The sequence below is a fragment of the Chiloscyllium punctatum genome, chromosome 28 (assembly GCF_047496795.1).
Source record: "Chiloscyllium punctatum isolate Juve2018m chromosome 28, sChiPun1.3, whole genome shotgun sequence".
NCBI classification, from domain to species: Eukaryota; Metazoa; Chordata; class Chondrichthyes; order Orectolobiformes; family Hemiscylliidae; genus Chiloscyllium; species Chiloscyllium punctatum.
Window position 1 is genome coordinate 9,851,928 of NC_092766.1, and position 144,179 is coordinate 9,996,106.

Genomic DNA, 144,179 nt, shown 5'->3' on the forward strand with positions numbered 1-144,179 from the left:
TCTACAGCCCCTATTTTGAAGAACAGCAAGGAGTTTGTGTTCTGGACCAATTCATAGTTATGCCCTAACTAACATCACTAAAAGAGGTTATCTGGTTATCACGACACATTGCTTGTAAGATTATGTTGTGTGCAAACTCACTGCACATTAGTTATATCACAAAACATAAGAACATCAGAAATAAGAGCATTAGAACTAGGAGCAGGAGTCGTCCATCTGGCCCTTCGAGCCAGCTGCACCACTCAATAAGATCATGGCTGATCTTTTCATGGCCCCAGCCCCACTTACCTGCCCACTCACCATAACCCTTAATTCCTTGACTGGTCAAAAATCAATCTGTCTTTGCCTTAAAAACATTTGAAGAGGTAGCCCCAACTGCTTCACTGGGCAGGAAATTCCACAGATTCCTCACTGCTTTAAATCACTTTGGAATATCCTGAGATCACAAAAAGTTAAGTTTTCCTAAACATTTAGGAAATAATTGCATAAATAACACTTCAGTTCACAATATTACCAACATGACAGGAACAATTAAAATAGAAAATACTAATCACAAAATTAAAAACAATATATTACCACACACCAGCCCTAAGAGGAAAAATAAGTCACCAACTCAAATGGGGAGAAGGAAGAATAGAAAAAAGTTGTTGGAAATACAAAGAATTGTTACCCAGCAGTTTACCGAGACTCTCAAAAAGTTAATCAACTGTCAGAGTTTGGAGCTGCGTCTCGTGTGGATCTCCAGTGCCCCATTGTGGTGATTTATTTGCTTGCACCCCCGCAATTGTGAAAGACAAAGTGCCGGGACTTCTTTTTTTAACTGAACCAATTTTTCTAATCAGCCTGTGCAAGGATGTTATTGCACACCTCTGGAGCAGGTGGGACACGAATCCTGGACCTCCTAGTCTAGGACATTACCACTGTGCCACAAGAGGGCTCAATATAAGCTGCTGGAACAGCAGTTCCAGAGATCAGAAACAAACCGGTTTTTAAAAGGAGGCCAGGAACAATTCGGATGAAGATGTTTTTAGAGGGATCAGACTAAGACCAGTGGAAGGTTGTGCATGTACAGCAATGCAAGAGAGGAAATTGAACTGGCAGATGCAGAGGTTTAAAAGGAAAAGTTAGGACATAGGACTGCGACAGGGCATGTTGATTAGAGTGGTGCTGGAAAAGCACAGCAGGTCAGGCAGCATCAGAGGAGCAGGATTTCCCTGCTCCTCGAATGCTGCCTGACCTGCTGTACTTTTCCAACACCACTCTAACCTAGACTCTGGTTTCCAGCATCTGCAGTCCTTGTTTTTACCAGGGCATGGTAGGGCAATTGTATGTCCTTCTTAAACTAGGAGGGACCTTTATTGTCATTCTTGACTGAACTCAACAAATTCTGCAGAGATAGAGCTTAAAATCTGGGGTATTTTTGATCTGTAAAATGTTCATACAAACAATCACTTGTTTACACAGCAGTTAAGGGTGCCAAGATGGCAATTCCTGACCTAACAGCTTTGTGAATGACAGGTGCAAAAGCTGTTCGATATGAAAAGTGGTGAGCCTGTTTAGAAACTAAGTATGGAGTTGTGTGGCACAGTCAGCTAACATCTGTACGTGAATGGGCTCAGAAATCAAAGTTCAAGTAGTTTCTTCAGTTATCATTGACGCTGAAGGGAAGTGATAGCAGAGCAGTAATGTCACTGGACTAGTTATCCAGGGACCCAGGCTAATGTTCTGGGGATATGGGCTTGAATCCCATGTGCCAGATGGTGAAATTTGAATTCAATTAAAAGCTGGTGTAATGGTAAAGGACTCATGTCCTTTAGGGGATGAAATCTATTGTCTTTACCTGGTCTAGCCGACATGTGACTCCAGACCCACGGCAAAGTGGTTGATTCTTAATTTCCCTCTGAAATGGCCCTAGCAAATCATTCACTTCCAGGATGATTAGGGTTTGGCAACATATCCATGTCTTATGAATCTACTGGGCCTCAGAGGAGACCTGCTAACTGTGTGTCAATTTTGCTCAGTTAATAAAAGGCTCAGCTATGATTTAGAACATTATGGTTGAAGGGGCATATTAGAAATTGAGAAAATATATTGAGGATGATACTTCAATGCAGTACTGCCAAAGTGTCATGAATCAAACCAAAGCCACACCTTATATTTTGTGTAGATGTTAAAAATCACTACACCAACAAGGCTATTTTCCCAGTGATCAACACTCCTCTCTCAAAAATAGCATAGTTGGTCAATCATTCAAATGTTGTTTGTGAGACCTTGCTGTGCAGAAATTATCCTTGCCAGAATCTCATTCCAACAAGCTCCTAAATGCTGCTGATTGTAACTCATCCAGCCCCAAGTCCATATACTATTTCCACTCAGTCCACTTCCAAGCTGACAGGAATAAGAGAAAGTTAAATATTAAGAGAGAAGCAGAGCACAGAGTTAGACTGATGTGGAACAGATGGAGATACCATGGCTGAAGAGTGCAGTATAGGCTGGCACTTGATGTGGTGCTCCACCAGGAGTCTGCCACATTTGAAACAAAATATAAATTTGCAGATGTTAAAAGTACTCACAAGAGTCATTCAACGCATCAGACCGATATCATTTGTTTGTTGCAGCCATTTACTCAGCTTCATTTACTCCCCATGGCATTGCATTGCTTTCTGATTTATCTAATGTCCTCATAAAAAATGCAATGCAGTCTTCCTCTGGCAAAAACCAGGAATCGACATTGCAAAGATTGTTTTCCTAACCATCCCTTTTGAGGCACTTTGAAGTTAAGGGCTCTCTGTCACTGACATCTTACCAAGGCTAATAAAATGCTCTATAATTTAAAAACACTCTATCATATTTGCTTAGAAAGTTAAAAATCACACAACACCAGGTTCTAGTCCAACAGGTTTACTTGCAAACACTAGCTTTCGGAGCACTGCTCCTTCATCAGGTAGTTGTAGAGTGAATCTATTATTTAGATGCATTATCTGGGCTGACAATGATACCAAACGTTAAAGTTTGCTTGAGAATGTCACTTTTAAATGTACTGCAATTTACATATGAAAGAACTGAAACCAACATGTTCATTCTAAAAGATGTGGGACTTAACAAACAATCCTAGTCTTTTTCAAAATATAATTTTAGCTACACCACACTGTAAACTTTTGCTATAAATTCTGTGCCTTATGATCTTATACTCCACAACCACCTGATGAAGGAGCGGCGTTCTGAAAGCTAGTGCTTCCAAATAAATCTGTTGGACTATAAACTGGTATTGTGTGATTTTTTAACTTTATACACCCCAGTCCAATACTGGCATCTCCAAATCATATCTGCTTATAGCACTCTCTGTTATAATCCAGATATGAGGTCTCCCAGTTTATAACAACCAATTTCCCAACACTTGGTCATTATGCTGCACATATACTTCCCGTCATACCTAAACGTACATGCCTTCTAACTGTGGCTACACTGATATTTTAGTGGACAGCAAAGAAGACTACCTCAGAGTACAATGGGACCTTATTCAGATGGGCCAATGGGCCGAGGAGAGGTAGATGGAATTTAATCCAGATAAGTCTGAGGTGCTGCATTTTGGAAAGGCAAATCAGGGCTGGACTTATATGTAGAACATACTGTACAGCACAGTATAGGCCCTTCGGTCCACTATGTTGTCCAACAGTCCAATCAAGTTTGAATTTAATATTTTGACAATATTAAAACCAATGAAACAATCCGATACTTTGGGGTATAAGACTGGGCAAAACTGAACAGTTGGAGAACTGCCAAGCCACCAACATATGCAGACTGCTCAGAGAATAGTTCTCTTAAAGGTACCTTTATCTATCAATGACCTGGGAAACAGAAATCTCTAAGAAGAAAAGAAGACAGAGGAAGATACAAAGAGAAGATTCAACAGCTGACTGGTTTTGAAATTTGAATCTTTGGTAAATTTTAATCGAGGGTTTTATTGGACCAGTATTGTAGAAGGGAAAGTAAAAGGTAGGTTAGAGGAAGGAGTTATAAATAGTTGTTAGTTAATATTCTAAGTTAGACTCAAAGAATAAAGTTCTTACTTTTTTTGTACTTTAAATAGCAACTTTTGGGATCATTCTTGGCCTCTCGAATTTTAACAGATTACAGCATGGGTTAAATCATTTTTGTGTTGCAGGTTTAAGTTAGCAGGGGGGATTTACCCCATGTCATAACAGTTCGGAGGCTTGTCCGGGATTTGAACTGGTTTAGACAGATTTGAATAGATTTGGGGGTATGAAAAATCCCAGTAGATTTAAACACTTGCAGGTTAGCATCCTAGATCTTTAAATAAAATACAAGTGAGGCAATTTGTTTAATTTCAGTGATTTATTAAATTAAAAGTGAGTGAAATGGCTGTTAAAATTGTTAAAGAGGTTCTGGGATTTGAAGATGATTCTCAAATTTGCCAAGAAGGTTTAGAAGGAATGAAAAAGGCCATACCTTTAGAGTTAGCAATTAAGTTAGATTTGGGTTTAACAAAGGACAAAGTAAAGCTGAAATTGTAAGGGAGTTACTCAAACACTTAGGTGCGTTAGAGAAACAGACAAGTGCAGTAGAGGTAGAAAAGCTTAAATTACCAATTGAGGAAAATGGAGTTAGAAGATATACAGTCAGAAAGAGAGGAAGAGCAGAGAGAGAGAAGGTTCTTAGCTGAGTAAAGAGAGAGAGAAAAAAGGGAAAGAGAAAGAGAGAGAGAGAGAAGGCTCTTAGCGGAGCAAAAAGAGAGAGAATTTGAACTTGACAAGTTGCAACTTCGTCAGCAAAGTCAAGTTAACAGGGTGGAGATCAAAACAGAAAGTAGTAAAATATACAAGTATGTCAAAACTCTGCCACATTTTGATGAGAAAGATATTGAAGCTTTCTTTATTTCATTTGAAAATTTGTCTAAGCAGATGGAGTGGCCCAAGGATTTATGGGTAATACTAGTTCAGACTAAAGTGGTAGGCAGAGCTTGTGAGGTATTTGCTGTGCTGTCAGATGAGGGGTCAAGATATTATGAATAGTTTAAACAGGCTATTTTGAGTGCTTATGAATTGGTACCAGAAGCACATAGACTGCGGTACAGAAACCAAATCAGGTGAGGTTGAGTTCGAAAGAATTAAACATAGTTACTTTGATAGATGGGTATGTGCTTTAAAAATAGATAAGACCTAGGAGGCTCTATGAGAGATTATTCTGCTGGAGGAGTTTAAAAACTCACTTCCAGAGATGGTAAGAATTCATGTGGAGGGACAGAGAGTTCAGGAAGTGAGAAGGGCAGCAGAATTAGCAGATGAATACATGTTGGTGCATAAGACAAACTTCCTGCCAGAATTTCATCCTGCGAGAGATAGAAGTTGGGAGAAGGGCAGATCCTACACTCCGAAGCGAAGAGTAGAGAACACTAGTAACAGTTTACCACAGGATAAAGAAGCCCAAGAGAGTGGAAGGGAGGTGAAAGGCCTCAGGTCTTTTTACTGTAATGGAGTGGGACACAGAAAATCACAGTGCTGGTGGTATAAGAAGGGCACTGGGAAAAGGTGTTTACACTGCCAGAAAGTGGGACATATAAAGTCACAGTGCTGGTCATAAAAGAAAGGCACTCTGGGAAAAAATGTGGTAAAAGAAGCTAAGCTAGTGGCATTAGTGAAGGTAGTAAAGGAAATCCCAAGAAGAACTGAGGAGCTGCAGGAGAGTGCACAGTCGAGGCAGGGGCTGGGGATAGAGTTAGTACCTGATCTGTACAAAGGATTCACCTCTGTGGGTAAAGTTTACTCAGAAGGAACAGGGGGAGAAGCACAAGAAGTTATAATTTTGAGAGAGACAGGATCTAACCAGTTGCTGATAGTAAGGGATGAGCAAATATGCACATTTTCTGATCTGTTAACTGAGAGTGTGGTAATTTGTGAGATCGATGGACAGAAATTTAGTGTCCCCCCTTGTAAGATCCGGTTGGAGTGCCAACTCAAGACTGGGGATGTAACAGTGGGTGTGATTGACAGGAATTCAGTTTGTTAGTCATAGAGTCATAGAGATGTACAACATGGAAATAGACCCTTTGGTCCAACCCATCCATGCCGACCAGATATCCCAACCCAATCTAGTTCCACCTGCCAGCACCCGGCCCATATCCCTGCAAACCCTTCCTATTCATATACCCATTCAAATGCCTTTTAAGTGTTGTAATTGTACCAGCCTCCACTCTGGCAGCTCATTCCAAACACGTACCACCCTCTGCGTGAAAACTTTGCTCCTTAGGTCTCTTTTATATCTTTCCCCTCTCACCCTAAATCTATGCCCTCTAATTTGGGACTCACCCACCCCAGGGAAATAACCTTGTCTATTTATTCTATCCATGCCCCACATGATTTTATAAACCTCTATAAGGTCACCCCTCAACCTCGGATGCTCCAGGGAAAACAGCCCCAGCCTGTTCAGCCTCTCCCTATAGCTCAAATCCTCCAACCCTGGCAACATCCTTGTAAATCTTTTCTGAACCCTTTCAAGTTTCACAACATCCTTCTGGTAGGAAGGAGACCAAAATTGCATGCAATATTCCAACAGTGGCCTAACCAACGTCCTGTACAGCCGCAACATGACCTTCCAACTCCTGTACTCAATACACTGACCAATAAAAGAAAGCATACCAAACGCCATCTTCACCATCCTATCTACCTGTGACTCCACTTTCAAGGAGCTATGAATCTGCACTCCAAAGTCCCTTTGTTCAGCAATGCTCCCAAGGACCTTACCATTAAATGTATAAGTCCTGCTAAGATTTGCTTTCCCAAAACACAGCACCTTGCATTTATCTGAATTAAATTCCATCTGCCACTTCTCAGACCATTGGCCTATCTGATCAAGGTCCTGTTGTAATCTGAGATAACCTTCTTCGCTGCCCACTACACCTCCAATTTTGGTGTCATCTGCAAACTTACTAACTGTACCTCTTATGCTCACATCCAAATCACTTATGTAAATGACAAAAAGTAGTGGACCCAGCACCGATCCTTGTAGCACTCCACTGGTCACAGGCCTCCAGTCTGAAAAACAACCCTCCACCACCACCCTCTGTCTTCTACCTTTGAGCCAGTTCTGTATCCAAATGGCTAGTCCTCCCTGTATTCCTGAGATCTAACCTTGCTAACTAGTCTCCCATGGGGAACCTTGTCGAACACCTTACTGAAGTCCATATAGATCACATCTACCACTCTGCCCTCATCAATCCTCTTTGTTACTTCTTCAAAAAACTCAATCAAGTTTGTGAGACATGATTTCCCATGCACAAAGCCATGTTGACTATCCCTAACCAGTCCTTGCCTTTCCAAATACATGTACATCCTGTCCCTCAGGATTCCTTCCAACAACATGCCCACCACCGACGTCAGGCTCACCAGTCTATAGTTCCCTGGTTTGTCCTTACCACCCTTCTTAAACAGTGGCACCACGTCAGCCAACCTCCAGTCTTCCGGCACCTCACCTGAGACTATCAATGATACAAATATCTCAGCAAGAGGCCCAGCAATCACTTCTCTAGCTTCCCACAGTGTTCTAGGGTACACCTGATCAGGTCCTGGGGATTTATCCACCTTTATGCATTTCAAGACACCCAGCACTTCCTCCTTTTGCAAAGTGTCACCATCTATTTCTCTACATTCTATATCTTTCATGTCCTTTTCCACAGTAAATATTAATGCAAAATACATGTTTAGTATCTCCCCCATCTCCTGCGGCTCCACACAAAGGCCGCCTTACTGCTCTTTGAGAGGCCCTATTCTCTCCCTAGTTACCCTTTTATCCTTAATGTATTTGTAAAAACCCTTTGAATTCTCCTGAACTCTATTTGCCAAAGCTAGCTCATGTCCCCTTTTTGCCCTCCTGATTTCCCTCTTAAGTATACTCCTACTGCCTTTATACTCTTCTACAGATTCACTTGATCTATCCTGTCTATACCATACATATGCTTCCTTCTTTTTCTTAAACAAACCCTCAATTTCTTTAATCAACCAACATTCCCTACACCTAACAGCCTTTCCTTTCACTCTAACAGGAATATACTTTCTCTGGATTCTCGTTATCTCATTCCTGAAGGCTTCCCATTTTCCAGCTGTCCCTTTACCTGCGAACATCTGCCCCCAATCAGCTTTTGAACGTTCTTGCCTAATATTAGCTTCTCTCCAATTTAGAACTTCAACTTTTAGATCTGGTCTATCCTTTTCCATCACTATTTTAAATCTAATGGAATTATGGTCGCTGGCCCCAAAGTGCTCCCCCACTGACACCTCAGTCACCTGCCCTGCCTAATTTACCAAGAGTAAGTCAGTTTTGCATCTTCTCTAGTAGGTACATCCACATACTGAATCAGAAAATTTTCTTGTACACACTTAACAAATTCCTCTCCATCTTAACCCTTAACACTATGGCAGTCCCAGTCTATGTTTGGAAAGTTAAAATCCCCTACCATAACCACCCTATTATTCTTACAGATAGCTGAGATCACCTTACAAGTTTGTTTCTCAATTTCCCTCTGACTACTAGGGGGTCTATAATATAATCCCATAAGGTGATCATCCCTTTCGTATTTCTCAGTTCTACCCAAATAACTTCCCTGGATGTATTTCTGGGAATATCTTCCCTCAGCACAGTTGCAATGCTATCCCTTATCAAAAACACCACTCCCCCTCCTCTCTTGCCTCCCTTTCTATCCTCCCTTTGTATCCTGGAACATTAGCTGCCAGTCCTGCCCATCCTTGAGCCATGTTTCTGTAATTGCTATGATATCCCAGTCCCATGTTCCTAACCATGCCCTGAGTTCATTTGCCTTCCCTGTTAGGCCTCTTGCATTGAAATAAATGCAGTCTAATTTATTAGTCCTACCTTGTCCCTGCCTGCCCTGACTGTTTGACTCATTTCTGTTCTCAACTGTACCCATCTCAGATTGATCCCTTTCCTCACTATCTCCCTGGGTCCCACACCCCCACTTTACCAGTATAAATCCTCCCGAGCAGCTCTAGCAAATCTCCCTGCCAGTATATTAGTCTCATTCCAACTTAGGTGCAATCCGTCCTTCTTGTACAGGTCTTGGGAATGATTTGGCAGGATCCAAGGTGGGAATGACACCCTTTGTGGAGAAGCCCAAGGAAGACCAAAAAAGTGAGGAGTTAAAACAGAAATATCCTGGTATTTTCCCAGACTGTGTAGTAACAAGATCTCACTATCATAAGTCACAGCATGAAGCGAAAAATAAAGAGAAAGACGAAGGAGTTGAGGTTCAAGTTAGCGGATATTCTGTTTGACGTAACGGTGCAGGAAAAACCTGAACAGGCAGAGGGTCAGGCAGAAGTGTTTAGTCCTGAAAGGCTAAGGGACTTGCAACAGCAAGACAACACAATAAAAGGTATATATGTGGATACGTACCTCCGAAAAGGAGGCAGAGGATAATCATGAGGGTTATTATCTGAAAGACAGAACGCTAAGATGGAAATGGAGACCACGCCAAGTAAGTGCAGAGGAGAAATGGACCGAATTACACCAGATTGCGTTGCCAATAGTATACAGGCAGGAAGTGTTACGGGTAGCACATGAACTACCTGTAGGAGGTCACCTTGGAGTACAAGAGACTCATTTCTATTGGTCTGGAATGCACAAGGATGTGGTTACCTTTTGCTGTATATGTCATATATGCCAAATGGTAAGTAAGCCACAGGTGGTAATAAAAACCAGCACCTTTGTAGCCAACGCCCATATTTGGAGAACCTTTCAAGCAGGTTATAATTGACTGTGTCGGTCCCCTTCCGAGAACTAAAAGTGGGAACCAGTACTTGTTAACTATAATGGATGTGTCTATCAGATTTCCTGAGTCAATTCCATTACGGAGTATCAAGGCAAAAAGTTGGTAGAGGAGTTAGTAGCTTTCTTCACATGGTATGGTCTACCCAGAGAGATTCAGTCGCACTAAGGGTTAAATTTTACTGCTCGGCTGTTTAAGGAGTGTATGGATAGCTTAGGTATACATCACTTTAAATCCAGTGTGTATCATCCAGAATCCCAGGGAGCTTTAGAAAGGTGGCATCAGACCTTAAAGACCATGTTGAGAGTGTACTGTCAGGATTACTTGAATGATTGACTGGGAAAGTATAGTTCAAGTACTTTGGATGGGTCAGTTTTTGTCCAATGAGTGCAGGAGGGTTTTCTGACACAGTATGTAGACAGGCCAACAAGGCATGAGGCCACATTAGATTTGGTACTGGGTAATGAACCCAGCCAGGTGTTAGCTTTAGAAGTAGGTGAGCAATTTGGTGATAGTGATCACAATCCAGTTATGTTTACTTTACGGTTGGAAAGGGATAGATATACACTGGAGGGCAAGAGCTACAGCTGGGAGAAAGGCAATTATGATGCGATTAGACAAGATTCAGGATGCATTGAACGGGGAAGGAAACTGCACGGGATGGGCATAATAGAAATGTGGAGCTTATTCAAGGAAAAGCTCCTGTGTATCTTTGATGTTGTTGAGCGCAGGAGCCATGGTTTACTAAGGAAGTTAAATGTCTTGTCAAGAGGAAGAAGTCTTATGTTAGGATAAGATGTGAGGGTTCAGTTAGGGTGATTGAGAGTTACAAGGTAGCCAGGAAACACCTAAGGAGAGAGTTAAGATGAGCGAGGAGGGGAAATGAGTTGTTGGCAGATAGGATCAGGGAAAACCCTAAAGCTTTCTATAGGTATATAAAGGATAAAAGAATGACTAGAGTAAGATTAGGGCCAATCAAAGACAGTAGTGGGAAGTTGTGCGTGGAGTCAGAGGAGATAGGCGAAGTGCTAAGTGAATACTTTTCATCAGTATTCACACTGGATAAGACAATGTTGTCAAGGAGAATACTGAGATACAAGCTACAAGACTAGACGGGATTGAGGTTTACAAGGAGGAGGTGTTAGAAATTCTGGAAAGTGTGAAAATAGATAAATCCCCTGGGCCAGATTAGATTTATCCTAGGATTCTCTGGGAAGCTAGGGAGGAGATTGCAGAGCCTTTGGTTTTGATCTTTATGCCATCACTGTTTCCAGGCATAGTACCAACAGACTGGAGGATAGCAAATGTTGTTCCCTTGTTCAAGAAGGGGAGTGCAGACAACTCTGGTAATAATAGACCAGTGAGCCTTACTTCAGTTGTGGGTAAGGTGTTGGAAAAGGTTATAAGAGATAGGATTTATAATCATCTCAATAGGAATATGTTGATTGGGGATAGTCAATGAGGTTTTGTGAAGGGTAGGTCATGCCTCACAAACTTTATTAAGATCTTTGAGAAGGTGACCTAACAAGTGGATTAAGAGTAAGGGTGTTGATGCGGTGTATATAGATTTCAGTAAGGCGTTTGATAAGATTCCCCATGGCAGGTTACTGCACAAAATACGGAAGCAAGGGATTGAGGGTGATTTAGCTGTTTAGATCAGAAATTGGCTAGCTGAAAGAAGACAAAGGGTGGTGGTGGATGGGAAATGTTCATCCTGGAGTTCAGTTACTAGTGGTGCACCACAAGGATCTGTTTCGGGTCCACTGCTGTTTGTCATTTTTATAAACAACCTGGATGAGGGGTAGAAGGATGGGTTAGTAAATCGGCGGATGACACTACAGTCAGTAGAGTTGTGGATAGTGCCCCCCCGAAAGATGTTACAGGTTACAGAGGGACATAGATAAGCTGCAGAGGTGGGCTGAGAGGTGGCAAATGGAGTTTAATGCGGAAAGGTGTGAGGTGATTCACTTTGCAAGGAGTAACAGGAATGCAGATTACTGGCAAATGGTAAGATTCTTGGCAGTGTAGATGAGCAGAGAGATCTTGGTGTCCACGTACATAGATCCCGAAAGTTATCACCCAGGTTGATAGGATTGTTAAGAAGACATATGGTCTGCTAGCTTTTATTATTACAAGGATTGAGTTTCGGAACCGTGAGGTCTTGCTGTAGCTGTACAAATTCTGGTGTGGTCGCACTTGGAGTATTGCGTGTAGTTCTGGTCATCGCATTATAGGAAGGATGTGGAAGCCTTGGAAATGGTTCAGAGGAGATTTACTAGGATGTTGCCTGGTATGGAGGGAAGGTCTTATGAGGAAAGGTTGAGGGACTTGAATCAGTGTTCATTACAGAGGAGACTGAGGAAGTGAGTTAAGGGAGACATATAAGACAATCAGAGGGTTAGGGATCGAGTGGACAGTGAGACCTTTTTTCCTTGGATGGTGATGGCTAGCATGAGGGGTCATAGCTTTAAATTGAGGGGTGATAGATATAGATATCAGAGGTAGTTTATTTACTTAGATAGTAAGGGCATGGAATGCACTGCCTGCAACAGTTGTATACTCACCAACTTTATGGGCACTTAAATGGTCATTGGATAGGAATATGGATGAGAATGGAATAGCATAGGTCAGATGGGCTTCAGATCGGTTTCACAGAGTGGTGCAACATCAAGCGCCCAAAGGACTGTACTGTGGTAATGTTCTATGATTGGGATAAAGATATCCCAATCATATTGTTTGCCATTAGAGATGTCCCAAATGAACCTACTCGGTTCACCCCCTTTGAGTTAATATTCGGGCATGAAGTGAGAGGCCCTTTGTAATTAGTTAAAAGAAAATTTGACAGGACCAAAATCGGAGATCTCAACTTAGGTTATGTATCGGAGGTGAGGGGGGTACTAAATTGAATAGGTGAGTTATCTAAACAGCATTGAAAGAGGGCACAGTATAGGATGAAGCAGGTGGCAAATAAAAGCTCTGAGACTTGGACATTTTCCCAAGGGGATTACGTGTTAGTACAGTTACCAGTGATAGGAGATCCCTTCAAAGCCAGGTTTAGTGGTCCCTATCAAATTAAGAAAAAGTTGAGTCAGGTGAACTATCTAGTAATGATACCGGATAGAAAATAAAAACTATCAGGAATGTCATGTGAACATGTTGAAATTGTATTTTCCTAGAGAGAAGGAACTAGCGAAACAGATGTTAGTTACTGTCCCAGAGAGTGAGGAATCAAATCCAGATGATGTGGATTTTGATGTGCCTCAAAATAGATTAAAAATGAAGAAGTCCTTGAGGAGTGGGATAGGTTAGTAAACTATCTGTCTCATGAGCATAGAACACTTTGCTCTACCACTCATCAAACTCCATTTGCTGAAGGAATAGTAGAATTTGTTGGGGCACAGTCTCCATGATTTTATATTGCACATTCCGAACGCCTTTTCTTTTCCTGTTGGCAATCTGTAACTAGTCAAATGCCGCAGGAATCACTGTTGGTGGTCTCAATTATTTACGATCAGTAATTTGGATACAGGGACCAAATGTACAGTTGCTAATTTTTGCCGACAATATCAACATAGGTAAGAGGTTGTCAAGGAATTGACAGATTCAAGAAATGGGCAAACAATGGGCAGATGGGGAACAATATGGAAAAATATAAACGCCCACTTTAACATAACAGAGTTTGCAGAAGTCAGAAATAAGAAGGCAAATGGGACTTTTTTTTGCAAGGGGAATTAAATATAAAAGGATGTTCTACTGCAGCTGTACAATATCCTTCCTTGGACTAGGAGGTCAAAACTGCACACAATAGTCAAGGTGTGGCCTCAACAAGGTCCTGTATAGCTGCAGCATGACAAAGGTTCTGCCTGTCTGTCTGATGTAGTGTTTGTTACAGGCAGGAAACTAGCCACCAGGATATACAAACACCAACTTGTACAGGGCCACATCTGAAGTAATGCACAATTCTGGTCTCCTTATTTGAAAAGGAATATAATCATGTTAAAAACATTTCAGAGAAGTTCATTTGACTCATTCCCATGGTGAAGGTATCTTAAGAAGGAAGGTTGAACAAATTGGTCCTTCATCTATTGGAATTTAGAAGAATTATGTAAATAACGTGGATATCAGGAAAGCATTGCCTCTTATGAGGGAGGCTAGAAGTAGAGGATGCAGTTTAAAAATAAGAGGTCTCCCTTTCACAAAAGAATTGAGGAAACATTTTTTTCCTCTAAGGTATATAAATTCTCTTCCCCTCAAAGTAGTTGAGGCTGGCCCATTGAATTTATTTGAGGCTGACTTAATTAGATTTTGATAGACAAGGGAGTCAAGGATTATAAAATATAGAAAGATGGATGTGGATTGTAATAAAAACAAAATAGAGGAGAGGCCTCTTCTGGAATACCATGCCCACTTCTGGTCACTCAGTTATAAGAATATTATCAAGCTAGAGAGGGCTCAGTAGAAACTTACCAGGATGTTGTTGGGTACGGAAGGTTTGAGTTATAAAGAAAAGCTGAATAGGCTGGGATTTTCTAGCGTAGGAGGTTGAGAGATGACCAAAAAGAAGTTTATAAAATAGTGAGGTATAGGCAGAGTTAATGATAGTTGTCTTTTTCCTAAAATGGGGATTTCAAGTCTAGGGAGCACATTTTTAAGGTGAGAGGAGAGAGATTTTAAAAAGACATGAGAGGCAAATAGTTTATAGAGTGTGGATTGTGGGTAGAGTGAACATCCTGAGGAAGTGGTGGATATGGACACAATTACAACATTTAAAAGGCATCTAGATAGATACATGGATAGGAAAGGTTTGAAGGGATGTGGACCAGGAGAAGACTGGTGGGACTAGTTTAGTTTGGGATTATATTTGACACAGATTCAAAGGAGCTGTTTCCATGCTGTATGACTCTATGGCTGAATGGCCTACTCTTGCTGAGTCTCATGCTCCTGTTGCTGGTCACATTAATTTTACTCCAATATCAATTATTAATTTTATTGAGAAAACTGAATAAGAGTCAAGAGCCAGTAATGGAAGTTGAAAAGAATAAACACAAAAAGGATGTTTGCGATTTCTGAGAAGACTTGTAGCTCAGGTTCAGGTTGTAAGTTTGCTCGCTGAGCTGGAAGGTTTGTTCTCAGATGTTTCGTCACCACGCTAGGCAACATCATCAGTGAGCCTCCGGTGAAGCGTTGGTGTTCTGTCCTACTCTCTATTTGTGTGTCTTGGTCTGTTAAGGTGGGTGATATCATTTCCAGTTCTTGTTCGCAGGGGTTAGAAAATATTGTTCAAATCAATGTATTTATTGATGGATTTCCAGTTTGAATGCCAGGCTTCTAGGAATTCCTATGCGTGTTTCTATTTAGAGACATAGAGATGTACAACATGGAAACAGACCCTTTGGTCCAACTCGTCCATGCCGACCAGATATCCCAACCCAGTTTAGTTCCACCTGCCAGCACCTGGCCCATATCCCTCCAAAGCCTTCCTATTCAAATCCCATCCAGTTGCCTTTTAAATGTTGCAATTGTACTGACCTCCACCACTTCCTTTGGCAGCTCATTCCATACATGTAATACTTTCTGCATGAAAAAGTTGCCTCTTAGGTCTCTTTTTTTATCTTTCCTCTCTTACCCTAATCTTAGCAGGACTTATACACTTAATGGTAAGGTCCTAGGGAGTGTTGCTGAACAAAGAGACCTTGGAGTGCAAGTTCATAGCTCCTTGAAAGTAGAGTTGCAGGTAGATAGGATAGCCTGTCCTAGGATGGCTACATTGTCCCAGTCGAGGTGATGTCCTTCTTCATCTGTATGTAAAGATACTAGTGAGATAAGTCACGTCTTTTGTTGGCTAGTTGGTGTTTGTATATCCTGGTGGCTAGTTTCCTGCCTGTAACATACACTACATCAGACAGACATGCAGAACCTTTGTCTTGCTGCAGCTATACAGGACCTTGTTGACGCCACACCTTGACTATTGTGTGCAGTTTTGATCTCCTAGTCTGAGGAAGGACATTCTTGCTATTAAGGGAGTCCAGCAAAGGTTCACCAGACTAATCCCAGGATGGCAGGACTAATGCATGAGGAAAGACTGGATCGACTGGGCTTGTTCTTGCTGGAATTTAGAAGAATGAGGGGTGAATTTCCTAGAAATATATAAAATCCTGATGGGACTGGGTATGCTGGATGTGGAAAGAATGTTCCAATGCTGGGGAAGTCCAGAACAAGGGGTCATCGTCTAAGAATAAGGGGTAAGCCATTCAGGACTGAGATGAGGAAGGGTTTATTCACTCAGAGCGTTGTGAATCTGTGGAATTCTCTCTTACAGGAAGCTTTTGGGGCCAGTTCATTAGATATATCCAAGAGGGAGCTGGACATGACCCTTGCGGCTAAGGGGGTCAAGGAATACAGAGAGAAAGTGGGAATGGGATACTGAGCCATGTTCATGTTGAATGGTGGTGCAGTCCTGAAGAGCTGAATGGCCTACTTCTGCAGCTATTTTCTATGTTTCTGTGTAAGAGGATCGCTTGAAAGTTCCAAACCTGAAGTGTTTGGTTAGAACTCTAATGGAGTTATTTGAAGCTGAGAAAGTCTAACCACAATTGTGCAAATCAAAGAAAAGCCTCTGAAACTCTCAAGATTGGGAATTGGAAGAAACAGTTAACTCAAACCTATAGTTGTAAATAGAAGTGAATTCTCTCCAGTTTTTCAGTTCTGTAAAATGATAGCATTGGACTAAATGGGGTTGCATTTTTATTGTGTTGCAAAATGTGTGATATTTAAATAGCTTGGTTATTTTATCTTCATTTCTTTAGCATAATAAACTTTTATTTTATTGTTAAAACCAAATATGTAGCACTGCATACTTCTGTTTCTGTGGGTGACCACCTTGTTAAATTAAAACAGAAACAAAATATATTCTGGGATCTGATTTGTCTGGTAATAACATCAGCTGGGATCATAATGTAGTATTTGGAATCAACTTTTATTTGTGTAAATACAGGGAGGAAGAGGACAGAAAACCATAATCTAAGGTGCTGGATTACATTAAACACTCTTGATCATCCTGCCATGAATTTAATAAAAAGATTTTACTTGAGATTTTCGCAATTTCTATTTCGCTGTCCATTTTTTCACTCTCAAAGTGACAATCAGCAGTTAGAATTTTTTTTCCAGAACAATCAACATCAGGAGCTACTTTAAATCAATTCTTTTTTTAAGATGATTACCATGTAACATTATTGCATTTGCCCATTAGTAGAACACAACACACAAGCTTTTTTTCTTATGGACTGAGAACTTTCCAGTTTGGCAGGTTTCCAAAATGAGTAAATTTTAATAATTGCTACAATCCCAAAAGAGGTTCCATCAACTATTGCATTCAAAATGGCTGAAAACAGCAGTTACCTTTCCCAAAATGATTACAAGGCAGAAAAAACACTGAATAATATTTTAATGGATCTTACTCAATGTTTTGTTAGTCACTATTTTGACCAAATTACATACAATACAGGAAGAGAACTAGGGATCGATTCAGGGTTCAGACTTGGCACCTAAAATACAAGATCTTATACCTACAGGAAGATAAAACACTTGACACAGAATATTTATGGAAAATTAATCTTGCCTTGTGTCAGTTTGGCTCAATGGCAATGCTCTCTTCATAAGAGTGTTCAGTGAGAGAGTTCAGAGACTGCAGTGTGCAATTCAGGCTAACAAGGGGAAGTAGCTGTTGTTTGGATGAGACTCTGAATTAAAATCTTTACAAACCTTCTCAACTCAACTTGAAAGATTAAAAGTACTATTTGAAGATAAGATTTTCCTAATATTGATCCTTTAACCAATGTGAATATATAATCTGATCAATTAGCTTATTTCTGGTCGTGGGACTTTGCTATGGACAAGTTGATTGATTGATTGATTTACCACAGTGAAAAAACTTAAACAACTCATTGACTGTACATTGCTTTGGAACATCCTAAGGTAATGAAAGGTGATGTACAAATTGCAAGTTTTATTCCTGAAATTACATAAATTGATAATTTTGAGGTGTTGTGAATGCAAATATATTTAACTTTAAACTTATTTTATTTTTCTTTTATTGACCCTCTCCTCCAGGAACTATTGGATCTTTATGATAATAGTTCCACAAACACCAAGCACCTCGATTGCATTACCCATGTGTTTGAACCTTGACATTGAACATTCAAAGACTTAGTTTATAACCAGAGGAACACAATCACCCTAATCGCCTAACCTGAAGCTAGACATGCAGGACACTAGATAGGGTAACGCTGAACGATTTCACTGAAACCATCAAATCCTTCTGACAGTACTTGACAAGGTGAACACTACAACAGTCTTGTTCACCCTGGATAGTCTAGAACCCAGCAACACAGTCTCAGGATAAGGTGTCACCATTTAGAGCTGAGATGAGAATTATCTTCATTCAGGATTGTAATTCTTTGAAATGTCTAACCCAAAGAGACCAGTCAGTCATCAAGTGGATACTGAGGAAATTTCTTCGTATATTCATTTTTGTGGAATAAGGAGGTCACTGGCTATCTAGCATTTATTGCCTGTTCCTAGGTGTCCTTGAGACAATGTTGGTGAGCTGCCTTCTTGAACTACTGCAGTTCAACTACTGTGGATTGAAGACACTAAAAGGGAATCAAGGGATTGTATAGTGTAAGAATGTAGCTGAAATTGAAAACAACAAATGATGGAACAAGCTTGAAGGGGTGAGAAAAAGACTTCTTTTATTTCCTAATCATTTTAACCAGGGACAGTCATCAAGGTAATTATTTTCAGGAGGCTGATCGTGGATAGTACAGAGGTACACAGATCTCTCTTTACAACACAACAATACAAAAATAGGAGAGCTTGAATTCAGAAGAACATGGGATCATTCAAATACTGAGCACCAGAACATTTGCAGCATTAGGAAGTTATGTATTTACCCAAGAGCATTGAAGTAGTTTTATTGATTTGGTTTTTCACTCAGTTAACTCAAACAAATAAATCAAAACTCAGCTGTGAAGATACAACACAGAATACCTGAAACCGGTTAAAACAGGTACTATGAGATATGCCTCATTGCACTGGACTCTCAACTGTAGTCTGAGCCATTTAGCAGTATCTTCCCTATTTGACTGCTATGAAATCATAAAGGTTACAGTAGAGATGGATGCTCATGGAGTTTGTCATGTTTGGATCAATTCACTCCAAGACAGCAACTCAGCCAGAGCCCCTCTACACCCACATTTCATAAGGAGCAGGAGGAGGCAATTCAGCCCCTTGAGCCTACTCTGCCATTCAATGCTATCATAGCTGATCTCATATCGGCCTCGATTCCATTTCCCTGCCCACTTGCCATAACCCTTCAATCCATTACAAACTAAAAACTACTCTCCTTTTAAATTTACTCAATGCCCTGGCATCCATGCTCTCTTGGTTAGTAAATTCCACAGATTCATGACTCTTTGAGACCCTTAATCAGTTTTAAATTTGACGCTCCTCCTCCTCCTAAAGCTATGACCTCTTGTTCTAGATTGTCCCAGCTTCTAGAGACATCCCCTCTTTGCCTACTTCATCAATCCCCTTTAGCATTTTATATATCTCAACTAAATGTCCTCTTATTCTTCTAAACTCTAGGAAGTATAGGCCTAAACTGTTCAATCTTTTTTAGAGTCATAGAGGTGTACAGCACGGAAACAGACCCTTCGGTCCAACTCATCCATGTTAACCAGGTACCTTGAATTATCTAGTGCTGTTTGCCTACATTTGCCTAAGCCTTCTAATCCTTCCCTATTCACATATCCATTGTACTCACCCCCAGCACTTCCTCTGGTAGCTCATTTAGTACACGCACCACCTTCTGCGTGAACAAATTGTCCCTTAGATGCCTTTTAAATCTTGCCCCTCTCACCTTAAACCTATGCCCTCTGATTTTTGACTTACCTACCCTGCGGAAAAGACCAGAGCTATTCACATTATCCACGCCCTTCATGATTTTATAAACCTCTGTAAGGTCACCCCTCAGCCTCCGATGTTCGAGGGAAATTAGCCCTAGCCTATTCAGCCTTTTCGTATATCTCAAATATTCAACTCTGGCAACATTCTTATAAATCTTTTTTGAACCCTTTCAGGTTCTTTTTATGAGACAACTCCTTCATCTCTGGAATCGATCCAGTGAACATCCTTTGAACTGCCTCCGTTGCAATTACATCCCTCAAGTAAGGGGACCAAAAATGAATGTAATACATTCCTCGTAGCTCTGCACATTTTCTCTCTTCAGAGATTCATCCAATTCCCTTTCGAAAGCGAGGACTGGATCCATCTCCATCACATTGCCAGACAGAGTATAATAACTCCTATGATTAAAACCATTTTTTAAAAAATGGAAAATAAACTAAAGAACTGCAGATGCTGAAAATCTGAAAAATAATGCATCGAAATTGTTTGAGAAACTCAGCAGGTCTTGCAGCATCTGTGGAGAGAGAAAAACAGTTAACATTTCAAGTCCAGTAACCCTCCTTCAGAACTGCCCATAGCTGGGAAAAGGTGGTATAGCTTAATGGAGGGGCATGCGCAAATACGTGGAGAGAGCCCAGAAAGAGTCAGAGAAAAAAGGTAGGTTGACAAAGGGATTATTTTGATAGTAAACTAGGGTAAAGGAGAAACTAGACAGGTGATAATGGGGGCTATGAGTTGTTGAAAGTAGATTGAAAGGACCTGGGTGTGGTGATGGGAAATAGACATGGAAGCAAGCGTTCATGCTCTATAATTGTTAAACTTGATATCGGGTCTTGAGAAAAAGGCTTGGTCTCATGTCATCTTTGCTCCTTTTGCCATCAATCAGTGTCATTTGAGTCCCATCCGACAAATGGGAGGAACGTTTTTCCTCCTGTGTCCAGCCTAACAGTTCAGGTCACATTTCCCATCGAATCTCCCCTCAAGCACTTGCTCTCCCTTTTTTGAGGAGGAGATGCATCAACCTACCCATGGGGGACTGAAGTCCCTCATTCCAGGAACCATTCTCATGAATCTTTTCTGAATCCTTCCTGAAATAAAAAACAAGCTGTGGAACCTAGAAGGCCAAGCCTAGAAGTTTCATGAAGCTTCATCACATCCTCTACCTTTCAAACATAAAACAATGCATTTCATGCATACATATAAACAAACAAAACTTCACATAAAATCAAGGTGCCAAATACCTTTTGCATGCATTTTCTTCAGCATCCATGGATGAACCTCGTAACAAGTTGTCCTCCCATCTTTAGTTTGGTAAGGTGGGGTAAGAACATTTATGAAACACCAAACCTCCTCCTTTTCCGAAAAGGTTTTTTCACGTTTGGATCTGGTTTTCCTTTCCTCGATATTCCACCTGACAAAGCGCCTGCCTCTGCGGGCCCTCCCCCAGAATTTAGCGCGATCCGTGTACCACACATAAAATACATGATCTGGTTTTAGATTTGCGATTAAACGATTAATTCTGGATCATTTCGGATGGGGGGGGGGACGCTCCCCGACACAGGTAAATAACAAATAGACCGAAGGGAACGGCGGGGTGAGGGGAAATAAATAAAAACTTGTGAGATATGACGACCCCGGGCACAAAGCAGGTTATTTAGTAAAGTCTGAATGTGGTAAAAAAAAACAGAAGGATTTTGCCTCACTCAGTCTATAAGAAGGACATTAATCGACGTCCGCCATTGTTGTTGTTGTTGTTGTTCGTCAACAGGGAGGGGTCTACACTATTCACCAATACACCGACCCCCTTCCGACCCAGCTTTTGGCGCTTTCACAACCTCCAACGTTGAGGGAGGGACGGAGAATTCAATTTTCATTGACACCCGCCTTTACCAATCAGACCTCGGAGCGCGACCAGCCCCTTCCTATTTGGACCAATCGCATTGGGAATCTACGGCCACGACGTCCCGCCCAGCGACAGAGTGACAGCAGAGCTAGCCAATAGCGAGTCGCCATCCCCTACGCGTCCCCAGCGCGCGGCCAACCCCTTCATCCCCTTTGATCTTGCTCGACGGAGTGGGGGGGGGGGCAGGTGCTGGGGGAAACCCCGCCCACCGGATCCAATCACCTTCCGCCATGAGGATGATCAACGCGGCGCCGCGACCAATGAGCACCCGGGACGTGGAGGGGCAGGCGCGCGGGGGGGGAGGGCGGGATTTGAATCGCAACCAATGGGCGGACTGGAGTGAGCGGCGGGACCAATGGGAGAGGGGGCCGGGGGCGGGAGCTGGAGCTGTGTGGGTTGTGTGTAATGGAGGCTGAGTAACCGTAGGGGAGATAAAGGCCGTTTGTCCTTGGCTTGAGCCCTGTCTCTGACTGTCTGTGTGAGTGAGTGAGTGGGGGAAAAAAAAAGCTGCTTATTTATTTGTCTTTCTTTCTTTGGGAAGATTTTCGTCTTGTTCAAATTATATTTTTTTTAAAAAAGAAAAGGCTGGGGGAAAATGGAGATGAAGAAAAGGATCAAACTGGAGCTGAGGAACAGGAACCCAGGCGAGGTAAAGGGTTTATTACACATTAATGGAGTGAGGGAGTTTTAACAGCACATGTCACTTGTTTTTGTGATCTCTTTTTTTTTCCCCCCCTTGCAGGAAAAAGTCCAGGTTGCTCACTTGGGTTTCCTTCAGAGCTGCAGGAATTTCCCTTAAAACTCAACTGAATCTTTCCCACTGCACTCCCTCAAGATAGATTTATATTTGTCCAGTTCTTACTTTTGCAGTGTCTTATTTTGATCTGAAATTCTGTCTCTTTTTTTTTTTATTTTCCTGCCCTTTTGGGGTTTGGGGGAGGGTTTGCATTTTATTTATTTTTTTGTCGTGTGTGCATGCTTTAGACTTTTTTTGTTTGTTTTTTTTAAAAAAATAACCCAGAAAACGGTGTGTGTGTGTTGGGGTGGACTTCTTCCAACCCCCTCCCCATTTTATTCCTCCTACCACATCATTTTGCAGTAATTTCAGAAGTTCTGAAGCAGACTCACTGGACCTGTAACTTTAACCCTGCTTTCTCTCCACAGATGCTGCCAGAACTGCTGAGTTTATTTTCCAGCAGTTTGTGTGTTTCTGATTTCCAGCATCCGCAGGTTTTTTTTGGGGGGGGGGATTTTTGTTTGTTTTGTAAATGGTCAGAGTTCTTACTTTTGAACTCCCATCTGGTGTGTGTGTGTGTGTGTTTTTTTTGATGTTCGGTGAAAAGGGGATTGATTTTTGGCTGTGACACCTTTCCTGGTGGAATGGCTTATTGACTCCTCCGATAAGTAGGGACCTGGTGACTATATTCCTGTGGAACTGGAGTTGAGCAATAGTCAGGTGGAGGGGTAGAGAAAGGAATCAGTTTGATGGTTGCAAAAAAAAATGGAAACTGCTGATGAAACTCAGCAGACCTGGTAGAAACCTGAGTTCAAGTCTAGTGATGGTTGCATTTTCTTGCAACTGAGTATTTAAAGTGGGGTCCCAAAGCAACTGGGTGATGAATCACCAAGTGTTATTCACCTATTTGGTGAATGTAACTTTTGATTCCTGTATGTTAAATATAAGAACATAATTGTAATTTGGCACTAGCTCCTTATCTAAACCATAATATCCCTGGTCACTATGTGAATGATTCAAGTGACTTTTGGCAGTGTGTTGAGGCCTGTAAAGCATTATGCTCTACATTGATCATGGCTTTCTGCAACACAAGGCACAGAATCAGAGGCATCTGGTAGCAAGCAAACTTAGCTGTGCAACAAATGAGAGATCACAAACTTACTGAATTGCTTGTTGTCTGTTCTCTTATTTTTTTTCCTCACTCTGCTGCACTTTGATCTTTTAATCTTGCTTTTGTCTTCCTGTTATACAAGTAAAACCTGTAATGGGTGATAATAAATCTTATGGATTTTGGGGACTGTTACAACAGCACTTCATCTTATCCTTGTATTTGCATTAGTTTACAAGACATTAGTAATGAGCGAGAACCATTGCACCTTGTTCCCATCTGTCGTGGGCAGTTGTTTTAGATCCACGAGTTTCTAAACCCTGGAGTGTGTTTAAAAATTGCCTTGTCAGTCTTTTATGGTTTAATGGTGCACCATATAGTGTATAAATCCTTGGTGAGTTATCACTGGGTAATTTCCATAATAGTGTGTAATCATGTTGCTATAACATTCTGCCTGTTTCTTGGATCTGAATTACTCCATTAATCTGAAATAAAAGATGGACTCAGTCATGGTGACCATGACCATAACAGTATCATAGATTGTGATTCAAAAACCCATCTGGTTCACTATCGTCATAGAGACGTACAGCACGGAAACAGACCTTCCTCCCATGCTGATCAGATATCCCAACCCAATCTAATCCCACCTGCCAGCATCCAGTCCATATACCTCCCTACATTTCCAATTCATATACCCATCCAGATGCCTTTTAAATGTTGCAATTGTACTACCCTTCACCACTTCCTCTGGCAGCTCATTCCAGACACACACCATTCTCTGCGTGAAAAAAGTTGCCCCATAGGTCTCTTTTATATCTATCCCCTCTCACCCTAAACCTATGCCTTCTAGTAATGGACTCTTCGCCTCCCCTCATCCCAGGAAAAAACCTTGTCTATTTACCCTATCCACGCCCTTCGTGATTTTATAAGCTCACCCCTCAGCCTTCGACCTTTCAGGGAAAACAGCCCTAGCCTATTCAGTCTCTCCCTACAGCTCAAATCCTCCAAACCTGGCCATATCCTAGTAAATCTTTTCTGAACCCTTTCAAGTTTCACAACATCCTTTTCAATAAGAAGGAGACCAGAACTACACGTACCTTTTAGGAAAGGTAATCTGTCATTGTTACCTGGTCTGGTGTACATATAACTTGAGATTCATAGTCTCTGGAGCAGGAGGTTTCGAGGGAATGTGAGTAACACTTTGCTATCAGGAAAAAGTGAGAACTGCAAATGCTGGAGATCAGAGTAGAGAGTATGGTGCTGGCAAAGCACAGTAGGTCAGGCAGCATCCGAGGAGCAGGAGAATAGATGTTTCAGGCATAAGCCCTTCATTAGGAATTACATTTTGTGATCACCCAGTGAGTATTGAGAATTGGGAACTTGCTACTTGTAAGGGTGATAGAGTCAGAAACAATAACGATCTTAAAAAACATTTGAACTGTATTTTGTTATGTACTTGCAATGCCAAGGCATATGAGGCTGTGAACTAAGTGCTGGAAAAGGGGATTAGATTTTTTTTTTGATTGGTACAGACATGATGGGCCAAAAGGTTGTTTTTTCTGTGCTGTAAATCTGATTCTGGTTGACTTTTAACTGCCCTCTGAAATTACCATTAAGTTAAAGGTAATAAGGGATTTGCACAAATGCTGACCTTTCCAGCAGTAACCCCTCCCCACAAAAAAATAGAGATTAAAAACTTGTCAATCCCTTTTAACCAGAAAGGAAACGGGATACTCTGGTATAAATGCAGCATGCTGTGGTGTTGTCACTGTCACTGGTTGACTGTGAGGCAAAGGTCTTTCTGGCCTGAGTTTCTCCTGCTCACTGGTATGCAGTGTCACCTATATTCTGTAGGTAGCCTGAGGATGCCACTGATGCTTCAATTGGTTTGGCAGTGAACCAGATGGATTGGAAATGAGCTTAACCCTGGTCTGGTGATAGCTAACGCTGAAACTGTCCCAGCTGAGGTTGGCCCACGTTTAAGGGAAACACAGTTAATTAGGATACTGCTGCTGATTTTACTGAACTGAGTTTTGGGCTGTGAGCTGTGAAGATGTCTAATGGAACAGTTTAGTGACACTTGCTGCCCAGCTGTGCTGAGGAAGAATGGTCAGCAGTGTGCACTACCAGGGACAGGTGCCATATGTGGCGATTGGACACAGCACTAAGCCTCCTTTTTAAGTGGGCAAATGCTTTGAAGTGGTTTGGTAGTGGCTTAATATTGGGCTGATGTGTTGATATGTGGACTTAAAGCTTTCACATCTGAAAAACATCCAGAATGTGATTTGAGTGCCTATTGCCATCTCAGAATCAGAGCATCCCTCCAGTGCAGAAAGTGGCTGTTAGCCCATCAAGTCTGCACTGACTCTCTGAACAGCATCCCAATCAATCCCTTAATCCTGCCATTACCATGGCTAGACTGCCTACCCTACATGTACACTGGGGCAATTTAGCATGGTCAATCCATCCAACCTACACATAGTCATAGAGATGTACAGCATGAAAACACCCTTCGGTCCAACCTGTCCATGCCGACCAGATATCCCAACCCAATCTAGTCCTACCTGCCATACTTTGAGAGGAGGACACCCTGCTTAATTTCCTGGGGTTCTTCTGTTATCCTGACTGTCTCTCCTTTTTACTAAAATCATTGTAAAAAAATGTTAAACATCAGTGTGTGAAAGGCCAGTGTACTGGGAGAGTTCATACATCGCTGTTTTCTGGTTCCTGCACATCAGTGGGAAATATTCAATTGTGAATGCGTATGTTGACCAGTCCTGTGGACCTGGTCTGGGGAGGTAAGTACCTGGGTACTGAGATTTGAGGCGATGTGGCTATATCAATATCAAGTCACTTTGCTTCCACAATGCTTGGAAGCATTTCACAAGTTCAGCAAAGCACAGTAGTCTGGTTGTGGTTAGAACTTGCTTCATTCACTACTTCTAATATGTTGTGCCCTGAGGCCTGTTTTCTGCCCACGGTATTCATAAGACTTTAAGTTATAATCTATTTTCCTTTCACTGACAGATGGTAAACCTTTTTTTCTTAAACTGGGTCACCAAAGTAATGGATTAATGATTTCAAACTAATTTTTTAGTATGGAATGGGAACCTCCGGAATAATAGAAGAACTTGAACTTGTGTTCTAATTGTAAGAATGTCCACGAAATGACGAATGTTGAATATATGCTAGTATGTTTGTTTAGTTTAACTTCGAAGGAGCCAGTTTCTGCTACTTTAAACATTCTAATCAGAATAGATAAAATCAAGCATTCAACAGTGTCAAAATATCATTCTTCAGGGTATTTATGCACCCCTGCCCTAGTGGTGCCCACCAGTCCCTAAAGGCAGGAGTCTGTTTCTATCTCTGTTGTTAAGTTAAAAATCTCACAACACCAAGTTATAGTTCAACAGGACTATAGCCTGGTGTTGTGTGCTTTTTAACTTTGTACACCCCAGTCCAACACCAGCTCCTCCAAATCACTTGTCATTAAGGATATTGGGCCTTAGCCAGTTGGTTTATTGGGGGATATTGATCCAAATGTGCATAATACCAAACCAAACCTCACAATTTCACCCTTTTTTTTTCCCCATTTGGACCTTTTCTATTTGTGGATAACTTTTCGTTGAAAAATCCAAAAGTGCGTTACTGCCATGGTTAGGAATTGTAGACATAGCTAAGATTTAAAAATCACACAATAATTGTATTATACAGTACCAAGTTGGGTTTTAAGACCCTCTGACTGGAAGAGGACGGTGATGTTAGTCTAAAAGTTTCACCAGATGTGAAGTCTGGGGAAGGAAAGTTCTAAAATCAGGTGGCTGATTTTGATACTAGAGAAGGCAACTGGAGAAATAAGAGAAGGATGAAACAAAGGTTGCAACACTGGGATTTGGAAGCTTCTCCTGTCCCTGACTGTGCTAATCTGTGGCTAGGTATTTAGTTAAAGCTCTCCACATGACTTGTGGTGGTCTCCACACATTCTCTGGCCTCGTTGACTGACTGATTCCCTAGGTTTGCAGGTCCTGAACATTTTGAACATCCTACTCTGGACATGTAGGAGGTCCCTTGCAGGTCTATGTGATTCACTTGCATTTACTTTGTCCAATTGATCCACCAGCCTAGATGATGTAGGCAACATAGGAATGCAATCTTCCAGTTCCAGGAGATTGTATTTCCAATTTACTGTCATGCTCTGTGTTTGTAAAAGCTCAGGGTACCTGTTAGTACTGGATATACAAGTTATCCTGTGGTATGTACCATCACATCCTCTGGCTAACAGCCATTACACTGCTATCCCTGCTATATAGTGGCTGCAATCAGGAGTGTTTGTGAACATCTTGGGGCTTTTGCTGAGTTAGTGGGACCAGGGGAGTGTTTCATTATGCAAATGACAATGAGTAGCTGAAACATGCTTTTATTTTTCCCTCCCACTTCAGGTCGCAGAGCTAGTAATCGACAACTGTCGCAGCAACGAAGGGGAGATTGATGGCTTTGATGACGGATTTAAGGAGCTAGAGTATCTCAGTATGATCAATGTGGGACTCAAATCTCTCGCCAAACTTCCAAACCTGCACAAACTCTTGAAGGTGAGCTTTTGTGGCAGCATGAGTTAGTTTGTTTGGATGGGGTGAGGGTAAAAATTGTATTAATGGATTTGTTTCTAAGGTCAGGGGAACAGGGCTTGCTGCAGAGTTTGTTAAATATTTTGACATCCCTGATTTTCCTTCGTCAGTTAGTGGGAGTGGAGAGTATTGCAGCTGAACCTCACCCTGTCCCTGAATGTGGAATTTCCAGCAGATTTCCAAACATTGGCAAGTTTGGGAAACTTGGTCAGCTTGGATGAGTTGGACTGAAGAGTCTGTTCCCATGCTACAATGATGCTGACACTATAGAATTCTGGCTGTACTCACGAAGAAGGGCTTATGCCTGAAATGTCGATTCTCCTTCTCCTTGGATGCCGCCTGACTTGCTGCGCTTTTCCAGCAACACATTTTTAAGCTTTGTCCTCACTAAGACACTGCTCCCAGACTGTGTGATCTGTTTGGGTCATAGGAACGTACAGAGACCATTCAGGCCCTCCTTCACAATTTGATAAGATCTTAGTTGCCTAGTATGGTCTCAACTGCCCTTTCCTGTATGTATCTCACAATCCTCCACTTCCATTTTGATGAAAGGTCTGACTCTGCCTTTTGAATAAACTTGTAAACCCCATCTCTAGTACCCTTTTTTTGGTTGGGGGGGAAGCCTCTGGATTCTGAGGAAAAAGATCTCCTCTATCTTAAAAGGGAGACCTCTTACTCTTTAAACAAGCTTAGTTTATTCTTAATGTGTGTTCCTTAGACTCCAGCATATCAAATCCCCTCAAGATCTTGTGTTGCTTTTGTAAGATCACCTCTCATTTTTCTAACAGTGATTATCCCAAGAGCCACAATGGCCCCACTTGTGTACAGCAAGTATCTGTATGCTGTCATCCCTACACTCCTGTGTAGTGACGACATCATAAGTGTGGGGAAAGGCACTTCGTGAGAGTGTGACTTAATTGCACCAGATAAATGGGAGAAAGTGAGGACTGCAGATGCTGGAGATCAGAGCTGAAAATGTGTTGCTGGAAAAGCGCAGCAGGTCAGGCAGCATCCAAGGAGCAGGAGAATCGACGTTTCAGGCATGAGCCTGAAGAAGGGCTTATGCCCGAAACGTCGATTCTCCTGCTCCTTGGATGCTGCCTGACCTGGGCTGTTCCAGCAACACATTTCCAGATAAATGGGATCAAATCACAGAAATGACTTACTCTTTTAAAACTACTGTTTACGCTGCCGGCTAAGGATGAAGTCATTTTGTATATTTCCTAAACATAAACCTGATTTTTCACATCTTAAGAGCTGAAGGTATAAAGGATCTGTTGGTACAGATCCACATTATCAAAGAAGCTGATGTGCATGGCCTAGGTAACTGCTGATAACTTTCTTTTCTTTTTTTTAACAAAGTACTTGTGGATATGGCTGGGCCAGCATTTGTTACCTTTGCTTAGATGTCTTGGAGAAGATGGTGGTGTGTCTTTTGTTGAGCCACTGTAGTTCTTTTGTTAAAGTTCCAAGATTTTGAACCAGTAACATTGAAGGAACAGTGATATATTTCCAAGTCAAGATGGTCAGTGTTTTAAATGGTAGCTTGCAGATGGTGGTGTTAGCATGTGTCTACTGCTTTCCTCTTCCTCCCCGATGGTAGTGGTTGGAAGTTGGATGGGGTCTAAGGAGCCTTAGTGAATTTCTGCAGTGCACCTTACCGATGATGCATCCTGCAGCTGGCATGCCACGGGTGAATTTGTGTCTGTAAGTTACTGACTTTAGCTGCTACTTTAAGTAACACCACCTTGCAGTATTTGTATATTTGGTAGCAATGATCTGGAGGTGCTGATATTGGACTGGGATGGACAAAGTTCTTAAAAATCACACAACACCAGGTTCCAGCCCAACGGGTTTATTTGGAAGCACTAGCTTTGGAGTGCTGCTCCTAAATCAGGTAGCTGTGATATGTATTTGGTAGTACTTGCCTGTTGATTCATGAAGTTGTGGTTCAAGACCCTTAAGGATAAAAGCCCAAGCTGATGCTGCAGTGCTGTATTGAGGGAGCACTACTCTGCTGGAAGTGCCATTTTTGCAGGTAAGAAGATAAACTGACAGAGCATTCAGGGGCTCAGATGGCTGTAATGATCCCAGAAAAGCAGGGGAATTCTCTCTGATGCCCTAGCCAACAATTAACCCTCCTTCAACTTTGCTTTTACAAATAAAAATTGTTTATCTCGAGTATTGACTTCTGTTTCGTGCATTATTTTGAATTGTAGTTACCTTTGCACTTTGGAACATTTGTATGAAATACATTGTAGCCTGTTGTTTGAGAGCTACTGTATAAATAGTGGGCAGCACAGTAGCCCACTTAGCACTGCTGCCTCACAGCACCAGTTCAATTCCACCCTCTGGTCACTGTCTCTGAAGTTTGCACATTCTCTCCATGTCAGCACTGGTTTCCTCCAGGTACTCCGGTTTCTTCCCACAGTCCAAAGATGTGCAAGTTAGGTGGATTAGCCATGGAAACGCAGGATTAAAGGGATAGGATGGGGGTAGGTCAGTGTGAGCTCAATGGGCCAAATGGCCTGCTTCCACACTGTAGGGATTCTATGACAGGCAAACCTGTCTTCATTTTTTTTTGAAATGAGGGACCATTCATGCTCTGACCTTTTTTTTTTTGCTTGGTTTGTGTTCTGATTCCTGAATGTGTTGAGAATGGACTTTACAGACATCTGTCTGGCTCTATCTCCTTCTGTAGCTGGAGCTCAGCGATAACTCCATCTCGGGAGGACTGGAATTACTAACAGAGAAATGTCCCAACCTTGTGTACCTCAACCTCAGCAGCAATAAAATCAAAGACTACAGCACAGTGGAGCCTCTGGTAAGTAACCATTGCTCAGATCTAGAAACATGTGCATGTTGTCACAGCCAAAACTCCATACACATGCCCATATCAGACTACTTCCTCTCCAGTTTTCAACAAAACCCATGAGTGGAAATACTGCTCTAGCTCACAACTACAGCTTGAGCTTTCCCAGGCATTTTTATAGGATTCACTGTAGATGAATCAGTCTGACCTCCCAAGTTCAGGATGTCTGAAAATATCAGGAATATTGTTTGTCTCCATCAGGAACTCTGATATTCTCAGGGATGGGAACTGTAGGTTGGGATCCACTTCCTTCTGGAGAGGGACTGGGCAGCTTATTCTGACTGTCTCCCTTGCCATTGTTGGATCTGTTATTGCAGCATCTTTGAAATATACAATGTTTTCTCCTATATAGAGTCATAAAGTTGGACAGCATGGAAATAGACCCTTTGGTTCAACCCGTCCATGCCGACCAGATATCCCAACCTAATCTAGTCCCGCCTGCCAGCACCTGGCCCATATCCCTCCAAATCCTTCCTATTCATATACCCATACAATTGCAACATTTAAGAAGCATTTGGATCAGCCCCCAACAATTCCTCTGGCAGCTCATTCCATTCCCGTACCACCCTCTGTGTGAAAAAGTCTCTCCTATATCTTTCCCCTCTCATCCTAAACCTATACCCTCTAGTTTTGGACTCCCCCACCCCAGGGAAAAGACTTTGCCTATTTACCCTATCCATGCCCCTCAATTTTGTAAACCTCTATAAGGTCACCCCTCAGCCTCCCACGCTCCAGGGAAAACAGCCCCAGCCTGTTCAGCCTGTCCCTATAGCTCAAATCCTCCAACCCTGGCAACATCCTTAAATCTTTTCTGAACCCTTTCAAGTTTCATAACATCTTTCTGATAGGAAGGAAACCAGAATTGCATGCAATATTCCAACAGTGGCCTAACCAATGTCCTGTATAGCTTCAACATGACTTCTCAACTCCTGTTCTCAATTCTCTGACCAATAAAGGAGAGCATACCAAACACCACCTTCACTATCCTATCTCCCTGCGATTCCACTTTCAAGGAGCTATGAACCTGTACTCCAAGGTCTCTTTGTTCAGCAACACTCCCTAGGACCTTACTGTTAAGTGTATAAGTCCTGCTAAGATTTGCTTTCCCAAAATATAGCACCTCTCGTTTATCTGAATTAAACTCCATCTGTCACTTCTCAGCCCATTGGCCCATCCTATATGATTCATTCAAAATAACAACTGACTCAGGTAACTTGCTGCTCCATGAATAGACTTTTTCTGGAACCTCTCAGTGAAGGTCAATTATAGAGTGTCTATTGCTTCTCTTTTCTAGCAGGCTGTGTAGAAATTTTGTCCTTTTTCTTTTGTATCTTTGAGGCTCTTCATGTTGCAGCTAGTGATTCTTTAACTGCTGTTAAACACCAAACCCTTTGAAGGTATTTGGGTTATTTTTCTGTTTATGGCAGGGAGGCTTGGCTATGTAAAAGTGTACCCAATAAGGGTGGAGATGCACTGTAGCAACAAAGCGTTACTTTTCCCAGTGTGGCTTAGTGTGTCTCATTAATATGATCAGTGGACTTCTGAATGCCCCTTCCAAGCTGCACATTTGTGTCTCATTAGTCCCTCTTTCATGTAAACCATCCTACATGTGTCTTGACCCTATGTGCACAGAGTTGAAATAAAAGATCAGTTTTAGCTGGAATTCTTTGTTTCCCCTCCCATTCTGATATCCTACATTTGACTAAATGACAAACCCCAACCTAATTTATCAATTATTTTAAAGCTTCCCGTGTTAGTTTCTAAACTACTCCAAATTGCCTGTTTTGACAGTTACTACTTTTAAATGACATTTTAGGGGATTCAGTAACAGGGTGTTTTTGTGTGACACTGTTCAGTCATGTTCAATGTCAAACATTCATGGCCTTATCTTGTCCTGAAATTGACTTCAGTCTGTAAAATTTCAGAAAAACCTGACTCACTTAAAGAGCTTGGACCTGTATAACTGTGACATCTCTAATCCAAGTGACTACAGGGAGAGCATCTTCAAGCTGCTTCCTCACATTACTTACTTAGATGGCTTTGATCGAGATGACCAAGAGGCCCCAGAGTCTGATGAAGGTAAGAAATCTGTTTTGAGTAGGGAAGAATCTCAAGGAGATAGACTAGCAGACTCCATAGAACATAACAGCACAGTACAGGCCCTTCAGACCTCGATGTTGCACCAATCTGAAGCCCATCTAACTTACACTATTCCATTATCGTCCTTCTATTTATCCCATGACCATTTAAATGCCCTTTAAAGTTGGCAAGTCTACTACTGTTGCAGTCAGGCCATTCCACGCCCTTACTACTCACTGAGTAAAGAACCTACCCCTGACATCTGTCCTATATCACTCCTCAATTTAAAGCTATGTCCCCTCGTGCTCGCCATCACCATCCAAAGAAAAAGGCTCTCACTGTCCACCCGATCTAATCATCTTGTATGTCTCTAACTCACCTCTTAACCTCCTTCTCTCTAATGAAAGCACTCTCCAATCCCCTCTGCCTTTCCTTACAAGACCTTATCTGCATACCATTACATCCTAGTAAGTCTCCTCTGCACCCTTTCCAAAGCTTCCACATCCTTCCTTATGTGTTGACCAGAACTGTACACAATACTCCAGTGCACCAGAGTTTTGGTACAGCTGCAACACGACTGTATGGCTCTGAAACTCAATCCATGTAATAAAAGCAAACACACCATATGCCGCCTTTACAACCCTATCAACCTGGATAGTAACTTTCCAGGATCTGTGCACATGAATACCAAGATCTCTCTGCTCATCCATACAACCAAGAATCCTACCATTAGCCCAGTCCTCTGCATTCCTGTTACTCCTTCCAAAGTGAATCATCTCATTAAACTTCATTTGCCACCTTTCTACCCAGCTCTGCAGTTGATCTATGTCCCTGTTAATCTGCAACATCATTGTCACTATCCCCAACTCCACTGACTTTAGTGCCATCTGCAAACTTACTAATCCATGTTCTACACCCTCATCCAGGTCATTTATAAAAATGACAAACAGCAGTGGCCCCAAAACAGATCCTTGCGGTACACCACTAGTGACTCAACTCCATCATGAACATTTCCCATCGACCACCACCCTGTCTTCTTTCAGCTAGCCAATTTCTGATCCAAACCACTAAATCAGCTTCAATCCCATACCTCCAAATTTTCTGAAGTTGCCTACTGTGGGGAACCTTATCAAGCACTTTTTTTTTTTAGTGCTTCAGTAACACAGGATGGTATCTTTATATACAAACTTCTCAATGTTTCTTGTGTAGAGGGTGAGGATGATGATGACGAAGCTGGTGCTGCTGAGGAATATTATGATGAAGAGCTTGATGATGAGGAAGAAGAGGAGGAAGAGGATGGTGAACCACCAGGGGAGGTTGGACTGTCCTATCTTCTGAAAGAAGAAATTCAGGTTTGTTTATTCTTGAGGAGGAATATTCTGGAAATCGAGCCCACAACTCCACAAGTAGTGCCAATAGTATAACTTTATTCAATCATCAAAATGGCCAAAACACTCATCGGGCTTCTTCAATCTGTTTGTTATAACACAAACCTTTTTTCTTAAGACAACCTAAATGTTGGCTAATATCTAAACAGTGATTGAAATTAGAATTGTTCCCTGTAATCTCTAACACCAACACACTTGCACAACGTGGAAGACAACAGTCTCAGCAAAGATCAGGCCAAAATAAAACAAAAACACCGGGAAAAGCAGCTCTTTTAGTCAGAGGGTAGAATTTGATTAATCCTCACATCCGTCAGGTTACTTTTCAGAAAAGAAAATCAACAACTATAGGAAGATCTTCAGATTGGATTGAAGTCAAGCTGGATCTGAATTCTGAAAAGCTGTCACAATTCAACTTTTCATAGAATCCCTAAAGTGTGGAAACAGACCACTTGGCACAACAAGTCCACACTGGCCCTCAGAGTATCCCACCCAGACCCATTCCCCATCTCTATTACTTTACATTTTTCCTAACTAATGAACCTAACCTATAAATCCCTGAACACTATGGGCAATTTAGCTTTGGCTAATTCGCCTAACCTGTACATCTTTGGCTTCTGGGAGGAAACCCACGCAGACACTGGGAGAATGTGCAAACTCCACAGAGAATTTATCCTGGAATGTGCATGTTGCTTTGTGAGGCCAGCATTTATTGCTCATGGCTAATTGCCCAGATGCTAGTTAGGAGTCTACTGCATTGCTGTAAATCTGGAGTCACATGTAGGGCAGATAGTCTAATGGCAACCACACAACTGTCAATAGTTTCATTTTTTTGTTTGCAACAATCTTTTCAATTCCAAAGTTTTGTGAATTCAAATGACCATCTGCTGTGGTGGGATTTGAACCTATACTCCTCAGAATATTAACCTGGGGACATGGTTTATAGGTCAATGACATTACCAGTACACCACCACCTCCTATTGATGGTGTCTTCCTTTTCATGCAGTCAGTGGGTATGGTGTTTGCATTTTTACCTATTCCTAACTAGCTTTGAGTGGATGGCAGTGATTTACCACTCCAGGAAGAACACCATTACTATCAGATCTACATTATTGAAACAACTGATTAGGTCATGTACTACATTATGGTTTGTGGAATTTCCCAGATCTCTGACACTTTACAGCCAAATACCTCAAAGGTAAATTGTTTCTTTTCAGGATGATGACGATGATGATGATTATGTTCATGAAGGAGAAGAAGAAGAGGCAGATGAGCAAGGTATTATAATTTTAAAGCTATATGGGTATGAATAAAATCTGTGTAGACAGCATATAGAAGTCTATAATAGAGTTTGGGTGAGTCTGTTTAGACCATCATATCTTTGCTAAGGCTTGCGAATTAATCGCAGTCCTCTGGTCCTCTTTCAAACTTTGTACTTCCCACCAGTCTCCCAAAACAGCATGCCACCAGTATTCTTTCAAATTGTTGCTAATGAATCTGCTTCCACCAGATCACAGTTCCAGGGAGATTAGGAAACGTTTCTTTGTGTTCTCCCTGGTTCTTTCACCTATCATCTTAAATCTGTCCTCTGGTTGTTGACATTTAACTTGGTTACACTACTCTGTACAAAGCTGAAATCCCACATGACAGTTTGAGTATTTGAATTCTAGGTTTTAATTAAAAAGCAGACGCAATGCCAATCACTTGCATTTTTGCAAATGATGCACAGCCATATTTCAAGGCTAATTTCCAAACGCTATTTGCCATCACCACAGACATCAGTTTAGAAGGAAACTGCTTAGAGTATCAGCAAACCGGCTAAATTGCGCAATTGGTGAATCATTTGAAACAGTGTCATATAATGTGCTTACTTGTCAGTGTTCAACACTTATTGCATGCTCTTTTAAGCACTTGGATTCAGGATTTTGCCCTTTTCATGAACTTACCATCCACTGAATCACGTTAACACCAACCTGCCCAGTACAGGTGGTCTGTGTAAAGTGGCCACAAAGCTGTATGATCGTTGTATAAATTGAACTGGCTCACTAGTGTTCTATTCAGGAGTGGAAACCTGAGTCAGTAGGTTTGCAGTGTTGGACAGGGTTGGGGGGTGGGGTTGGCAGGGACTCGTGCGCAGTGTGCTGCTGCCTAGTCTCCTGAATGGGGAGTGGACCTAACAGAAAACTCCGAACCCCAGAGGAAAAGCATTGATTCAATTATCTGAATGAAAGTGCCTGCCCATCTCATTCAGATAAGAGGTTCCTCTGTACTGAAAGCTGTTGTGTTTTTTTGTGCAGAGGATGCTGCCACTCAAGGACAGAAGCGAAAACGAGAGGCAGAAGATGAAGGCGAGGATGATGAGTAATTCCCTCCAACTGTGACCAAACTCCTGTTTTGTTTCATCACAATACAACTTTGTTGCATTCTTGCTATTCTTTAGATGTAACTGTCACAATGGGAGTTGAAGGGGGAGGGAGATGGTAGGGGACAGGAGGAGGAAAGGACAGGAGAGAATGGAGTGAACTGGGAAAGGGAAATATTTTATTTTGTACTTTTTGAAACCATTCCAGTTTTACTGGGAATGTTTTAGGTGCATTTGTGTCACCTTTTTTTTTTCACAATTCCTTTCCATGGGAATCTCTTGATTTGTACTTTAATGAAGTGCAAGCAGGGATCCTTTTGAAAAATGTGAACTAGTTTATTTCCTGTGATATTGCACATGGGATTTGAAGCTGGTTAAAAAAGGGGGACAAGAATAGACCAGAAAGTTCTGTATTGACTAATTTCCATTTCTCAAATTTGCATCCAAGCTTGTGTAAACTTGTCATACTGTAATTACTTTCCATATCAGTGGAGGAACTGCAGTCCATTGTTGACATTATTTATAGCATGAGCCTGCATGGGAAATTTTCAGTAATCTTTGGACATATACATTTCCCATCAATTCCTAATGAAAGTGCACTCAGTTTTTTAACCCTCTTATACATTACCTTGAAATCTTGATTCTAGTGTTCTGCTGCCAGGTTTTTTTTCTTGCGGAGATGCCCTCTCTTGGGACAACTACCAGTTTTCTAAATTTGGTTGAAATTGTGTCAAGGGATGAAAAGAGGACATTGGCAGGAATTAATTCCTCTTATTTCAGAACCTCCATTCTGAAGTAGTTTTCAGTGGAATGTGTTGAATACTCTCCATTTGCCCTGAGACTAAGGTCAGCTCAACAGACTGACATTAGACCAAACCATTCTGTTGGTGCCTGTATAAGATCCCTCCATTAACATTTTCCTGCTGGCTAATGTTTAAAATGTTTTGTTATTCCTTAAGGCCCCTGATTTTAGAGTCTGAACTGCTGGAAATGAACATGGAGTTTTTGTTTGGTGGTAAGGGCACTAGTTTGGGGACAACTGACTGACTGTATAGGTTGCAGTTTGTGTGAGAATTATCGCAAAATAACTTCAGTGGCTGAAAAATTTTAATCCGGTGACTCAATTTAACTTGTTTCTGAAGGTATTTTTATGATCATGCCATGTTAACAGTTGGGTAGACCAGCAGGAAGCTGGAAGAACACAGCAAGCCAGGTGGCATCATGAGGTAGTGAAGTAGACATGAAGGGTTTACACCCAAGATGTCAACTTCTCCACCTTCTGAAGCTGCCTGGCCTGCTGTGTTCTTCAGCCTCCTGCCTGTCTACTTTGGATTCCAGCATCTGCAACTTTTTGTCTCTAAGAGCTGGGAGCATCTCAACCTATCTTGAGGATAAGGGAAGGACCTCAGAACATATCTTTATACTGTCTCAACATTCAACTAAATTATTTTAATGGAACTGGATTTTACAATGGGTTAAGATGTTATGTACAGCTGGGTGTAATTTGGGTGTTTTTTTAATGTAGATACTGGCATGAATGCTGTCATCTCCCTTCAACTCCCATCAGCAAAATGCATTTTAACTATAAAATCATTGCTCAGAATTCTTTTTGTAGATGCAGACAGTTATTCACTTGTAGGGGTGGGTTTTGTATTTGTAGATCTTGTGGTTTTTAGCCATACCTATGAATAAGCACTTTCAGAATTTATTTTCCAAGATTGACAAATTTGGGGGTTAAAATCTGATTAAGAAAAGATGTTAGTGACTTGGGGCAAAAGCAAAATACTGTGGATGCTGGAAATCTGAAATAAAAACAGAACCTGCTGAAAATGTTCAGCACATCTGACAGTGTTTGTGGAAAGAGGAATCAGAATTAAGTTTCAGATTGGAGGCTTTTAACCCACAAAGGGAATTGTGTGGTCTTGATGTGTTATGTGCCCAAGATTTGGTACTCTAATTTTGTTCTCACTGGGGGAAGCGCTGAGGTGGGTAGTCTGGACACCCTCTACATTTTGTGCATTAGCTTAATTAGCAAATGAAGGATGTGACCTCTGTCTTGTGCTTTCTTTTTATTTTCATCTCTGGAATGGCTGTTTAGTGGTCCTTTTTTTTGGTGGTGAGTGCAGTTTTTATTCTGTACCTCCTCTCCTGTCAATCAGTTAATAGTTCTGCCTGTGTAACCATTTCCTTTTCCCACCTACATAAATAAATTCTGATAGTGCTTCAACTGTAACACTCCCGTTTTTTAAAAAAAAGACAATTTGTAAATAGTCTGTTTGGTCTGCTTTATATAAAAAAAAAGTCCCCCTTTTGTGTTTAAGTTGTATTTGGAATAGTAGTTTTTTATTTTTGGGTTTAGAATATACTGTATTTGGATGAAGCCATGGTAGAATTTTTAAATTTGGAACAATTAATTGGAGCATCATTTTGCTTCAGCATATATCTGAACCAGAGCAGTTACACTGCGGTGGTCTGTGAATGTTTCCCAAGTTGCTTTTTCTAGGGATATTCCCAGGACATGCACCCTGCTATGTTCCCACTTAAACTCTTCCCCTTTCATGCTATTTTTTTTCCTTTTCTCAATTATAACTAATATGAACAACATTTTGTGAAACTTTTTAGAAATGCATACAGACGTGTTCTGTATTTATAAACTCTTTCCTCCTATGTTTTGCTCTTCAACTCCCTCCAAACATAGCTTTTCTTTTTACCCTGTATTTTAATTATTAGGAGGGGGGGGTATTTTAGCCATTGATAGAGCCTCCTGGGAACAGCTCTGGGTTTGTTTTGTGCTGTAAACTTAATGCCGGTTTTTATAAATTTTAAAGTTGCACACAATAAAGTTCCAAAAGTTTAAACTGAAGCCTCACCTTGTCTCTTTGTGGCACCCCGCGCCTGTACAAAAGCAGAATGTTACCGAGGTTAGGCAGCCTATAGACAGGGAGGGAACACTTGATCAATGAGCTTTCAACGCCGCTGAGCTGCAAGGTGCGACCCCGCGGTGCCGCCTGGGATTTGTAGTCCAGCGTCGCACTCAGGGCCACGTGTCCGGGTGCAACTGAACTCCAAGTCCCGCGTCGCATTGCGCACGAGTATCATTCAAACTCCTCTCCAGGGCAACCGACTGGCCATCAGCTGTGAGCCTGGGAGCAGGATACAGCTCAACAGCAAACATGGACCACGAATGAAACCCCCTCACCAAACCTAAAACACACAAAGGCAAAACCTCTCCGGAATACTGTAGTCTGGAGGAAGATGAGAAAACCCCAAAACGATGTTAACTCTGTCCTTACCTTCACTTGTTTGGTTTTCTGTCTCTCGGGTAAGTCCAGGCATTTTAGTAGAACTCTCCATATAATATCAGTACTTGAACTCTGCCTTCAAACATTTGGGGGTGGGTGTTGAGAAGAAACCTATGAGCGAACTAAAACAGTGGTCGCAATCTAAATATAGACTTGATGGGGGAAATTAATGTAAAAAGACACAACTTGCAGTTCTTGAAATCTGTACACCATTTCCAAGCTCAGAGCGGGAGGGAGTGCTGGATATAGTTTTGAGGGATGGTTTGCTTTCTGTGGGTTACTATTTTGAGAATATGTTTAGGTTTACAATAGATTTACAAAGTGGGGGCAATGAAAGGTAAGATACTGAACTGTAAGATTGATAATTCAAGCAACTAAAAAGGGGTGGTATCCAAAAGGTTCAGGTCAAACAATAAATTAGTGCTGGGAGATCTTCAGATCATAGAATCCTTAGTGTTGAAGCAGGCGATTCGGCCCTCCAAATCCACGCTGCCCCTCTGAAGAGGATCCCACCCTGATCTACTTTGTAACCCTGCATTTCCCATGGCTAATCCTGTACATCCCTAGACACTGGGCAATTTAGCACAGTGAATTCACCCTAACCTGCACATCTTTGGACTGGAAGGAAACCAGAGCACTGGGAGGGAACTCCTACAGAAGCAGGGAAAGGCAAACTACACATTTGCCCAAGACTGGAATCGAACCTGGGTTTGCTGTGAAACAGCAATGCTAACCACTGAGCCACTGTGCTGCCCAAGGCAATAAGACTACAAGCATGATATTCCTATGAGTGAGAAAAGGTAGTGTATCAAAAGCTAACAGAGATACCAAGTTTAAAATAGAAAGAAAATAAATAATAAATGTCAGGATCAAAATACAGTACAGAATCCAGCTGAATACAGGTGGTGCAGAGAAGAACTGAAAAGGGGTGAAAGAAAGGAATGTGAATGAGAGTTTTCCCATTCTTTTTCTATGTCAGCATTGAAGTTTTTATTTCCTTAAAAAGGAGAGTCATAAGGAGGATAGGCAAATTAGGGGCAGGAATTGCGATCTCTTTTTAGCAGAAAACTGAAGTATTAGAGGAGTTATGTGATACTAGTCTTCACAAGAAAGAGGATGCTGCTAATATTGATATTGAAAGTAAGGGCAATATCAGATAGGGTAAAAAAGAAATATCTAAAGTTTGTTTAGATGCTTCTAGTTTAGAAAAGCAAACATGAAAATCGCAAAGGCCAAAATCTTCAAATTCTCTTTGGGTGTGTGACTTAGGCTGAGCAGTTGCAGGATTACCAACTGGGAGAAAACAGTAGTGATAAAGTTGACAGCCGACAGCCTACAGGCCAGTCACCATCTGTTGAGACCATAATATGGGAAAATATTGATTATCAAGAGACAACAAACACAGATGCCTTAAATGCATATTATGTTTGATTAATTTGGTTTACTTAGACCATTTGGTTCAATAGGTCTGTTCAGCCATTTAATGAGCATAGCTGATCTGATGATGCTCAAGTCCACTTTACTGCTTTACTCTATTACCTTTTGATTCTTTAATAAAAACTGAAAGAACTGTGGATGTTATAAATCTGAAACAAAAACAGAAATTGCTGGAAAAGTTGAGGTCTGGCAGTATCTGTGGAGAGAAATCTGTTAACATTTCAGGTTGAGTGACCCTTTTATTCCTTTCCTGACCTTTTAAAACAGAACCTATCTGTTTCAGCCTTGAGTATGCTTAACAACCCAGCACGGACAGCCTTCTGTGGTAAAGACACGTATAGATGCACTACCTGCTGAACGAAGAAATTCCTCCCAATTTCTCTCTGGTGGCTCAGTGGTTAGCACTGCTGCCTCACAGTGCAAGGGACCTGGATTCCATTCCAGCCTTGGGCAACTGTCCGTGTGGAGTTTGCACATTCTCCCCATGTCTGCACGGTTTCCTCCCACAGTCCAAAGATGTGTAGGTGGGTTACTCTAAGCATTGGTTTGGGCTTGTTGGGCCAAATGGTCTGTTTCCACACTGTTGGGTTTCTATGATTCTATGAGATTATGCCCTCTGGTCCTAGATCCTTACCACAAAGGGAAAGCAACCTAATGGCATCTATCCTGTGGATATTTGGGGAAAAAAAACAAAAATGTGTTCGAATTGATGGGATGTGTAAGGATGTGGTCATTACTGAAAATTCAAGACACTAGTGTTAAGGATTTCATTCCCTCCCTCAATCTCTGTTGGAGTGGAGATCTGTGGTGAAAGCATGCAGGATGGGTGTACCTTCATCTTATCACAGCGAGCAACTACACTATGGTCTGGAGGTGGTGGGGGACATTCCAGCGCAACCTAAAGAATTACAGTTCTATCTCTCACCATAGTTTGTACAAAGTTAAAATGTTTTACTTATAGGGTCCCCTATGTTGCGAGGTGCTGTAAATAGACTGGCAATCTAATGGCTAATAGATGGCTTGACATCAGCCAGGACTTATACCCCTGGTCACAATCCACCTACATTTGCAGATAAATAAGTAGAAATTAGTTTGACTGCAGTTCTCCCTCCCTCCCTTCCCACCCCCAAGTCAATTAGTCTGCCAAAACCCAGTGTCAGAGCTCACATCTGCAGTCTGCCCTCTTAGGTTACTCCAGTGGGTTGTGACTGACCAAGATCAGGCATGTAAGAATTCGGGGATACAAATGAAAACTTTGCATGGGATTTTAGGTTTGAAGCTATGCTTTATGTTCTGATGTGACACTGTGTATAAATGCAAATCTCTCTTTCTTTGATGCCAGTGTTTTCCTGCAACTGTCCAGCTGTTTCCTCCATTGTGTTCGCTCCCCATCAGCACAGCAAAGGTCCAACTCAAGAGTTCATATTGTCCCATCCTAAGAAACATGGAGAGACTACTATGAAACACAGAGCACAAACACCAATGGTAAGTAGTTTTAAACCACCCACTTATCACTGTCCCCACCCATCTGTGCATCAAAGACAGGCTTCACTAAAAGTTACTGATGAGAGAAAATCCCAAGTTCAAATTTCAATAATTCTAACTTTAGGTACAGTAAATTTATTTTGTATTGTAAATTTCAATTACCATTTAGGTAAGTGTTTTGGTATCTACAATCCACTAAGTATTATAACATAGAGAATGTCATTATGCTTTTGGTACTCAGCAATTTATCCCTGTCGGATATAGTGTTCTGTGGACTCTAGTCTCCTCCCTCTACCTCACCCAAATGGAGAGTACAGAGAGTGTGTTGTCAGGTTACTCAACTGTTTTCCCTCCAAAACTAACCTTCCCTCTCAAATCTAACTTAATGAATCACTCCCTTAAAATCACAAACTTTTCCTGTTCTGCCGCATCCCAGTCTATCTCTGTGCTCCCTCGTTTGTCTCTTCTTTATATCATTTCCATCTCCACTCTTCTTCTGTCCCTTCCCTTAATCACCCACCTCCACCTCTATTCTTAACTCCTTCATCATCCCATCTTTACTGTCTGGCCTCTGTCCCCTCCTGCTGTCGCACCATCCCCTCCTCCTGTTCTCTCCCTCTGTTGCCATGCTTCCATCTTAATCCCAAAAAACAAATTGTTGGAAAAACTCCAACAGGTCTGGCAGCAACTGCAGAGAGAAAGCAAAGTCACCGTTTCAGGTCTAGTGTCCTTTCAGGTTCAGCACCATCTTCTCAAGAACAATTCGGGATAGGCAATAAATGTTGGCCAGTCATCCTGACTTGGAAACATATTGCCATTCCTTCACTCTCGCTCGGTTAAATTTCGTGCAATTCTCTCCCTAAGGGCATTGAAGAAACCTATAGCACATGGACAGTAGCAGTTCAGGAAGATAGCTCATCCTTTCAAGGGCAACTGGGCATGGGCAATAAATGATGGGCAGCCAGTGATGCCCTTGTCCCACAAATGAATAAGTTAAAAAATTCAGCATGGTGAGTGGCTTGGAGGGGAGCGTGCAGGTGGTGGTAGTGTTCCCATGTATCTTCTGTCCCGGTCTTTTTTTGATGGAAGTGGTCATGGAAATGCTGTCAAAGGTTTTTTGGTGAATTTCTGCAGTGCACACTGCTACTACTGAATGTCAGTGATGGAGGAAGGAATGGAGGTGAGATTGAGGTGCCTATCAAGTGGGCTGCTTTGTTTTGGATGGTGTGAAACTTCCTAAATGTTTTGGAGCTGCATTATCCAGGTGGAGTATTTCATCACACTCCTGATTGGTGCCCTATAGATGGTGGACAATTTTTGTGGAGTCAGGAGGTAGTTACTCACTGCAGGATTTTTTTCAAGTTTAAAAAAAAATCATACTATTTGTTAGCTATCCATAATTGCTGCAAGGGGATATTAGCATATTGATCCGGGTCTGGAGTTACATGTAAGTCAGACCCGGTAAGGTATCTTTCCTTCCTAAAGGACATTGGTGAACCCTTCTTGACAATTAACGATAGTTACATGGTCACCATTATGCTAGCTTTTTAATCCAGATTCTTATTGGATTCAAATTTTACTATACGGATAGGAAAGATAAAAGGGTATGGGCTGAATACAGGCAATAGGACTAGTTCGGTTTAGAAAACTGAGTCAGCATTGATGAGTTGGGCCAAAGGGTCTATTTCTGTGCTGTACAACTCCTCCAGTAACAGCATATGCAAACCCATATCTTCAGAACATTAACTTGGAGTTCAGGAAGCTAGTCCAATGACATTTCCACTACACCACCACTCTGTCCTGCTCTTGTAATCACTATTTTTATTTGGCTAATCTAGTTCAGCTTTTGGTCAATGGGATGTTTATAGCTAGTGATTGTTTGATGGTAACATCATTGAATATGTCAAAGGGTGATGGTCAGATTCTGTCTTGTTAGAGATGGTCGTTGCATGGCACAAATGTGTGGTACAAATGTTACTTGCCACTTGGCAGCCCTAAATTGGATATTATCCAGATCTTGCTGCATGGTCTGGTTCAGTAGCTGAGGAATCACAACGGTGCTGAGTATTGTGCAATCATCAGTTAACATGCCCACTCTTTAACTTGAAGTGGAGAAAAGGCCATTTGATGAAGCAGTTGATTGTTGGGCATAGGACACTACCCTGAAGAACTCCTGCAGAGATGTCCTGGAGCTGAGATGGTTGGCCTCACCAACCACAACCATCTTCCTTTGACTGTAACCAGTGGGGATTCTGCCTGACTCCTATTCATTCCGGTTTCCAAAGACTACACTTAAGCCATACTCAGCCTTGATGTCTGGGGCATTCACTCACCTTCCTTACCTCTGGACACAAAAGGAACAATGGCCCTGTTCAACGTTTAACAAAAGGTTATAACAAACTGATAATAAACAGATAAACTATTTCCTCTGGTAGTAATTCAGAACAAGGCTCAGCCATTTAGGAGGGAAATCAGGAAAAATGCTACTTCACGTAAAGAGTTGTGTAAATAGGAAACTCTGTGCCTTAAAAGATTGACAATGCTAGGAACTAGCGAGTAGTTTCAGGACTGGGGTTAACAGATTTTTGTTGGGGGGGACAAAGATAGCAAAAGACATGACGCAAGTGTGGGAAGATGGAATTGAGGTGCAAATTAGCCATGTTCTGATTGAATAGTAGAAAAGACCTTTAAGGCAAATGGCTTCCACCTATTCCAAAGGTACATTTAAAGGAGTTACATAAAACAGTACAGGCCCTTCGGCCTTTGATGTTGTGCTAACCTTTTATCCTACTCTAAGATCAAACTAACCTACATACCCTTCATTGTACTAACTTCCATGTGCCTATCCAAGAGTCACTTAATGTTCTTAATGTATTTGATTCTACTACCACTGTGGCAGTACATTCCATGCACCCACCACTCTATGTAAAGAACCTACCTCTGACATCCCCCTTAAAACATCCTCCAATCACCATAAAATAATTCTCCTTTGTGATAGCTATTTCTGCCCTGGGAAAAAGTCTCTGGCTATTCACTCTATCTATGCCTCTCATCATCTTGTACACCTCTATCAAGTCACCCCTCAACCTTCTTCGCTCCAATGAGAAAAGCCTTAGCTCCCTCAACCTTTCTTCATAAGACATGTCCTCTAGTCCAGGCAGCATCCTGGTAAACCTCCTCTGCACCCCCTCTAAAGTTTCCACATCCTTCCTATAATGAGGCGACCAGAACTGAATACAATATTCCAAGTGTGGTCTAACCAGGGCTCTATAGAGCTGAAGCATAACCTCGTGGCTCTTAAGTTCAATTCCTTGCTAATGAAAGCCAACACACCACATGCCTTCTTAATAATTTTATCAATTTGGGTGACAACTTTGTTGTAGAAAGTCTTTATTTTGCACATGCTCTGTCAAATAGCTCCGGGTTTCTGTATATTTCTAGTTCAGCCAATTTGCGACTCTTAGTATCTCACTCGATATTACATTTTGACCATGATTATCTCTCATTCTTTGTACCTCGATAAAATTCTCTTACATACTGTCTTTGTGTCTCTGTTTCTAACTGATATTGACCTAGAGAAGTTCATTAGTATCAGAAGTGGATATTGAGGCAGCAACACGCAATAAGAAGCTGGCAAATGGGACTAGGTTGGGTTGGGATATCTGGTCGGCATGGGCAAGTTGGACCGAAGGGTCTGTTTCCATGCTGTACATCTCAATGACCCTGAAGGTGAGATGCCACAGAGCAAATTGATGAAGAAAATGAAGATTGTACCTGTCGGTGGGGATCCAAATTCCCCGTGGGGAGCAGGATGTATGTAAGGGAGGATGAGGAGCACAACTGTGTGAGGGTAAGGTAGGGACCAGGAGTGTGAAGGAGAGGATGGTGACCAGTTGTTTGCAAGGGACAGGATGCAATTTTAATGTGTCTGAGGCAGATTTTAAATGTTTTCAGACAAAGTGAAAAAGTCCAAAGTTGAGTTGACAAATATACTGACTAAGGTCTATCAGCACAGGGGGAGAGACGAGATGTGATGTAGGCACCATTCCAGAGTTTGGAGGAATTATTTCCGATGGATCAAATACAAGGAATTAAGTTTTAATTAGTCATATAAAATATTAATAGGGTAGAATTTGTTCAAAACCACTCTCCCAGTCCTGAGTTCCCTATATTCTTTACATTAGATTAGATTCCCTTCAGTGTGGAAATAGGCCCTTCGGCTCAACAAGTCCACACCGACCCTCCGAAGAGTAACGCACCCAGATTCATTTCCCTCTGACTAATACACCTATAACTATGGGCCATTTAGCCATTTAGCATGGACAATTCACCTAACCTGCACATCTTTGGACTGAGAGGAAAATCAGAGCACCCGGAGGAAACCCACGCATCTTTACATCAAATTATGTTTGTAAAAATTGAAACTTGTGGCATGTAGCTATTTAAATTATGTTGGGAAGAAGGAGGAAAATGGATTTGCACTCTTCCTAGCCTTCGACATCCCAAAGAACTGGTAATAAAGTAGAAAGAAAATTGAGTGCAAACCAAATTACTGTCAGAATATCAATAAATTGAAATGACATGGCAAAATATTCAACATAGTTAGGATGCTCTGAATTCTTGAGGCTGTTGTCCAAAGAACCCTGAAGGCAGCAGGACATCTTACTAGAGTAGATAAGGTGGCAAATGGGACACTTACCTTTATCAGATTTTAGATCAGAGTGGTGCTGGAAAAGCACAGCAGGTCACGCAGCATCCAAGGAGCAGGAAGATTGACGTTTTGGGCAAAAACTCTTCATCAGGAATAGAGATAAAGATCTGCTCCTCGGATGCTGCCTGACCTGCTGTGCTTTTCTAGCACCACTCTGATCTGAACTCTGGTTTCCAGCATCTGCAGTCCTCTCTTTTGCTTACTTCCCTTTATCAGTTATGGCACAGATTATTTGAGCAGGAAAGTTATTGTTGGAGCTGTACAGAACTTTGGTTAGGCCACAGCTGAAGTACTGTGTGCAGTTCTGGTCATCACACTGTAGGAAGGATGTGGTTATACTGGAGAGGGTACAAAGGAGATTGAGTAGGATGTTGCCTGGGACAGACCATTTCAGCAGTGAAGAGAGGCTGGATAAGCTCAGGCTGTTTTCTTTGGAACAAAAGACTCAAGGGGGACCTTATTGAGGTGTATAAGATAATAAGGGGCATGGACAGAATGGATAGCTGTTCCCCTTAGGTGAGGGGTCAATAACAAGGGGCATAATTTTAAAGTGAATGGCAGGGGGTTTAGAGGGGATCTGAGGAAATTTTTTTTTTACCCAGAGGGTGATGGCTAGGGAGTCAGGGATAGATTAGATTAGATTCCCTACACTATGGAAACAGGCCCTTCGGCCCAACCGGTCCTCTGAACAGTAACCCACTTGGACCCATTTACCCCTAACACTACGGGCAATTTAGCATGGCCAATCCACCTGACTTACGCATCTTTGTGACTGTGGGAGGAAACCGGAGCACCCGGAGGAAACCTACGCAGACACGGGGAGAACGTGCAAACTCCACACAGTCAGTTGCCCGAGGCCGGAATCAAACCTGGGACCCTGGTGCTGTGAGGCAGCAGTGCTAACCACTGAGCTACTGGTCACTCTAGGTAACCCTAAAGCTGGAATGCATTGCCTGGGAGGTCAGCTAAGGTGGAAAACCGCACAATGAGTATTTAAAATATCAGTCTTTAAGGCTACAGTCCTAATATGGGGAAGTAGGACTCGTGTAAGTACTGGGATATTTTTGGCAGAATACACTCAGTGGACTAACTGGCCTCTTCAGTGTTGAATGATTCTTAGAGGCTGCATTTGTTCACACAAAAATGTAATAAATTCAAAATCATTTGCACATTTAGAGTCCATGATTAATTATGAGCTAGATACACCAAGTCACCAAACACAACACACAGAAAGAATAAAAGATCAGAGAGAACTTGGGAAAGTGTCAAACAAGTGCAAGAGGACACTGAGGAATCTAACCAAGCTCCCCAAGAAGGTCACAACACACTTGGGTGGAAGCAGAATAATCTAGTGGCCAGTAACTACCTGATGAAGGAGAAATGCTCTGAAAGCTTGTACTTCCAAATAAACCTCTTGGACTGTTGTGTGATATTAAACTGGACCTCTGAAGTTGTGGTTTGGGTTGAAGCTCCATCTAGTGGGAGCTTCCACTATGATTTTTAGACGATCTGGATGTTACTGGCAAAATCAGCAATTGTTGCCACCTCGAATTATCCTTGAGTTGAGTGGTTTGCTCAGCCATTTCTGAGAGCCTGGAGTCACTTGTAGGCAATAACAGCAAACTTCCTTGCCGATCGGATATGAGTGAATTAGGTGGGTTTTTGCAGCAATCGATAGTTGTCGTGGTCACCATTATTGATATTATCCTTGTGTTCTAGATTTATTAACTGTATTTCAGTTCCACCAGCTGGCTGGAATTTAAAACCATGTTCACCCGAACATGTTCCTCGTGCAATAGCCATGGTTTCTGGATACTTGTCCAGTGACATTACCACCAGACCATCATCTCCGACATGACAAATACTGTAGATACTTCATAATGCTTAGCAAAAATTTATTCCAGTGAAAAAGAAGGACTCTGAGATGAATGAACCACCTATAGTTTAAAAAAAGCAGTCAAGCTGTGAATCCAATCAGAAACTAAGGCATATATAGTGGCAAAAACTACTGGTAGGCCAGAGTATTGGGAGTTCTTTCAGAACCAGCAACAGATGATTAAAAAGTTAATGAAGAAGGAGAAAACTAATTACAAAAGAACACTTGCAAGAAACATATAAACAAAAGGCAAGATTGTCCACTGGTATACAAAAAGGTGTAGCTAAATTAAGTGTGGGGATTTAATAACTGGCAACAGGGAAATGGCAGATAAATCATTCCAATATTTTGCATAGATCTTCACAGTGGAAGAGACCATAAATATCCCAAAGAGGACATGATTAAAGTACAAATGGGAGTTAAGTTCTTTTAACGGTCTTGTGAGGGACCAAGTATTTGACCGACCAAATGAGACTAAAGGCAGACAGGTCATCAAGAGATGACGGCCTGCATCCAGGAGATTTAAAGGAAGTAGCTGACTGACGTATTGGTCAAAATGTTCCAGTACCCAATGGACCCTGGGAACGTAGTCATGGATTCTGCTAGTAAAACACCATCTTCAAGAGGGAGTGAAACAGAAAGGAAGAACATGTAAGTCAGTTAGACTACCATAGTTGCTGGAAAATGCGGGAGTCCTTTATTAAAGAATAAACAGTAGTACATTTAGAACAGCTTAATGTAATTAAACAAATTCTACATCGTTTTATGGAAGGGAAATAGTGTATGTCAAAATTGCAAGGTATCTTTTGAAGCTATAACAAGCAGAGTTGATAAAGGGGAAGCAGTAGAAACAGTGTATTTGGATTTCCAGAAGGTATTCAATAAGGTGCCACATAAGAACTAGCAGCAGATGGAGGTCATTCAGCCCTTCAAATCTGCTTCGACATTTGATATGATCATGGCTGATCTCATCTCAGCCTCAACTTCACTTTCCTGTTCATTATTAGATTAGATTCAGATTTATTGTCACATGTACATAATACAGTGACAAGTTCATGGTTTACGTAAAGATTTGTAGCTTGGGTGTTGATTGCCATAGTTGTGGGTATGTTCACCGAGTTGGGAAGTTAATTTGCAGACATTTTGTCCCCTGTCTCGGTGACATCTTTAGTACTTTGGAGTCTCCTGTGACGTGCTGTTGTACTGTCTCTTTTGGGATTTATTTGGTTCTGTTCCTGCAACTTCTGGTTGCTGGTTCTGGTAGTTCGTTGTCGTAGCTGGTGTATTGGATCGAGGTCAATGTGTTTGTTGATGGAATCCGTGGATGAGTGCCATGCTTCGAGTCTCAATTTACCAGCCAGTACAACAAACTATCAGAAGCAGCAGGAACGGAACCAAATAAATTCCAGAAGACACAGTACAGCAGCACCTCACAGGAGACTCCAAAGCCCTGAAGATGTCACCTAGACAGGGGACAAAATATCTGCAAATCAACTTCCCAGCTCGGTGAACATACCCACAACTATGACAGTGAAAAGTTTTTTTTTGGCATGATCTACACATAGTATCACCACGATTCAGCACCATCTTGAAATACTGAACACAATGCAACATATTTGTTCCTCCTTGCTGCTTAATATTGACCAGGTTCTCTGAAACAGACTCCCAGGTCTCTGAAGCCAGACCTAGGGTCTCCATTACAGGCCTCCGCTGCAACCACTCCCACGACCTCTGCGTCTGATGTGGAGCCAGGGGCCTGGGGATGCTTGGGTTCCCCACCTCTTGCTCCCCATCTGACACTCCTCCAGACGCTGCCATTAGTCCACCATCCATCCCTATTGCCAATGTTTCCACTCTTTCAGGCCTAGCTGCGGACCTGCAGCCTTGGCTCAGCCCACGAGTCCCAGCCCGGCAAGTCAGCCCAGGACCTACTCCTCACTCGCCGGGGAACCCTAGGGTGGGGGTGGAGCTGTATCCAACTCGTCCTGGTATTGCTGCCACTGCCACTGGACGCCTACCCTTTCACCCACTGCTCTCCAGGCTTTAAAGAAAAGAAAAAGAAGAAAGAAAATGGAACGAGAGCAGAAGTGAAAAGAAAGAAAGCAGACTCGAGAGGATGAGCCCCCGCGCTCAACCTTGCTACTTTGCAGCCATTTTGGAAAAGTATCTATCCATAGCCCCCTGTACTCATTACTAATTAAGAATCTGTCTAGCTCCTCCTCAAATTTATTCAATGTTGCACCATCCACTGCTCTCTGGGGGTATTGAATTCCACAGCCACACGAACCTTTGAGATAATTTCTCCTCATCTCTTTTAAATCTGTACCTCTTATTGTAAAATGTTGTTGCACAAGCTTGTAGCTTATGAATATCAGATGTAATATGCAGATAGATTGGTTAACACACAGAAGTCAAAGTTGGGATGAATGGGTCTCTTTCATACTGGAAAGATGTAGCAAATGGGTTGCCATAATGGGGCCTCAGTGATTTACGATCCATATTCATAACCTGGAGGAGGGACAAAGTTTAACACATCCAAATTTGCTAACTAAGAAGTAGGTGGGGAGAGACACTTTGATGAGGACATAAAGAATCAGCTAGGAGATGTAGATAGGTCCAGTGAGTAGGTAATAACCTGCCAGCTGAGGTTTAATATCGGAAAATATGAGGTCATGAAGTTTGGTAGGAAGAATCAAAAGGTAAACTATTGTTTAAATAGAGAAAAACCACAAGAAGTGCAGAAATCAAAATATTAGCACGCAAGTGCAACAATTAATAGGAAGGCAAAGAGAATTTTGACTTTTATAACTGGAGGGTTGGAATTAGAAACAGGCAAGTTTTGATGGGGTGTTGCTGGGGCCGCACCTGGTGTATTATGTATAGTTTTGGTCCCCATATTTAACTTATATACAGGAATTGGCAGCAATTTAAAATTGCTAATTGGCTAATTCCTGGGTTGAAGGGAGTGGCTTATCAAGAATGATTAAACAGGTTAAGCCTGCATTCATTATAGTTTAGATGAATGAGGGGTCATCTTAATGAAACATGCAAAATTTTGAAGGGGCTTTGACAGGGTAGACATTGAGAAGATAACTCCGTTGTTGGGACAATCTCAAACTAAAGGACATAATTACAGAATAAGGAGATAGATGTAAAGGAATTTCTTCAGTGAGAGAATACTGAATGTTTGGAATTCTCTAGCCCAAAGAGTTGTCAAGGATAGATCACTGGAAGTATTTAAAGGGGAGTTGAGGTTGAGATGAAGCCTTGGGCAGAGCAGTCAAGATCTTCTTGAATGACAGGAGCAGAATGGCCTAATCCTCCACCTATTTCTTAGGTTCTTATCATTCGTAATTGTTCAACTGAGTGTACAAGTGCTTACTGGTGTCATAGGAAGTTGCATATAAGCCAGACTTGACATACAGAAACCAGGACATAAAAGCACAAAGGTGGATCTCCTGATCAAGTGTATCTCAGGACATTGTTGGACATTAGGGAAGAAATTTCAGGCCCCCTAGCAGAGATGTTTGTATCATCCACAGCCATGGGTAGGGTGCCGAAGGGCTTTAGTAAAGCCTTTGACGAGGTTCTGCATGGTAGACTGATTAGTAAAGTTAGATCACATGGAATTCAGATAGAGCTTGCCAGTTGGATACAAAATTGACTTGATAGTAGGAGTCAGAGGGTGGTGGGGGAGGGACTGCAGGCCTGTGAGCAGCAATGTTCCACAGGGTTTACTTTGTCATTTATATAAACGTTTTGAATGAGAATTTAGAGGCATGGTTAGGAAGGTTGCGGATGATGGCATAGTGAACAATGAAGGTGGTTATCTAAGGTAACGAGGGGATCTCAATCAATGGGCTGAGGAGTGGCAGATGGAGTTTAATTTGGACAAATACAATGTATTGCATTTTGGTAAAACAAACAAGGGCAGGATTTATACTGTTAACAGTAGGGCTCTGGGTGGTGGTGTCGAACAGAGAGACCTAGGGGTTGTGGTACATGGTTCTTTAAAAGTTGCATTACAGATAGACAAGGTGGTTAAGATGTTTAGCACGCTTATCTTAATTCTGATTTGGGATGTCATGTTCAGGTTGTATACAGGATATAGCGCGGATACAGACACTTCGGTCCATCTTGTCCATTCCAACCAGATTTCCCAAACTAAACTAGTCACATTTGCTAAGAAAACAAACAAGGATAATATAGTGACAAGAGTGCTAAATAGCGTTTGAAAAGCTAAATGCAATCTGAACAAATGAATTGGTATAGGACACCCCTAACTTCACCAAACCCTTTAAAATAGTGATTGATGCAGGTGATTTTTCTAACATTTGACAGTAGAAAAGAGAACTGGGATTATTACTGGCCATCAAACATTTTGAAGTTTATATTCATCGGGACCACAAAGAAATGCTAATATGCATATATGTGATGAAAAATGTATGATTTATGTATATAGAAATAATTTTTACAGTTTAATTTCAAATTAGCATATTGGTGTTTGTTATTTTTGCTAAGTGTTTTTAAAAAAATGTCTGAGATTCCCTTGAGAAACAGTGATCTAATCCAATGTGTGTCAGAGAGCAGACTGCAACTCCCCTGGAATGTTCATAGAGTCATAGAGATGTACAGCATGGAAACAGACCCTTCGGTCCAACCCGTCCATGCTGACCAGATATCCCAACCAATCTAGTCCCACCTACCAGCACCCGGCCCATATCCCTCCAAACCCTTCCTATTCATATACCCATCCAAATGCCTCTTAAATGTTGTAATTGTACCAGACCCTGGCAGCTCATTCCATACATGTACCACCCTCAGTGTGAAAAAGTTGCCCCGGAGCTCTCTCTTTTATAACTTTCCCCTCTCATCCTAAACCTACAGCCTCTAGTTCTGGACTCCCCGAGCCCAGGGAAAAGACTTTGCTTATTTATCCTATCCATGCCCCTCATCATTTACTATGGGACTTTTGAGAGGAAATGTAAACATTGAAAGCATTGTGTTAGAATAATCAAAGATTGATTTTAGATTAGAAATCCCAGAGATTGAAAGCTGCTACAATAGTTTTGGAGGAGATATCACTAGGGACACAATATAGTTTTTCCCCTAGAAACGAGCACAGAACAGAGCAGGGAAAACACAGTTTGGTGTAAAAGTTTTAATAATCTGTAAAACTCCAGACAAACTCTTCTGCTTTGGAAGTTTCACAAGTTAAATTTTCACACATTGATAAAATGAACGCTTTCTGTTTCATGAATATTCATGAAAGAAAATTTCAAAGTTCACAGGACAGAACTGTGGAGAAGCATTTAAATCAAAACAAGTGATAGTATTAGAGAATAGTTTATACTTAAAGATCTTTCAATGTTGTTCTATATTTAGTGTTTTTAATTTTAACAAGAAAACAGAAGTTTATTACCTAAAGAAAATCTGCAGTCTCAGAATTATAGAATCCCTACAGCGTAGATAGAACCCATTCAGCCCATCTTATCTGCAGCAACCCCACTTCCTATCTCCATAACCCCACATGAAGTATGACAAATCCTCGCCTTCACATCTCTGGACATAATGGAACAATTTAGCATGGCCAATGCACTTAACCTGCACATCTTTGGACTATGGGAGGTAACTGGAATACCCAGAGGAAACCCATGCAAACACGGGGAGAACATGCAAACTCCACATTGACAGTCACCCAAAGCTGGTATTGAACCCAGATCATTGGTGCTGTGAGGCACTGCTAACCACCGAGACACACACCGCATCTCATCTGTTCACCATTGTTAAATAAATCTATTGAGCCACATTTCATTCTGGGATCTGACTCATCCAGTAGCAGTGTTAGTTAACTTCATAGCACTAACCATATTACCTTGGCCTCTGTAGAGAAATTTTAAACTAAAAATGCTAGACTGTAACTACGGATTTGATCATTCAATCATAAATATTATTCATATTGCTGGAAAAGGTATCATTTTGGATACACAATCAAAAATATAATGATGCTAAAGAAAGGAGGTCTTTAATTAATGTGGTGGTTCTGGTGCAATTCTGGTCTCTTTACTATTTGAAGGATGTTGTGAGACTTGAAAGGGTTCAGAAAAGATTTACAAGGATGTTGCCAGGGTTGGAGGATTTGAGCTACAGGGAGAGGCTGAACAGGCTGGGGCTGTTTTCCCTGGAGCGTCGAAGGCTGAGGGGCGACCTCATAGAGGTTTATAAAATCATGAGGGACATGTTTAGGATAAATAGACAGTGTCTTTTCCTTGGGGAGGGGAGTCCAGAACTAGAGGGCATAGGTTTAGGGTGAGGGGAAAGATATAAAAGGGACCTAAAGGGCAACTTTTTCACACAGAGGGTGGTGCGTGTATGGAATGAGCTGCCAGAGGATGTGGTGGAGGCTGGTACAATTACAGCATTTAAAAAGCATTTGGGTATATGAATTGGAAGGGTTTGGAGGGATATGGGCCAAGTGCGGGCAAATGAAACTAGATTAAGTTGGGATATCTGGCCGGCATGGTCAATTTGGACCAAAGAGTCTGCTGTACATCTTTATGACTCTAGTTACATTCTTAAAAATCACTGCATTAAGTAAAACAGTTATTTGGAACACATATTCCCATCGAAACCCATGTATCTGTGTATATTCTGGTTACATTTCTATGTTAGAAACAAGTACAGAAAATACACATAAGGTAAATATAAAACATTAAAATAGACACAAAGCCATGTGTAAAAAATATATTTTAATGTTTATTGCCTCATGTAAAACGATGCTTACCTGGAGGTGTAAGGCTGTGGATCTGCAGCTCTGGACGTTGAAGTTTGAGGATCATCAGACTGGCTTTCTGCTGTACAGAGGGAGGATTGAGTGGCTTTCAGGATTGGGAGAAAGTGAGGACTGCAGATGCTGGAGATCAGAGCTGAAAAATGTGTTGCTGGAAAAGCACAACAGGTCAGGCAGCATCCAAGGAGCAGGAGAATCGACGTTTCGGGCGTAAGCCATTCACCAGGAATCTCAACGTTTCGGGCGTAAGCCATTCATCAGGATTGTTTAGAAACCCTTAATCAGCTTTAATTGGTCAGAAGTCACATGACATCAGGTGACACTCCAACAGGTTTATGTGAAATCATAAGCTTTTGGCGCGCTGCTCCTTCGTCAGGTAAAGTGAAGAGAAGCACAAGGGCACAGAATTTATAGGTAGACAAATCAAATGATCATACAAATGGTGTCAGTGGGGTGTCAACAAGCTGAATAATAAGTCTCTGCAGATGATCAAAAGTGTCAGTTGGTGTGAGTAGAATATCAACAGCTGAATAGCAAGTGAGGGGATGACCTATAATCTGATTGAGGCAAACAGATAATGAGAAAAGCAAATTTAAAATGGTGGTGCTGGAGACAAACCAAATGGCTGGAAAAACATGATGGGTATAAGAGTTACACGCTGAGGGTCTAACCAAAGTAACAAGTAATCCAAAACTGTAAAACTGATTAAGGTAGAGAGATCATAACAAGTTATCAAGGTGGCGGTGTCAAAACAGGACAGTAATAAGACTGCAATAAAAAGTCTACCTGTCAAATTATTTGAAAATATTTAATATTCAGAATAAGGACTAACCCACTTCAGGCAGAAATAAGGAGAAATTTCTTCTGTCCATTGGGAGTAATTCTGTGGAATTCTTTACCACACAAGGCTGTTAAGGATGGGTCATTAACAATATTCAAGACTTAGATTTAAAGATTTTTAATCGTTAAGGGGATTGAGGGGTATGGGGAAAAGGTAGGAAAGTTGAATTGAGGATTACCAGATCAGCCATGATCTCATTGAATGGCAGAATAAAATGCTATACTTTTGCTCTTGCATTTTATGGTCAAAAATGAACTTCAGTAATACATATATAATGATTCGTGGGCTAGACTTCCATTGCCTTTACCTGTATGAAATCTTCAAGGTGGAATACCTCAGTTATGCATTTTTGGATTGGGTAACATTGCCTGGCAGCAAGGAGAAACTGTAGAAGAGAGAACTTCCTGGCCCTGATTTCGTACAAACCTGGAACAGGCCATTTTTGGGAAGAGGACACTAGAAGTGATTGAAGAACAGGTTGCCAGTTGCCTACCTTTGCAAAGTATATTTGGAGAAATAAGCTGGGAGTGTTGCATTACTTTGGAGACATCATAAAATATCTTCCTTCTGGTGCTAAATATGAATTATGCTTTGATGCACATGACATATGCAGTGTAATAAAATGTTTTTGGTGTAGGTTTAACCTTTTTGTGAACTTTTCTCCTCACAGTTGCCTTATGTACCTACTGAATGGATTCTGACACATCAGCCCATACTGAAGGAGAGAGGTAAGAAAAATTGGCAGCAATGATAAATGCAGATGACAAAGGTGTGACCTGAATATTCAATGTACATCAAACTTTGGAAGGACTAAAGACTAAAAAAAGGTGTAGTGAGTTCTGTTAAGTGAGGATGACATTGGTAAAATAGTTAAGAGATAATCTAGTTCTAAAGATTAAGATGTAAAGTCAAGTTTTGGGTAGAGGTCAGAAGTAACTTGCATGGGTAGTTGATAAATTCCCAAACAGTAATTGCACTATGATGGAGCACACAGGTAGAAATAAATGGGGTTTGTAAGATTGGTAGCAATAATCATGGATGGTTTGAAACTACATAAGGGTTGATTGAACCAGATTAGTGAAAGATTAGATTATCGCATTATTTTTGCTGACTTCCTAGAGCAGTACATTTTAGCTGAGCGCGCTATTCTGGGCCTGGGAATGTTCACTGAGACAAGATTAATTAATGGACCACATGGTAAAGGAGCCCCGAGGTAGCAGTGCTTTTAATGTGATTTAATTTCACATTTGGTTTGAGGGAGCGAAAGGCGTATCAATGACTTGTGTTCTTAACTTAAAGGCAATTACAAGGGTATGAAGACCGAGCTAGCAACAGTGAACTGGGAAATTAAGTAAAGGGAAATAGTGGCAGATATTTAAAGAGATATTTCATAACATTCATTATATTCCAGTGAAAAATAAAGTCTTAAGAAGAAGGATATATCATTCGTGACTAACCAAAGAAGTTAAAGACTGTGTTAAATGGAGAGAAGGTGCACACAATTCTGCAAACGTTAGTGGTAGGTCAGAAAACTGGACAGACTATAGAAAGCAGCAAAGAATGGCTGAAAAAATGAGAAATTGAGATATAAAGGATAGCTTGCTAAAGGAAGGGTTTCTACAGATTTTTAAAGGAGAAAATAGTATTGGAAGTGAGTGTTGATCCTTCCAAAGTGTAAGGGGAATTAAGAGTGGGAAATAAGGATATGATGGATACACTGCACAGATACTTTGTTTGTTTTCACTGTAGAAGGTACAAATAATATCCCAGACACACTAAGTTAGGAGGTTAGAGGGAGGAACTAAAAGCAATTGAAACAAAGGCCAAATAGTGTGTTGCCCCTCCTACTTCATATTTGTATGTACCAGAGAAAGGGCACTGAGAATCTTATTAGAACGAAACACTGAAGAGTCCCTAAGACACGATGGACTTCACCCTGGGGGCCAAAAAGGAGCTGTAATAGTCATTTCATTTATTTCTGAAGTTACAACATTTCCAACATTGGAAAAGAATGAATGTATCTGTATTTTCAAAAGGAGGGAGACAGAAAGAAGGAAGCTGCAGGCCAATTAGCCAAACAGCCAAAATGCTAGAATCTGTTATTACAGATATAGTAGCAGGGCACTTAGAAAATCTTAATGCAGTTGGGTGAAGTTAGCATGGTTTCAGAGAAAGAAAATAATGTTTCACTAATTTATTAGAGTTTTCTGAGGAGGTAACAAGTAACATGGGCAGATGGGAACCTGTAGATGTGATGTACTTGGATTTCCAAAATGCATTTGATAAGGTGCCACACCAAAGGATACGACACAAATTACAAACTCATGGTGTAAGGTGTAATATTAGCATGGTTTGATTTATTGTCATGTGTACTGAGATACAGTGAAAGGTGTTGTTTTATGTGCTAAACGGGTAGATTACGCCATACAAAGTGCATCAGGGTAGCAGGATACAGTGTCACAGCTGCAGAGAAGGTGTAGAGAGCGAGATATCAACATTAGTATTTGAAACATCCAACTGGAATGATAGTGGTCTTCTTGAAGCAGGTGGGGGTTTGATTTCCGAGTAAAAACATGTTAAAGGTGTCTGTGAATACTCCCACCAGCTGCAAGCACAGGAACTGAGTGCACGGCTGGACTTCATCTGAGCAAGTCACTTTCCGTGGGTTCACTCTCAAGAAGACCGAGTTAATGTCTGGGATGGTGACCATGGGTATGGCTGCATCCAAGGCTGTTGGGATAGGTGACATCATTTCACTGACCTTCTGTTCAAAGTGACCGTAGAATGCATTGAGCTCCTCAAGCAGGAATGTATTGTCACCCACGATTCTGTTCGAATTCACTTTGTAACCCGATATGTTGGGTAAACCTTTCCACAAATGACGGGTTTACATGTGGTTACAATCAACTAGGCAAAGGTGAGGACTGCAGACGCTGGAGATTAGAGTCCAGATTAGAGTGGGGCTGGAAAAGCACAGCAGGTCAGGCAGCATCCGAGCAGCAGGAAAGTCGACGTTTCGGGCAAAAGCCCTTAATCAGGAGTGAAGCTTACATGTGGTTATTCAGAATTTCAAGCTTAGTTTGGTTTTGCCTGTAGGTGTCAATATTGGCCTTACAAAGGTCGTGTCTGGATTTCCTGTATTCAGGGTTGCCCAACTTGTACGCCTCAGACCTGGACTTCAGTAAGGGGTGGATCTCTCGGTTCACCCACGGTTTCCGAATGGGGAACATTCGGATTAACTTCTTTGGCACACGGTCTTCTACATACTTACTAATGAAGTCAGTAACAGTAGTGCCATTCTCATTTAGATTGGCCGCTCAGTTCTCGAATGTAGACCAGTCTGTTGACTTTAAGCCTTTCGTTGCCTCAGACTAGCATTGCACTACTATCTTTACTGGGTTCTCATGCTTCAACTTCTGCTTGTAAGCTGGGAGGATCGTGGTCTGAATTTTCAAAATGCGGACAGAGTTGGGGGAAGGCGATGCAAGTGTGTGTGTGGAGCAGTTGGCCTCCACAGCCTTTTGCGTCAATGAGTTCCACAGATTCACCACCTTTGGCTGAAGAAATTCCTCTTCATCTCACTCCTACAGGGTCAACCTTTCGTCCAGAGGTGAAATTTTCAGGGCACACTCGAGTCACAGCTGACAAGGTCAGGTTTAGGATGCTGAAAGGTCGAGTCCTGGCCAAACCTAAGCAGTTGGTGGTGATGGGGGGAGGTCAAAGGGCTGTAACAGCCAGAATTTGAACCCTTTCAGAACCAGAGAGACCAGATCATAGTAGAGGACGGCATATTATTAGGGGAAGGAAGAGTGATTGACCCAAGCCAAGGTCGCTACCAGACATTAGCTGAACTTCACCAGGGTCATCCAGGGATTTCCAAAATGAAGATGTTGGCACAAAGTTATGACTGGATGCAGACATAACCATGTTGGTGGAGCACTGCCCACAATACCAACCAGGACAAAATTTATCACCAGTAGCTACCCAACATTTGTGGGAATGGCTGGGCCGCATGTTAATTGTGCAGGCCCTTTAATGGGGTCAATGTTCTTAGCCACTGTGGATGCCCTACTCAAGGCGGCTGGATGTGCATTTGTTAAGCAATAGAAAAACTAAGCGCATCTTTTGCAATACACGGACTCCTGAAAGTGTTGATCACAGATAATGTGCAATCATTTACCAGCAGAGGATTTGAGTATTTCCTAAAGTTCAATGGTATTCATCACATAAGGAGAGCTCCACACCATTTATCATCCAACATTCTGGCAGAACGAGCAGTCCAAACTTTGAAGGTAAGTTTGAAGGGACTAGATACCAAACTGTCCCAGTTCCTATTTGATTATAGGATCACCTGTCATGCAAGTTCAGGGACAGCTTCAGCAGATTTACTAAAGGGGAGGGGAGAAGGCTAAATCTGATCCTCCCAGACCTGTGGGGAGGGTGAAACAGCAAGACACACAGTTTATTTCAGGGGATAAAATCTGGTATATGTACCACAGGGAACCGCCCTGCATGGATAAGAGGCATGGTTGATGCGAGGTCAGCTCTGATGATATATAAAGTTTGGGTAGATGTGACAGTCCTGAACAAACACTTGGAACGTTTGAAAGCTCAAACAATGCAAGAGCAAACCGTGCCTGGTTCCACACAGTCTTTTCAACTGCTCCAGCACCCATGGTTCTCCCTCTTTGTCAAGTGTTGAAGATTCTTGGATGGACACTGTGGATGTCGCTACCTCAAGACCTTTACTACCTGAAGAAGAGAATGAATTTTTTTCCAAGATGCTCCGTGCACAAGAGGCAAGCTAGTGTGTGTTACGTGCCACCTGTATCCGAGGCAGAGTTGGAGGAACCTGACCCGGTGCTAAAATGCCCCATGAGGAGCTACAAAAAATTAGAACCAGTCTCTGCCCTTGGTCTCAGAGGGGAAGGGATGTCAGCCAGGTGGACCTCATAGAATCTGATTTCCTTGTATGGGTCCTTTAATCTAATTCACTCAAGGCCCCCTGGCTGACAGGTAAGAACAGTAGTATCAGAGTTTCTGTGCACTCAGACCTGGTTCTGAGGGAGCTGGATCAGTGTCAAGGACTTTCCACGTGTAAATAAAGTTGATTTGGTGATGGGATACCAGCCTCTGTGGAATCTTTCCAGGCCTCTAATGGTTTTTGCTTAAAAATGTGTTGCCGGAAAAGCGCAGCAAGTCAGACAGCATCAAAGAAACTGATTACTGAAGAAGGGCTTATGCCCGAAACATCAATTCACCTGTTCCTTGGATGCTGCCTGACCTGCTGCGCTTTTCCAGCAACACATTTTTAAGCTCTGATCTCCAGCATCTGCAGTCCTCACTTTCTCCTCTCTTATGGTTTTTAGCAATCTCCTGTTCAGCCCCTTATCAAAGGCCTTCTGGAAATGCAAACCGATCCACTGGCTCACCTTGACTAACTTGCTCATTACCTTCTCTGAGAATCCCAACGGATTTGTCAGGGTAACTCCCTTTAATAAAGCCAAACTGACTCAGCCCTATTTTACCCTGTACTTCCAAGTACTCAGCTATCTTATCCTTAATAAATCTTACCAACGACCAAAGTCAGGCTTATTGGTTATTAATTTCTTGTTTTCTGCCTGACCCCCTCCCTCCTTAAACAAGGGGTATGCATGTGCCATTTCTCAGTCCTCTTGCACCTTCCCCAACATCAGGTGATTCCTGAAAGATGCCTCTGAAATTTCCTCAGCTATCTCCTTCAGAACTCTAGGTGTGGTCCATCTGGTCTGGGTGACTGATCCACCATTAGAGTTTTCAGCTTCCCCAGGACCTTCTCTTTAGTGATGACCACTACACTCCCTTCTGCCTCCTAAATCTTTTGAAGTGCTGGTACTCCCTGGTGTCTTCCACTGTGAAAACTGATGCAAAGCATCCAGTCAATTCCTTCGCAATGATCTTGTTCCACATTCTACTTTTCCAGTCTCATTTTCCAGCAGTCCCAACGTTCACTCTTGCCTCTCTCTTACATTATATGTATCTAAAAAATTCATGCAAAATTATTTTATATTATTAGCTAGCTTACCCTCGTAAATTCATCTTCTCCCCCCACTTATTGCTTTTTTTAGTTATCCTCTGCTGGTTTTTTAAAGGTGCCCCAATATATTATATGCTTTTTCTTTTGCTTTTATGCTGTCCCTGGCTTCCCAAGGTTGCCTTATCCTCTCCATACTGTGTTTCTTCTTCCTTGGGATGAATTTCTGCTGTGCTTCCCGAATTACCCTCTGAACCCTCTGCCATTGCTGCTCCATGGTCTTCCATGTTAGGCTCCCCTTCCAATCAACTCTGACCAGCTGCCCCTCGTATCCTTGTATAGCAAACTCTTTATTAACCAGCAACTATGGGACTAGGAGTGTACTGATCGATCAAATAATCCAGTTGATTAAGACATAGTCAATATTAAAACACACACACTAAATAGTAGAAATGTAATGCAGGGGCTGTACATATCACTGTTGGTTTACTTTATTTACAGGGAGAAAGTGAGGACTACAGATGCTGGAGGTCAGAGTCCAGAGTGTGGTGCTGGAAAAGCACAGCAGGTCAGGCAGCATCCGAGGAGCAGGAGAATTGACGTTTCGGGCATAAGCCCTTCTTCAGGAATGAGGGGCTTATGCCCGAAATGTCGACTCTCCTGCTCCTCAGATGCTGCCTGACCTGCAGTGCTTGTCCAGCAACACACTGTCAATACTTTAATTACAGCATAAATCACTTAAATAATAATGCAACTATACCTTATAAAACAAAAATGTCCAGCAGTGAGCCTTCTCACTCACACCTTCAACTGATCACTCAGACATCACAGAGATCATGATAATACTGTAAACGTCTGACACTTTATGATTAGATTAGATTTCTTCGGCCCAACAAGTCCACACCGACCCTCTGTAGAGTAACCCACCCAGACCCATTTCCCTCTGACTAATGCACTAGCACTACGGGCAATTTAGCATGGCCAATCCACCTGACCTGCACAACTTTGGACTGTGGGAGGAAACCGGAGCACCCAGAGGAAACCCACACAGACACGGGGAGAACGTGCAAACTCCACACACACAGTCACCCGAGGCTGGAATCAAACCCAGGTCCCTGGTGCTGTGAGGCCTTGGTTAAAACAAAGTTTGCTGTAGTCACCTTTACTCAGTTGTAATACCATTCCATCTGATTCCAGCTTCGCCCTTTTAAACTGCAGGGTGAACTCTATCATGTTATGGTCATTGCCCCCAGGAGTTCCTTCACCTTAAGCTCCCTAGTCCAATCTGCCTCATTCCATAAATCCAGAACTGCCTGTTCCGTGGTGGATTCTATCATAAGCAGCTCCAAAATCCCATCTTGTAGACATTCCATGAGTTTCTTTTCTTGGGATCCGTGACCAACACGATTTTTCCGGTCCACCTGATTATTGAAGTCCCCCGTGATTATTGTAATAGAAAAGGTGTGTAAGAAAAGCACTGCCTCCTGATTTATTTTCTGCACCACATCCTGACTTTTGCTAGGGGCCCTGTACGTAACCCCCAACAGCGTCTTTTTTACTTTGCAGTTCCTCAACTCCACTCACACAGACTCTATGCCTCCAGTCCCAAATCACTTCTTGCTATTGATTTAATTTCTTACTAACAAGGCAATTCTATCCTCTCTGCCCCTCCTTGTGATAGGAGGCATCTCCTTTAGTTCTTATTCCTGAACCCTTTGCAGCCGGGTCTCTGTGGTACCCACAACGTCGTACCCACCAATTTCAATATGTGCCGAGAACTCATTTACCTTGTTTCATATACTTTGTGTATTTAGCATCCTCAGTCCTAAGTTGACCACCCCGGTCTCATAGACTCCCCCCTTTACTAGTGTGCCTGAAGTTAGGTTAGATTAGATTAAATTCCCTTCAGTGTGGAAACAGGCCCTTCTGTCCAACCAGTCCACACCAAAGTGTAACCCACCCAGACCCATTTCCCTCTGACTAATGCACCTAACACTATGGGCAATTCAGCATGACCAATCCACCTGACCTGCACATCTTTGGAGTGTGGGAGGAAACCGGAAACCCACACAGACACTGGGCGAATGTGCAAACACCACACAGACAGTTGCCCAAGGCTGGAATTGAACCTGGGACCCTGGTCCTGTGAGGCAGCTGTGCTAACCACTGAGCCACTGTGCCACCTGACCCTTTCCATATTCTCGTCCTATTACTTGTTATGGAAATATTAATAACCTCTCCTTAGTTTTCCCCCCTCTTTAACTACCTTAAAGTCTTCGTTACTAAAGAGGATTGGTTAGCTATCAGGAAGCATGTAATAAAGATATGATCTTTGGGCACCCTGTGTGGAAGGAGGAGGGTAGGTCAGAGGACCTCCTCGTGGGTCTGCTCCTGGGCCTGGCCAAACTGGCCATCAACAGGTCCAGGCAGCGGGCCGTGGAGGGGGTCGTTAGGGCTGACTGCCTGCCCCTCTTCCAGGGTTACGTTAGAGCCTCAGTGTTCCTGCAGAAGGAGCACGCGGTAACCACCGATACCCTGGCACCGCAGGGAGTGGAGTGCATTATTTCCCCCTCCAATTCTATTTTGATTTTGCCCCTGCCCTCCCCTTCACTGTTTGATCACACAGCATTGCCCTTTGATGAGAAGGGCTCTGCTTGTCACTGGCCACTCGGGTGTTTTTTTTCTTCCTGGTGGTGGAAATTGAATAAAGATTCGTGCACCTTGTGTCTCTCACTGTGTCTCACACCTACACACACACACACACCATGGGTGCTGGAGAAAATAAACACTACCGCAGTTAGGTGGTAGTGTGGGGGAAGACAAGGAGAGAGGAAAAAAGAGAGTCCTGGGCTTCAATTATTTCCAATGTATATAATGAATTGAGTGAACATATGGTAGGTAAATTTGCTGATTGCCCATGGTGTTAGATGCATTAGAGGGGAAATGGGTCTGGGCGGGTTACTCTGCGGCAAGTCAGTGTGGACTGGTTGGGCCGAAGGGCCTGTTTCCCCACTGTAGGGAATCTAACCTAATCTAAACAGTAGGTAGGTGAGTAAGTTATGAAGAGGACATAAGGGGTCTGCAAAGAGATATAGTTTGGTTAAGTGGAGAAAACAAATGGCAGATCATGTACAATGTGTGAACTTATCCATTTTGACAGGAAGAAAAGAAAAACAAATTATTTAAATGGAATAAGACTGCAGAACTGTCAGGTACAGAGAGATATGGATGAACTTGTGCATGAATTACAAAAAGATAGTCTGCAGATATTACAAATTATTAGGGATTGGGAAGTAGAATGCTGTCACTGATTGCATGGGGAATTGAATATTAAATGAGTGGAGTTTTGCTACAATTGTACAGGATGGTAGCGAGAACCTATCCAGAGTACAGTGTATAGTTTTGTATTTAAGAAGTTCAGAGTTCACTCAGCTGATTTCTGAGATTAAGTAGTTCCTTATTCACTGAATAGATTGGGCCTGTATCCATTGCAGTTGAGAAGAATCAGATGATTTTATTGAAATTATACATGATCCTCAGGGAACTTGATAAGGAAGTTGGGGAGGGGGATTGCTGAAAGAATGTTATTTTGAGAGAGAGACTAGAATTAGAGGACACAGTTTTAAAAATATGTGGCCTCCCATTTAAGATGAAGATAGGGAGAATTTTATTCTCTCAGAAAGCTATTTGTCTCTTCCCCAGTGAGCAATGAAAGAAGGGTCACTGACTACTTCTGAGGCAGAATTACATCGATTCTTGATTAACAAGGAAATCAAAAGCTACAGGAAGACAGACAGGACATAAGATCCATGATCTTATCAAATAATGGATAGCTCAAGGGGCTGAATGGCCTTCTGCTACCATCTGTATGCTTCCATCTTCACTTGTATTTTGGTTGGTTACTTCATTACGTCCTGATGAACCAATGGAGCTGTTTAGTCTGAATTCCAGTACAGGATGATTATGGAAGACGTACAGCCTTGTCAGAACCTAAAGCTTGCACTTTTGAGAGGATTGCTTGAGCAAACTTAGAGTCATCCTTCAAATATCCTACGACAAGAAAGTTCTCTTGCAGAGTAAAGCCTCCTCATCAAAATGAAAATGCTTAGCTATTCCTTCAAGTGTGTGCTATTGTGCCCCAACCTTGCACCAGTATCTGTATTGAACCAATGTGGTGGTTTGATATGTCAGCAACTTTCTTTGTTTTTACGTAAGCTTCAGTAAGTGATTTGTGCAGGGGTCTCACACATTTGTCTTGCAAAATTATAGTTACAAGAAATTGACTCAGGTTGCCGAAAGCAATTTAATTTACAGACAGCGGAGACAATAAACTTTCACGCAATGAATCTCGACTTGATTGAAAATTGGATTCCAGAGATGAAGGGTGATAGCTAAGCCCACTGAACCATCAGCTTTTTATAACAGCTAAAAACCATGAACTTGGGAGTCAGTTTGGGATCTCAACTGAAACCTGATTTAGAAAAGAAAACAAGCCAATAATCCTAATAAATTGATAATTCAACCCTCTAACTAGTTCTGCAGCAAATTAACAAGACCCACAAACTATTTAGGACAGAGATGAGGAGAAACTACTTCACCCAGAGAGTGGTGGCTGTGTGGAATGCTCTGCCCCAGAGGGCAGTGGAGGCCCAGTCTCTGGATTCATTTAAGAAAGAATTGAATAGAGCTCTTAAAGATAGTGGAGTCAAGGGGTATGGAGATAAGGCTGGAACAGGATACTGATTAGGAATGATCAGCCATGATCATATTGAATGGCGGTGCAGGCTCGAAGGGCAGAATGGCCTACTCCTGCATCTATTGTCTATTGTCTATTTCTGTGAATTAATTGGCTCAAGAAACCAATTCAGTTAATTAACATCTCCTTAATCAGAAAATTAACTGGGTCTACAGTTCAGTTCTGAAAACAGCAAGTGTTAGAGCTAACCAATCCCACAATCAATGTATCAAACCTAAGCCCTGCAGTCCTGCCACATCCAGTCATGAATGGTAGCAGACAATTAAACAATGCAGTGGAGGAGGAGGAAGCACCATAAATATCACCATCCTCAATGATTGAAGAGATCAACACATCAGTGTAGAAGATCTGCAGCAGTCTTTACCAAGGAGTGCCAAATGGGTGATCCATCTCACCCTTCTCCAGTGGTCCCCAGCAACACAAATGCCAGTCTTTAGCCAATTCAATTCACACCACATGCTATCAAGAAACTGTTGGACACACTGGATATTGCAAAAGCTATTGACCCTGACAATATTCCAGCATTAGTACTGCTAACTTGTACTCCAGGATTGCTGCTCCCCCAGCTAAGCTATTCCAGTTCAGTTGCAACATTGGCATTTACTCAACAATTTGGAAAATTGCCCAGATTATATTCCTGTATAAAAAGCAGGACAAATCCAACCTGGTCAATTACCACTTCACCTACTCAATCGTCAGTCAAGTGATGGAAGGGGTCATCAGCAGTGCAATCAAGCAGCATCTGCTCAGTTTGGGTTCCGCCAGGGCAACTTAGTGCCTGGTCTCATTACAGCCTTGGTTCAAACAGGGACAAAAGAGCTACATTTCAGAGGGGAGGTGAGAGTGACAGAACTTGACATCAAGAACAGCTTTCAACCAAGTGTGGCATCAAGGAGCCCTAGCAAAACTGGAATTAATGGGGATTGTTAAGTTCTTTTTTCTCTTGAGATTCTTACACACTTGATGCAACTGCAATATGCCAACTTCTGTGAACAACAGCCAAGTTTTATTAAGCAAATACAGTACAAACTTTGGAGAAACTCTTAACACACTTCGCCATGGTTGTCAAGAAGTGTCTGTGAATAAAGGGAACTGTCCTTCCTTTATACAAAATCTTTACATCACAGTCAGTGATGCCCACAAGACAATCCCCAGTCACTCCCCCACAGTCACATGTCACTGAAGATACAATGCAGTGACCACATTATCTCCAGAAACAGTGTAAGGTAAATCATCCCTTAATGGTCAAATCTGTTGTGAATCGTTTCTTTTGTCACTATAGGGTGCAGTCAGAGTTCCAACTGCAATGTTCTTATTGATTTCTGAATAGGAGATGATAACAAAGTAAATGGCTCTGAATGGCAAGGGATAGCAATGTAAATTCACTTACATTCTACCTGTAGAACAGAGACATCCCAACCTGCCCCGGGACATCCAATTTCCTGCAAGTTAGTAGAATAATATGACAGATATCAGAGGGCAAACCCTTTACTGGTTGAATCATATATGGTACATATTTTCTTGAAAGTTAGTCATCTCAGTTGCAACTCATCTCTGGAGGGGTTTCTCAGAGTAGTTTCCGATGCCCAACCACCTTCAGCTGCTTCAATGACCTTCCCTCCATCATAGGTCATAAGTGGAAATGTTCGCCAATGATTGTGCAATCATTCATGACGACACAAATTCTGAAGCAGTCCATGTTCACATGCAATAAGATCTGGACAATATCCAGGTTTGGGCTGACAGGTGGCAACTAAAGTTTGTGCCACACCAGTGCAAGGTATTGACTACCTTCAATAAGAGACAATCGAACTACTGCCCTGTTTTATGCAATGGTGTTACCATCACTGGATTCCCTGATATCAGCATCCTAGGGGTTACCATTGACCAGAAACTTAAATGGACTCATCACATATACCCAGTGACTACAAGGGCAAGTCAAAGGCTGTGAATATAGCGGTAAGTAACTCACCTTCTGAATCGCCATTCCCTCCATCACCAATGCCCAGTAGCAACAGTGTGTACTATCTACAAGATACACTGGAGAAATTCACCAAAGATCATGAGAGAGTACCTTCCAAACCCACAACACTTCCATCTAGCAAGGCAAGGGCAGCAGATACCACCTGCAAGTATCTGTCAAAGCCACTCAATATCCTGATTTGGAAATATAACGCTGTTCCTTCACTGTTGTCAAAATCCTGGGATTCCCTCCCTGAGGGTATTGTGGGTCAACCTGCAGCACATGGACTACAGTGATTCAAGAAGACAGCTCACTACCACCTTCTCAAGGGCAATAAATACTGGCCAGTTAATGATGTCCATGTTTCATGAGTGAATTTTAAAAAATGGATACCCAAATCAAATCAGCTAAAAAGACACAATCAAGTTCACCTGATTAAATGGCTGCTTAACCTATTTTAACTTAAATAACCAGCCTCATTTTCTGATTGTTCTACGAAACTAGCCCCAGCTAAATCATTTACCACACAATCCAATTTCATTTATTAACTGGGCAAAATGCAATTCAGCTAATTAACTGGCTGCGTGTTCGACATCAGTTCGCAAACTTTACACAGTACTTTAGATGTGATCTCACCAATTTTCTGTACAAATTTCTTTGTTCCAAGGCAGGTTGGTGCATGGTTTGGAAGGAAACTTTTGGGTGATGAGGTTGCCATGTATATGCTGCCGTTGTCCTTTTTGTGTTTGAGACATTGCTTGACCATTTTTTACATTGCTGGATTGTAGCCATTTTTGTAGCTGTACAAGAACAGCTTGGCTGGATGCATAGACAGTTCTGGAACACAAGTCTTTGGTACTATTCCTAGAATTATATCGGGGCTAAAAGCTTTTGCAGTATCAAGTGCCTTCACCCAGCTTTGAGATGATGTGGAGTGAATGGAATTAGCTGAACTCTGGCATGTGATCTGCAGATCTAAGGAGAAAGCCTGCAGAACTCTCAACTGTGCTTAATTTGTCGATGGGACTTGACTTTCACAAGGACTAATTAGTGGTCACTCCAATCTACATTGTCATGACGACAAACATCTGCGATAAGGTACTCCACTCTTGTTGGCTCTCTTAATACCTGCAGACTGGCCTGTAATTCTTCAGGATTTGGCCAACTGTGTCATCCTTGGTATGACAGAACCACTGTATGAAACCAGTGGGTGGCATGTTGGCTCAGTGGTTAGCACTGCTAGCTCACAGCGCCAGGGACCTGGGTTTGATTCCAGCCTTGGATGACTGTCTGTGTGGAGTTTTCACATTCTCCACACAACTGCTTGGGTTTCTTTCAGGTGCTCCGGTTTCCTCCCGCAGTCCAAAGATGTGCAGGTTAGGGCGAATTGGCCATGCTAAATTATCTATAATGTTCAGAGATATAAAGGCTAGGTCGGTTAGCCATGGGAAATGTAGGGTTATGGGATAGGAAGGGGTGGGCTTGTTTATGATGTTCTTTGGAGGATCGGTGTGAACTCGATGGGCCGAATGACCTGTTTCCACATTGTAGGGATTCTATGATTCAGTGTTAATGTTGAAGTTCTCCACCTTGACTACATTCTATACACTTTCCACCCATCAGTCATACTAATTTATCAGCTGAAGGAAGTAGTTGGTGGCAATCAACTGAAAGTTTCATTGTCCATGTTTGGTCTGATGCTCTGAAAGTTCATGTTTTTAATAGTGGGAATGCAAGGTTGAGAACTCCCAGGGTAACTCCTTCCTGACTGTATACTACTGTGCTGCCAGCTCTGCTGGATCTGTCCTGCTGGTGGGTCAGGGTATATGGAGAGGGTGATATTGGTGATGGATAGAGGTTGGAAGTTATGATTCTGTAAGAATAACAGTGTTAGGCTTTTGCTTGAATAGTACATGGGACAGCATTCCCAAATTTGACACAGGTCCCTAGATGTGAGCAAGAAGATTTGCAGGATCAACAGAATAGAGTGTGCCATAGTCATCTCTGCTATTTAGGTCAATATCTACTGATGCCATTCTTTATGACTTTCCTGTAGCAGTTTGAGTCGTATGCTAGGCTATTTTAGAGGATAGGGTTACTGGATGCTGCCTGAACTGCTGTGCTCTTCCAGCACCACTAATCCAGTATTTGGTTTTCAGCATCTGCAGTCATTGTTTTTACCTTTTTTTAGAGGATAGTTAAGAGTCAACCATTGCAGTGGGTATGGAGTCACCTGTAGGCCAGAACAGGTAAGAAGGACATGAGTGATTCAGAAGGATTTTATGTAATTTACTGTCACAATTGCACAGAATAGATTTCAAAGTGATTTTATAAATTAATCTCATCGATTGCTGTTATGAGATTTGAACTTGTGTCTCAGGTCTCTGAACTACTAGGCTAGTGACATTTCTACAATATCAACATCACCACTGAGCTCATTACCAGACTAAACAATCCAATTCAGTTAACTTACAGAGTGTGTAATCCATATTCAGATAATTTTTAAAAAACATCCAATTCAGTAAATTAACTGCAAATAAACTAACTAAAGCTTAATCTTGTGGACTTGGGGAAATTCGGAGTACAGTACTATAGTTAGGCAGTATGGAAACAGGAGTCAGTCATTTAGCCTCTCAGTTCGGTTCTACCTTTCAAAATGAATTTAGTTGATCTGTATCCTATCTTTGTTTTTGTCCCATATTGCTTTAACAACTCTCAAAGATCAGCAAGGCGGCCTTTGTGTGGAGCCGCAGAAAATGGGGGAGATACTAAATGAGTATTTTGCATCAGTATTTACTGTGGAAAAGGACATGGAAGATATAGACTGTAGGGAAATACATGGTGACACCTTGAAAAATGTCCAGATTACAGAGGAGGAAGTGCTGGATGTCTTGAAACACATAAAAGTGGATAAATCCCCAGGACCTGATCAGGTGTACCCGAGAACTCTGTGGGAAGCTAGAGAAGTGATTGCTGGGCCTCTTGCTGAGATATTTGTATCACCGATAGTCACAGGTGAGGTGCCAGAAGACTGGAGGTTGGCTAACGTGGTGCCACTGTTTAAGAAGGGCGGTAAAGACAAACCAGGGAACTATAGACCAGTGAACCTGACGTCGGTGGTGGGCAAGTTGTTGGAGGGAATCCTGAGGGACAGGATGTACATGTATTTGGAAAGGCAAGGACTGATTAGGGATAGTCAACCTGGCTTTGTGCCTGGGAAATCATGTCTCACAAACTTGATTGAGTTGCTTGAAGAAGTAACAAAGAGGATTGATGAGGACAGAGCAGTAGATGTGATCTATATGGACTTCAGTAAGGCGTTTGACAGGGTTCCCCATGGGTGACTGGTTAGCAAGGTTAGATCTCACAGAATACAGGGAGAACTTGCCATTTGGATATAGAACTGGCTCAAAGGTAGAAGACAGAGGGTGGTGGTGAAAGATTGTTTTTAAGACTGGAGGCCTGTGACCCAGTGGAGTGCCACAAGGATCGGTGCTGGGTCCACTACTTTTTGTCATTTATATAAATGATTTGGATGCGAGCATGAGAGGTACAGTTAGTAAGTTTGAAAATAACACCAAAATTGGAGGTGTAGTGGACAGCGAAGAGGGTTACCTCAGATTACAACAGGATCTGGACCAGATGGGCCAGTAGGCTGAGAAGTGGCAGATGGAGTTTAATTCAGATAAATGCGAGGTGCTGCATTTTGGGAAAGCAAATCTTAGCAGGACTTATACACTTAATAATAAGGTCCTAGGGAGTGTTGCTGAACAAAGACCTTGAAGTCCAGGTTCATAGCTCCTTGAAAGTGGAGTTGCAGGTAGATAGGATAGTGAAGAAGGCGTTTGGTATGTTTTCCTTTATTGGTCAGAGTATTGAATACAGGAATTGGGAGGTCATGTTGTGGCTGTACAGGATATTGGTTAGGCCACTGTTGGAATATTGCGTGCAATTCTGGTCTCCTTCCTATGGGAAAGATGTTGTGAAACTTGAAAGGGTTCAGAAAAGATTTACAAGGATGTTGCCAGGGTTGGAGGATTTGAGCTACAGGGAGAGGCTGAACAGGCTGGGGCTGTTTTCCCTGGAGTGTCGGAGGCTGAGGGGTAACCTTATAGAGGTTTACTAAATTATGAGTGGCACGGATAGGATAAATAGGCAGTCTTTTCCCTGGGGTCGGGGAGTCCAGAACTAGAGGGTATAGGTTTAGGGTGAGAGGGGGAAGATATAAAAGACACCTAAGGGGCAATGTTTTCACCCAGAGGGTAGTACATGTATGGAATGAGCTGCCAGAGGAAGTGGTGGAGGCTGGTACAATTACAACATTTAAAAGGCATTTGGATGGGTATATGAATAGGAAGTGTTTGGAGGGATATGGGCCGGGTGCTGGCAGGTGGGACTAGTTTGGGTTGGGATATCTGGTCGGCATGGACGGGTTGGACCGAAGGGTCTGTTTCCATGCTGTACATCTCTATGACTCTAGGGTTGTGGATAGGGCTTTCAACTAAATAGTGAGGGGTTGATTTAGATGCATGGAAAATTATGGAAAATATTAAAGGGGGAGGGGGGAGGGCTCAGCACAGATTATTAAATTTTCCAAAACAATTAAGAGGACAGAGTATATGGAAAGGGTTAGGGGTCTAACCTCTGGCACAACAGATAAGGGGACCATTTTGAGAAAGGGCACAATTAATGCAGGACTGAGGGTGTTTTATTTAATTTCATGCAGTACATGAAACAGGGTGAGTGAGCTTGAAACAAGGATTGAATTGGCAGATCCGATGTTATGGGTATCACAAAGACGTGCCTGCAAGGAGATCAGGGCTGGGACCTAAATAGCCAAGGGTATGAGTCTTATCGAAAGAAGGCATGTAAGAAAGGCACCATTATAATAATCAGGGGCAACTTCAATATGAAGGTGGATTGGGAGAGTCAAGTTGGTAGCAGATCCCAAGAAAAATAATTGGTGGAATGTCTACAAGATAGTTTTTCAGAGCAGCTTGTGGTAGAGCCGACAAGGGATCAAGCAGTTCTGCATTTGGTCATATGTAATGAGGCTGACTTCATTCAGGAGCTTAAGGTGAACGAACCCCGAGGGGACAGTAACCATAAAATGATAGAATTCACCCTGCAGTTTGACAGGGAGATGGAATCAGATGGAATGGTATCACAATGAAGTAAAGGGAACTACAAAGATATGAAGGAGGAGCTGGCCAGAATTGATTGGAAGGGGAACCTAAACCTAGCAGGGAAGGCAGTGGAACAGCAATGGGAGGGACTTCTCTGGGTAATTCACAAAGCGCAGCAAAAATTCATTCCAAGGAAGAAGGAATATATTTTGTTTTTTTCACCTGACAAAGCGGCAGCGTTCCAAAAGCTTGCGATTTCAAAGAAACCTATTGGTCTGTATGTCTGCGTGGTTTTCCTCTGGGTGCTCCGGCTTCCTCCCACACTCCAAAGATGTGCAGGACAGGTGTATTAGCCATGCTAAATTACCCATAGTGTTAGGTGCATTGGTCAGAGGGAAATGGGTCTGGGTGGGTTACTCTTCAGAGGGTCGGTGTGGACTTGTTGGGCCGAAGGGCCTGTTTCCGCACCGTAGGGAATCTAGTCTAATCTAATAAGAACATGGTGTCGTGTGACCTCTGACTTTGTCCACCCCAGTAAAACACTGGCGCCTTCACAGCAAGAAGAAACATACTAAGGGGAGGATGACAAGGGGAAGCCAGGGATAGCCTGACAGCAAAACAAAAAGCATATAGTGTGGTGAAGATTGGTGGAAAGCTGGAAGATTGGGAAGCCTTTAAAAACCAGCAGAGAATAACTAAAAATCAATCGGGTGTGGGGGAGGATGAAATAGGAGGCTAAGCTAGGTAGTAATGTAAATGTAGGAGTGTTTTTAGAAACATAAAAGAGATTCAAGACTGGACACTGGACAGTTGGGAAATGAGGCTACAGAAGCAGCACTGGGGAACAAAAAAATGATAGAGGAGGGATAGGTACTTTTCTTTAATAAACTTCAAGAGAGTTGGGGCAGAGATGAGTGTAGTGACCTTCACTCTGGAGAAGGTGCTGGGGAAACTGAAAGGTCTGAACGATTCATCATCCTGACCAGATGGACTACCCAGGAGATAGCTGAGGACATTGTAGAAACATTGGTGGTGCTCTTTCACAAATCATTGGAGTCAGGGAGGGTTCCAGAGGATGGAGAAATGGCTAACGTAACACCATGTTTAAGACAGGAAGGAGGCAGACGACTGAAACGATGGGCTGGTTAGCCTGACCTCAGTCATTGGTAAGATTTTGAGTCCATTATTAACGATGAGATTAAGGCAACAGGGCTGAGTCAGCACTGCTAGGTTAAGGGGACGTCATTTCTGCTAGAATTCTTCAAAGAAATTCTTTGAGGGTGGAAGGGTAACTCAGTGGTTAGCACTGCTGCCTCACAGCGCCAGGGACCCAGGTTCAATTGCTTCCTTGGGCAACTGACTGCGTAGAGTTTGCACATTCTCTTCGTGTCTGCGGGGTTTCCTCCCACAGTCAATAGATTAGATTAGATTCCCTACAGTGAGGAAACAGGCTCTTCAGCCCAACAAGTCCAAACTGTCCCTCTGAAGAGCAACCCACCCAGACTCATCTCTCCACACTTATCCCTGACTAATACACCTAACACTATGGGCAATTTAGCATGGCCAATTCATCTGGCCTGCACATCTTTTGGACCATGGGAGGAAACCGGAGCACCCAGAGGAAACTCGCGCAGACGCAGGGAGAAGGTGCAAACTCCACACAGACAGTCACCCGAGGCTGTGCCACCCTGCCACCCTGTGCAGGTTAGGTGGATTGGCCAAGCTAAATTGCCCTATAGTGTGTCCAGCGGTATGCAGGCTAGGTGGGTTAGCCATGGGAAATGCAGGGTTACAGAGATGAGGTAGGGCAATGGGTCTGAGTGGAATGCTCTTTGGAGGATCGCTGTGGAGTCAACAGGCCAAATGCCTAGCTGCCACATAGTAGGGATTCTATGAGATAACAAGCAAGTTAGACAAAGGAGAGCCAGTGAATGTGATCTATCTAGACTTCCAGAAGACCCTTGACAAGATGTCACCCAAGAGGCTGTTAAATGAAATAACAGCCCATGATGTTAGGGGCAATGTACTGGCATGGATAAAAGTTTAGTTGACTGGCAGAAAGCAGGGAGTGGGGATAAAGAGGACATTTTCAGATGGCAGCTGGGGACCAGTAGAATTCCACATGGGTCAGTGTTGGTCCACAACTAGTTCCATTACACATGAACGTTCTGGATTAATGTACTGAGGATATTGTTGCTATGTTTACAGATGCACTTTGGTAGGAAGAAAAGAATTGGAGACTATTTTCTAAACTGGGAAAGGTGTTGGAAGTACAAAATGACGTGTTCTAGTTCAGGGTTCTTTTCAGGTTCACTTGGCAGTTAGGAAGGCAAATGCAATGGTAGCATTAATTTCAAGAGGATTAGAACGCAGGTGCAGAGGCTATAGTCAGACCACATTTGGATGTATGTGAGCAGTTTTGTGCCTCATATCTGAGGAAGGGCACGTTAGCATTGGAAGAGCTCCAGAGGACGTATCCAAGAATGATTCTGGGGGTGAATGGTTTGCCATATGAGGAGCAGTTGAGAACTCTGGGTCTGTACTCAGTGGAGTTTAGAAAGATGAGGGGGGTGGTTCTCATTGCAACTTAGAGAATACTGAGAGGCCTGAATAGAGTGGACTTGGAGAAGCTGTTTCCATTAATAGGAGAGACTGTAGGGCACAGTCACAGAGTGAAGGGACAACTGTTTGGAACTGAGTTGAGGAGGAATTTCCTCAGCCAAGGAGGTGGTTAATGTGTGAACTTCATTGCTGTAGAGGGCTGTGGAATCTAAGCAAGAATCTTAGTAAGGGAATCAAGGATTCCATGGAGAAGGCAGGAGAATGGAGTTGAGAAGTCTATCTGCCCTGTTCAAATAGTGGAGCAGACCCAATAGACTGAATTGCCGAGTTCTACTCCTATATCTTATGGTCTTTTGGATCAAATGCTGGAAAATAGGTTGTGTACTCAAATCTTTTGTTGACTGGTGGACTGAATGGCTGCCTCCTGTGCTAAAAATGTCGATCAGTCTATGAGAAAGCAAGTCTATGAAAGTTAAAATTAACAACGGACCCAAGGATACAATTTTCCTGAGTTGTGAAAAGTACCAAGTATTTAATTGTTGATTAGTTTGAAAAAAAAAATTGGATTCACCTTTAACTTGGTCTAGAGGCAGAAAACTGAACCTGTATTTCTTTCTGATATAGTTCCAGAAGATTTGAGACGCTTCAGACGTGACAGTGGATCACTCGGTGATATAATTTTTGACTTTTACGTGAAAAATGCAACTATGCCATTGTATTTGGAAAAAATGTTAGAAGACACTGGTGACCTGATGTATAATACAGCTAAGGAAGATCATTTACAACCTACATCTGATCAATCTAAGCATAGTGATCCTTATGTGACACAAAACAAAGGCAATATAAGCGGTGATAGTCTTCCTTATCTGGACATTGAAGCTTTGGGCACAGATCTTGATGCGGAAAAGTCAGCAGATTCCCCTCATGCTCCATCTGATGTAGAACAAGAACTACAGCTCTTTTACCAAATGTTTGAGGACTATTTGAAGTTTAAAGCTCGCAGGACACAAAAAGAAACATCAGATACAAGGAACAAAATAGAAACAACGTGTAAAAAAATACTTAATGAGAAAGGATCAAAGGAGGCTTCTTGGAACAAAAACCAAGGAGCTGTCACTAAAAAATCTGGAGGCAGCCCTAGTTACTCACATGAACAAACTATGAATGGAGATTCTCAGGTAGAAAAGTCAACAGACCCAATTCATAAGAACATTTCTAAGCAGGAGAAAGAATTTTCTTCATTTGAAAGTCTTGTTAAAACAATGCTTAACACTCTTCCCAATGCTTCAAAAGAGTCTCCCACGCAGGAAAAAGAAACAGAATATATCCCAAACCAGCTGAAGCCAGGTTTTTCAATGAAAGAGTCAATCATAATTGAGAGCATTCAGCACATTAGTAATGATGTGATTCCAACTGCAAAGTTCTCCCAAACATTGTCAAATCTGAATAAGTCTACTGGAAAAGAATCTCAGAAATATGGCTCACATTCTCTAACCACAGCGCCTCAGAAAGATTACTTCTCCATTTCAGCCAAAAGACCTCAGAAAAATGAATTCTCCAAGTCGACCAAAACTCCCCAGGCAGATAACCTTTACAAGTCAAGTACAGCTCCTCAACAAGATATCTTCCCCGTGTCAACCACAGCACCTCACAACAATGACTTCATGTTCAATACATTTCCTGAGCACAATGCCTTCTTCATGTCAAACACTGTTCCTCAGCAAAATAATGTCTTTACGTCAAGCATAGTTCCTCACCACAGTGAATTCTCCATGCCAGCTACAGTTCCTCAGAAAAGTAATTTCTCCATGTCAACCATTGTTCCTCAGAAAAGTAATTTCTCCATGTCAACCATTGTTCCTCAGAAGGTTAATTTCTCCATGTCAACTATTGTTCCTCAGAAAGGAAATTTCTCCATGTCAGCTACAGTTCCTCAGCTAAATGCCTTTTCCATGTCAACTACTGCATCTCAGCAAGATAGTAGCTCAAACACACCAACCAACATACTTCAAGAACACGTCTCATCCACTTCAGTCAAAGGATCTCAGAAAATTGACCTTTTCACTTCCACAGAAGGATCTCACAAACATGTCTTACCAACTCCAAACAAGCCAATTCACAAACATGGTTCAGGCACACCAACTGGGATATCTCCAAAGCATAGTTCACCTTATTCCACTAAGCCAGCTCAGAAACATGGCTCAGCCACCCCAAACAAAGTATCTCAGAAACATGGCTCACCCACGACAAGTAAATCACCTCAGAAATATGGCTTACCCACCCCAACCAAAGTATCTCAGAAACATGGCTCACCCACGACAAGTAAATCACCTCAGAAACATGGCTCACCCACAACAAGTAAATCACCTCAGAAATATGGCTTACCCACCCCAACCAAAGTATCTCAGAAACATGGCTCACCCACGACAAGTAAATCACCTCAGAAATATGGCTTACCCACCCCAACCAAAGTATCTCAGAAACATGGCTCACCTACTACAAGTAAATCGCCTCAGAAACATGGTTCACCGACTACAACCAAAGCATCTCAAAACCATGGCTCAACTACCACTACCAAATCACCACAGAGATATGATTTACATACTGCAACCAGCCAATCTCAGAATCATAGCTCATCTACCGTAACCAAACCTTCTCAAAGGCGTGGCTCACCCCCTACTACCAAAGTATCTCAGAAACATAGCTCACACAGTCCAGCCACAAGCCATAATGTAACCATGGGTGACATTAATACTGCACTAAATTTGCTTCAAACAGGAGGCCTTCGCCCTCTAAAAAACCACTCATCAGCCATGAATGACACAGAAATTAATCATCAGATCCATCCAAAAAATGACTCAACCACAGAAAGCACAAGAACTAATCACCAGAGAGGGCTGCTCAGGAGTTTGATCATTCCTGAAGGAGATCTTCACCATCAACGTATATTTAATCCAACTTTAATCAGGGAACAAGTAACGAGCATTCCTTCTCATAATCAGCTACCCTTAGGGCAACAGTATAAAGTAGACAGATCAGCACAGCAAGATCATCAGGGATTGTCACAGGGTCTACCAGAGATCACAAAGAATTCTGACATACCTTCTCTTGAAAATTTAATGAATGATTTGGACAAACAGTTCTCAAAACGAAAGCCAACCACGAATGACATAAATAATATCAAAGCTGCCTTAGATCAGTTGAATGCAATGCTATCAAAGACTGAAAAGAATGAAATTTCTGAAGAAACTTCTCAAAGTACTACTAAAGAGGTAACACTGAAAAAAATACCTTTCAAAAGAGAACAAGAGTCAACACAGCCAAAACAAAGCCAGGGATTGATTAATGAAATGAATGAAGGGTCAGTCAGAGGTCTCGTCATTCATAATGGAAGTCTCAAGTATGACCATGCTGAACAAAAGAGGGGATTGCCTAATAGAGAGACACAGAGTAATATAGTCACGAGCTTCTTGGATAGCCAAAATATCCTAGGTCAAAAACAAGTTACAGAGGAGCTGAAACATGCAAATAAATTGTTAAAAGGGCTATCAAACTCAACATCAGAGGAGCCCAATGTTCAGCAGCTGGAAAATCTTCTAATTGAAACCAAAAAAGAGTTTTCTCGAAGAAATCCCAATCAAAATGATGTAGGTATACTTGAAAATGCATTAAAACAACTTGATGTAATTGCATCAAATGGGAAAAGCATCATTAGGAATAGCAGATCCCTGACATCCTCCAACAGGCCGAAACAAAATGTGCCCCAAAGTGGGACACAGATATTCTCCTTTCACAATCATACTCCAAATTCTGCTTTGAATAGCAAATCTTTGATGATTTTCCTTACTTCTACCCAACGCGCTTCTCTGAATAGAAGACTGTCAATGTCCTTTCATATTCCTGCTCAAAGAATACCCACACCAATTTTGCACAGGAACAAACCTTCAACATTATCCCAAAGTCCTATGCAAAAAGCTCCTGTAAATAATAAATCTTCAATTTCTCACTACATGCCTAAGTTGAATCCATATGTTAGTAGTAAGTCATCGATGATTTCCCACAATCATAATCAAACATCTCAGCTTAGCAAAAAGTCTTCTCCAGAACCTCCTCATTCTGATATTAGGGTCTCTTCAATTTATTCCCAAGCCCTTAAACATGATGAACCAATGAATCTCAGTCTTTCAGTATCTCCACCCAGTTCTACTCAAGATGCGTCCAAAAATTTTAAATCTAGAGTTTTGTTCAGTCCTCATAAGGATCCTTTTAACAGAATCTCTCCAGTGACTTTCCATGGGCCCAGTCAAAATCCTTCTAGGAACAGAATACTATCAAGAGTTTTCCATCCTGCTTTTCAAAATGCTTCCTTGAAAAGATCATCAGTGCTTTCCCACGGTCTAAATCGAAATGTTGCTATGAATGGAGGACCCACATCATATCCTCATAATCTTCAAAACATGAAACTTTCACTTGCTTCTAATTTTTCTCCTCAAAACATTCATCCGAAGACAGCATCCTCAACACTTTTGCATGGACCTTTTCAGGGGAATCCTATGGATGGACAAAGCCCATGGTTTCCTCATATCGATACTCCAGATGGAGTTTCGCTTTCCCACTTTCCAACACCATCTATTACTGTAAATACAAGATTTTCACCTTACCACAATCACATACATTCTGCCCCTCAATATAAGAGATCTTTACAACTTTCTCAAAAACGCACTCCGCCATTTGCATCCAGGAATAAGCAAGCTTCAAAACCTTCCCATTATCATGCTCCATCCGTGTCTGGGAGTAAGAGATCTTCAAAGTCTTCCCATAATCGTGCTCCATCCATGTCTGGGAGCAAGAGATCTTCAAAATCTTCTCATAATCGTGCTCAGTCTGGTTCTGGGAATAAACGCACTTCAAAGTATCCCCACAATCGTGCTCCATCCACTCTTGGAAATAAGCGATCTTCAAAATCTTCCCATAATCGCACTCCATCTGGTTCTGGGAATAAGCGAGCTTCCAATTCTTCCCATCATCACACCTCATCTGCCCCTGGGAAAAAACTATCTTCAGAATCTTCACACAATTCCACTTCAACAACCCCCCTGAATATAGTATCCACAAGGGTTTTCAATGCTCTTCCTCAAATTACTTCTATGAGTAGACAAATTCCGCACTTTCATTATACTCATACTCCAAATATCCAGAAAACTAGTTCACCAAGCACTTCACATAATTCCAGTCCAACTGCCCCTTCAAATATAACATACTTAAAGATCTTCAGTGTTTCGCCTCAAGATACTCTCATCAATGGACAAATTCCACAGCATCAACTTCCTCATCCTCCAAATATCCAGAAAAATAAATCACCAAAACCTTCAAGTAATCTCAGTCCAACTGCCCCGACGAGTGCAGTAGTGTCAAAGTTTTTCCTTGTCACTCCCCAGACTATTGTTACAAATAGACAAATTCCACAGCACCAAGTTATTCATCCTCCAAATATACGCAAAAATACCTCACCAAACCCTTCCCATAATCCCAGTCCAATTGCCCCTATGAATATAGCGTCCTCAAAGATTTTCATTGTTCCTCCTCAAGATACTGTTAATAGACAAATTCCACAGTTTCGTTATACACATATTCCAAATATCCAGGAAAATAGCTCACCAAACCCTTCTAATCCCAGTCAAACTACCCCTACGAATATAGTATTGCCAAAGTTTTTCATTGTTCCTTCTCAAGATATTAAGAATGTACAAATTCCACAGTTTCATTATACTCATGTTCCAAATATACAGAAAAATAGCTCACCAAACCCTTCACATTATCCCAATCCGACTGCCTCTATGAATATTGTATCGCCAAAGGTGTTCATTGTTCCTCCTCAAGATACTCTCACCAATAGACAAATTCCACACTTCCATTATACTCATATTCCAAATAGACAGAAAAATAGCTCACCAAACCTTTCACATAATCCCAGTCAAGCTGCTCCTGCAAATACAGTATTTCCAAAAGTATTTATTGTTCCTCAAGATACTCTCACCAATAGACAAATTCCACAGTTCCAATACACTCATATTCCAAATATACAGAAAAATAGCTCACCAAACCCTTCACATTATCCCAGCCAAGCTGCCTCTATAAATACAGTATCTCCAGAAGTTTTCATTTTGCCTCCTCAAGATACTCTCACCAATAGACAAATTCCACAGTTTCATTACACTCATGTTCCAAATATACAGAAAAATAGCTCACCAAGCCCTTCACATTATCCCAATCCGACTGCCTTTATGAATATTGTATCGCCAAAGGTGTCCATTGTTCCTCCTCAAGCTACAAACAGACAAATTCCACGTTTTCATTACACTCATCCTTCAAAGCACCATAAAAATACCTCACCAATCCTTTCCCATTATCCCAGTCCAACTGCTGCTGAAAATAGCAGACTTCCGATAAGCCCTCATATTTTTAGCCATAATGCACCTGTGAATATGGTAACCCCTAAGTTCTCAAATAGCTTTTCTCAATCTACATTGGGAGATAGACAAGTCGTACAGTTTCATCATGAACATTCACCAAAAGTACTTACAAATAAAGCTTCAAACCCTTATGTTGCCTCTTTAATTGCTGTTGCAAATAGGAAACCTTCAACCCCTCCCCAAGAACACCATAAAATGTCCCCCATGCATCAAAAAACCCGACACTTCTATCAAATCCATTCTCCAACAGTCCCTAAGGATAGATTTTCACCATCCAACAGTTTCACTCATATTACCCCAGTGAATGGATTATCTACAAAGGGTTCCCGCAAGCCAACTTCAACTATACTGATGAATAAGAAAACTTCAAAATCTTCCCACAATAAACTTCCAGCTGCCCCTGTGAATAAGAAAACTTCAATACCTTCTGGCAATCCTATTCCAACTACTCCTGTGAATAGAACATTCTCAACAATTCTGAGTGGTTCAAATGGTCAACAGATTCCAGAGTTTAATGAAATTCATAACCAAAACACTTCTAAAACTAAATTTTCAAATTCGTCCTATATTCCCAACCCAACAGATTCTAGTAAGAAGAGAACTTCAAATCATTCCTACAATCCCACTACAACTATAGTGAATAGAAAATCATCAAATCATTCCTACAGTCCCACTCCAAATACCCCCTTGAACAGAACAACAAACCGTTCTTATAGTCCCACTCCAAATACCCCCTTGAACAGAACAACTAACCGTTCTTACAGTCCCACTCCAAATACCCCCTTGAACAGAACAACTAACCGTTCTTACAGTCCCACTCCAAATACCCCCTTGAACAGAACAACAAACCGTTCTTATAGTCCCACTCCAAATACCCCCTTGAACAGAACAACTAACCGTTCTTACAGTCCCACTCCAAATACCCCCTTGAACAGAACAACAAACCGTTCTTATAGTCCCACTCCAAATACCCCTGTCAACAGGCGAACAACTAACCGTTCTTATAGTCCCACTCCAGATACCCCTGTCAACAGGCGAACAACTAACCGTTCTTATAGTCCCACTCCAAATACCCCTGTCAACAGGCGAACAACTAACCGTTCTTATAGTCCCACTCGAAATACCCCTGTCAACAGGCGAACAACTAACCGTTCTTATAGTCCCACTCCAAATACCCCTGTCAACAGGCGAACAACTAACCGTTCTTATAGTCACACTCCAAATACCCCTGTCAACAGGCGAACAACTAACCGTTCTTATAGTCCCACTCCAAATACCCCTGTCAACAGGCGAACAACCAACCGTTCTTATAGTCCCACTCCAAATACCCCTGTCAACAGGCGAACAACTAACCATTCATATAGTCCCACTCCAAATACCCCTGTCAACAGACGAACAACTAACCATTCTTATAGTCCCACTCCAAATACCCCCTTGAACAGAACAACTAACCGTTCTTATAGTCCCACTCCAAATACCCCCTTGAACAGAACAACTAACCGTTCTTATAGTCCCACTCCAAATACCCCCTTGAACAGAACAACTAACCGTTCTTATAGTCCCACTCCAAATACTCCTGTCAACAGGCGAACAATGAGCCATTCTTATAGTCCCACTCCAAATACTCCTGTCAATAGGAAATCAAACCCTTCTCACAACCCCAGTCCATTTGCCTCTGAGAATAGGAAATCTATGCCTCTGTCCACTCCACTTGTCGTCTTACATAGGAGAATTTCACCTACTCACAATCCCGCTCCAAATGCTCCTGTGAATAAAGCAACCTCGGTGTTTTTTGTTCAACCCCCTTACGTTACTCCTGTTAAAGTACAAATACCATGGATTCCTCATATTAACTCTCCAAATACCCTTATCAATAGGAATCTATTAAAACCTCGTAATCTCTCTGCAACAGTTCCTGTTAACAGAAGGTTATCAATACCATTCCCTAACAGGTCTCCAGATCCTTCTAATGATCCTACTCCTAATACCCTTGTATACAGAAGACCACCAAACTTTCTCCACAAACCTACTAAAATTAATTCCATGATGAGGAAACCCCAAACATTTTCCCACAGTCAGATAAACAAGGCTCCTAATTCTAGCGGATCTTTGAAATCTGCCTACTTTTCTTCAAACGGAAGACCTTTTTTATCTTCTCATAGTTCTGCAAAGTCTCCCTATATGTCCAGTCACAAAACTCAACTTACTAACATTACAAAACCGTGACGCAGTTCACAATTCTCTGAAGCTAATCATCAGAGAAGGACATGCAGCTGACCAAAATGAAAAGCTACAGCAGCTTAAAGTTTTGGACCAAAACCTTGAAAAAGCCCTTTGATTTCTACCAGTTGGTCTAATCAAAATGCAGAACCAAGTATGATCAGCAGCAACTCTGCAAATAACAAATAGCTACAACAAGGAAGACAAGTCATTCGGAGATATTCAGTGAAATAATTGTCAAGATGGCAGACCAAAGAACAGATGTTGATAAATACGTGGAGAACTCCGTCTAAGTGGCACTGTAGTAATATCCGAATCCAACACGAGGGAGTTTCTTCTGCAGAGAGGTGACAAGCCAACTATCTCCAAAACCTTTGAAAGTTTTTAAAGAAGCATTTCTAAAATGATGAAATCTTCATACATGTCACTGGAAATGACATATGTAGTTAAAGGAAATCATTTTCAATTAGCTGTTATAAAATACCTCATTGTACTTTTAAGTTTCAATGTGCTACATCTGTGCATTGTCATATGGATAAATAACATTACAAATGTAGCTTCAATTGTCTTTTGCCTGCTCTCCACTGGTGAAAGGATAAGACGACTGATGCCATGGGTTTTGAGCATATCCTATTTACCAGAAAATTATTTGGTTAGAAGTGAAATATTCTCCAAACAGTTTGAGAATACAGAGTTTACCAAATTATAAAATGAATAAAAAGTTGGTAAATATGAAAGAGACAGGTCTCGAGTTGAATCCTGCTTATGTAAAGATCTTTGAAATCCATCGCCGCTCTTTTACATGGAACAGTCCTGTCTTCAATCCCCCAACCTGAGCTCCACCGTGCTTTAGCAAAGGGGAAAAGAGATCTGAACAGACGTCTGCCCCCATTTCCTTCTGGTGCAAGCCAGGTTCCTCAACCAGTTTCTAGTCCAATAACATTGGAAATCCAAGTTCATTAAGAAGTGAAAATCCTTCAGGCTGATTCCCTATCCTCAACTCCACTTGAACAGAATGTCAGATCCTTTATGAAGTAATTTTCATCTCTTCCCATCTCTCTTGAAGGTATTGATTCCTTGTGGAGATAGATAGAAACCCATAGGGATTAAATACCCTCCAGTACATCACTCAACTCAAACACTGAGCATCATCAGGTTTTTTTTTAAACCATGATAATATCACACCTAAAGGCATCTTATCTGACATTTTCCACCAAAGATCACTGGATTGGAATCAGAAGCTGGAACCAAATTGTTCTTATTCATTCCCCTAAGAGCAGATGTCAGTTGTAGCATGTAATATGCTAGATGAGATAATTAATTAAGACAGGTCGTAATTGGAATGGTAGCTGATTTTGTAAGGAACAGCACAAGCCATGTTCATCTTGTTTCTCTTCATCTCCAGCCCCTGTTCCTTTGTTGTGTTACACTCTATTAACATATTAGCAATTAAAAAAAGCACCTATGTTTTTAAAAATGATCTGGATGAGAAATGGGGAACTGCACTCAAATAGAGTGCACCATGCTAACTTATTTAACAGAAGGACTTAGGGGACCATCACAGTCTCTAGTGAAGCTAATTAAGGAGTGACAAGAATTACTTTGGAGAACTGGGATATGTGGGGAGAGTTGTTGAAGCGGAAGGAACACTGCAGGGTTGGGAAGCACTATGACTACAAAAGCAGGTTACACGCTAAGAATCCTGCACTGAGAAACTCACCTCCTGACTCTTTTCCCTCTCACCTTAAGCCTGTGCCCTCTAGTTTTGGACTTGCCCTACCCCGGAGAAAAGACCTTGTCTATTCACCCTATCCGTGCCCTTCTTTCTCCCTTTGATCTGCTGGGTTTCCTCCGGGTGCTCCAGTTTCCTCCAACAATCCAAAGGTGTGCAGGTCAGGTGAATTAGCCATGATAAATTGACCATAGTTTTAGGTACGTTAGTCAGGGGTAAATATAGGGTGAGGGAATGGGTCTGGGTGGGTTACTCTTCGGAGGGTCAGTGTGGACTTGGTGGGCTGAAGGGCCTGTTTCCACACCGTCGGGAATCTAATCTAATCCCTATAGCTCAAACCCTCCAACCCTGGCGACATCCTTGTAAATCTTTTCTGAACCCTTTCAAGTTTCACAACATCCTTCCTATAGCAGGGAGACCAGAATCGCACACAATACTCCAAAAGCTTAATGAGCCCCAGCAAAATTACAGCAAATGCAAATCAGGAGGCAAACTGTTCCCTGGGTGAGCTGAAAGAAAAATGATTGTGGTTGTTGGAAATCAGTCATCTCAGCTCGAGAACATTGGTGTCAGAGTTCCTCCGGATACAGTCACTTGTCCAACCACCTTCAGCTGTTTCATCCACAACTATCTCCCCATCGTAAAGACAGAAGTGATACTGAAGCAGCCCCCATGTCCAAATGTGGTAAGATCTTGGGCAATTGGTATATCAGATTTGGGCAGTCAGGTCGTAAGTAATATTTGTACCACATGAGAGCCAAGCAATGACAATCTCCAACAACACAGAAACTAGCCATCACCCCATGACATTTAATGATATTACAATCACTGAATCTGCTCTACCAATATTCTGTGAGTTACCATTGATCAGAAACTGAACTAGCCGTATAAGCACAAAAGCAGGTTACACGCTAAACATCCTGCACAGAGAAACTCACCTCCTGTCTCCCCAAAGCCTGTCCATCAGCAACAAGGCACAGGTCAGGAGTGTAATGGAACACTCCCCACTTGCTTGGATGAGTGCAGCTTTGACAACGTTTGAGAAGGTTGACACCATCCAGGACAAAACAGCCCAGTTGTTTGGCACTACATCCACAAGCATCCACTCCCTCTACCACTGACATTCAGGAGAAGCAGTGTTCTATCTACAAAATACACTGCAGATGTTCACCAAAGATTCTGAGTTCGCATCTTTGACATGAAAATGACAAATGGTTAGAGGGGTTTGCAAGGGTAGATAATTGTCACTGGGACACCGCACTCATTTAAGAAACAGCAAAATAAGAACAGTAGAATTTTGTAAGGTCAGAGACTTGTGTTGAAGAACTAACTCTACAATTGTCATTCCCCTCACTAAGCTCAGAATTGCTTGGGTCTTAAACCAACTCCTACTGTCCCTCAGCCTTGCCTAAAACTGCTAAACTCATCGGCACAACATCGTGGGCCGAAGGGCCTGTTCTGTGCTGGATTGTTCTATGTTCTAAATCCCTCACACTTCATGCAAACTATGGGATTCTTTAATAAAATAACTGCATGCTGGAAATCTGAAACAAAACTGGAATTATTGGAGAAACTCTGCAGGTTTGGCAGCATCTGTTGAGAGAAAGCAGAGTTAACATTTTGAGTCCAGTGATCCTTCTCAAAACAGAAACTCAGCTTTCTCTCCACTGATGTTGCCAGACCTGTTGAGTTTCTCCAGCAATTTCTGCTTTTGTGTGGGAACCTTTACTTGCCCTGTCTTCTATCTCCAATCTAAAACCTAAACCGGGTGTTACCTAAATATTGTGTGCTAATTCTCTTTTTACAATTTTTCTATAGCACATCTCACAACCTCAGGACTTCCTAGAAACTTCACAGCCAATGAAGAATTTTGTTTTGAAGTGTAATCAGTAGTATTACATAGGAAAATAGTGCATTCACCTTGTGCACAACAAACATCAAAAAATTAATTAATAACCAGATAATCTGTTTTCACCATATTTTGAAGACCTCAGTATTGACCACTATAGGGGAGAACTCACCTGCCTGTCTTCAAATAGTACTATTGGACCTTTAACATCCAGATTAGAATAGAATCATAGAATCCCTACAGCGTGGAAACTGGCCATTTGACCCAAGAAGTCCACACTGGCCCTCCGAAGAGTATCCCACCCAGACCTATTCCCCTACCCTATTACTCTACATTTTCCCTGACTAATGCACCTAACCGACAAATCCCTGAAGACTATGGCCAATTTAGCTTTGGCCAATTCACCTGACCTGCACATCTTTGGCCTGTGGGAGGAAACCGGAGCACGCGGAGGAAGCCAACACAGACATGGGGGAGAATGTGCAAACTCCACAGAGAGAGTCACATGAGGGTGGAATTGAACCTGGGTCCCCAGCGCTGAGGCAGTAGCGCTAACTACTGTGCCGCCATGCCACCAAGAATCTAGAGGACAAGCAACACCTGAAAAAAACATCAGCTTCAATCAAAATGAAGCGTTCAACCACATCTCCGGAGAGGAACTCTATGTGACCCTACAATTAAGGCACAGATGTCACAGGAAATAGGTTTCCTCCTGCCCGCGTTAAAAAAAACTTGTAAAATTCTGAAATGCAGAAAACAACAAAAAAATCTGGAAATATTTAGATCCATCAATAGCTAGGACAAACGTCTTTGTCAGGATCTTCGAGAACCGGTGCTTTCGAGGTTCCACTAGAATCCTGACCCATCATTGAAGTATGGATCAGCCAACAAGGAGCAAACATTTGGATTAAGAACTAAAATAAAAATCAATGTTAGATTACAGAACCATCCAGGCCCACCCTATCCCCACACACCAGGCCTTGTCATCACATGGGCTGCTACTACATATAACCACACTGTCAGCCACTAAAAGCAGCTATTCATTTTATATCTTTAACCCCTCCTTTGTCTATCCAACTGTGTTTCTCTCTCTTCGGGCTCTATTTCTACTCATCCTTTTGCTCTTACCCCATGCCTCCACCCCACCCTTCTGCATAAATATTAACCCACCTACCATCAAGTCTGAAGCACGGTCACTGGATTCGAAACATTAACTCTGCTTTCTCTCCACAGATGCTGTCAGACCTGCTGAGTTTTTCCAGCAATTTGTTTTTTTTGTTCGAGAACCTGAATCCTAATAGAGCCAACAGGTCAGTGATGAGGCTGCCTATTTTCCATTTTTGTGACTGTATTCTAAACCAGTTTGTGTTTATTCCTCAAGTCAAAACACTTCAAAACGTCATGGAAAGAAACTAAACCCCAGAATTTTGCCAAGAAAACACCAAATAAAGTTCCTCAAAATAGGAATTTTTCTAACCATCATGGCAAACAACACAAAACTTGATCTAGATGAGAACATTATTCCAGGTTTAATGTAAACACTATCAACTTGGAATAGAATGGATTTACATAGAGGATAAACTTAGCTTTCCTGTCCCATCAAATGCTCATAAGGTAGGCACAGCACGGGGCTAGATGCAGAGTAATGCTCACTCTACTCTTTCCCTTTTAAACACTCCCAGGACAGGTACAACATAGTGCTGGATAATAAGTAAAACTCCTTCAAAACTGTCTTCATCAAACACTCCCAGGACAGATCCAGCACAGATAAGATAAAGAGTAAAGCTCTCTTTACACTATCCCCATCGGGTACTCCCAGGACAGATATACCAGAGGTTAGAGACACAGTAATGTTCCTTCACACCGTTCCCATCAAACACTCCCACGACTCGTCCAACATTGACTTGAATAAAATTCCATCCAGACTGCTCCCATATAGGCTGCTGAGTGTCTCCATACGTTAGTGTATCTGAAGCTGTGTGAGAGAAATCAGGTGAAGACTTGGGTCTGCAGACTTGTATCTGAAGCTTGGTTACCAGATTGTGATTTACAGAAGGCATCCTGGTGACAGCCATTTGCAACAGCAAATTTCACTTTGAACAAAATGTTCAGGGTTTTTCTTTGTTTTAACAGGAAAGAGGATAATAATCTGAAATAGACATTTCTGCTTAGTATACGGTGCATCATTTGCTTTAGTGGAAGTTTAAGTGCTAGGACACCAAGGTAACATGTAACAAGTTAGAAGTTATCAGAGCTATTCTGGGATTTTCTTGTTCACAAGGGTTTACAGAGTAGCCCTTCCCTGGATTGATGTTGCAATGTAATTGAGTTCAAAAGGCAATTCACTTCATTTTTATTCAGTCTCGCTTAATTTAATCAATTTACATGTAGGTTAGAAGGCTCTTAATTTTATAACACTTGACTCCTCTCAAAAATAAAAATGATATCCATCAGAACCAATTAAAACCCAGCAGGGTCAAAACCCTGAGCACTAGCCTTACATAATTCAAATGGTTTCATCTTATGAACTATGATTGTCAAAGTGTTGGTGATGTGCCTTTGTTTTAATATTTTTTACTCTGATAAAAAGTACCAGAAGTGATATCACCCACTTTAACAGACCGAAACACATAAATAGAAAGTGGAACAGAACATCGGAGGCTCACTGATGTTACCTAGCATGGTGACGAAACATCTGAGAACAAACCTTCCAGCTCAGCGAGCAAACTTACAACCTGAACCTGAAACTGAGCTACAAATCTTCTCAAAAGTTGAAACTTTTACTTATAAATCAATTTATTTTAAAAGATATTTCAGGCAAACAGTGCTAAGAAACATTATTCAATAATAGATGCTGTTCCACCTGTGACTTCTGTACCACTCACATCACTTCGCACTTCTGCGATGAATCCTTCTCTGTATTCGCCTGTCTACGTACTTTCTCTGTGGAACAAAGACAATTCTGGTAAAATAAACATTCACAATAATAATGTAAAATTTAGGTCATATTAAACGTTTAAAATGTACTGCTGTGAAACTGACACATAGAACATAGAACAATACAGCACAGAACAGGCCCTTCGGCCCACAATGCTGTGCCGAACATTTGTCCTAGTTTAAGCACCCATCCATGTACCTATCCAATTGCCGCTTAAAGGTCACCAATGATTCTGACTCTGCCAATCCCACAGGCAGCACATTCCATGCCCCCCACCACTCTCTGGGTAAAGAACCTACTCCTGACATCTCCCCTATACCTTCCACCCTTCACCTTTGACACAATTGAAACTTAGATTCCCTACAGTGTGGAAACAGGCCCTTTGGCCCAACAAGTCCACACCGACCCTCCGAAGAGTAACCCACCCAGACTCATTTCCCTCTGACTAATGCACCTAACAGTGTGGACAATTTGGCATGGACAATCCACCTGACCTGCACATCTTTGTGACTGTGGGAGGAAACTGGAGCACCCGGAGGAAGCCCATGCAGACACGGGCAGAATGTGCAAACTCCACACAGACAGTTGCCCGAGGATGGAATTGAACCTGGGACCCTGGTGCTGTGAGGCAGCAGTGCTAACCACTGAGCTACCATGCCGTGATGCAATAGATCAAACTCTTTCCATGCCACTTGCATCACACAGAATGCCAATAGACTAGATCCCTTCAAATTCATCATAATCCTACAGAATCCCAATGACCCATAGATTTCCCATTCACTCACTGCACTGAATCCCTATTCACAATCATCATACAGAACCTCAATGGACCAAATCTCTACTCATTTATTATACAAAATCCTAATGTGCAAGATAACTTCCTTATCATACTGATTATAGAGAGTTAAAACAAACAATATTCCTTTTTAATCATGTCCATCCGAAGAATCCCAATGGACCAGATTCCTTTCTAATCGCTCCCATCATATGGAATGTGAAAAGACCAGAACTCTTCCACATCATGCCCACAGAATCCCTCTGGATCAGAATTGTATATAGTGTATCGCTCATCAGATAGAATCGGAATGTACCAGGTCTGTTCCCAATCATACCCATCATTCAGAATTTCAATGGAGCAGATCTCCTTTCACTCTGATTATACAGAATCCCAATGAACCAAGTTCTTATTTATTCCCATCATGCAGAATCCCAGTGGACCAGATTCCTCTTTCCTCTCATCACACAAAATCCTAACTAATCAGATCCCTTTTATTTAGCTACTATCACACCAGATCCCTCCTTATTCACTCCCTCACATAATTCCATTGGACCAGTTCTCTTCCACATCATGCCCATTATACACAATCCATTTGTCCAGGTGCCTATTTACTCCTGTCCCAATGGACTCATCCTTAATAATTACTCAGAGAGGCCATGGCCAGTGGATATTTCTTGAGATGGAGGAAGGTTTGTAGCCAAATTTCCCAGGGGACTCTTGGTTTTCCTGATAAATATTAACGATCTGGATGGAGGGAAAATTTCAAAGCTTGCAGATGAGACCAAACATGAAAGAATTATAAACGGTGACAAGGACAGAGTAGGACTTCAGAAGGACAGTGACAAGTTGGTGAAATGGACAGTTAGGGAGCAGACTAAGTTCCATGCAGCCAAGTGTGAGGTGATGCACATTGGTCAGAGGAACGTTGAGAGACAATATAGATTAGGGGCTACAATTCCAAAGCTGGTACAGGAGCAGACAGACCTGGCTCTATGTGTTCACAGATCACTAAAGCTGGCAGGACAAGTGAAGAGAACAGTTAATAATGCTTGCAACATTCCCAGCTTTACTAATAGGAACATAGAGTATAAGAGCAGGGAGATGATGTTGAACTTGTACCTGTTAGACCTCAGCTAGTCTATTGTGTACAGTTGTTGGCTGTCCATTAAAGGAAACATTTGAATGGACTGGAGAGACTTCAGAAGAGATTTACAAGAATGGTGCCAGGAATTAGAATCTCCAGTTATAAGAATAGATTGAAAACGTAGGTACTGTTCTCTTTGGAGAGAAAAAGGCTGAGAGGAAGTATATTCCTGTCAGGGTGAAAGGGAAGGCTGGATGACTAAAGAAATTGAGGGTTTGGTTAAGAAAAAGAAGGAAGCATATGTAAGGTATTGACAGGATAGATCGAGTGAATCCTTAGAAGAGTATAAAGGCAGTAGGAGTACACTTAAGAGGGAAAACAGGAGGGCAAAAAGGGGACATGAGATAACTTTGGCAAATAGAATTAAGGAGAATCCAAAGGGTTTTTACAAATACATTAAGGACAAAAGGGTACATAGGGAGAGAATAGGGCCCCTCAAAGATCAGCAAGGCGGCCTTTGTGTGGAGTCACAGAAAATGGGGGAGATACTAAATGAATATTTTGCATCAGTATTTACTGTGGAAAAGGATATGGAAGATATAGACTGTAGGGAAATAGATGGTGACATCTTGCAAAATGTCCAGATTACAGAGGAGGAAGTGCTGGATGTCTTGAAACGGGTAAAGGTGGATAAATCCCCAGGACCTGATCAGGTGTACCCGAGAACACTGTGGGAAGCTAGAGAAGTGATTGCTGGGCCTCTTGCTGAGATATTTGTATCACCGATAGTCACAGGTGAGGTGCCCGAAGACTGGAGGTTGGCTAATGTGGTGCCACTGTTTAAGAAGGGCGGTAAAGACAAACCAGGGAACTACAGACCAGTGAGCCTGACCTCAGTGTTGGGCAAGTTGTTGGAAGGAATCCTGAGGGATTTGGAAAGGAAAGGACTGATTCGGGATAGTCAACATGGCTTTGTGCATGGGAAATCATGTCTCACAAACTTGATTAAGTTTTTTGAAGAAGTAACAAAGAGGATTGATGAGGGCAGAGTAGTAGATGTGATCTATATGGACTTCAGTAAGGCGTTCGACAAGGTTCCCCATGGGAGACTGTTTAACAAGGTTAGATCTCATGGAATACAGGGAGAACTAGCCATTTGGATACAGATCTGGCTCAAAGGTAGAAGACAGAGGGTGGTGGCAGAGGGTTGTTTGTCAGACTGGAGGCCTGTGACCAGTGGAGTGCCACAAGGATCGGTGCTGGGTCCACTACTTTTGTCATTCATATAAAAGATTTGGATGTGAGCATAAGAGGTACAGTTAGTAAGTTTGAAGATAACACCAAAATTGGAGGGGTAGTGGACAGCGAATAGGGTTTCCTCAGATTACAACAGGATCTGGACCAGATGGGCCAATGGGCTGAGAAGTGGCAGATGGAGTTTAATTCAGCTAAATGCGAGGTACTGCATTTTGGGAAAACAAATCTTAGCAGGACATATACACTTAATGGTAAGGTCCTAGGGAGTGTTGCTGAGCAAAGAGACCTTGGAGTGCAGGTTCATAGCTCCTTGAAAGTGGAGTCGCAGGTAGATAGGATAGTGAAGGTGGTGTTTGGTATGCCTTCCTTTATTGGTCAGAGTATTGAGTACAGGAGTTGGGAGATCATGTTGTAGCTGTACAGGACATTGGTTAGGCCACTGTTGGAATATTGCGTGCAATTCTGGTCTTCTTCCTATCGGAAAAATGTTGTGAAACTTGAAAGGGCTCAGAAAAGATTTACAAGGATGTTGCCAGAGTTGGAGGATTTGAGCTATAGGGAGAGGCTGATCAGGCTGGGGCTGTTTTCCCTGGAGTGTTAGAGGCTGAGGGGTGACCTTATAGAGGTTTATAAAATCATGAGGGACATGTTTAGGATAAATAGACAGTGTCTTTTCCTTGGGGAGGGGAGTCCAGAACTAGAGGGCATAAGTTTAGGGTGAGATGGGAAAGATATAAAAGAGACCTAAGGGGCAACTTTTTCACACAGAGGGTGGTACGTGTACGGAATGAGCTGCCAGAGGATGTGGTGGAGGCTGGTACAATTGCAATATTTAAGAGGCATTTGGATGGGTATATGAATAGGAAGGGTTTGGAGGGATATGGGCTGGGTGCTGGCAGTTGGGACTAGATTGGGTTGGGATATCTGGTCGGCATGGACGGGTTGGACCGAAGGGTCTGTTTCCGTGCTGTACATCTCTATGACTCTATGACTAAATTTGATTGAAGTTTTCAAAATCATGAGCAAGCCCAATACAGTTGATAGGGAGAAGCTATTCCCACTTATAACATGAACAACAATGAGAGGGGCGTAGATTTAAAGTGATGTGCAAACAGATGAAGGGTAATTCAAGAACATCCTTTTTCACAGCAAGTATTTAAGGAATGAAATGCATTTCCTGGAAGCATCAACTAAGGTAATCAAGAGGACATTGGACGATTATTTTGATAGAATGGTGGGCAGGGATATGGGTAAAAGGGAGGGGATTATGGTTATATAAATGACCTCTTGCTGCACCATAACAATTCTGTAATTCTGTGATCCATCAGAAAGAATCCTGGAGAAAGCGGGATGCTGGAAAAGTCAAAGTCAAAAAGGGTGGTGCTGGAAAAGCATAGCAAGTCAGGCAGCAGCTGAGTAGCAGGAGAGTCGACGTTTCAGGCATAAGCCTTTATCAGGATGCAGCAAGACCTGCTGTCCTTCTCCAGCACCACCCTTTTCAATAAATCACGTGATTAATAATCCAGAGGCCCAGGCTAATGTTCTGGGTCATTGGTTCAATCACACCACAACAGCTGGAGAAATTTGAATGCAAATAGTAATTCTGTAGTATAAAGAATGTCTCAGTAATCTGTCACCAATTGTTGTAAGAATCCATCTTGTTCATCAATGCCCTTTCGAGACTGAAATCTGCCAAAAGTAACCTGGCTTGTCCAACATGTGACACCAAACCTACAACAATGTGGTTGGCTCTTAATTGCCTTCTGAAATGGTTATGCAAGTTACTTAGCTCGAGGACAATATTAGGATGGGCAACAAATGCTGGCCTTTCCAGCAATGTCAACATCTCAAGAAAGATTAAAGAAAAAATACAGAATCTAAGTGGATCAGATCCCTTCCATGTCACCCTCATCACTTAGGATCCCAGTCAAACTGTTTTAAATCATTTTCCATTCAACCTTCTTGTGTAGAATTTCAATGGATCACCAGTTCCCTGGAACACTGATAGGAGTTTCAAGACACAAGTTAACACTGAACAACTGTAATCAAAAACACGAGGACCCAATGAGAATCTGTGCCTTCAAGGACATAGAAATGTTCCCACTAAGGAAGATAAACGTTAACCACAATGAATAAAACTTTGGGATTGATTACATTAAATTTATAATTAACTAGATTAACTAAAATGTGGACTAGTATTAATTGTGAGGACTCATAATTCATTTAGGTCATTCTAATGAATATATTTCAGCCCTGTAGCTTTAAAACAGCTGTAGGTCATATTCACCTGCTACTTTAGCTTTTTCAATTTTCACCAGACTTTCATACAGCTCCTTGATGGGATTCTTGCCCAAGGTGATAATCCCATGAAACCAGATCAGCAGCATTCGGTAACCATGCTCCTTATAACTGTTACTTCCTGCGTACAAAATGAAAATCAGACAGAGGAAGGCTCACCTCAGGATAATTCAGATTAATGTTAACACAAATTTGAAACTTTTAAATTCATTGAGTATTGTTATTCCTTCTCACTTTATGCTCAGGAATGCACAAACCAACATTGCAAAAGGTATTTTCACTCTGAATTTAATCTGTGCTCACTCTGCGTTGGGAGTGTTTGATGGCGACAGTTAGGAGGAAGGTTTACTCTATACCTAATCTAATGCCATATCCGTTCCAGGAATGCTTGATGGAAACAATACAGAAGGAGCTTTACACTGTATCTAACCCAATACTGTACCTATCCTGAGAAAGTTTCAGGCACAGAGTGTAGGGGAAGCTTTATTCTGTATCAAACGCCATGCTGTACCAGGGAGAGTTTGATTGGGGTATTGTAAGATCAAATGTTTCAATCGTTTCTGTCTTTTTCGTGGTGAAGCAGAAAGAACAGCAAATAAGCAACCAAGCTGGAAAATTGGCTGTCATCAAATGTGACTTCAAATGCATCAACAGAGTAATGTTCAAGATAGTGATTACCTGAACAGCCACTGATACCCATCCTTGACACAGACAGTCAGTCTCAGGTTGTTTTAAACTAAAGCAGGTCAGTTCTCAATTAATATTGAAGGCATTACTTTCTTTATCAATTGTCCCAATGTTTGTCCCAAATTTGCCTGACATCCCCCACTATTCAGTTGTAATTTTCTGCTCTTTGCTTCATGTACCTGTCCACTGAGTCTCCACAGCTTGGATGTGTTTCTTGGAGAAGTCCCAGTGCTCTGCCAACTTCTTCCAATCACCTGGCTTCAGGTGCTTTGTGGCCAAGTTCCAAAGCACAGAGCGGACATGACCCAGATTCTGCACATGGTTGAATGTGAGGTCCGGTACAGAGTCCCCCTGTCCTTCAGCTGTAACTTCTGAAGTATCCTAGGGAAAAGAGCAGAGGACATTTCAACCACAGTCTAGCACAGTCAGAGAGATGACAGTTATTGGAACTGGTGAAAGGTTTATATGGAGGTTCATGGGACTGGGCAGCATACTAAGTTATGCAGGGCTTATGCACACTCGAATTGACCAAAGCTGTCCATTATGACGTGTCCAATATCATGATTGGGTGCGTGTTCTCTTCAAATTATTTCCTATCTCATGTCACATAAATCAACTGAAATACTGGATATAACCTCACATCCATTTGTATCTATCAGTACCCTTTCTCAGTTTTTAGATTAGATTAGATTCCCTACAGTGTGGAAACAGGTCCTTCAGCCCAATAAGTCCACACCGACCCTCTGAAGAGTAACCCACCCAGACCCATTTCCCTCTGGCTAATGCACCTAACACTACGGGCAGTTTAGCATGGCCAAATCACCTAACCCGCGCATCTTTAGACTGTGGGAGGAAACCGGAGCACCCGGAGGAAACCCACGCAGACAGGAGGAGAATGTGCAAACTCCACACAGACAGTCACCCGAGGCTGGAATCAAACCTGACAGCAGTGCTAACCACTGAGCTACCATGCCGCCCCTTGACAGATTCCTGGCCAAAATAAAACTCATGAACCACCACATTTCAACCTGACCTGAAAACAAGAGCTGGTTTAGTTCAAACTTTCTACATTTCCTCTCGGCTCCATTATCAGGATTGGCCTAGATTTAGCCAGGGAAACACAGGATTTGACAGACAGATGCTGGTCTCCTCGAATGAGAAGGAAATACTGTCTGCTACAGCCCAATGGGTACTCGCTTTGCATCAGTCAGTAGGTCATGATTTCAATCCCCACTTGTTAGACCTGAATACAAAATCTAAACATAGCGTTCTAGTGTGACGCTGAGCCAGAGAGAAAACCCAGTAAATCTTGCAAATGACAAACTCATCTTGTATACTTCAGTATGGAGGAGCAGTATGAGCAGTACATTCATTTTCAAGTATTAGTTTTTTTAAAAATATATATATTTTCTTCTTGGAAAAAGAGCATTGCACTGTTGGAGGTGCTGTCTTTTGAGATAAATTGGAGATCCTGTCTGCTTTCTTAGTTGGACATAAGCAATCCCATGCACTATTCAGAGTCAGGGAGATTTTACCCAGATCCTGGCCAATATTATCCATCAACCAAGCAATTACAAACGTATGAATTGGGAGCAGAAATAAACTATTCAGGCCCTCCTGTGTGCTCTGCCATTAAATAAGCTCATGGCTGATTGGTTTGTGTTCTGAATTTCACATTCTCAACTAACCAAGACAATCTTTGACTGCTTTACCAAAGGGAAACTACCTGTCTCTGCCTTAAAAATACTCATGATCCCGCCTGCCCTACCTTCTGACGCAGAGTTCCAAAGTTGCACCATTCTTTGAGATAAAAGAATTCCTGTCATCCCTGTTTTAAAAGAAAGATCGTTAATTTTAAATGTGCCATAGTTCTGGACTCACACACAAGTGGAAACATCTTCTCCACATTCAACCTGTCAAGATCATTCAGGATCTTATCAACTTCAAAACAAATTATTGTCTGCTCTTCTGAATTCTCATCCAAACAGGCCTGAGCTATCCAGTCTTTCTGTATAAGATAACCACACATTTCAGGTAGCACACCATTTCAGCTTCACCATTTAAGCAAAGGCAGACCAGAGAGAATTAAGCATGAGGGGTGGTGTAGAAGGGAGGGTCTTAGATATTTGGGACATCGTGACCAATTTTGGGAAAGGACAATGTTCTCCAGAAGAGATGGCTTCACCTGAACAAACCTCCTGGATGAGAGAGTAAATAATGTAGTGAGGGTAGATTTAAACTTTTAAGCCAGGGAGATCATAGTCTTAGTCATAGAGATGTACGACATGGAAACAGACCCTTCGGTCCATCCCCTCCATGCCGACCAGACATCCCAACCCAATCTAGTCCCATCTGTCAGCACCCATCCCACCCACGTACCCATCCAGATGCCTTTTAAATGCTGCAATTGTCGCAGCCTCCACCACTTCCTCTAGCAGCCCACTCCACACACGCACCACTCCCTGCATGAAAAAGCTGCTCCCCCCCCCCCCAGGTCCCCCCCTCCCACATCTTTTCCCTCTTACCCCAAACCCATTCCCTCCAGTTCTGGACTCCCCACACTAGGGGAAAGACCCAGTGGCTTGTCAAATGGACGTAGTTTTGAATATACCAGAGAGGGCAAAAGAGAGAAGATGGTGAATGGAGGAAAAGGAAATGAAGGAAGACTTTAGTACTGACAGTGAACAAAGAAATGATCGTCTTCCAATGGGCAAGAAAGAGATAAGGGCAGCATTAAATAGAATGTTTTTAAATGCACAGAGTATAGTGATCAAAAGTGGGTGGCACGGTGGCACAGTGGTTAGCACTGCTGCCTCAGCCCCAGAGACCCGGGTTCAATTCCCGCCTCAGGCGACTGACTGTGTGGAGTTTGCACGTTCTCCCCGTGTCTGCGTGGGTTTTCTCCGGGTGCTCCGGTTTCCTCCCACAGTCCAAAGATGTGCAGGTCAGGTGAATTGGCCATGCTAAATTGCCCATAGTGTTAGGTAAGGGGTAGATGTAGGGGTATGGGTGGGTTACGCTTCGGCGGGGCAGTGTGGACTTGTTGGGCCGATGGGGCCTGTTTCCACACTGTAAGTAATCTAATCTAATCTAATCTAAAACTGGGGAACTGGAAGCAGAAATTGCTGTGGGTCAATATGACATAATAACATTGACAGAATAGGACTGGACACTTAATGTTAGTAGAAACAGAGTACAGGCCCATGAGAAATAAACTTGGGGTATCCAAAACTAGAGTATCCTGGATGACAAAGGATGTTGGTGAGAAAATATGAAAGAAAGAGGAGGCATGTGATGCATGCTGGGATAATAATAATAGCAATAAAAACCAGAAAGAGTCTCTCAATTGTAGGGAAAAGGCTAAGGCTAGAATAAGGAAAACTAAAAGCAAGAGGAAAGAGTGGCAGGATGTGCTAAAACAAAAAGTGAAATGTTCTTCAAACATATTAATAATAAAACATTAGTGAAGGATAGAGTGGGGCTCGTAAGGAAGGAGAGCTGTTTACTGAGGCAAAGGGTATGTTCGAGGTACTAAATGGATATTTTGCTTCTATCATGACCAAATTAGAAAATGGTGACAATGGCCCAGTTAAAAATGGGAGTGTTGAGCAACTGAATCATATCGATAAAGAAGAATAGGAGAATAGGAAAGAAGAGGGAAATCAGGAGGGCAAAACGGGGACATGAGATAGCTTTGGCAAATAGAATTAAGGAGAATCCAAAGGGTTTTTACAAATACATGAAGGACAAAAGGATAACTAGGGAGAGATTAGGGCCCCTCAAAGATCAGCAAGGCGGCCTTTGTGTGGAGCCACAAAAAATGGGGGAGATACTAAATGAGTATTTTGCATCAGTATTTACTGTGGAAAAGGATATGGAAGATATAGACTGTAGGGAAATAGATGGTGACATCTTTAAAAAAGTCCAGATTATGGAGGAGGAAGTGCTGGATGTCTTGAAACACATAAAGGTGGATAAATCTCCAGGACCTGATCAGGTGTACCCTAGAACTCTGTGGGAAGCTAGAGAAGTGATTGCTGGGCCTCTTGCTGAGATATTTGTATCATCGATAGTCACAGGTGAGGTGCCAGAAGACTGGAGGTTGGCAAATGTGGTGCCACTGTTTAAGAAATGTGGTAAGGGCAAACCAGGGAACTATAGATCGGTGAGCCTGACGTTGGTGGTGGGCAAGTTGTTGGAGCGAATCCTGAGGGACAGGATGTACATGTATTTGGAAAGGCAAGGACTGATTAGGGATAGTCAACATGGCTTTGTGCGTGGGAAATCATGTCTCACAAACTTAATTGAGTTTTTCGAAGAAGTAACAAAGAGGATTGATGAGGGCAGAGAGGTAGATGTGATCTATATGGACTTCAGTAAGGCCTTCGACAAGGTTCCCCATGGGAGACTGGTTAACAAGGTTAGATCTCCTGGAGTACAAGGAGAACTAGCCATTTGGATACAGAACTGGCTCAAAGGTAGAAGACAGAGCGTGGTGGTGGAGGGTTGTTTTTCAGACTGGAGGCCTGTGACCAGTGGAGTGCCACAAGGATCGGTGCTAGGTCCTCTACTTTTTGTCATTTACATAAATGATTTGGATGTGAACATATGAGGTATAGTTAGTAAGTTTGCAGATGACACCAAAATTGGAGGTGTAGTGGACAGCGAAGAGGGTTACCTCAGATTACAACAGGATCTTGACCAGATGGGCCAATGGGCTGAGACGTGGCAGATGGAGTTTAATTCAGATAAATGCGAGGTGCTGCATTTTGGGAAAACAAATCTTAGCAGGACTTATCCACTGAACGGTAATGTCCTAGGGAGTGTTGCTGAACAAAGAGACCTTGGAGTGCAGGTTCATAGCTCCTTGAAAGTGGAGTTGCAGGTAGATAGGATAGGGAAGGTGGTGTTTGGTATGCTTTCCTTTATTGGTCAGAGTATTGAGTACAGGAGTTGGGAGGTCATGTTATGGCTGTATAGGACATTAGTTAGGCCACTATTGGAATATTGTGTGCAATTCTGGTCTCCTTCCCATCGGAAAGATGTTGTGAAACTTGAAAGGGTTCAGAAAAGATTTATAAGGATGTTGCCAGGGTTGGAGGATTTGAGCTACAGGGAGAGGCTGAACAGGCTGGGGCTGTTTTCCCTGGAGCGTCGGAGGCTGAGGGGTGATCTTATAGAGGTTCACAAAATCATGAGGGTCACGGATAGGATAAATAGACAAAGTATTTTCCTTGGGTTGGGGGAGTCCAGAACTAGAGGGCATAGGTTTAGGGTGAGAGGGGAAAGATATAAAAGGGAAGTAAGGGGCAACATTTTCACCCAGAGGGTGGTACACGTATGGAATGAGCTGCCAGAGGAAGTGGTGGAGGCTGGTACAATTACAACATTTAAAAGGCATCTGGATGGGTATATGAATAGGAAGGGTTTAGAGGGATATGGGCCGGGTGTTGGCAGGTGGGATTCCATTGGGTTGTGATATCTGGTCGGCATGGACGGGTTGGACTGTACATCTGTTTCCGTGCTGTACATCTCTATGACTCTAAGAGGTGCTAGTACGACTGGCAGCATTTCAGGTAGAGAACCCGCCAGATCTGGGTAGGATGGATCCGAGATTGCAGACAGAGTCATGAGAGCCATCAGAAATTTTCCAGTCCTTTCTGAACACAGAATTAGTTGTCTGGGACTGGAGGATTGCAAATGTGACACCATTGTTTAAGGAAGGGGCAAAGGATAACTCAGGAAACTACAGTCTGATATTAATAGTGGGAAAACATATGAAGGCCATTATACGGGATAAGTATATTCTTAGAGCAAATTAACTTAATACGAGATAGTAAACGTGGCTTTGTCAAGGGCAAGTCACATCTGACAAATGTAATAGCTTTAGATCAGAGTGGAAACAGCCCTTTGGCCCAACCAGTCCACACCAACGAGTAACCCACCCAGACCCATTTCCCTCTGACTAATGCACCTAGCACTACGGGCAATTTAGCATAACCAAATCACCTAACCTGCACATCTTTGGACTGTGGGAGGAAACTGGAGCACCTGGAGGAAACCCACACAGACACTTGGAGAATGTGCAAACTCCACACAGACAGTCACCCGAGGCTGGAATCGAACCTGGGACCCTGGTGCTGGGAGGCAGCAGTGCTAACCACTGAGCCACCGAGTTCTTTGATGAGGTAACACAGGCAATGAATGAAGGTAGTGCTGTGGATGTTGTATATTTGAACTTTCAGAAAACACTTGATAGAGAGCCACATTACAGGTTGGTTAGCAAATTAAACATATTTGGGATTAATGGGTCCTTGACAACATGGATTAAAAGATGGCTCCAAGACAGGAAACAGAGGGTAGGCATAGACGGTCATTTCTCAGATTGGAGACGAGTTGAAAGTGGTGTTCCCCAGGGATCAGTGTTTTTCTGATTCATATGAATGATTTAGATTTGGATGTTTAGGGCAAAATCTCTAAATCTGCTGATGATCCTAAACTAGGGAGAATAGTGAATTGTGAGGATGATGCTGAGTGACTTCAGAGGGACATTGCTAAGTTGGCCAAATGGGCAGACACCTGGCAGATGAATTTCAATGCAGAGAAACATAAGGTTATTGTGTTTTGGGAGCTGTAACATGGAGAGACCATACAGGCTCAATGGGACAACTCTGAGGAGAATACAGGAGCAGAAGGACCTCAGGGTTCAAGTGGAGGATTCTCTGAAGGTGGCCAGGCAAGTTGAAATAGTTGTGAAGAAAGCTTTATATGATGGGCGGCATGGTGGTTCAGTGGTTAGCACTGCTGCCTCACAGCGTCAGGGACCCCAGGTTTGATTCCAGCCTCAGGCAACTGTTTGTGTGGAGTTATCTTTGAAAGTTAGCACTCAGGTGCATGGAGCTTGTAAGAAGGCCTATGGTATATTAGCGTTCATTAGCAGAGGGATTGAATTCAAGAGTCGTGAGGTGATGTTGCTGCTGTACAGGACTTTGGTTAGGCCACATTTGGAGTACTGTGTGCAGTTCTGGTCGCCTCACTTTAGGAAAGATGTGGAAGCTTTGGAGAGGGTGCAGAGAAGATTTACCAGGATGTTGCCTGGAATGGAGAATAGGTCGTACGAGGATAGGTTGAGAGTTCTCGGCCTTTTCTCATTGGAAGGGCGAAGGATGAGGGGTGACTTGATAGAGGTTTATAAGATGATCAGGGGAATAGATAGAGTAGACAGTCAGAAACTTTTTCCCCGGGTACAACAGAGTGTTACAAGGGGACATAAATTTAAGGTGAAGGGTGGAAGGTATAGGGGGGATGTCGGGGGTAGGTTCTTTACCCAGAGAGTGGTGGGGGGCATGGAATGCACTGCCTGTGGGATTGGCAGAGTCAGAATCATTGGCGACCTTTAAGCGGCAATTGGATAGGTACATGGATAGGTGCTTAAGCTAGGACAAATGTTCGGCACAACATCGTGGGCTGAAGGGCCTGTTCTGTGCTGTATTGTTCTATGTTCTATGTTCTATGTTTGCACATTCTTCCTGTGTCTGCGTGCGCTTCCTCTGAGTACTCCAGTTTACTCCCACAGTCACAAAGATGTGTAGGTTAGGTGAATTGGTCATGCTAAATTGCCCATAGTGTTCAGGGATGTGTAGGTTAGGTGCATTAGCCAGGGGTAAACGTAGAGTAATAGGGTAGAGGAATGGGTTTGGGTAGGTTACTCTTTGGAGGGTCAGTGTGGACTTGTTGGGGTGAAAATGGCCTGTTTCCACACTGTCGGGAATCTATGATAGTTCTATGATCTTTGGATTTATAAATAAAGGTATAGAGTATAAAAGCAAATCATTAGTCAGACCACATTTGGAGGACTGTGTTCAGTTCTGGTCACCTTATTTAAGGAAGGACGTTACTGCTCTGGAGAGAGTTCAAAGGAGATTTACTGGAATTACACCAGGAATGAGGGATTTTAAATACAAGGAAAGATTAGCGAGTTTGGGTTTATTCTCTATATGCAGAGAAAATAAAGTGGTGACCTTATTGAGATGCTCAAAATTATGAACAATGTTAACAGGGTAAAGAAGGATATTCCATTTCCCATTAATTGGTATGTCAGTAACTAGGGGACACAATTTAAAGATTGTCAGTAAGACAGCTAGGAGTGAGATGATGAGAAACTTCTTTACTGAGAGAGTTGTCAGGATTTGGAATGTACTGCCTGGGAGATTTCAGAGGAGGGTTGAAGAGATTTGGATATATGTTTGAAAGGGATGAATTCAGAGAGCTAAGGAGACAGGGCTAAGGAGACTAGCTTGGTGGTTGTTTTGGGAGCCATACAGACACAATCAGTCAAATGGCTTCTTTCCATACTGTAAAATTATATGATTCTATCAAACAAGCATGCAATAAGTTCTGGTGCACTCAGTAAGCCCTCATTCTATGACCAGATCAAAGAAAACCATCTTGAACATTCTCCAATGCACTTACATCCTTCTGACCAAAACTGCACACAGTATTCAAAATGTGGTCTCACAAGTGCCCTGTATAACTTAAACATAACCTCCTAATTTTTATATTCAATTCCTCAATTGCTTGCTGTACCTGCATACTAAATTTTCGGAACTCATATAAACCGGACCACATAGACCCCTCTGCACCTCACAATTCTGCAGTTGTTCCCTGTGTAAATAATACTGTTTGTTTATTCTTCCTACCAAAGAGGGTCGGTGTGGACTTGTTGGGCCGAAGGGCCTGTTTCCACACTATAGAGAGTCTAATGTAATCTAATCTAAAATAAAATTATATTCCTTCTGCTGGATTTTTGCCTGTCCCCTTTGTCTATATTGGTCAGCATCCTTGTTACATTACCTTAACAACAAACTTTCCTACCTATTTTTGTGTCATCTGAAAACTTAGCTACCAAACCTTCAAATCCCTCATGGAAGTCATTGATACAAACTGTAAAATATTGAGTGTCCATCACAGATCCCTACAGGACTCACCATTATCTGTATTCCCATTCAGAACCACGATTCCCTGATTTTTTTGTTTTCCTTCTCCACTTATGACACCTTTTTTCTCTTCGAACATCCGTTATTTATATGAGAAGTATCAATATATAAAAAGTTTCAGTTGTGGAGTTATAAATTAGCAATTCAATTTTTTTTTTGCATTTGGTCAAAACCAGTTTAATTATGCCAAACAGATATTTTCTTGTAAATGAAACAAAAAATAGGTACGCATTTTCTTTTATTCTGAATTAAACAGTCAGGTAGAATTGGGCAATTTGGTGGTTTAATCCAATTTTCATATTTGACATGATTCCGGGAATAGTGGCCTTGATTTCCAGAGCACCATGCCAATGAATCATGATACTAGATACTGCTATATTAAAATTGACATTATTGTCCAGAGATCATAAGTTGTACAATTTAAGTCCTTTTTCTCCCCTTCTAAACAATCACCCAGATTCGACCCTAATTTATTTCTTGGTATACTCAATGAGCCAGAGTGTCTGTTCCACACCCACCATCCTCTCCGCAGTTGCTGCCTCACATTAGAAAATTCACAGCACACTGCACCTCAAGAAAACTTACCAGATTCCTTGCGTTGAACCTCTCCATTTTTATAATCATGTCAATCAGAACAGCATGTTGGCTCCGCACAGCGAGATCCAGTGCTGTCTTCCCCTGCTATAGATGAAGTCAGAAGTCACTCCATTTCATTGTGACATATGGTTCTCCACCTTTCATCAGCCCGATGGGAAATGGCGCTGAGTTACAAGGAACAGCAGGTCAAAAGTTCCACCTACCCACTCACCTGCGCTGAGTTGCAGCTACATTTGGCAGTTACAAAATTACATGAAATTACATTTGGCAATATCCACAGAAGTGACAAAAAATTATGACGACAAACATAAAAGGGTAATGTTACTGAAACGGCAGCATACAAGGAAGATCAGGCCCCTTAGATGGTTCCAATGGTGGGAAGCTGATAGGGAGTAAATGGCAGGAATTCATCACTAAACTTGGCCAGCAGCGTGGGATTTTTTAGAGCGATTCACTTCAAGTTTAATTTATCAATACTGTTTTGACTCTCATTTTATGATTGGTTTCACACACAATCACCTGTTCGAGTGAAAATATGGCAAACTCATTTTGCAGATTTTATCACTTCCATTGCCTGTAGTTAAGGTCATTCAGACCAACAGTCCCAGGCAACCAGTAAGGCATTAAATCAACTCCAGCCTCCCCACGACTCTTGACCCACTCCAATTTGCCTATCGAACCATCAGATCCACGTCAGATGCCATTTCACTTGCCTTTCACTCTGCCCTAGAACATCTTGACACCAAGAATCCTACTTATTGACTACAGTTCAGCCTTCAACACTATTGTCCCCTCGAGACTGATTAGTAAACTTAGTGATCTCAGACTAAGCCCCACACTCTGCAACTGGATCCTCAGTTTCCTGACCCACAGACCACAATCAGTGAAGATTGGGGACAATATTTCATCCTCACTAACCCTCAACACTGGAGCCCCCCAGGGGTGCATACTCAGCCCCCTACTGTACTCACTGTATACCCATGACTGCGTCGCCAAATACCAGACTAATGCCATTACAAGTTTGCTGATGACACCATCATAGTTGGTCAAATCTCAGATGGCGATGAAACAGACTACAGACAGGAGGTTGAAGACCTAGAAAAATAGCGCACTGAGAACAACCTAGCTCTGAATGCCGGCAAAACCAAGGAACTCATTATTGACTTTCAGCGGGATGTTACTCATGCCCCCTACACATTAACAGCACAGAGGGGGAACGAGTGGAGAGTGTCAAGCTCCTGGGAGTGGTCATCCACAACAAGCTTTCTTGGACTCTCCATGTGGACGCACTGGTTACAAAGGCTCGACAACATCTTTTCTTCCTCAGGCAGCTGAGGAAATTTGGCATGATGGCAAATACCCTTGCCAACTTTTATAGGTGCGCCATCGAGAGCATTCTATCTGGATGTATCACTATCTGGTATGGCAACTGTACCATTCAAGATGGGGGACGGTTACAGAGAGTGGTGAGCTCGGCTCGGACAATCACAAAGGTCAACCTCCCATCTATAGAATCCATCTACCAGGCCCCGCTATCAAGGAAAGGCCGCCAGCATTCTCAAAGATCCATCCCACCCTGGCAATGTTTTTCTACAACCTCTACCATCGGGGAGAGGGTACAGAAGCCTGAACACACGCATCAGCCGGTTTCACAACAGTTTCTACCCTACTGTTGTTAGAATACTGAATGGACTCTCAAACTCTTAGCATTCGCCTGTCCCTGTGTTTTTGTTTTTGGCGCTGTTTACCTGTTATTTACTCTCTTTGCTACTTAACTCTGTGATCTGCCTGTATTGCTCACAAGACAAAGCTTTTCACTGGGCCTCGGTACATGTGACTATAAATTCAGTTCAATTCAAGGAACATAACTAGAATTATACCAGCAGGTCATTGAGACACCCCCTCGAACACAGAAGGTAAGTAAGTGCTTGGGGGCTCTTTACAATGAAGAAATAAAGAGTATAATAATTTTGCATGTCTCCAAGACCGATGGCTGAGGGAAGGAGCATATAAAGGCAAGGGGTGAATTTACAGATCATTGCGTGGGAACTCATTCACTGTGGATAATTGTTTTTAAGAGTTAAAACATACGACAGTACAGCACAGTACAGGCCCTTCTGCCCACAGCGGTACAGTACAGGCCCTTTGGCCCACAGTGGTACAGTACAGGCCCTTCGGTACAATACAGGCCCTTTGGCCCACAGTGGTACAGTCCAGGCCCTTCAGCCCACAGTGGTACAGTACAGGCCCTTCGGTACAATACAGGCCCTTCTGCCCACAGTGGTACAGTCCAGGCCCTTCAGCCCACAGTGGTACAGTCCAGGCCCTTCAGCCCACAGTGGTACAGTCCAGGCCCTTCTGCCCACAGTGGTACAGTCCAGGCCCTTCTGCCCACAGTGGTACAGTCCAGGCCCTTCTGCCCACAGTGGTACAGTCCAGGCCCTTCTGCCCACAGTGGTACAGTCCAGGCCCTTCTGCCCACAGTGGTACAGTACAGGCCCTTCGGCCCACAGTGGTACAGTCCAGGCCCTTCGGCCCACAGTGGTACAGTCCAGGCCCTTCGGCCCACAGTGGTACAGTCCAGGCCCTTCGGCCCACAGTGGTACAGTCCAGGCCCTTCGGCCCACAGTGGTACAGTACAGGCCCTTCAGCCCACAGTGGTACAGTACAGGCCCTCTGCCCACAGTGGTACAGTACAGGCCCTTCAGCCCACAGTGGTACAGTCCAGGCCCTTCAGCCCACAGCGGTACAGTCCAGGCCCTTCTGCCCACAGCGGTACAGTCCAGGCCCTTCGGCCCACAGTGGTACAGTCCAGGCCCTTCGGCCCACAGCGGTACAGTCCAGGCCCTTCAGCCCACAGCGGTACAGTCCAGGCCCTTCAGCCCACAGCGGTACAGTCCAGGCCCTTCAGCCCACAGCGGTACAGTCCAGGCCCTTCTGCCCACAGCGGTACAGTCCAGGCCCTTCTGCCCACAGCGGTACAGTCCAGGCCCTTCTGCCCACAGCGGTACAGTACAGGCCCTTCGGCCCACAGCGGTACAGTACAGGCCCTTCGGCCCACAGCGGTACAGTACAGGCCCTTCGGCCCACAGCGGTACAGTACAGGCCCTTCGGCCCACAGCGATACAGTACAGGCCCTTCGGCCCACAGCGATACAGTACAGGCCCTTCTGCCCACAGCGGTACAGTACAGGCCCTTCGGCCCACAGCGGTACAGTACAGGCCCTTCGGCCCACAGCGATACAGTCCAGGCCCTTCGGCCCACAGTGGTACAGTACAGACCCTTCGGCCCACGATGTTGTGCTGACCATTTATCTTAATCTGAGATCAATCTAACCCACACACCCCTCAATTTACTGCTGTCCATGTGCTTGTCCAACAGTCTCTGACTCTACTACCACCACTGGGAGTGCATTCCACACACCCACCACTCTGTGTAAAGAACCTCCCTCTGACATCTCCCCTATACCTTCATCCAATCACCTTAAAATTATGCCCCCTCGTGACAGCCGTTTCTGCCCTGGGGAAAAGTCTCTGTCTATCTTCTCTATCTCTGCCTCTCATTACCTTGTACAGCTCTATCAAGTCACCTCTCTTCCTTCTACTCTCCTTGTGAAAAGCACAAGTTCACTCAACCTGGCTTCGTAAGACAAGCCCTCCAATCTACCTCGACACTGTCCTATCCCCCCTAGTCCAGGAACTCCCCACATACGTTCGAGACACCACCCACGCCCTCCACCTCCTCCAAGACTTCCGTTTCCCCAGCCCCCAATGCCTCATCTTCACCACGGATATCCAATCCCTCTACACCTCCATCCGCCATGACCAGGGCCTCCAAGCCCTCCACTTTTTCCTCTCCAGACTTCCCAACAGTACCCTTCCACTGACACTCTCATTCGTTTGGCCGAACTGGTCCTCACCCTTAACAATTTCTCCTTTGAATCCTCCCACTTCCTCCAGACCAAAGGGGTAGCCATGGGCACACGTATGGGCCCCAGCTAAGCCTGTCTCTTTGTTGGCTACGTAGAACAGTTGATCTTCCGTAATTACACCGGCACCACTCCCCACCTCTTCCTCCGCTATATTGATGACTGCATTGGCGCCACCTCGTGCTCCCGTGAGGAGGTTGAGCAATTCATCAACTTCACCAACACATTCCACCCTGGCCTTAAATTTACCTGGACTAACTCTGACACCTCCCTCCCCTTCCTGGATCTCTCCATCTCCATTAATGACAACCGACTTGACACTGACATTTTTTACAAACCCACCGACTCCCACAGCTACCTGGATTATACCTCTTCCCAACCTACCTCTTGCAAAAATGCCATCCCGTATTCCCAATTCCTCCGCCTCCGCCGGATCTGCTCCCAGGAGGACCAGTTCCACCACAGAACACACCAGATGGCCTCCTTCTTTAGAGACCGCAATTTCCCTTCCCACGTGGTTAAAGATGCCCTCCAACACATCTCGTCCACATCCCGCACCTCCGCCCTCAGATCCCACCCCTCCAACCGTAACAAGGACAGAACCCCCCTGGTGCTCACCTTCCACCCTACCAGCCTTCGCATCAACCAAATCATCCGCCGACATTTCCGCCACCTCCAAACAGACCCCACTACCAGGGATATATTTCCCTCCCCACCCCTTTCCGCCTTCCGCAAAGACCATTCCCTCCGTGACTACCTGGAAGGTCCACGCCACAAACAACCCACCCTCCCATTCTGGCACTTTCCCCTGCCACCGCAGGAACTGTAAAACCTGTGCCCACACCTCCTCCCTCACCTCTATCCAAGGCCCGAAAGGAGCCTTCCACATCCATCAAAGTTTCACCTGCACATCCACTAATATCATTTATTGAATCCGTTGCTCCCGATGCGGTCTCCTCTACATTGGGGAGACTGGGCGCCTCCTAGCAGAGCGCTTTAGGGAACATCTCCGAGACACCCACACCAATCAACCACACCGCCCCGTGGCCCAACATTTCAACTCCCCCTCCCACTCTGCCGAGGACATGGAGGTCCTGGGCCTCCTTCACCGCCGCTCCCTCACCACCAGACACCTGGAGGAAGAACGCCTCATCTTCCGCCTCGGAACACTTCAACCCCAGGGCATCATTGTGGACTTCACCAGTTTCCTCATTTCCCCTTCCCCCACCTCACCCTCGTTCTAAACTTCCAGCTCAGTAACTGTCCCCATGACTTGTCCGGAGTTGTCCGACCTGCCTATCTCCTTTTCCACCTATCCACTCCACCCTCTCCTCCTTGACCTATCACCCTTCATCCCCTCCCCCACTCACCCATTGTAATCTATGCTACTTTCTCCCCACCCCCACCCTCCTCTAGCTTATCTCTCCACACTTCAGGCTCACTGCCTTTATTCCTGATGAAGGGCTTTTGCCCGAAACGTCGATTTCGAAGCTACTTGGATGCTGCCTGAACTTCTGTGCTCTTCCAGCATCACTAATCCAGAAGCCCTCCAATCCAGGCAGCATCCTGGTAAACCTCCTCTGCACCTTCTCTAAAGCATCTATGTCCTTTCAATAATGAGGCAACCAGAACTGGACACATTATTCCAAGTGTGGTCTACCCAGGGCTTTGTAGAGTTGCAGCAAAGGCTCACAGCTCTCAAACACAATCCCCCGTCAATGATAGCCAAAACACCATACACCTTAACAACACTATCAAACCCACACTTTTAATGAGAGCTTCATTTCGGTTCACCACACTTTATAAAACTCTCACCCCAATAATTAATACATTCACCATTTTTATACAATCAATTCATAGCCAATTAACATTTCCATTCACCTATTCCTGCATTCTGTTCGGTCTCAGGAATTCCTCAGACTATAATAGATGATAACATGAATACTTGGAGAGGCAAGAATTAATTCGAATAGTCAGTATAGCCTTGTCAGGGGGAGATCATTTCTAACTTATTTTTGATTGAATGTTTCGAGCAGGTGACTAAGTGTGTAGATGAGGGCAGACTTAAACTCAATGGTTTTTGACAAGGTATTCCATAGTAAAGTAGTTAAGAAACTAACAAACCACAGGATCCAGGATAATTTGGGAAACTGGAACCAGAACTGGCTTAATGGGAGGAAGCAGAGGGGTGTTCTTAGTGAGTAGGAGCCTGTGCCCAATGCCATTCCCCCAGCATTTGGTGTTGAGTCCCTTGTTGTTTGTGGTGTACATTAATGATCTAGACATGAATGTATGAGATATGATCAATACATTTGCAAATGACATGAAAATTGGTGGTGCACTAAATAGCCAGAAAGAAAGCTTCCGTTAACAGGATGATATAAATGGCTGGTCAGATTAAGCTGAACTTTGGCAAATAGAACTGGAAAAGTGTGAGGTGATGCATTTTGAGAGGGCTAACAAGGTAAGGGAATACGCATTAAGAAGTAGGACATTGGGAAGTAAAGAGTATCAAGGGAACACAAAGACAGATGGAGGGACAGATCGTGCTGAGGAAGCAGGGAGGCTGCAGATGAACTTGGACAGGCTAGAAGAGTAGGCAAAGAAGAGGCAGATGGAATATGACATGGGAAAGTGTGAGGTTATGTACTGTGCTGGGAAGAAGATTATTTTCTAAATGGAGAAAGGCTTCAGAAATCTGAAGCATAAGGAGATTTACAAGTCCAGTCCAGGATTCTCTTAAGGTTAACATGCAGATTTGGTTAGCAGTTAGGAAGGCAAATGCAATGTTAGCATTCATTTCAAGAGAGTTAGAATACAAGAACAAAGATGTAGCGCTGAACTGGTCACAACACATTTGGAATACTGTGAGCAGTTTTGGGCTCTGTTTCTAAGGAAGAATGTGCTGGCATTGGAGATGGTCCAGCGGAGGTTTACAAAAATGATCCTGGGGATGAAGGGCTTGTCATATGAGGAGCAGTAGAGGACTCTGGTCTGTACACAGTGGAGTTTAGAAGGACACGAGGGGATTTGATTAAAACTCACAGGCCTGGATAGAGTGGACTTGGAGAAGATGTTTAAGATGGAGGACTGGAAAAAGTTGTGAGAGGAAAAGCTGCTTTTTTTTAAGGTATTTTTCAGTGTTGGAGCTGATTTCCTCAAATTCTAGGAGCAGTAATTAATGTTTTATAAGCTGGGATGTTGTTTTGGAACCTGATCAGGTGTACCCGAGAACTCTGTGGGAAGCTAGAGAAGTGATTGCTGGGCCTCTTGCTGAGATATTTGTATCATTGATAGTCACAGGTGAGGTGCCGGAAGACTGGAGGTTGGCAAATGTGGTGCCATTGTTTAAGAAGGGCGGTAAAGACAAGCCAGGGAACTATAGACCGATGAGCCTGACGTCGGTGGTGGGCAAGTTGTTGGAGGGAATCCTGAGGGACAGGATGTACATGTATTTGGAAAGGCAAGGACTGATTAGGGATAGTCAACATGGCTTTGTGCGTGGGAAATCATGTCTCACAAACTTGATTTTTTAAAGAAGTAACAAAGAGGATTGATGAGGGCAGAGCAGTGGATGTGATCTTCAGTAAGGTGTTCGACAAGGTTCCCCATGGGAGACTGGTTAGCAAGGTTAGATCTCATGGAATACAGGGAAAACTAGCCATGTGAATACAGAACTGGCTCAAAGGTAGAAGACAGAGGGTGGTAGTGGAGGATTGTTTTTCAGACTGGAGGCCTGTGACCAGTGGAGTGCCACAAGGATCGGTGTTGGGCCCTCTACCTTTTGTCATTTACATAAATGATTTGGATGTGAGTATAAGAGGTACAGTTAGTAAGTTTGCAGATGACACCAAAATTGGAGGTGTAGTGGACAGTGAAGAGGGTTACCTCAGATTACAACAGGATCTGGACCAGATGGGCCAATGGGCTGAGACGTGGCAGATGGAGTTTAATTTAGATAAATGCGAGGTGCTGCATTTTGGAAAAGCAAATCTTAGCAGGACTTATACACTTAATGGTAAGGTCCCAGGGAGTGTTGCTGAACAAAGAGACCTTGGAGTGCAGGTTCATAGGTCCTTGAAAGTGGAGTCCCAGGTAGATAGGATAGTGAAGGTGGTGTTTGGTATGCTTTCCTTTATTGGTCAGAGTATTGAGTACAGGAGTTGGGAGGTCATGTTGCGGCTGTACAGGTCATTGGTTGGGCGAATTTTGGAATATTGCGTACAATTCTGGTCTCCTTCCTATCAGGAGGATGTTGTGAAACTTAAAAGGGTTCAGAAAAGATTTACAAGGATGTTGCCAGGTTTGGAGGATTTGAGCTACAGGGAGAGGCTGAACAGGCTGGGGCTGTTTTCCCTGGAGCGTCGGAGGCTGAGGGGTGACCTTATAGAGGTTTACAAAATTATGAGGGGCATGGATAGGGTAAATAGGCAAAGTCTTTTCCCTGGGGTGGGGGAGTCCAGAACTAGAGGGCATAGGTTTAGGGTGTGAGGGGAAAGATATAAAAGGGACCTAAAGGGCAACTTTTTAACCTCTAAGGTGGTGCGTGTATGGAATGAGCTGCCAGAGGAAGTGGTGGAGGCTGATACAATTATTGCATTTAAGAGGCATTTGGATGGGTATATGAATAGGAAGGGTTTGGAGGGATATGGGCTGGGTGCTGGCAGGTGGGACCGGATTGGGTTGGGATATCTGGGTCAGCATGGATGGGTTGGATCGAAGGGTCTGTTTCCATACTGTCCATCTCTCTGACTCGATGTTGTCTGACCCAGCAGTAACCTGCATAGCTGCTGCCTTTGCTGTTTGGCTGCAAGCATCTCTGGACATTGGAGTTTGTTCTAAAGAAAACAAACTATCACTGAAATTCACAGCTGACCTTCTAGGAAACTGTGTGGGGAAGCTCACAGGAGGGGACAGCTAACTGACCAGGTTTGAAATATAACCTTACTATTTCCATTTTGTATATCTGCAAGTGAATAGAGTGGGTTTTTTAATTATATGTTTTTATTGAGATCTGTCTCTTGATTAAAGTTTAAACATATAAAAGCAGAGGTACTAAGCTAGCCTGGAGCAGTCTTTTCAGAACAGTATGACTCTGCTATTTTCTGGTTCAGTCGATTGTTATTAGAGTGATGTGCTCTTCTTGTTGGATGCGGAAGATTAAGGAAAGATTCCACGTTACTGATGATTATGTCTGCAGGAACTGTGTTTGGTTGCAATCCTATCGGATCGCGTGGATCAGTTCGAGTGGCAGTTAGAGACAATGAGAAGTTTGCAGGAGTTAGGGGGTGCAATGGATGGCAGTACATTGAACACAGAGTTGGGAGGTCATGTTGCAGCTGTATAGGAGATTGGTTAAGCCACTTTTGGAATACTGTGTGCAATTCTAGTCTCCCAGCTACAGGAAGGATGTTGTAAAATGTGAAAGGGTTCAGAAAATATTTACAAGCATATTACCCAAACTATAGGGAGAGACAGACTGGGGCTATTTTCCTCGGAGCATTGGAGGCCGAGAGGTGATCTTATACAGGTTTATTAAATCATGATGACATGATAGGGTGAATAGACAAGGTCGTTCCCCTGGGGTGGGGGAGTCCAAACCTAGAGGGCATAGGTTTAAGGTGAGAGGGGAAAGATTTAAAAGGGACCGAAAGGGCAACATTTTGCATGTAGAGAATGAGCTGCCAGAGGAAGTGATGGAGGCTGGTACAATTACAACATTTAAAAGGAATTGGATGGGGTATGAATGGTTTGGAAGGGAATGGGTCAAAAACATGATGTTGGTAAAAGCACAGCAGATCAGGCAGCATCCAAAGAACAGGACAGTCGACAATTCAGGCATAAGTGCTTCATCAGAATGACGGAGTGATCCTCGAATTGTCAACTCTCCTGCTCTACAGATGCTGCCTGATCTGCTGTGCTTTTTCCAGTTCCATACTTTTCAACTCTGACTCTCCAGCATCTGCAGTCCTCCCTTTCTCATCGAGAGATATGGGCAAATGCTGGCAAATGGTACTAGATTTATTGATGCTGTGTGATTGTTATGGACGGGTTAGGTCAGAGGGTCTGTTTCGGTGCTGTACATCTCTTTGACTCTATGGCTGGAGTAAGAAAGACTAGAACAAAAGAGCACAGCCTCAGAATGAAGGAAGAGCCCTTAGAACTGAGAAGAGGAGCCGATGGGGATGGTCAGTCATTGCTACAGAGGTCTGTGGAGGCCAGGTCATTGAGTGTATTTAAGACAGAGAGGGAGGGAGGGAGGTTCTTGATGAGTGAGTGGAGGGAGGGAAGGCGGGAGAATGGGGGTTGATTGAATGGTGGAGGAGATTTGATGGGCCAAATGAACTAATTCTGCTCCATTATCTTATGGAGCTCAGTTTGTATGTCCCAAGATCCTTGAAGGCAGCAGAACAAGTACATAAGGTGGTGCAGAAGGCATACAAGATACTTGCTTTTATTAATCAAGGCACTGAAGACAAGAGCGAGGAGGTGCTTAATGACATGAGGGACATAGATCAAATGGATAGGGAGAAATCTTTCCCTTTAATAGAAGGGTCAATACTCAGGGAGCACATTTCTGTCTTTGTAAGTATTAAGAGTCATACCAGACTTGAAACGTTAACTCTTGTTGCCAGTTCTGCTGAGTTTCTCCAGCTTTTTTAGTGTTTGACACAGTCTTAATGTATGGCAAGGGAGGTTTTAAAGGGAATTTGAAGACAAAAATCAGATACCATAGGGTAGTGGCAATCTGGAATTCATTGCCTATAAGGGCAGTAGAGGCAGAACCCGGGAGGTTTTTAAGGAGTATTCAGATGAGAATTTGACCCAAGACAGCATTCAAGGCTATGGGCCAAGGGCAGCAAAATGGGATTTGAATAGATGCATGATTCATGACCTATTCAGGTCATGATAGGCTGGAGGGCCTTTGTTCACAGTGTTAAAAACTCTACCAGTTATCCGAGTGTCTGCAGCGCTCACGTATCATACAGTCTGACAGAATCTTAAATGCTGGTTTTGCCAATCGCCGTTACGTTTTGGAGTTGTATTGCTCCTCCTCACCTTATCCTGAAGCTGTAAATTAATGTTGGCTTTGAGAAGCATCTCCACAATTGTGAGCTGTCGCCTCTCCACTGCCAGGTGTAAAGCACTCTGCTGCCTCTGCAAATCGAAAGGAAACAGCACCCGTGACATAGAGAATATCCAAAGCAATGGTTCCTCTAAGCTGCATGCAATGCCCATGTGCAGCACATCTCTCAGCTACCACAGAGGCCATTCTCAAGTTACCCTGTTTCAGGTACTGCACAGGCAGACTGTGCAAAGTGTAAAATAGGCTGGCCGTTTGAATCACTAGGCTGCACACAACAAAAGAAAGAGAGGGATAATTAGTCCTAATGTGCCTGAAAATGGGAAAGCTGGATGGATGGAATAGAAAAAGAGGACTGAAGCACATTTATTATAGGTACATAAATTGCAGGATTGTCCATTTCACACACTCTCACATATTCAGGACAAGGATTACAGTGATATTCATTTGAGGGAGGCTAATTAGAAGCATGTATATTGTGGCTTTATGCATAATAGATGTGCATTACCTTATTACAGACAACAGACACAGACATAAACACACATTACAGCGGATTTTCCGACCTGAACTCTGAGTCCAAACACTGTCAATCAAACTTTTTATGATGTACTAGTTTCAGTGTGCCACCATTATCTTTATACAGGCAGCATTGTAAACGATTTTGACGAATCATAACGGTTTTTGAAACTACCTGAGGATAAATCTCTAGCCATTTCTGAGTTGTTGCATTATTAAAAGTCAGTTTTTATTATTCTTGTGAAAGAATACCCAGATTCTCCCTGTAATCCTTCCACCTTTCTCATGAACAATGGTTGCGAGATGCATGTGAACAGATTAATGGTAATGTCACTGGAATAGGCTAATGATCTGCAGATCAAATGGTCAAATTTGAGTTCAATAAAAAACTGGTATAAAAAACTAGCCTAATAGCAACCATGTAACCACTATCAATTGTTGTAAAAACCCATCTGTTCACCAATGTCCTTCAGGGAAGGTCTGGCCTACACATGACAGCAATGTGGCTCAATTTTAGCTGGCTTCGGGCTAATTAGGGCTGGGCAATAAATACTGGCTGGGACAACATTGCCCACATCCTATGAATAAATATAAAAAAACATAATGTGCCAAGTGTAACGCAGAAGGGTTTGAGCTAAAGGGAGAGGCTGAACAGGCTGGGGCTGTTTTCCCTGGAGTATCGGAGGCTGAGGGGTGATCTTACAGAGGTTTACAAAATCATGAGGGGCATGGATAGGGTAAATAAATAAGGTCTTTTCCCTGGGGTGGGTGAGTCCAGAACTAGAGGGGATAGGTTTAGGGTGAGAGGGGTAGGTTTTACAAGGGTTCTAAGGGTGGGGGGGGGGGGGGGGGGGGGGGGATGATGTGTGTATGGAATGAGCTCGAGGCTGGGACTATTACCACCTTTAAAAAGACATCTGGATGGATAGATGAACAGGAAGGGTTTAGAGGGGCATGGGCCAAGTGTTGAACAAATGGGAGTAGATTAGGTTAGGATATCTGGTCGGCTCAGACAGGTAAGACTGAAGGGTCTGCTTCCATGCCATACATCTCTATGACTGTATGACAACATCATGAATTTTCAGCATCATTTTAACAAACAAATTGAGGTAAATTCTGAGTTAGGTCCTGATTGTTCTATTAGATTCTCTCAGTGATTAACTAACAAGTTAATGGCCTTCAGAGCACTGATACATATTTCAAACTTGAACGCAGCAGTACAAATCTACCCCAACATTCCCTTCAAATAAAATAACCAACATCTATCCTGAAGCTTAAGATCCAGTGGAGATGAACCCACTGAAGCGCTGCTGGAGCACAGAGGATCAGTCTTTGAAAAACGATCTGATCTCTAAACCACAACCTGTTGATTGATAGCTTTGTTCAGGATAACTGTCCAAAAATAATCCTAATTACAGAAATGTCAGGGCAGTCTTGACCCAAGAATGAGAACCAGAAATCAGTGTCTTCACCACTTATTATCAACGGATGCAGGTACACCAATGAACATTACAATAAAAATGACTGTAAAACAAATTGGGGGAGCAAACAGGGCCTAGAAACTGGATGATTACATCGTGAAAACAAATCATACAAACATGGGAACAAGGATTATGAAGAGGCAAGAAGGCCCTTTGAGACTGATCTGCTATTTATTAACATCGCGGCTATGATCTTAAATCCAGCCTCCAGCCTACACCTGTTGACCTTTTTTGTTGAACTCATTTGGGATATTGCTGACTGGGCCCAGCATGTATTGCCCGTCCCCTAGTTGCCCTTGAGAAGATGGTAGTGAGCTCCCTTCTTAAACTGCTGCAGCCCATCTGCTGTGGGTTGACCCACCCTGCCATTAGTGACCCAGTAACATTGAGGGAACGGTGATATGTTTCCAAGTCAGCAAGGTGAGCGGCTTGGAGGGGAACTTGAAGATGGTGCTGTTCCCATGTATCTGCTACCCTTGTCCTTCTAGATGGAAGTAGTTGTGGGTTTTGAAGGTACTGTCTAAGAATCGTTGTGAATTCCTGTCGTGCTTTTTGTGGGTATTACACACTGATGCTGCTGATGTCGGAGGTGGAGGGAAATGGATGCTTGTGGATGCAATACCAATCACGCGGGCTGCTTTGTCCCTGATTGCATTAAGCTTCTTGAGTGTTATTGGAGCTGTACTCATCCAGGGCAAGTGGGGAGTATTCCCACACACTCCTGATCTGTGCCTTGTAGATGGTGGACAGGCTTTGGGGAGTCTGGGGGGGATTTATTTTTGTGATTTATAATTGCCCTCTCATCCACCTCCTTCCCCATTTTATGACATTCACTGAAACAGGAAAAATATCCGAAGCTGGATTTTTTAAAAATGAACTCAGTTATTAACCATTTCTCTCCAGTTGGCTTTTAGTGTATGAATTAAAGGTGCACAGTATCCAATATTCCCAAAAACATACGTGGTCACCGATGTTGATGTCACATCCAGCAGCTATCAGGAGCCTGACAATCTGAGCAAAATCGTGTTTCACTGCAAGATGGAGGCAGGCAAACTGTTAATGGTAAGATAAAATGACAGTTATTCTCAGTGTGTGAAACAGTCCTCTTTATTCATATTCTAACCTTACCCTCAGAAAGTCAGACCAAATCAGACACATTTAAACATCCATATATCCAAGCAATGGGAACTGGACCCATAGTCTGTGAAAGGGTAACTTCAAGATGCGTGGATTAATACAAAGTGTCACCGCGGACACAAGTAGTGTCCAGGATAGAGCAGGTTGACCATTCTGCAGCTCCTGGATCGTATCCCCAAATCCTTTTACTGCTTTTCAGAAATAACACTGGTCAATCTCTAATGCTTCATGGACAATAGAACACTACAGTGCAGTACAGGCCCTTCAGCCCTCGATGTTGCACGACCTGTGAAACCGATTCCAATTTGAAACCCACCTATCCTGCACTATTCTGTTTTCATCCATGTGTATGTCCAATGCCCATTTAAATGCCCTTGAAGTTGGCGAGTCTACCACTGTTGCAGGCAGTGCGTTCCACACCCTTACTCACTGAGTAAAGAATCTACATCTGACATCTGTCCTATATCTATCTTCCCTCAGTTTAAAGCTGTGTCCCCTTGTGCTAAGGAAAAATGCTCTCACTGTCCACCCTATCTAATCCTCTGATCATCTTGTATGTCTCTATTAAGTAATCTGTTAACCTTCTTCTCTCTAACGAAAACAGCCTCAAGTCCCTCAGCCTTTCATCCTAAGACCTTTCCTCCATACCAGGCAACATCTGAGTAAATCTCCTCTGCACCCTTTCCAATGCTTCCACGTCCTCCCATAATGCGGCAACCAGAACTGTATGTAATATTCCCAAGTGCAGCCACACTAGAGTTTTGTCCAGCTGTAACATGACCTCATGGCTCTGAAACTCAATCCCTCTGCTAACAAAAGCTAACCCACCATATGCCTTCTTAACAACCCTGTCAACCTGGGTGGCAACTTGCGTGGATCTTTGTCCACGTACACCAAGATCTCTCTGCTCATCCACACAATCAAGAATCTTACCAATAGCCCAATACTCTTTATTCCTGTTTCTCCTTCCAAAGTGAATCACCTCACACTTTTCTGCACTAAACTCCAATTACCACTTCTCAGCCCAGCTCTGCAGCTTATCTATGCCCATATGTAACCTGCAACATCCTTCTGCACTGTCCACAACTCCACCAACTTTAGTGTCATCCACAAATTTATTAATCCATCCTTCTACGCCCTCATCCAGGTCATTTATAAAAATGACCAATAGCAGTGGACCTAAAACAAATCCTTGCACTCCACCACTAATAACTGAACTCCAGGATGAACATTTCCCATCAACCACCACCCTCTGTCTTCTTTCAGCTAGCCAATATCTGATCCAAACCACTAAATCACCCTCAATCCCATGCCTCCATATTTTCTGCAGTAGCCTACCTTGGGGAACTTTATCAAACACTTTACACCACATCAAGTGCTTTACCCTCATTCACCTGTTTGGTCACCTTCTCAAAGAACTCAATAAAGTTTGTGAGGCACGACCTACCCTTCACAAAACCGTGCTGACTAAACAGTGCTGACTATCCCTAATCAAATTATTCTTTTCTAGATGATTATAAATCCTATCTCTTATAACCCTTTCAAAGTAAGGCTCACTGGTCTATAATTACCAGGATTGTCTCTACTCCCCTTCTTGACAAGGGGACAATGTTTGCTACCCTCCAATCTGTTGGTACTATTCCTGTCGCCAATGATGACATAAAGATCAAAGCTAAAAGCTTGATAATATCCTCCCTGGCTTCCCAGAGAATCCTAGGATAAATCCCATCCAGCCCAGGGGACTTATCTATTTTCACAATTTCCAGAATTGCTAACACCTCCTCCTTGTGAACCTGAATCCCATCTAGTCTAGTAACATGTATCTCAGTATTCTCCTCGACAACATTATTTTTCATCAGTGTTCACACAGGAAAAAGACATTCATTTAGCACCTCTCCTATCTCTTTGGACTCCACACACATCTTCCCACTACTATCTTTGATTGGCCCTAATCTTACTTTAGTCATTCTTTTAGTACTGACATACCTATAGATTCTTGATCCTACCTGGCAAAGACCTCTCATGTCCCTCCTGGCTCCTCTTAGCCCTCTCTTTTGGTCCTTCCTAGCTAACCTATAACACTCAAGCCATTTCATCTTTATGTAAACCTCCTTCTTCTTCTTGACAAGAGATTCAACGTCTTTAGTAAACTACGGTTCCCTCGCTCGACCACTCCCTCCCTGCCTGACAGGTACATACTTATCAAGGACACGCAGTCGCTGTTCCTTGAATAAGCTCCATATTTTAATTGTGCCCATCCCCTGCAGTTTCCTTCCCCATCCTAAATCTTGCCTCATTGCATCATAATTGCCTTCCCTTCAGCTATAAATCTTGACCTGCAGTATATACCTGTCCATTTCCATCACTAAGGTAAGCTTAACCAAACTGTGCTCACTATTATCAAAGTGGTCACCTACCTCTAAATCCAGTACCTGGCCAGGCCCATTACCCAGTACCAAATCTAATGTGGTCTTGTCTACATACTGTGTCAGGAAACCCTCCTGCACACATTGGACAAAAACTGACCTATCTAAGGTACTCGAACTATTTCCAGTCAATGTTAGGAAAGTTAAAGCCCCCATAACAACTACCCTGTTACTTTCACTCCTATCCACCTTTGCTATCCTTTCCTCTACATTTCCGGAACTTTTCAGAGGTCTTTTGAAAACTCCCAACAGGGTGACCTCTCCTTTCCTGTTTGTAACCTCAGCCTATACTACCTCAGTAGACAAGTCCTCATCAAACGTCCTTTCTGCCGCCATAATACTGACCTTGACTAACAATGTCACACCACCCCCTCTTTTACCACCTTCCCTGTTCCTACTGAAACATCTAAACCCCACCCCTGCAACAACCATTCCTGTCCCTGCTCCATCCATGTCTCCAAAACAGCCACAACATCAAAGTCCCAGGTACCAAGCCATGCTGCAAGTTCACCCACCTTATTCCGGATGCTCCTGGCGTTGAAGTAGACACACTTCAAACCACCTTCCTGCCTGCTGCCACACTCCTGCGACCTTGAAACCTTATTCATGACCTTACTACTCTCAACCTCCTGTACACTGGAGCTACAATTCCAGTTGCCTTCCCTCTGCTGAATTAGTTTAAATCTTTCTGAAAAGCATTAGCAAACCATCCCCCCCCCCCCCAGGATACTGGCACAGCTCTGGTTCAGTGTACACCATCCTGCTTTAGAGATTCTACCTACTCCAGAATGGGCCCCAATTACCAAGGTATCTGAATCATAGAACATAGAACATAGAAGAATACAGCGCAGTACAGGCCCTTCGGCCCTCGATGTTGCGCCGATCCAAGCCCACCTAACCTACACTAGCCCACTATCCTCCATATGCCTATCCAATGCCCGTTTAAATGCCCATAAAGAGGGAGAGTCCACCACTGCTACTGGCAGGGCATTCCATGAACTCACGACTCGCTGAGTAAAGAATCTACCCCTAACATCTGTCCTATACCTACCACCCCTTAATTTAAAGCTATGCCCCCTTGTAATAGCTGACTCCATACGTGGAAAAAGGTTCTCATGGTCAACCCTATCTAAACCCCTAATCATCTTGTACACCTCTATCAAGTCACCCCTAAACCTTCTTTTCTCCAATGAAAACAGCCCCATTTGCCTCAGCCTTTCCTCATAGGATCTTCCTACCATACCAGGCAACATCCTGGTAAACCTCCTCTGCCCCCGTTCCAGTGCCTCCACATCCTTCCTATAGTATGGCGACCAAAACTGCACACAATACTCCAGAAGCGGCCGCACCAGAGTCTTATACAACTGCAACATCAGGACCTCAGGACTGCGGAACTCAATTCCTCTACCAATAAAAGCCAGTACGCCATATGCCTTCTTCACCGCACTATTTACCTGGGTGGCAACTTTCAGAGATCTGTGTACATAGACACCAAGATCCCTCTGCTCTTCCACACTACCAAGTATCCGACCATTAGCCCAGTACCCCATCTTTTTGTTATTCTTACCAAAGTGAATCACCTCACACTTAGCTACATTGAACTCCATTTGCCACCTTTCTGCCCAGCTCTGCAGCTTATCTATATCCCGCTGTAACCTGCCACATCCTTCCTCACTGTCAACAACTCCACCGACTTTCGTATCATCCGCAAACTTGCTCACCCAATCCTTCCCTCCTGCACCATTCCTGTAGCCATATCTAGTTTAAACATCTAGTCTTCAATAACACAAAAGCAAAATATAATAGATAACGGAGATCTGAAATAAAAACTTAAAGTGCTATTGAAACTTAGCAGGCCGGGCAGCATTCATTGAGAAACAGCAATAACATTTTGAGATTAAGGTAATTGTTCTTCTGAAGAGTAGTCCTGGACTTGAAACAATAACTGTTTCTATCTCCACAATGCAGCCAGACCTGTTCATAATTATTATTTTTCATGGTTCAGCATCACCTAATATACAGGAGCGAAGTAGCTGGGCCTAACCCTGTCACCATCTCACATCTATGCACTTTAGCAATAATAGCCCCTGGAATGTGATCAGAAGTGGAAATTCAGGTTGATTTATATCTCATTCTTCTCTCGACATTTTTTTTAGCTCATTTTTGCTTGACTGAGATTAATTTATTCAATGCAGATTTGGAGACAAAAGCTGAGCTTATACAGTGGCACAGAAAGTTTCATTCTTACCTGACCCACTGCATTCACATCGATCCCTTTTTCCACCAATAAATGACAGACATCTTGATGTCCCTGTTTTACTGCATAGTGCAGAGCATTGAGGTTTTGCTGATTAAGGAAACAGGAATTAGACTTTTACCTGAACACAGCAAATCTACAGGTAATTACATGGTGATACTCGATATCTGTTCATCAAACATTGGCTCTGTATTGGTAAAATACTTAAATGGCAATTCTTCCACACCCACGAATCAGAGATGGCACTAATCCTTGCAGTATCCTCCTAGTCACTGGAAATTGAAGATGCAGGCACAGAGGTACAGCTGTAATTATTCTGCATATAGATCAGGCAATTCAAATCAGTAACATTGCTGTCAAGGAAGAACTCCTGGAGTGTGAAGGGAGACTGTTTTTTTGGATCAATACACCAAGGAACCAACTAGAGCCATTCCAGACTGGCTGTTGTATAGTTAGAAAGGAGTAATTCGCAATCTAGCGAGTGGGAAGAGTGACCTAATATGATGGAATCCTTCATTAAGATGGAGAGTAACACTGTAGATTCTGAGACAAAATTCCTAAATTTAAATAAAGGGAAGTACAATGGTATGAGGCACAAGTTGACTGTGATAAATTGAAGAGGAGAAAGTGAGGACTGCAGACGCTGAAGATCAGAGTCGAGACTGTGGCGCTGGAAAAACACAGCAGGTCAGGCAGCATCCGAGGAGCAGGAGAATCGACGTTTTGGGCATAAGCCCTTCATCAGAAATTAGGGGGGTGGGGGGGGGGGGGGGGGTGGGGAGATAAATGGGAGGGGGGGTGGGGTTGGAGGGAAGGTAGCTGGGAATGTGATAGGTAGATGAAGGTGGGGGTGAAAGTGATAGGTCGGAGAGGAGGGTGGAGCAGATAGATGGGAAAGATGGACAGGTCGAGAGGGCGGTGCCAAGTTGGAGGCTTAGGACTGGGATAAGGTGGGGGGAGGGAAATGATTAACCCGGCAAACTCCATGTTGATCCTGTGTGGTTGCAGGGTCCCCAGACAGAAAATGAAGGCGTTCTTCCTCCAGGTGTCAGGTGGTTAGGGTTTGGCGATGGAGGAGGCCCAGGATCTGCGTGTCCTGGTGGAGTGGGACGGGGGAGGAACATTACTTATAGGGGTGATGGTGGATGAGCAATGGCAATCATTCAGAGAGTGCATGGAGGAAGTGTAACAATTGTTGGTTGATTTCTGGCACAAAAATAAAGCAGGAAATATGGCCTGACCGTTGCTAATTTGGGAAATTAGTGAGAGGATTAGATCCAAGGAAAGTGAACACAAATTTGTCAAAAGCAGCAGCAGGAATGCACAAAGGGACTGACTACAAAAAGGAAAACAGAGTACCACAGAAAGCTTGTGGGAATATACAAGCCGATTGTAAAAGCTTCTATAGGTTTGATAAGAGAAAAAAAATTAATGAAGACAAATGTGGATCCTTTACAATCAGAAAGACGGGAAGTTATGATGGGAATCAAAGAAATGGCAGGCCAATTAAATACATATTTTGGTTCTGTCTTCATAAAGGACACAAATAACATCACAAAGAATGTTGGGGAGGACAGCGTCTAGTGAGAGGGAAGAACTGGAGGAAATCAGTATTGGTAGGGAAATGCTGTTGAGGAAATTGATTGGATTAAAGGCAGATATAACCTACTTCACCTGCTTTATAATCCACATCCCAGAGTATATAAGGTAGTAGCCCTAGAAATAATCGATGGGTTGGTGGTCACCTTTCAAGATTCTACAGACTGTAGAACAATTTCTATGGATTGCAGGGTAGGTAATGTAACCTCAACATTTTAAAAGGAGATAGAAAGAAAATGGGGAATTATAGAACATCGACCATAGAAAAGTACAGCACAGAACAGGCCCTTTGGCCCACGATGTTGTGCTGAGATTTAATCCTAATGTAAAATATAATAACTTAACCTACACACCCCTCAACTCACTGCTATCCATGTGCCTGTCCAGCAGTCGCTTAAATGTCCCCAATGACTCTGCTTCCATCACCATCACTGGCAATGCATTCCACGCATTCACAACTCTCTGTGTAAAGAACCTACCTCTGACACCTCCTTTATACCTTCATCCTAATAACTTCAAACTATGACTCCTCGTACCAGTCAATCCTGCCCTGGGGCAAAGTCTCTGGCTATTGACTCTCTATTCCTCTCATTTTCTTGTACACCTCGATCAGGTCTCCTTTCTTCCTCCTTCTCTCCAGAGAGAAAATTCCAAGCTTATTCAACCTTTCTTCATAAGGCAAGCCCTCCAGTCCTGGCAGCATCCTGGTAAACCTTCTTTGCACCCTCTCCAAAGCCTCTGTATCTTTCCTATAGTAGGGCGACCAGAACTGGACACAATATTCCAAGTGTGGTCTCACCAGGGACTTGTAGAGCTGCAGCAAAACCTCGTGACTCTTAAACTCGATCCCCCTGTTAATGAAAGCCAAAACACCATATGCTTTCTTTACAACCCTATCCACTTGGGTAGCAACTTTGAGGGATCTATGTACTTGCACACCCAGATCCCTCTGTTCCTCCACATTGCCAAAAATTATAGACTGGTTAATCTGACATCAGTAATGGGGAAAATGTTAGAGTCCACTATATAAGATATAATAGCACACAACTGGAAAATGGTGACAAGATTAGATGGAATTAGGATTTATGAAAGGAAAATCACACTTGACAAATCTACTGGAATTTTTTTAAGAACATAACTTTTACAATTGAACAGAGGAAGTGAATGGATGGGGTTTACTTGGCTTTTCTGAAGGCTGTTGATAAATTCCCACATGAGAGATTAGCGTATAAAATTAAAGCACATGGCTTTAGGAAAAATGTTAGCAAAAAGAAGCAAAGAGTAGGAATAAGTAGGTCATTATCTGCATGGAATCCAGTTTCTAGTGGGCTACTGCAGGGATCTGTGCCTTTACCCAGATATTCACAATATATATTGATTTAGAAGAAGGAACTAAATGGAACATCTCCAAATTTGCAGATGACACAAAGTTAGACGAGAGAATGAACTGTGAGGAGGATACAGAGATACTTCAACGTGACTTTGAAAACTTAAGTGAGTGGGCAAATGCATGTCAGGTAAAGTCTAATGTGGATAGCAAGACTGACAATCAATTACGATTACATTCAATAACAGAAAAATGAGGGGGGAAACTCATAGAAACCTATAAAATTCTAATAGGACTAGAGTAACTGTCAGAAGGATGTTCCCAATGACCAGGGATTCCTGAACCAGGGGTCACAGTCTAAGGACAGGCCATTTCAGACTGAGATGAGGAGAAATTTCTACACCCAAAGACTGGTGAGCCTGTGGAATTCTAAGCCACAGGAAGCAGCTAAAACCAAAGCATTAAATGTTTTCAAGAAGGAGTTAGATATAATTCTTAGGGCTCCGCGTATCAAAGATATGGGGAGAAAACAGGAACCGGGTACTGAGTTGGGTGATCAGCCTTGATTATACTGAATGGGTGGAACTGAAAAGCTGAATGGTTGAATTCCTACTCCTATTTACTATCTTTGTCTGTGATTGCTAAATCATACTTGATCCCAATTAAAATAATGCCTCACTTTTAAGATTTCCATCCTTGTTTTTAAATCCCTTTGTGACATTGCCCCTCCCTATTATTTGTAATCTCTTCACACCTGAACTCTCACCAAGATCTCTACACTGCCACATTTCTGATGCTTCCAGCCGTCCCCATTTCAGTCACTCCACAACTGGCAACTGTACCCTCTGTTATCAAGTTCTTTCAAAGTTCGAGAATTCACTCCCTCATCCTCTGCGGCTGTCTTCCCTCTTTTAAGTTGACCCCTTTGACCAAATGTGATCATTAGATATCTTAGATGTCAAATTTTGTTTGATAAAGTTCCATTGATGTGCCTTGGGATTTTCACTGCTTTAAAGATGTTGTATAAATGTAAGTGGTCAATGTTTACACTGTTATGTGGAACAGCTCTGTAGGATTACACTCCATACTCACACTATTCTTTGCTTTATGTTCTAGACCTATACTTAGACTGCTTCACATTTGTACTCACACTGCAATGCACGTTGATCTGACATTGGTTGTCGAGCAGCAATTTTACACAGTTGAAGTGACCCCCTTCCGCGGCAAGATGTAGGGCAGTTTGTCCAGCCTGAAACAAAATATTGGCAGACATGGAATGATATTCTTTAAAGTGCTTACAGGCGACAGTGGGAAACGAGTGAGGAAGAGTCTGGGAGAAATCAACTTGCTCACCATGACAGAGAAGGGGATCAAGAAGGTCAATAGGCAAGAAAGAGATAAGGCCAAGGTTAAAATTGTTGTATAGACATAAATGCATGGAGTATTGTGAAGAAAACTGGGGAACTGGAAGCAAACATTGCTCTGGAGGAGATGACATAGTAGCACTGACAAAAACATGACTCAAGCCAGAACAGGACTAGATACATAACATACTGCATTTTAATGCTTTTAGTAGAAACAGGAAGGATACAAAGGGAGGAGGTGTAGCCATCATGGTCAGAGATGGTATCATTGCCCTTGAACGAGATGCAGCTCCTTAAGTAGAATCTAAATGTTTGGAGGTAAGAAACAGAAGAGGAGCAGTGACCTTGTTGGGTAATTATATGTAAAATAATAGAGAGGAGGTAGGAGAGAGCATTTGCAGGCAGACTGTGGACATCTACAGGACAGGCAGGGTTGTGATAGTTGCTAATTTCAATTACCCAAGGGTAGACTGTGAAAAAGATAGATTGTGGAACACGGAAGGGGAGAAGTTCCTGCAATGTGTGCAGGACTACTTTTTGGAACAGTACATTTCCAGTATTACAAAGGAGGGAGCTGTGCTGGATATGGTTCAAGGGAATGAGGAAAGCCAAGTGAAGAATATCAGAGTGGGGGAGCATTTGGGAAATAGCAATCTTAATGTAATAAGGTTCAATATGTGATGATGCTGCTCCTTTAACAAGATTATGTTGCCCTTGGTTTTTTTTAGAGAGGTCATGAAAGACACAGACTCTGAAACATCTGGGGTTGAAGGGTTTTAGGGCTCATTTGATTATAGCTAATAGGCAAAAGGCTTTTACATTTTTTAAAAAGCACTTGCACATTGAACGGAAAGTAGCCAGTTTCCCCAGCTCAGCTTTTCTTGATTATATGTTTTAGTGAGATCTGTCTCTTGATTAATTTTTTAAAATATAAGCCTGGATTAAGTTAGCCTGGAGCAGTGTTTTTTTTTTAAGAGCAACAAGACTGTGCTATTTTTTGGGTCTGTAGATTGTGAAGGTACAAAGATGGTTTTTAGTAGAGTGATGTGCTCTTCCTATCGGATGTAGGAGTTTAGGATATAACCGTGTTACTGATGATTATATCTGCAGGAAGTGATTGCGAATCCTATCAGAACGCATGAATCACTTGGAGCGGCAGTTAGAGGCAATAAGGAATTTACAGGAGCTAGGGGATGTGATGGATCGCAGTGATAGGAAGGGAGAAAAGCTGCAGGTAGATGGATTAACTCCAGGAAGGGTAGGAGGGGTAGGCAGGTAGAGCAAGTGTCTCCTGTGGCTATTCCCATCTCAAACTAGTATATTGTGTTGCAAAATGTAGGAGGTGATGGACTTTCAGGGGAATGTAGCACAAACAGCCGAGTTTCTGGTACCGAGACTGACTCTATAAGATCATAAGACATAGGAGTGGAAGTAAGGCCATTCGGCCCATCGAGTCCACTCCGCCATTCAATCATGGCTGATGCGCATTTCAGCTCCACATACCAGCGTTCTCCCCGTAGCCCTTAATTCCTCTAGACAACAAGAATCTATCAATCTCGGCCTTGAAGACATTTAGCGTCCCGGCTTCCACTGCACTCCGTGGCAATGAATTCCACAGGCCCACCACTCTCTGGCTGAAGAAATGTCTCCGCATTTCTGTTCTGAAATGACCCCCTCTAATTCTAAGGCTGTGTCCACGGGTCCTCGTCTCCTCACCTAACAGAAACAATTTCCTAGCATCCACCTTTTCAAAGCCATGTATTATTTTGTACGTCTCTATTAGATCTCCCCTTAATCTTCTAAACTCCAACGAATACAATCCCAGTATCCTCAGCCGTTCCTCATATGCTAGACCTGTCATTCCAGGTCTATTTCAACTCTAATGCAATGAGGGGTACGTTGGGTTCCAAGAGATCGATTGTGTTAGGGGATTCTCTAGTTCGAGGTACAGACAGATGTTTCTGTGGCCAGCAGCGAAAAATCAGAATGGTGTGTTGCTTCCTTGGTGCCAGGATCAAGGATATCTAAGACAGGGTACAAAATGTTCTCAAAGGGGGGAGGGACCAGCAGGAGGTCATTATACACATTGAAACTAATTACATTGGAAGGGCAAAGATGAGATTCTGAAGGGAGAATATGAAAAGTTAGATAGGAATTTAAAAGGAGGTCCTCAAGGGTAGTAATTTCTGGATTACCCCCGGTGCTACGAGCGGGTGAGGGCAGGAGTAGGAGGATAGAGCAGATGAATGCATGGCTGAGGAGCTGGTGCAGGCATTTTTGGATCATTGGAATCTCTTCTGGGGTAGAAGTGACCTGTACAAGAGGATGGATTGCACCTGAATTGGAAGGGGACTAACATACTGGCTGGGAGATTTGCTAGAGCTGCTCGGGAGGATTTAAACCTAAGGAAGGAGGGAGGACTGGTACAGTTGGGAAAGGGAGCAAGTCAAACAGTCAGGGAAGGCAGGAACAAGATAGGACTGATAAACTAAACTGCATTTATTTCAATGCAAGGGGCCTAACAGGGAAGGCAGATGAACTCAGGGCATGGTTAGGGACATGGGACTGGGATATCATAGCAATTACAGAAACATGGCTCAGGGATGGACAGGACTGACAGCTTAATGTTCCAGGATACAAATGCTACAGGAAGGAGACAGAAAGGGAGGCAAGAGAGGAGGGGGAGTGGCATTTTTGATAAGGGATAGCATTACAGCTGTGCTGAGGGAGGATATTCCTGGAAATATATGCAGGGAGGTTATTTGGGTGGAACTGAGAAATAAGAAAGGGATGATCACCTTATTGTGATTGTATTATAGACCCCCCAATAGTCAGAGGGAAATTGAGAAACAAACTTGTAAGGAGAAAGTGAGGACAGCAGATGCTGGAGATGATAGTCGAGAGTGTGGTGCTGGAAAAGCACAGCAGGTCAGGCAGCATCCGAGGAGCAAGAGAATCAACATTTCGAGCACAAGCCCTTCATCAGAAACTGGGGGGAGGGAATGGAGAACAGATGGGAAGCTAGGAAAGTGATTGCTGGGCCTCTTGCTGAGATATTTGTATCATTGATAGTCACGGGTGAGGTGCCGGAAGACTGGAGGTTGGCAAACGTGGTGCCACTGTTTATGAAGGGCGGTAAAGACAAACCAGGGAACTGTAGACCAGTGAACCTGACCTCGGTGGTGGGCATGTTGTTGGAGGGAATCCTGAGGGACTGGATGTATACATCTAGAGAGGATGCATCCCCAGGTTGCTGAGAGAGTTAAGGGAGTAAATTATGGAGCCGTTGACAGAAATTTCCTCGGCTGATCTGAGTGTACAGGATTAATCCTGGAAGACTGGAGCACTGTAAATGTGAAACCGCAGTTTAAGAAAGGACTAAAGGATAACCCAGGGAACTACAGACCTGTCAGCCTGACATCAATAGTGGGAAAACTGATGGGAGGCCATCAGACAGGAGAAGGTAAATACACACACTGAGACCAAAAATGAGTTAATAATACTCACTAAAGGGCAGGTCATGTCTGACAAATTTACTCGAGTTCTTTGAAGGGGTTACACGCACAGTGGATGAGGGTAATGCTGTAGATTTTCAGAAAGCATTTGATACAGTACCCCATGGCAGTCTGGTTAGCAAATGAAAAGGGTTTGGGGTTGATGGGTCCTTGGCAACATGGATGAGACATTGGCTAAAAGACAGGAAACAGAGGGTACCAATAGATAGCCATTTCTCAGATTGGAGACAAGGTGAAAGTGGTGTCCCCAGGGATTGGTGTTGGGGACCCTTGCTTTTTCGGATTTTTATAAATGATTTGAGGTTGTACGTTGAGGGCAAAATCTCTAAATGTGTTGGTGATCCTAAGTTCAGGAAAATAGTGAATTGTGAGGACGATGCTGAGTGACTTCAGAGGGACATTGTTAAGTTGGCCAAATGGGCAGATGAATTCAATGCAGAGAAATATGACGTGTTGCATTTTGATAGATGAAACACAGAGACAATACAGGCTCAATGGTGTGATTTTCAAGGGACACAGGAGCAAGGGGACCTCAGGGTTCATGTGGATGAGTCTCTGAAGACAGCAGACAAGTTGAAACTGTTGTTGAAAAGGCTTATAGGACCCTTGGCAGAGAGTGTAGAAGCAAGGAAGTGGTGCTCTACCTCTATAAATCATTGGTCAAATCAGATTTGAGAGTATTGTGTTCAATTCTGGGCACCTTACTTAAGGAAAAATACCCTGGAGAGAGTTCAATGGAGAATTACACCAGAAATTAGGGAATTTTAGTAACAAGGAAAGATTAGAGCAACTGGACTAATTCTCTTTGGGGCAGAGAAAATTAAGAGGTGACCTTATTGAGACAGTCGAAGTTGTGAAAAGACTTGACAGGGTAAAGAAAGATGTTCTGTTTTCACTTGCTGATATGCCAGTAACTAGGGATCACAGTTTCAAGATTGTCAGCAATAAGGTGAGGAGTAAGATGAGGAGAAACGTCTTTACTCAGAGACCTGTTAGGATTTGGAATGCACTGCCTGGGAGATTGGTGCAGGCAGATTCCACAGGTTTCAAAAGACAGTTGAATATATGTTTGAAAGGGAGGAATTTCGAGGGCTGCAGAAATAGGGCTAGCAAGTGGGACCAGCTGGGAAATTCTGTCAGGAGCTGGTACAGACACGATGGGTGGAATGGCCTGCTTCTAAACTGTAAAATTCAATGATTCTACGCAATCCTAATCCAAACTATGAAGCAGCTACAACAGCATCATTGGGTGTGGTTATTTGAAACGTCATGTGTTTGCCCAAGAGGGTTGTTAAGTTTGCTCTGTGTAATGAATCTTGGAAAGGTGACATCTGCTGACAATTTCCACAGAATTACAGAACTGACCATCCTATCCCCAAGGAACATGGGTAGATCTGCACTTCAATGTGGTACTGAATCCCAAAGGGAAGAACCCTCCACCTCATTTGGCACTCATTCCCACAGAGCAAAAAACTCCATCTAATGTAGTACTGAGTCACACAGAGTAAATGAGCACCCCGCTGCACGATGCGAATCCCACTGAAGCAAGAGTGTAATACACTCTAAAACTCCAATCTGTAAATCGAAACAATCTTTACATTCTTAAAAATTTAATTAGGAGTTTAGACATTATAAGCATACATCAAACAACCACAGTTTCAGGCTAAAATGAATGTATAAGAAGTAATTTGAAAAGCTAATGGAATGTTTGTGACCAGTACAGCTACAATACTGCACAGTGGAAAACCAATTCTTAATGATGGAAACTACAAGGTACAAATCTACCTCCAAACACCTCCATGCAACACCTCCAGGGCAAATGGTCACATACGAACCTGTACATTGGTCCATCACTAACCTTGTTTTTGACCTCAGTGCAGACCCCCTCTATCAGATTCTCCAGCACGTGCACATGGCCCTGTCCCGCTGCCAAATGAATACTGCTATTTCCTTCCTGGGTTGGAAATGAAGTTTTAGAGACCTAATGTTAACCATGGGACAAATCATGTTGAGACCAGCAAGAATTTAGTATGGTGATGGGGAGGGGTCTGGCACCCACACCGAAAATACCTTGTCTTGAAACTGGTGGTCACAGCCGAGGGCATGAAGATGCATCACTACGTCCAACTGGCCATTTTCTGCAGCCAGTAGTAATGGCGTCTTTCCAGCCTAAAAAACAAAATGTGGTCCAGTAATTGAGACAAAAACACAGACATTCTGTGCATCGAATTGCATTGCTCAAGCATCCCAGCCACACAACACACATCCCCCTTTAATACCATCACATGTGGATAGGACTGGGAACAGCTCGGGATCTGAAAATGAAGAATATCAAGAAAGAAAGACACTAACTACCAGGGCAGTATCAACAAAACAAGAACATTGCAGGAGCTGAGAGAAGGGCATAAGTACAGGAGTGTGAGAGGACATTTCCGATTTTTATTCATCCACAGAATGAGGGCGTTACTGGATAGACCACTATTTATAGCCCATCCCTAATTGCCCAGAGGGCAGTTAAGAGTCAATCACATTGCTGTGGAGTCACACGTCGGTCAGGCCAGGTTAAGGACGGCAGTTTCCTTCGTGAGCCAAGTGGGCTTTTCTGATAATCAACAATGGAGTCGTAGTCATCACGAGACTCTTAATTCCAGATATTTACTGAATTCAAATTCAAATTGGAACCTGGTCCACAGAACCATACCTGGATCGTGCCACAAAGCCATTGCTTCCCAACTTCAGAGAACCTCCTCCAACAGAAGAGTGATACAAATGCCTCCTCGTTTATCACAGCAGAGGGGGTAGATTAAAGGATAGTTGCAGATAAGCAGGTCCCATTCACTTTGTCCTGTTTCTTACTGAGAATTGTGGAATGACAGAGTCAGTGAAACTAACAGTAAGCTGGGGAAATCCCTATTTAATACTCACACCATCATATCATACACACAGCAACAGAGTGTACAAGTATTACAGTATATGAAGGTTAATGAGCACCACAGCAGTGAACGTCTGGTTGGTAATAGCTCTCACCTCATCAGGTTCGTCCAGTGGGATCTCCTCTAGCTCCTCCATTGTGTAGCAGATAATATTCAGGTGTCCCTGGTGAGCAGCACAGTGGTGCATACTCTGTCCAATCTGAATAGAATCCAAATGAATGAATGCATAATAAATTCTTTCCAACTCGATTGTGTTACTGATTGTATTTTGATAATCCAGCTCTCTCACACAGTCACACCCCTGTATTACTGACGGCATTCTTACTAAAGAAAATTCATCTCCATCAGTCACTCAGTAATACCTCCTCCCAGTACCTTGTCATAGAGTCAGAGAGATGTACAGCATGGAAACAGACCCTTCGGTCCAACCCGTCCACACCGACCAGATCACCCAACCCAATCTAGTCCCACCTGCCAACACCCGGCCCATATCCCTCCAAACCCTTCCTATTCATATACCCATCCAAATGCCTCTTAAATGTTGTAATTGTACCAGCCCCCACCACATCCTCTGGCAGCTCATTCCATACACGTACCACCCTCTGTGTGAAAAAGTTGCCTCGTAGCTCTCTTTTATATCTTTCCCTTGCATAACGTATTGTAATGGCCTTTATCCAAAGCTTCAGATTTTGACACAATAACATCTTCACAAAAGCACTTTGTGTCCCACCATCAACACAAAATAAGACACAATGTTTAACAGAATTGGGGGCAACAGGTGAAAAGTAAAAATAATTTTATTTACATAATTTGGTCATTACCTTCAAATTTCATTCAAATATTCTGTCTCTCAAAGTATCCATCGTATTATTCAATGTTGCTTCAATGCTACTGTTAGTCCAGCTCCCTTCAGCTCAATAACCTTCCACCCCAGCATCATCGATAACTTCTGGTATCTTGACAGATATTCATCCAAATCCCTCACACTGGGAGAGTACTGGGGATGCTGGAAACTGGAAATAAAAACAGAAAGTGCTATCCCCTCCCCCAGATCTGGTAGCATCTATTATAATGTTTTTTTCAGATCTGAAGGGTGGTAGGTGTGTGATAAAATGGGTTAAGGGCGTTGCCATTTTAAGTCACCATTTGTTCTGAAGCTCATTTTTCTGTCCTGCAAGCTTGAAAAACATATCCATGAAAGAAGTGTCACTCCTGGTGAAGCAACAACACAGGATTACTTTCCATGTCAAACAGTAGAAGCGTCAAGTGACAGCCAGAATTAAGTGATCGTGCACCCAGTGAATCAGATCTAAGCTTTGCAGTTGTGAACAGTGATGGACAATTAAATGACTCATTGGAGGAATAGGCTCAACAAATATTCCTATCCTCAATAATATGGGGAGAGGGCTGCCCATGAATGTAAAATACGAGGCTAAAGCATCTTCAGCCCTCTCAGCCCTCTCCAGAGATTGTCACCATCACAACTTCAGCCAATTCGATCACTCCATGTGGTATCAAGATGGTTGTGGTCGTTGGGCGTCAGTCGTTTCAGCTCTCGGTCACCTCTGCACGAGATCCTCAAAGCAGTGTCCCATGCCCAAATATCTTCAGCTGATTCAGCAATGACCTTCCCTCCATCACTAGGTCAGAAGTGGGGACGTTTGCAGATGATTACACAATGTTCAGCACCATTCATAACTCCTCAGATGCTGAAGCAGTCCATGTCCAAACAGGGACAAAACCCAGACAATATCCTAACCTGCAATCTTCTTCCTGACCTCTCCGCCCCCACCCCCACTCCAGCCTATCACCCTCACCTTGACCTCCGTCCACCTATCGCATTTCCAACGCCCCTCCTCCCTACCTTTTATCTCAGCCTGCTGGACACACTTTCCTCATTCCTGATGAAGGGCTCATGCCCGAAACGTCGATTCTTGTGATCCTTGGATGCTGCCTGACCTGCTGCGCTTTTCCAGCACCACATTTTCAGCTCCGATCTCCTATATTAGGCTGACAAATGGCAAGTAACATTTGCACCACACAAGTGCCGAGCAATGACCATCTCAAACAACAGAAAATCTAGCTAACCTCTACTGACATTCAATTAGCACTACCATTGCTGAACTCTCCACTATCAACCTCTAATACCACTGACCAGAAACTGAACTAGACTAGCCACATAAATGAGGTAAAAACAATGACTGCAGATGCTGGAAACCAGATTCTGGATTAGTGGTGCTGGAAGAGCACAGCAGTTCAGGCAGCATCCAACGAGCTTCGAAATCGACGTTTCGGGCAAAAGCCCTTCATCAGGAATAAAGGCAGTGAGCCTGAAGCGTGGAGAGATAAGCTAGAGGAGGGTGGGGGTGGGGAGAAAGTAGTATAGAGTACAATGGGTGAGTGGGGGAGGGGATGAAGGTGATAGGTCTGGGAGGAGAGGGTGGAGTGGATAGGTGGAAAAGGAGATAGGCAGGTCGGACAAGTCCGGACAAGTCATGGGGACAGTTACTGAGCTGGAAGTTTGGAACTAGGATGAGGTGGGGGAAGGGGAAATGAGGAAACAAATACTGTGCTGACAGAACAGGTCAGAGATTGAGAACCCAGCCACATAAACAACCATTTACTCCCACCACCACTGATGCACTATAGCACCAAAGTGTACCATTTACAATGTGCAGCACAGAATTTTGTTAAATTTCCTTAGATATTTCAAACCCACACCATTACCATCTAGAAGGACCCGGGCAGCAGATACATTGGGAACATCGCCATCTACAAGATCCTCTCCAAACCAGTCACCATCCTGACTTTGAAATATGTCACTACTCCTTCAATGTTGCTAGCTCAAAATTCTGGCACTCCCTACCTAACAGCACATGGCCTTCAGCAGTTCAAGAAGGTCAAAACCACACAACACCAGGTTAGAGTCCAACAGGTTTAATTGGAAGCACACTAGCTTTCGGAGCGACGCTCCTTCATCAGGTGATAGTGGAGGGGTCAGTCCTAACGCACAGAATTTATCGCAAACATTTACAGTGTGATGTAACTGAAATGATACGTTGAAAAATACCTCGATTGTTTGTTCAAGAAGGTAGCATCTCGTGAATAAATAAAACAACTCATCTTCCAGCTCGACATTTTCTGGACCCATTAACTTCAGGCCACGAACTCTGCCCTCCACTTTGATTCCGTGTTTCGCCAGCTGGCCGTCTGTATTTTGTTTCAATGGCTTCTCTTTCTTTCAGAGAGAGTTATTCTTTACTTTGCCATTAACCCTCCAGGTGGACCAGGGCTTCCATGACTCGTACCTTTGCCTTTCGTTCAATGATATCATTGTCATTTAAACTTTCCCAACCTCTGACCTATTCCTGACCTTCCTTTTTCCTTATTGTGACCATCTCCCAACACATCTGCCCCCCCACCACCCCACACCCCATCACATTTTGAATTCTTTTCACTTCCAATGAACCATATTCGAGTTGAAACATTTACTCCCTTTCTTTCTCCATAGATGCTGCCAGACCTGCTGTGGTTTCCCAGTACTTTCTGTTTTCATTTTTTACATTTTTATTTGTAACCTCTGCACCCAGAGCTCCCATTCGAATAAATGTATCTCTACTGATGTTAAAGCAGCTCTCTCATGCAGTTAGTTGACAACAACTCTCTCAGTTCACCGTGTCACTATTTCTACTGATGTTAATCCAGTTTCCTCATTCTGCTACTCAGTATTTGTCTCCAGCACCGTGTGTCACTGACTGCGGCTCAATCCAGTTCCCTCACATGATTGGGCTCAGTATCTCATCACAGCTAGTTCATTTATTCCACTTGTGATGCTATAAGAAAGTAGAGCCATTTTGTGCCAAGAGACTGATGCAATTGCTTAATATTTGAATTTTGAGATGCTGTTTCGAACCTGCTTGTGAAACTATTCCAGTGCTGCTCTATACTCACGTCACCCCAGATAGGACTGCCATCTGGAAATTACCGAGTTCCTGATGGTAACCTTCGCTCCGGCATTGACTAGGATCTGTAAGAGTTGAAGATGGCCAAACCAGGCTGCGAGAAGGGCTGGTGTCATTCCAAACTACAAGTGAAGAAAAGTATTTTGCTTGAAATGTGCAATATTTATTCAGCTTATAGAAGAGCTGGTGTACTATATCGAAGATGTTTTATATCATGAGTCCTTGATTTTTAACATTGTTAATATTAAAGTTGTTCAACAGACCGTGACTAGAGTAATATGGAGTATGTGGAAACAAAAGGTCACAATGGGTTATTCACCAGCAACCAAATCTGGCCACCAATTACAACGGGCCCAGAAATCAAACAGCCTGCATTTTCCAACATCAGGTAAAGAAGAGAAAGAGGTAAAGTCTCTCATTGCAGAAAAAAAGGTCTTCCCATGTAAATAACAGTTAAAACCAGTTTAACAGCAGGGAGTATTACAACCACCATTTATCACTAACACATTTACAATATCAGAACTGGATGGTAAAACCTGCTCTCCAGAGTCAGCTCATGAAGCAAAAAGGGACTTCTTTGCATGCTGTCTGTTTTTATGACTGTCGTAAGTGTTAGCTAAGGGTGATGCCTATGAAACGGAGGACAAATCATTGACCTGGATATAAGAAAATGGGTGACTAGCAGCAGACTGAGACAGGATAATAGCAGTTACTCGTTTATTCATCGTTTAGATGGTGGGACAAAAGCTCCATATCCCCCACTGTGGGGCAGCACAGTGACTCAGGGGTTAGCGCTGCTGCCTCACAGCACCAAGGACTCAGGATTGATTTCAACCTCGGGTGACTGTCTGTGCGGAGTCCGTGCATTCACCCCTTGGCTGTGGGTTTCCTCCGGGTGCTCCAATCTCCTCCCACCATCCAAAGATGTGCAGGTCAGGTGAATTGCCATGTTAAATTGCCTGTAATGTTCAAGGATGTATCGGTTATGTGCATTAGTCAGAGATAAATATAGAATGATAGGGTAGGGGAATGGATCTTTGTGAGTTATTCTTTGGGGGGGGGTCGGTGTGGACTTGTTGGGCCAAAGGGTCAGTTTCCACACTGTAGGGAATCTGTGATTCTATTCCATGATTCTCTGATCCAAATATGTCCATGACACAAAGCTAGGCAGCATTGTAAGCAGTGTAGATGGACTGTGTACAAAAAGATTTTCAAAGATCAAGTGACTGAGCAAAACTGTAGCTAATGCATTTTAATAAATAAAGGCAAATGTCAATTTATTACACTCAAGGAAACTTCAATCACATGCAGCTTCCCTTGGGTTCAGGTGATGCCAGCAGTCTGTTCAGCCACAAGGATTAGCTTTGGACCTACACTACCACATGAGAGAAAGAGAGAGAGAGAAAGAAAGAGAGAGGAAATGAAAGAGAAAGACAGACAGAAAGAAAAAGAGAGAAAGAAAGCAAGAGAAAAACACCGAAAAAAAGAGAGAGAGAGAGATTGTTTGACTATTTCCCACATAAGCCAAGTCTTCCCTCAGTAGACACTTAAAACATTGTCCTCAAGCACATAATTATTAGTTTAAAACCCATCAACTCCACAGAGCTTTTACACTCTGTTATGAAGTTGAAGGTGTGTACTGTACCTTTAAGAAAGCGTGAAGCTGACCAATGAGGAGACACTAAGTGTACTGAACAATTTAAAGATGTAACATTCGGCTGTAAACTAGATACCCATTGTTTTCGCAGCAGTTCGAATTTAACCAGTTTAAATTATGCCCCAAGATATTGAACCAATGAGACGATCTGATGTTTGGGGTATAAAAATGCAGATAATTTAGACAGTTAGGCAGAGAAAGAGCACCTTCTGCCATCGAAAGACTGCTATTCAAAACACTCTCCAAAAGGTACCTTTTTCATATGAAACATCTTTGAAGTAGAAGACCAAAGACGACCCAGGGAGATCTACAAACAGATCGACACCGGAGACAATGGCCACTGCTTAGTTTTTTAAAAAATTGAGTTTCTGTAAATTTAATAGGGGC

At 42.7% G+C, this 144,179-nt stretch overlaps 3 protein-coding genes and 1 long non-coding RNA gene across 4 annotated transcripts in view; 2 read left to right on the forward strand and 2 right to left on the reverse strand.

Moving 5' to 3' along the window:
- Positions 1-18,523: 18,523 nt before the first annotated feature.
- LOC140453985 (uncharacterized) lies at positions 18,524-21,607 on the reverse strand. Its single transcript, XR_011952532.1, has 2 exons — positions 21,007-21,607; positions 18,524-20,853 (listed from the first exon to the last, which is right to left on the reverse strand). It is a non-coding gene; the product is annotated as an uncharacterized lncRNA (long non-coding RNA).
- A 495-nt stretch (positions 21,608-22,102) lies between these two features.
- anp32e (acidic (leucine-rich) nuclear phosphoprotein 32 family, member E) lies at positions 22,103-39,693 on the forward strand. The gene is made up of 8 exons (XM_072548897.1): positions 22,103-22,146; positions 22,248-22,317; positions 27,952-28,101; positions 30,839-30,961; positions 32,935-33,088; positions 34,298-34,440; positions 35,691-35,751; positions 36,771-39,693. The coding sequence occupies exons 2-8, from the start codon at positions 22,264-22,266 to the stop codon at positions 36,836-36,838; spliced, it is 753 nt and encodes a 250-aa protein (XP_072404998.1). The 5' UTR covers positions 22,103-22,146; positions 22,248-22,263; the 3' UTR covers positions 36,839-39,693.
- A 136-nt stretch (positions 39,694-39,829) lies between these two features.
- LOC140453986 (uncharacterized) lies at positions 39,830-86,946 on the forward strand. Its single transcript, XM_072548895.1, has 4 exons — positions 39,830-40,157; positions 42,917-43,059; positions 57,948-58,005; positions 78,322-86,946. Exons 1-4 carry the CDS (start codon positions 40,091-40,093, stop codon positions 86,394-86,396), a joined length of 8,343 nt encoding a protein of 2,780 aa, XP_072404996.1. The 5' UTR covers positions 39,830-40,090; the 3' UTR covers positions 86,397-86,946.
- Positions 86,947-92,749: 5,803 nt separating this feature from the next.
- The window catches only part of LOC140453987 (ankyrin repeat and death domain-containing protein 1A-like), a 58,844-nt gene continuing 7,414 nt past the window's right edge, over positions 92,750-144,179 (reverse strand). The window contains exons 2-13 of the mRNA XM_072548896.1: positions 142,159-142,257; positions 138,268-138,372; positions 137,311-137,409; positions 137,099-137,194; positions 131,512-131,610; positions 127,427-127,525; positions 122,576-122,668; positions 119,594-119,692; positions 108,595-108,690; positions 99,193-99,394; positions 98,316-98,447; positions 92,750-92,914 (exon numbers count right to left, since the gene is read on the reverse strand). Coding sequence (XP_072404997.1) covers positions 92,853-92,914; positions 98,316-98,447; positions 99,193-99,394; positions 108,595-108,690; positions 119,594-119,692; positions 122,576-122,668; positions 127,427-127,525; positions 131,512-131,610; positions 137,099-137,194; positions 137,311-137,409; positions 138,268-138,372; positions 142,159-142,251 — 1,275 coding nt within the window. The 5' untranslated portion in view covers positions 142,252-142,257 and the 3' untranslated portion in view covers positions 92,750-92,852. The remainder of the gene's footprint in view (positions 92,915-98,315; positions 98,448-99,192; positions 99,395-108,594; positions 108,691-119,593; positions 119,693-122,575; positions 122,669-127,426; positions 127,526-131,511; positions 131,611-137,098; positions 137,195-137,310; positions 137,410-138,267; positions 138,373-142,158; positions 142,258-144,179) is intronic.

Bases quoted from the DNA above. Each gene is read 5' to 3' on its own strand.
- anp32e (XM_072548897.1), top strand. From the start codon at position 22,264: ATGGAGATGAAGAAAAGGATCAAACTGGAGCTGAGGAACAGGAACCCA. The intron at 28,102-30,838 runs GTGAGCTTTTGT...CTCCTTCTGTAG, and splicing joins ACCTGCACAAACTCTTGAAG to CTGGAGCTCAGCGATAACTC. The intron at 35,752-36,770 runs GTATTATAATTT...TTTTTTGTGCAG, and splicing joins AGAAGAGGCAGATGAGCAAG to AGGATGCTGCCACTCAAGGA.
- LOC140453986 (XM_072548895.1), top strand. From the start codon at position 40,091: ATGAGAAAACCCCAAAACGATGTTAACTCTGTCCTTACCTTCACTTGT. The intron at 43,060-57,947 runs GTAAGTAGTTTT...TTCTCCTCACAG, and splicing joins ACAGAGCACAAACACCAATG to TTGCCTTATGTACCTACTGA. The intron at 58,006-78,321 runs GTAAGAAAAATT...TTTCTGATATAG, and splicing joins GCCCATACTGAAGGAGAGAG to TTCCAGAAGATTTGAGACGC.